Source organism: Gallinula chloropus (assembly GCF_964237585.1).
Source record: "Gallinula chloropus genome assembly, chromosome: 4".
Taxonomy (NCBI): Eukaryota; Metazoa; Chordata; class Aves; order Gruiformes; family Rallidae; genus Gallinula; species Gallinula chloropus.
In genome coordinates this window covers 19183896-19328074 of record NC_140088.1, presented here as the reverse complement: position 1 = coordinate 19328074, position 144179 = coordinate 19183896, and the positions used below count along the sequence as shown (strand labels likewise).

Here is a 144179-nt window from a genome sequence, read left to right as displayed (position 1 = left end):
TGTCCAGCTGAGGAGGGCGGTGATGGAGCGGCTTTGGTGGACATCTGGCCTCCAGCCAGGGTCAGCCACCACAACCTAGCAGGATACAAATTGATAAAGGACAAGCCTGCATGTTAAAAGGTGTAGGCCAACTACTTTTCACCAGGAGCAAGAATGGAATGGTGTTCTTTGAGTGCTCCGCAACAGTTTGACACAGAAAGTTTCTTGCACCTTTGCCAGGACCACTCCCATGGGCTGATACCAAACATTGATTTAAGCAGGTACAGCAGTAAACAGGTTTCCTAAAATTAAAGGGGTTGTTAGCTACAAAATTTACTATTATTTTCTCAAACCTAAGAGCAAAGGGAATATTTTACAATTCACCTTTGTACTGTGGGATTACAAAAGCCCATGTGAAGCTGTACAACACTAGATTGGGCTTCTTTTCTATGGGTACAGTTGAGACCGATGAGGGATTTTCTGTATTTGGGCAAATAATCTTTCTCTGACTTCTCTGCCCTCCGTTCTGCTCTCAGATCCTGACGGCAATTCTGCCTTTCGCACCATTAAAGCACTTAAGCAGTTTAAAGCACTTCAGTGCGGATGTGCATGCATACATCTACAGTGCCACTTTCTCACTCTGTCTTCAATAAAGGATGCAGTAAAAGTGAAAACACTTCTAATTTGGCACATAATCTGAATAGGGGAGATTTTGCTGTACCCGTGTCCCCTGTATCTAAGCCACTAGTGTTCTGGAGGGAAACCCGGACGGACCCAGTAGAATTATACATAACCTTGCCAATTTGTGTTGCCGTTTATATTACTGTGAGGTAGGTGCAAACCTTTCTTGGGTCCACAGTTCTCTGTAGGTGTTCCCTGGCAAAACTATTTTGTTTCCACAGTGTATTCCCTGAAGCCTTACTGTGGACTTCAGCAACCAACCTTTGTGGACTCATCACACTAGATCTGATGTGTTAGCGCTTTCCTTCACACACACCAAGCTTCCTCAGAAGTACTTCGTACTGCCACATATCAAGAAGCTATGGAGAGAAGAGGACATTATTCTAACCTAAGTCCCTGCTGCTATTCTTGATGCCCTTAGATTCTGTCCTGATTTTACACTAATTACCATTAAAATCTTTCCGGAAATTTGGGGAAGAAGTAGAAACTGGAATCTCCTTTATCAAGATCTGCTAAATGCCAGAAGATCCAGAAGAGCATTAAAGAGACCTTATAGAAGTGCAGAAGTTTTAATGGTAATTCTTACACTTGATTGTTGCTGGGTCTTGCACCTCTGACCTTCCTAACAGAATTTTCTAATGCTGTTTCCTCCTGTGTCCTAAACCACATTTGTCATGATATCAAGACTGCATTTATCAGTATTGGGTTTACTAACAGCCACTGCAGCGATCTGCAAGGCCCAGTTTGCTTCAAGCTGCTACTGCTGTTTTGAAGAAAGTAGGTATGGACAAACCACATAGTATTTATCTGGACTACTTCTCTTGAATGCAGTTTTACAATACAGGGTGCCTTAGGCACCAAAAGAGTTTAGCCAAATTCCTGTATTTCATGGGTTCAGGCTGTGCTCTGAATGCAATTTTAAGTACTTTAGTCTCAGAGAATCTTCTTAGTGTTAAGTGCAATTGAAATTGCCTTTGGTCATTTCCTAAATCCTTCCTTTCCTCTCTGTTATGGATGATATGGCTATATGTAATCTTGTAATGAACCAGAAGGCTCTTAATTGAAAGCACAAAGGATTCTTGTATGATAACAGAGTTGGAGGATTTCTTACACGAAAGGAATCATCTGTCCTAGCTGGACAAGGAAAGCTGACTACAGAGAGCCCCCTTTCGTTTAATCTGTAAATGGCCGTTGTGTCTAATTCATTTGTAGCAAACACTCCAGTGAACTGAGTTCATTAACAATAAAAATAGAAAAAAACAACTGTTAAATAGCAGAAGCTGATGCTTGTATAGAAAGATTTTAATTCCATCACACACCTGTCTTCATCAGTAATCCAATCTACTGCAATGATTTCTAAAGCCCAAGTCTTATGTGCCCAGTGGCCTGAGCGCTTGTTCCCTAAGCAGTTTTCTTAGATGACTGATAAGTCTTTTTAGTCTTATTGCATGTTGCTTATGCTGTGTTTTATGTGACTTGAAGAGGAAAGTCCAAGTTCTACATCTAGGCTAAAAGCCACTGCAGCTCATCTTAAAGTGCTCCAAATATCTTTTGGACTAAAAGCCTATCTATTCTTTGGAATGCATACAGCCAGTAGAAATTAGTTCACAGTCACCCATTCTTCTACATATTAGCTATTCCACCAACACTTTCTATTAGCACTCCCTGCTGGCACTACATTTGGGTCATTGCCCCAGAGATGGAAAATTATTCTACATCAGCAAACTGGTGGCAGAGACTACCCTGTGGCATAACCTCAGTATAAACCACACCTCCGCTGCCCACTCCCATATCCCCAGCAACATCTACTGGGCTTTATCTCTTCTTGTTTCCAGTTCTATATTTAACAGAAATAAGTGAAATTGTCATTAAGATGGACACTGTCAAATTAAAAGAAGTCCCTTGCTTCATTTGTGTGTATGTCAAAGAACACATTTCAACTCCCTTTGCTCTTACCTTGGAATGTAAAAGATTGATCCTCCACACTTCCCAATATCTGCTCAGAAGAGAGTCTAAGAATGAAAATATTCAAGGTTCTCTATGAAGTCATCGGACTGGTATTACAGTCCAGACCCAGTTACTTCTACTAGGAATAATAGTTCTTCAGACAAATACTCTGCATAATAATGCCCCAGATCGTTAATAAGCATCACCTAAAAGAAAGCTAACCCTCATGTTGAATCTGAACTATATTTTTCCTCTTTATTAATTAGCTTTTACAAGTTAACCAAGGTCAGTATATCTCTTTTTTGTCTTTCACTTGCCTGCCCCTTTAATCTCCTTATGTTTGATTTCTTTTCTGAGCTGCCACCTCTCACATACTGACAGAGACATATGGTTTATAAGGTTATTTCTTTTAAGGCCTCAGCCCACTAATGAATTGTCCTAGGTTTTTTCTTTGCAGTTACCCTCCCCCCCCAACCCCCTGCCACCACTTTTATAGAGGAAGACAATTTTCTTCTCTTGGTTGGACAGATGTGTATGGGAAGGAAACACCTAGCTCTGCGAGTGACCAAAATTTGAGCACATAAAGTTCTGCAATAACCTCTTTCCTCAAATGCAAACGAGTTGATTAGACAGGACATTACTGTGTCTCTCAATTAGACTGTCTATTTACTCCTAATTCAGGGCTTAGTCAAAACCAGGGCTTGAGAAAAATCCACTGAGAGAAAATTGAGAACATATTCCCAACACAAAAGATTTCGGTTCAGATATGCTAAAATGAAGGTCTCTGTTTACCTCAGGGCCCTATATTTTTACCTGTGTAATGGACACTAACAAGATTCACTCTTCCCAAGACATAATATATAACCTTTAGCTCAGCCTGTTAAGAGAACAGGAAACCATCTGAGTACCCAAATTACAACTACTACAGCAAGACAACAGTGTTTCCTGCTGTCTTCCTGCTGTCTTCCAACACATTCCTTCCTCACACAGACTGCCCAAGCAGTTTAAACATCTGCTATAAATCCAGATTCATAAAATTACCCTGATTTTCTTAAAAATCCTTCATCCCTGGGCCATCTCTCTATGAAAAAAGAAATTAAATATTCTAGAACTCTGGAAACCCTGTGTTTTAGTTTAGTTGTGACTTACATCATCATTGACACGACGTTACACTTTTCTCTGTGGATCAGAACCATGTCAGTTGTCCAAAACAACTAAAGCAATATATATGTATGTGCCCTTCATGCACTTTTTGCAAAAGTGTCCACTGTAGTGGATATTCATACTGAAGCAAAAAACAATTACAGCTGCTGACTTTGCTAATTCTTGCTAAAAAATATATAAAATATATAAATATAAATTGTGTATTTTATGCAACCATATATATAATTTCCCCTCAAAAGCAGTATCTAGAAGCAATTAAAAGTAAAGTTATAGTGGAAAATATTTAGCAGCCTTCAAAGTTATTGCTACTATTGGTCAGGATTAACATTAGCATTCCTAAACCCCAGAATAGTTATGTTAAAAAAGATTAAACCTGGAGAACAAATATAAAAATGAAAGTTAGTATTTTAAAAGTATACCAATAGGCATGTTTATTATCTGTAACAAACCAAGAGGAATAGAAGAACTCAAATTATATGTAATACAGTAAACAATATCCCATGTCCACATCTTCCAACATTATTTTTTTCTGGGTAGATCTTTCATTGTGGAGCGATGTTGTGTATGTTAGAAAAGATTATTTAATGGAGAAATGCTTCAGGCTCTACAGATTCTCAAAGAGATTTTGAAACTGCACACACAGAGTAAAGCGTCACAGAAATTTTTTCACAGAAGTGTGAGATGGAAAGCAGCAGGGTGTAGAGCTGTATTCAAGTTGTATTTGACTGTGGACAGGAAGGTTGGAATTTAATTTTCCAGAATATCTGACAACACAAAACTACAATCCTAGTTCAAACTTTGTCCCCTTTCCTACAATTTGTACTTGACCCTGACTTTTTGCAAGCAATTCCTATCACCACACATATTTCTTACAGAAAGCTGAAGCAAAATAAAGAATCCATACATAACTGGAGGAGAGGGCACTGAAAAAATGCTTCTGAGTTGCACAATGGTAACCTGGGTCCTTCAAGTGTATCTCCATGCAGCAGTTGTAGAGAAAATAGCAAATGGGATGCAAAGAAAAACAAAACTTTGGTTTCTCCTGTTTCACCATTACTTCCCAGAGACAGAAGCACCTGAGTTACACATTCTATTTCATGGCCACTAGCTGGATTAGATGTTTTCTTGCATAAAATGCTGCATCCATTCTATGTTGTTCAGTAGATTTAACCCATAGACTAGTCATGAACTTAAAAACGAAGCAGAAAATCCAACAGTAATTATTAGCATTTTGAAACAAAATATATACTAATAAATTCACTATGCTTTATCTGATGTAAGTTCAGCAACTTGAAATTCATATGGGAAATTGTGTTGAGCTTAAACAGAGTTTAACAGCTCTGTGCTCCCGTTCAGTGCTTGCTTTTGTCCACCTCCCTGTGTCCAGCAGCGCTACCTACAGGCGGTGGGTTGGGCTTTCTTCAATAAGAAATGCTTCTCTTACTTCACTTTAATGTAGAAAGGGGAAAAACTCGGGAAAATGAACCTTTGCAATAGAAACAGTCCCACTTTAAATGCTTTTTTCTCAATGCTTAAAGTGGAATTTGGCCAGAACACCACCCGCCCTGTGCCTCCTGTAGGCCAGTCGCCTGTGGCTTCAGCATGTGCTCCCACCCAGTCCGGTGAAGAAAAGGTGCCTCACACATATGTGAAAGAAAGATAATTAATAACCAGACATTTCTTGTCTGTTGCCATTTCCAACAAGGAAATATTCAGCCTTTACACATCACCCCTGTGCGAGGTGCTACTGGGGCAGGAAAGCTTGTTTCTAAAATCCTTTGCTAGAAGAGGATGTAGGGAACCACAGAAAAGTCTTACAGAAGCACCAAGACTGTGCTGCCTTGGAGAGATGCGAAGTTCGTTTTCCTTTGCAACTGGTTTCATTCCCATTTGTCTCTTCTGGCACTGGCTGTGAGCCACCACTGCGCTACATGAGAGCAGTGGCAGCAGCCCACCCCTGCTTCCTCTTTCTTTTCCATTTGTGTAGAAGCATGCCAAATGATGCTTTTAAGACTAACCATTTTACTAGGGCATGATCCCGAAACCATGACCAATGCCTGCTGAGACTCAATCCCCAGAGCAGTTTTAGTGTATGAGGTGGTATCTGAAGCAGAAGTGATGTGTGTGGCTAGCAAGGGCTGTAGCATTCAGATGGGTCTGAAGGAAGTTGGGAATCCGGGTTGGTCTTACACTGTCCAGAAGCTTTCAAAGAGCAGCTGTCTCACAGTGCTCGTGTATTTAATTCTCCCTGCTCCTTGCCAGAGATTTTAGATCTTCCTACAGCCTGAGTTCAGATTTTTACTTTCTGCAAGCAGTCATAAAAAAGGGGTGTACTTCTGAACAGCTGGATTTGCTGTACCTATGCCAGGCTACCTGTAACCAAACGGAAGTATGAAATGTGGGACAAAGGCTCAAAATAAGGGATTAATAAGGAGGAAAGCAAACAACCGAACAACTTGAATGGATGCCACCTTTGTTCTTCGTAACTGGCACTCAGGATAAAGGTGAGCAAACAGCCAACATGTCCTTGCTGTAGTCACTCTCTGTGCTTAGTTACTGGCTTTTGTAGATTTCTCTCTTGATTGGTTGGAGAAATAGGTACAACCTTGATTCACACTTCAAAACAAACACAAAGAAAAACAAACATGGGTGGAAAAACTACTGCTGTTTCAAAACAATTTGCTAGGGCCTGTGAAACCTGAGCTGATGCAAACGATGGCAAGTCTGAGTCTGCCCTAGTCCAGACCTGGTGAACTCTAAGACTGTCATACTTCTCTCTTACAGACTTCCATGCATAATTCTGAGGATGAAGACAGGACAAGATGGATGGTTTTCACATGGATGCTTCTGGTCTGTGATCTACTTTATATACCTCTACTCATGCCCATAAGACAGCTTCACCTCAGATTTCAAAGAAGCAAGACACTACCTTGGAAGCTCTTCCTCAACTTTACAGACTGAGCTCACCAGGTGGAGGCTCAAGTACTGAAGTACTGGTGCTGTGCGATACATGCAGCTTCCTAGCACTGGGTAATGTACACAAGAGATGATGTCATGACCTCATGGGCTTGTCTGAGATGATAAAGCTAAAGATTTTAAAGAAAGAGCTGTTCTGGTTACTTAGCCTGGCCCAAACTGCCTTAAAGTTCACTCAGCTATGACTGGATACATCCCCTTGAGCAGATGCCTCAGCAGCCCTTTTCCATAGCCAAATAAAAGGCTACAGGCAGGGAAATGTAACAACAACCAGAATTGATGATGGTAATGAAAACTGCTTGGGACTTGGGGCAGTGGGTGTCATTTGAAATGCTGTAGGAGAATAATAGATTCAAATTCCCTGGGCTAGAATTAGGGTCCTGACCTCTGAGGAACATCATGCCACTACATGACCAGTCAGCACTCGATTGCTCTTCTGAGCCAGCTGCACAATACTTACCATATTATATTTTAATGAAAAATCCAAAGCTTAAGATACGCAAGGAGAGTTCTTTACAAGCTGCAGCTTCTCCAAATGAAGTAGAAAGGGACTTGAACAAAGGCTCCCATTATTCCATGCAGACCAAGAGGACCAGGTTGCAGAAGGTGGCACACCATGCATCGCCCTACACATATGAGCAGAGCATGTTTCCCTTGGGTACAGTTTCCCAGAACTGCACAGTCACCTAGAGCTGCAGGTCCCTAACAGGAGTGACTTGCTAAAGGTTACACAAATTGAGACAGAACCCAGATCTCCTCTCTTCTTCTAAGACTCCATGCTTCAAACCTCACTAATGTTAATGGAGGATTCCTATTTCTTGTAGTGATTTTCAGAGAAAGTACTCAAACCCCAGGGCTGCCTGATAAGAGGATGCGGGCTCCTTACTCTCTGAAAATCTTGAGCTGCATGTCAGGAAAGAGATGCACCTGAGTTGGAAGAAGGAGTTATTCCATTCTGCAGATACAAACATCACTCACTCATTTCCGGTTTCATGCACAATCTCTCCTCAGTTGCTCAAGCAGAGAAATGCAGCTGGCAATAGATTTCGCTTTATATCCTCCTTGGAAAAAAAGGAAACAAACAGATACAAGCACATCTGGAGCACATGCCATCCTCCCTCTGGACATAAAAAAGACTGCTTAGAGGTTTGGCTGTGCCCCACAGTACATTTTGTCACACTCAGGAACTGAGTTCTTTCTCAGTATACTACACAGGATGGCAACTGTAATACCATGGCATTTGTAATGGAGAACACAACCCTTAAAGCTGAAAGTATGTACACCAGAGAAGCCTTCACCTCATGTCTTACGCTCATCTCAAATAACAATTCCATTCAATGTATCTGTGCCTTAACACTCCCTTACACGCCACCATGTGGAAAAAATCCAATTTCTTCATCCCCTTTGCATGTTATTGGCTTCAGCACATAAAGATCTGTCCAAAAAGGCAGACTAACTAAATTGTTAAGAGCAGCGATTCTGTTTCTGTCTTGTACAAAAGCTGTTCCCTACAATCACACCGATACGAACCCTTTCCTTCCCCCTCTGAGACACCCTTCCCAAAGACTTCCACTATTACTACCCCAGATCCACTTTCTCTAGCTCAGTTATGAAGATCTCAGAAAATAAAATTAAAAAAAAAAAAACATTTTGTGTCAATGCACAGCACAGGGGAACTTCAAAACTTTATTTTCAGTAATTAGGGTCTGGATTACCATTAAAGAATACTCCTGTCTCCAAATTTTTGTTACCAGAGCACAGAAATAATTGGCTATGCAAGTTCATTTTAGGGTACTGAAGGTAGATGTGCAACGTCTTGGGGAAAAAAACATTTCCATCCAATACTGTCAAAAAATACCTAATTACTTCCTTCAGCAGAGTACCCTCTGACTCGGGGTGGTACAGCTTAGCTCCAAATGAGAGAACAGATTTATTTTTAAAGCATGCAATATTAGTATGAGCTGAAATAAACTGGGAAGAACAATCAGTGCCCTTGTTTCAGGGAGCACTCTTGCAAACAGAACAAGAGGAGGTGTCCGCATGATTTACTACCAAGACCCCATATACTGAACGGATTCTATTTAGTTTTACACAGGCAGTGTGAAGGTTATTCAAAACATTTGCCTTTAGAAATGTTTTTCATCACAGTCTTTTAGCTTTTTGACTACTATGTTCTTTGTCTATAGACTTCCCAGTCTGGGTTTGAAAAACTAACAGGACCTTTGCATTTATTTCTTTCTTTTTCATTGAAAAAATACAAAGTTCATTAGAATCTGAAAAAAACATATTGTTAAATATATGTATATAGTTGTCAGTTTGAAGCAGACATAAAAACAATCACTGCAAAAAAAAGCTAAGTTCCATGTCTTGCATGGGCCTATTTTAAAGGCAGAACTACAATGGCTACAGGAAAACTCAGAGGAGATACATTCCTAGTCATATCCTTTTTCCTTTAAGGTTAGTGGAAGTTTTGCCTAGGTTTTTACAGTCTAGACAAGGGGAAAAAAAACCCAACAAAACCAACAAAAGCAAAGCAACAACAAAAACCTCACAACTGACCAACTCTGGGAAGAAGTGTCCGCCAGTCAGAAGGAAGTTGTGTGACAGACTAGACAGAAAGACTGATCTTGGACCAGAAACATACACAGGAATTTTATGATATCTGGGAACTATTTCAAAGGGTTAACTGAAGACAGTTCATCATAGACATCATCAAATGTTTTGCAGGAGGCAAGACAGCTGCTGAAAGACAAAGATATATGCTCAAGTTCTTTTCATACAAATCTCAGATTCACAACAGCTGAGGCTGGAAGGAACCCCTGGAGATCATCTAGTCCAATCCCCTGGGCAAAGCAGGATCACCTACAACAGGCTGAACAGGATTGTGTCCAGGTGAGTTTTGAGTATCTCCAGAGAAGGAGACTCCACTCAGTGTTTTTTCTTCTACTGTGAATTTGAATCAGGCTATGAATTTCAATGGCAACCATTTGGCACTTTTATGGGAAAATTTACAGTGGAGTAAGCCATCTCAGTTTTACTGACACTATATAAGCTAGTTAATGATGAACTAGTTCACTAGCATTTTTCAGAATTTTCACTCCTTTAGCCTAGTCCTTGGCTCCCTCATGGGTTCACTGCTACTTTGGTCATCTGCTGAACTTCTCTGTACCTCCACTTGCCATTCACAGTAAATGTAACGCAGCCCACAACAGCGTTGTTAAGATGCAGAAGAATATTTGAAGGTCACTCCAGAAATACAGCAGGTCTATTGCTGGTTTATTTCAGTTTTGATAAGGAAATGTGATTGAAGGGGCACAGGGGAAGCAGCTCCCTGGCAGAGGTGGCCAGCAGTGCAGGTACCGGGGTGACAGTGCCAAAGACCCATCAATGAAGTGACTCAAACTGGATGATGCAGCACTGAACACTGCAAGAGCTGTGGCAAAGACTTTTGCCTCCTGCCACTTGTTGCTTGTTCCTATGCCTGGAAATCACACAAATAGCTGCCTCAGAATAGACACTGAGGAGAAAGCCTCATGGCTCAGTAGTACAGCCTTTATCTTAGGCTGGTGGTAGTGGACAAGATACCTGTTTTAGTAGTCCTTACAAAGCCAGAGCTTTCACAAGCTGTTCTCCAATGGAAGCAAACACAGACTGTTACCATATTTAAGGTCCCTGCAGAGTATCAGAATGTTAGATCCCAGTCACTCTAAAAATCAGAAATGATTTGCACGAACTATATTGCATTTTCCTCCAAACAGACATCTAAATGTGCCTCATACAATGACATTTAAAAATATTGTCCTTAGAAAAAGTATATAAGTGACCCAACTGCCGGGTTTACTACACTAGCCTTAGAGAAGTCTGATTCTGCTGAGTTTAATTCTCCTAATGCTGGCATCCAACATTTCATACTGGAGTGTACCTCCACTGCAGTGAGAATGCGGACCATCAGTCCACTGGATTCACTGTTGGAACCACAGCAATTCAAAAGAAATGAAAATGAAAGCAAAATCCCAGAGCACTCTTACACCACCACAAGCTTTATTCCTCCTTATTCCTCCTTTGTAATTCTGTTATACCATTCAGCCTTAAAGAGTTGCAAAAGCATATATGTGACCAACAATGCAGCAATTTGCTCTCTGCTCAAATAGTTTACTTACCTGCCAAAGGAAAATCATCTAACATTTTCCTCTCATGCTTTACCACTGACCTAATCCATCACTGTGCTTTCATCGTTGGATTCTAGGAAAAAATCCATCAAAAAGCAGGATGCTTTAATCCAGATAATGTACTAAATTTGTATTTTCTTTCAATTATACTTCCCGAATGGTGTCTTTCCAGAGGGAAAAATGAGGAAGCTGAGATAGCACAGCAAATTAAATTCCATTTGTGGCTAAGCAGAATAATGAAAATTAAACATGTTACTTGAAAAGCGGAGTATGTCACCTACATTTGCAACAAGTTTATATTGAGCCAGATACCGTCACCCTTATTCACAATAAAGTTTTCAACTCAAGAGTCTACGCAAAATGCAGCCAGTATTATAACATAGAAGAATAAATTGCTAAAAAAGAAAGATTTTCTGGGAAGAAAAATATTGAAAAAAACCGATAGACATCACTGGCCCTACTGTCCTAATCATGTGAGCACACACAGCTCTTCATGACTCACTGAAGAGTGCAACTGAGTCCACCTTGCAGAGTTCCTCACTTTCCATCTTTCTGGAAAGTCTGTGATTTGAGAGCATACCCTGAGGCGCAGAGGACAGACTAGCGCTGCATTTGGCCCGAAGTGCCAGGCACATAAACACCATAATACAGCAAAAGGAGGCTATTCCCAAAAGGCATCTTCCTGACATTCTTCAGCAAGAAAGAAAGTAACTTACATTTATGATCTGGGAGTTAAAGTAGGCTCACTGAACAGATGTAGAAAGGTGACGTTTTCACAAAGCAAGGGCTCTTTTTTCAAGGCATATACAAGAGAGGCCCTGAGCCCTCCCTGCTGATGAAATGGAAAGAGGTTATGCTCAATACAGCACACCATCATTAAAACGTCACATTATAAACCCAAGTGACTGATAGCTTTATTATTACTAGCTGGAACTAAAGGGGAATTTTATTCCGTGGTTGTACAGTGGGAATTGAGTACTGGGCTGTATCTCTTGGAAGCTTTAATCTAACAAATATAACTCTTCTTGTAAAGGGTTAGGTATTTAAAGTAAGAAGTAACACCAAGTGGGGGTCAGAAAAGCATTTTGTTATGAAATAGGCTGCTCTGTGGGACAGAAACAATTTTCTGCCCATGGCTGTAGTAGATAGAAGGACAAGAACTTAATGTTTAGCTAGGAGGCTAAGGCTAGATGTTAGGGAAACTCTTTTACTCTGCCCGAGTAGCCTGCAGAGGCTGAGGATGTCCTTCACTGGCCCTCTAGTTCAAACAAAAACCTGTCAGAGATGAGACCAGAGCTATTGAGCCTGTCTCAGATGAAGGATGGAAAACCTCCTTAGGTCCCTTGCAGCATTATTTCCCAACACTATGATAGCTGGGTTACCATATTGTTTCAATTTCCACTAATGAGCAATAAGCATTAATGCAAACAAACAGCAAAGGGCTTTGGTTGCTTGATTGTATTTAATCTCTTACTAATTATCAGTCTGCCTCAGACACTGAATGTGCTGGGAAGCTCTGCTCTCTGAGAACCAGGTTTGATGTGCTAAATCCCTGGTAAGTGGTGTCAGGGCTGTTTGGGATGCAAAGCACCCTGCCACTTGCCAAATATCAAGGCATATTTAGGCAACAAAGATTTGAGAGGTGTTCATTAGTGGGAAGACATCCACTGACGTATCTGTATTTATGCTTAATAAAATGATGCCATTTAACCATTAAAAATAATGCAAAATTTCTCTTTCCTTCAAAATCCCAAAGGTATCACCACACCCCAGAGATATTAAAATTCGTATACTGCACATCTCAAAACAAGATAGGTGTATGTTCATTCTTGCCCTGTGATTCCATGTCATGTTAAGCACTGGTATCTATTTGTAGTGCTTACACAAAGGTGCTTGGATAAAAGCATGACAGTTTATTTTTAGTGAACTTTTTTCCCATAGAATTTTATTTTAGGGCCCAACTAATCTTTGCTGCACCACAGACTAGGCTGATCTCTTGATAAATCTTAGCTTAGATTGGTGGTGAGCTGCAAGAAGACGCCAAGTGCTTTTTCAATTAATCCTCTTTTATATCTACCCTTAGAAGAGGGTAAAGAAGGCGGAGAAAAGAGCCAGAAGACGTGCAACACTTTCCTGGGATCCTGGTGCAGCCTAGAAAAGGTGGGGGCGTCCATGCATTTAATTGTCTCCTGTGCCTTACTGTGGTCTTTGTAGCAGCTCTACAATGCATTAATTCATCTGCTCTGCCTGCAGTTATTCACTGCATCTCAAAGAGACAGGAAAACACACACCAGATTTGCTTGCTCAAGATTTTCTTACTCTGTAACAAGGATGTTGGCAAAAAAGAAGAGGAAGAAATGTATTTCCATTTAGAGTATGGTGGACGTTTTAGATATGTATTACTGTTAAATTTTAATACATAATAAAAACAGTGACAAAGCCATCAACAGCCTTTGAAGCCATCCTACTGTTCACAGCCCTACAGTTGCAAATTCTGAGTGGGGAACACTCAATGATGATTACAGGTGACATCAAGGTAAGGGGCACTTGGCCATCAGGCAGTAAGTTCTCCAGTGGGAGAAAATCCTGTGTGCAGTAAATATACAGGCACAGTAAAGGCCATTTCACACGTCCAAGAGCTGTGAGGAGGACAAATAGCTGACTCCAGCAGTTCTGAAGTGACAACCCAGACCTTGGATTACTCTGAGCTGGGCAGGGGTACCAAATAAATTTTCCTAATCTGTGCTGGAGTAATGGCCACATGGAAACCCTCCCCATTTCACCACATCTCACACACAGAACTTAGTCTGATTTTCTTCAGGAAGCAAAAAAAAAAAAACAAACCATCTTTGGCTTTGGCCTCCCGATGTGTTCTGCAGACAGGAAGAATGCAGCCATTATTCTTCCAAGTAACCTCACAGGGACTGCTGATGAGAGCAGGCGTTGCAAAACCAGGCTTAAACTCTTTTACCCTGTGCTTAAGTACTCCTCCATTTTTTATTTTTTTTTGTCCATTTCAGGGAGGGAACTAAGAAAATACAAATAAAAGAAAACATTTTTTTTTTTGTGAAATGACACCTAGGTGTACTTCTCAGTTTGAGATGTTTATTGAACTCCAGCATTAGAATGCCTTATACATGCAAGTAAGTGTCTCTAAAAGTATTTGCCTAAATCTTATAAATGAGATCCTAGCTGTAGCATTTTGCTCATCCTGGGTTATCAGTTTCAGCTCTTAAACACCCTGCCCAATCCCCCTGACAGCTCTGCAGGGAAATCAGCTGAGTGGGTTGGGTTTATCACATGCCAACCTGCAGAGAGCCGGGTGGTCACCTGCAAAGGGTGGCTGGGCTGGCTACAGGACAGAGGGCAAGTTAGAAATGGTAGGGACTGGCAGGGAACAGCAAAAAGCACCACTGCTCTCGCTACAGTCAGAACTTCTGGGGTCTCTGGTAATTCCCCATCTGTATCTCAGTCACGAAGCAGTGGCTGTTTCCAAACTGGTACGGTAAACACACCAGAGGGTTGGGCTTTCCCCATTTGCCTGCATGGGTTACGTGCAGCCTTCCTTGGGGAGGTCTATCGCAGCCAGCCCCCACAGGCTGGATGGAAATCAACACACAGCAAGCAAAAAATATGTATTATCCCTAAGTCTTGTAGATTTTCATAAAGGTTTACTAATTTTTATTTTTCCTTTTTCTTCTGCTTTATCTTTTCTTTGCCCTTTTCCTTTTTATTTTCTTCTTTTCTTTGCTGTCTGATTTGCAGTGTTTCCCTTTTAAGTCACAAGCAAGAGGGAGTTGCCCTGAATATTCCTGGATCATGACGCTAACCGGTTTTATTGAATAACTAAAATATCTGGTAAGGACAGCCCCACTGCTAAAGTTATGGCTCCACACGTTCCCTAAGGCCACTTCTCTTCCTCCCCTCTGTCTAGTTTTCAGTAGATTACATTTCAGGATCCCTTGTGGCCTTAGTACATAGATCCTGTCCTACCATGGGCTGTACCCTACATTGGGAAGGAATATTTTCTTTCCTGTTGGAAGGCAGCTTTTGTACAGTGCTGTGGATGCTGTGGTGATGAGGAAACTGGAGATGTTTAAACAAGTGCTTTCCTCCCTATTTTGCACACTGAATACATCCAGGAAGAACCTGGTGGACAATCTCAAAACAGGATCCCACCATAGACAAAAGGAGAGCTGGATTTTAACTTCCATTAGTGCCTTTGGATCTTTGTCATCTCAAATACAGCTCTAAACTAGGTATCCAGTACATAATCTGGGCACTTCCTACGCAATTCAGGCAGTTTGCTTTGAGATACAACAGTGATCTGCATCACCTACTCATTCAAGTCTTAAAGAATTTATCTTCCACTGCTTCCCCTGAACATCTCCAAAAGCGCAATGAATTTGTATTAGTACAGAAATAAATAAATGCATATATTTATATTCAAATTCAAGCTCATTTTTCCCTTGTTGTTTTCTCCATCTGAATATTCCTGATTATGTGTGACGAGGACCAAGCAAATAAATTGCCTTCCTTTCTTGATGGTACAAATACTTGTCTTCAACCTGTAGCACTAAATCTCAGCTCAGAGCCCAAAAGAAGAATGTCCTTTAGACAAGCACAGACAAAACTTCCATGAAATCAGTTTCTTCTTCCCTTGACAATAACAGTACAGGTTAGCTCTGCTTCCCCCTCTAATTTCAGCAGCCTAGTACAGAAAACTTACCTCTAACAAAAGTCTGATGAAAAGCAAGGTCTGCGCTTTGAGTTTCTCTAAGGAGCTCGCTGTGCTGCCACTCATTTGAGGTTGGCCATTTGGCCTGACCTGCTCCCAGCTTTGCTGAACAGCTGAGGTCTCCCGTTCCCTCTGAAACAGGATCACACTTTTACCTCTATAAAGTTGCAGTGAAGCATGATCTGGCTTGAAGAGTTGGCAAAAAAGCTGCCGACTTTTCCATGTGCTGCTTTTCCTAGAAACGATCAATGCCACCTGCCAGGTGTCTCAGCAATGTGAGGCATCCTACAGCTCTGATTTCCTGGTTTTATCTTTCTTCCAATGGACTCATTAAGGGCCTATGATGGACAGCCAGGCAGACAGAGCTCGTCTATACAGCTGAGGAGGTTATCATTGCATCCAGGGTTGCATCAAAAGATGTGTGGCCAGTAGATCGAGAGAGGTGATTCTCCCCCTCTACTCTGCTCTGGTGAGACCCCACCTACAGTACTGCATCCAGCTCTGGAGCCCTCAACACAAGAAGGACATGGACCTCTTGGAGCGGGTCCAGAGGAGGGCCACACGGATGATCAGATGGCTGGAGCACCTCTCCTACAAAGACAGGCTGAGAGAGCTGGGCTTGTTCAGCCTGGAGAAGACTCACGGGGGACCTGACAGCAGCCTTCCAGCATCTGAACGGGACCTACAGGAAAGCTGTGGAGGAACTGTTTGCAAGGCCATGTAGCGATAGGACACGAGGGACTAGTTTCAAAATACAGCAGGGTAGGTTTAGATCAGACATTAGGAAGAAGTTCTTCACTCTGAGGGTGGTGAGACACTGGCACAGGTTGCCCAGAGAGGTGGTGGGGGCCCCATACCTGGAGACATTCAAGATCAGGCTTGATGAAGCTCTGAGCAACCTGATCTAGTTAAAGGTGCAGGGGCATTGGACTAGATGGCCATTAAAGGTCCCTTCCAACCTAACGCATCCTATGTTTCTATGATATCTGTCCTAACCCTTCAGTTTTGTATTTTAAACCAGCAGGTAAAAACTGTCTTTGGGATCATTCCTTCATATCACTCCTGGCTGGAGTACGAAGAGCTACAGAAAATTCTGCCCTTTTGATGAATTGGTAGAGCCCAAGGTCTGAATTTGGTCCAAAGATACAAGTCCCTGCTCACAAATCAGGGGGAGGCTGGAACTACTCAGAGCACCCTACCTAAGCTACCCCTTTGGAAAGAAAGGTCCCTCCCCATCCAGAAGCATCAGCCTAGCAAGACCCACATACAACCTTTCCAGAACTGACAGAAAATTTACCTATCTGGGGCTGACCATTTCAGGGTGGGGTGGGGTGTCATTACTAGACCTAGGTGGAAAATCTTATTGTGATTGATATTTACTCAATTATTTGTTGTGCCAACATTCACAGGATTTTTGAGCATAACTGCATCTACCAGATTTCCTCCTTGGCATATCTGTTAAACACTTGTATTTCCCTTGAACACGTTCCTAGTCTGTGAATAGTGGAGGACAACACCTGTGTGTTTCTTAAATTCCATTTTAAAGATTTCTGCCATGTAAATATTCAACACAGAAATTTAATTCTTATGTTGAGTTACCAATCAAATCCCTTAGTTAGAAAAGTCTAAGAATAAAGACAATCTGAATCACTGAAGAAAACTGGTCACATATTCATGAGAAAAGCTGATAAACAGGATCACATCTTCGAGTAGTTTTAAGGCAGTAATAGAAAGTACCACCAGAGTGGTTATTCAGAGCCTGTTGAAAAAGTAAGCATTGTGTCAGGCGGTTTTGTAAGCTTAAAGGAGTTGTCTGACCCTTGGGAGAATAGCTGCTGCCTTTGCCAATACCAGAATACAGAAGTATAGGTTGTTCTTGATACTAAAGATGGAAAATGTTCTGCCCTCAAATCACACCACTGACATGTTTTGTTTCCAAGTGAACTGCCCTCTCAACCACATGATGCTTTTCATACTAAACCCTAAAACGAATTTCCAGGAAATTTTAAAAAAGAAAATGTCTGAAGTATGCTTTGGGGGAGGGGTGGATCTGAGCAAGGAAAATCTATTATGAAAACTCTTAATAAATAGTGCAAAACCAGAACTTCAGAGTTCATCAATGTAGCTTCTGTTTTCTGTGAAAATTAGAATACTACATTCTTTCATTACTTATGTATTAGTCGGAAGAACATTTATGGAGGACTGAATATATATTAAAAAACCCTTAAAAACTTCTACAATGCTTTTACAACCATGCTCTTTCTGCCCTGAAAAGCTGTATCAAAAAATTATCAGGCATCGGACACAATTTTTCCCCTAAACTTTTGTTTTTATAGTTACCATCCAGACTGGAATTTAAAACAGTAATTCATTAAATGTCAGGAGGCATTTTTTATAGAAAAATTAAAATCAGTTGAGTTTTGGATCAGAATTTTGAAGCTCAGGAGAAGACATTCCCTTTTAAACATAAGCCGTTCTGCCTGTTAATGGCTAGGTAAACAGCTACAGCTGCTTAAAGATTGAGAGTAGATGACAAAGATCCAGGAAAAATATATAAAGAAAAGAAAAAAAGATCTTATAGCTTACATAATGTACTATGAAATCCAAGTGCTACAAAAGTCTTGCACTATTTTCTCAGAAAAACACGTGATGCCACAGCACATAGCTTTGCATTTTCTGCTGCTGGAAACCATTAATAATTTCCTCCTGACCAACAGTATGAGGTTGCTATAGTAATGTCTGAGATCTCTATTCATAAAAAAAACCCTGTATCTGGGCTGCTCTGAGCATGAGCAGCACATGTCTGGACAAAGGGCAGATGTGTACACACTGATGCTGATATGGCCCCATGAAAAAAACACAGCCTGCAACTGACTGACTGATGGATTGGCTGTATAAATTACAGGCAAGTAGGTCACATCTCTGCCAAAGTAAATCGGCATAACTGCACTGTAGTCAGTAGAGTGATGGCCAAGAGCAGAAAATGTATCTCACGGTCTGCACGGTCTCCTGGCTGAGGGAATATAACTGTAAATACTCTTCATTTCCAGTTTCTCACTGCTCTTCCTGGAAAACAGTTGCTGGGCTTCATGTTCACATTTTCATGGGATGTGTCTCTAGCAGAGCTCCAGTTGCATCCGGGCATACATGTGCACATACAACCACACTCAGCATGGACTCAGAACAGCTCCAGTCTGGGTCCTTTGGCCATAAAGTCTGTATCACATTTTTGCACATCTCCTTCGGTTCCCTGGAGCATGAAAGGAAAGCAAAAGGAGTGGTGATTGATGTATGGGATGTTTTGTGGTGCTGCCTGTGATTTCAGGAGAGCCTTGTAGCTTAGGCCATTTTTTGCCAGCTTGAAATAATTATTAACAACATATAATTCACTCCTGCATGAGTTGCGCACATGTAGTCAGCCTTGCTTCGGCAGTTGGGCCACTCCTCTATGATGGATGTAGCAACAACACCATGTAATATCATGAGGACTTTTATTTTGGGAGAGGCAGAGTGAATTTTACATAGTGATGGGTGTTGGTGTTGCCAGGGAGTGGATGTCTGAAGGAGGGGACCTGGGCTCAAGGCTGGACCAAGTCCAGGCAGACTCGGCTGCGACCAAAACACAGAACCACAAATGGCAATTTTGTGACATATGTGAAATGAGTGATTTAATTTGCTGGGGAGCCCTCCCACAAACCACAAAAACATTACTTGTGGAAGAAACAGCGGAGAGAGGTCAAGGGATAAAATGCCCGTTGGGACTCCCTGCAAGAGATGGGATGAGCTTTTTCAAACATTCACAAATTTGATGCTTGAATATTTGGAGGCCTCTGTAGAAGATCGTACTGAAACAGCATTGAGACCTTCCTACCCACAGACAAATACTGACCAGAATCTAGTCTTCTGGGTTGCTCATTTGGCATCATTCATGAACAGTGAATTCACTGTGACCTTGAACAGACAACAAGCACGCGAACATGAGATAAAGTCACCAGGTAACTATGATTCAGATTAAAAACTAAGGCTGGAAAAAAAATATCAGAGAAACTGCACATGACTAGGCTCTGAAAGGCAAATGAAGGGGAAAAGGCAGCTCAGCATGCATGTATTTGGGATGAGCTGTGAATAAGGTAGCACTGAGAAGAGGGTCCATGTGGGAGTTAATTCGCTTTCTCTATACTGGAATATGACTGTCTACATTACGAGTATTACATGCTCTAAGAATGGTATCTTATTGTCTCGACAGCATTTCCTTCCCAGAGAAAGGGTGCTGTTGGCAGGTTGGTGGTTGGGTTCAGGTTCTTGCCTGGAGACCCCATGGAGATTGGATCTCAGCCCTGCAACAACCACATCCTCCTGCTCCACCAGGCAGGTGGAGCAGGTGTCCTGAGGCCAGACTGCAGAATGGCTGTCAGGCTCCCAGGGCTTGAGCAGCATCCAGCAGAGCCAGACTCTTCCTGCTAGGCTTACCAGAAGGGTTAGCACAATACCAGACTCAGCTGAACAGTCCCAGCTGACATCCAAAGTGCAGCACTGGACTAATGCAGCCACACAACCCACCTGGACTGGAGCTGTCTGACATCCCTCCAGCACAGAACGCAGGAAGATGTACACCTTGAGGCTAACCATACGAAGAGGTACTAACAGTTGCAGCTCACTAAGCCCATTTCTGATCAAGCCTAACTCTTTCTGTACCTCAAGCATCCACCTGTGCATCCCAATCTGAATTTTACCAGCTTGTTACACTAAATCCAGATACAGCAGCACTAAGCAGATAGGGAAGAGCAGACACCCATCTGTCCTCACTTTTTAAAAAAATCTGATTAGCTGGGTTTGATGATATGAACCACCACTTCCTTTCCACTTTGGGGAGCACCTAAAGAAAATCACAGATGTGGCTTTCAAAATGTGTCATATGGTGCATTACAAAGCAGATCTCAGTATTATGAATTTTATATTTTTAATACAGTGAGTCTTTGCTGTCAATATGCTGGCAGAACTGAATTCCAGATTTGTATTTTTGTAAGGCAGGAGAAAATATCTCTCCACAACTGCAACTTGGAAGTGGTAATGTCACTGAATACCTAAATGGAGTTTCATTAGCCTTTTTATGGTATAGCATTAAAAAAAAAATCCACTTACCATCTGTGAGTACCTTCCTCACAACCTTATTAGGGAAGCACCTACTTGGCTTGCTTTAGTTCTCTCAAGTATTTTTTTTTTAGTGATAATTACACCCTCCCATACAGCCTTGTTATGTTCCTGTGGTCAAATATAACTGTATTTACTGTTAGTAAAATGCCCTGTGAAGGGAGAACTAGGAATGTTAGCTTTTAGCCCCCATTCTTGCACATCATATAAAAGTTTCTGAGGTCTACCTGTTTTTTTTCTCCAAAAAGTCATAAACAAATGATTGCACACTACTTCATTGCAGGAGTATCCTCCTCCTTTTACACCCACAGCGTGAGGGAGCTGTGCCACGTAGGGAACAAGGCAAAGCGAGCAACAAGCAAAGGTCTGTCGCCCTGATGCCACTGCACTGCATTTCTAAGACAAGCAAGCCTGAGTCAAATTAATTTTGTGCATAAACCCCAGCAGTTTTACTAGCTGCCAGGCTCAAACTTGCAGAGTGCAGCGTTAGCTGGCAGTTCAGACAAGAGCAGAGTCAAAATCAATTCGTTAACCCCATCTCCTGGCCTCATCTGGGCAGGCACATTCAGAGCCCTGCCAAAGAAAACAAAGCTGCTGAAACTCACAGTGAATTGAAAGAAGATGTGGTATTTTTTTTTTTTAGGATGGCAAAGCCTTTAGAACTTAAAGGCCTGCCCACACTGGGAATCTGCTGTGGGCCCAGCAAAAGTACCATGCTGCCTATTCTACACCTTCAAGGTCTAGCCAGCTACTTCACCTTTGCTTTGGGGTAAAGGTTTCCTCGTGAGGAATTAGCGCAGATTAACTACACTGCAGCCAATTAGCCAGACAGCTGCTTCACACTGGACAGAGTGCTACCATGTTTGCCAGTTCTGTAAAGGGCTTCCCAAGACTTTCAGATCCACAGCAAAGCATCACAACTTATGGAAGCCTGGACTCGAGCAAAAAGACCAACTGACCCTGCTTTCTTCCTGCCAGCCACACGGCAGTAGTCTCACTGAAGGAACAATAAACCTGAAATTAAATTTCCCTCCGTTGTAACTGATGAGAAGTGATTGCCAGAAGATGGGCAAATAGAGGTTTCTGTACTGGCAAATCCAAATAAACTATGCATAATTGGCCAGGAGAGGTGCAAATAAATGTGTATCACATTCTTCATATTCCTTTGTAATTAATTTTTGATAATTCTTCTAATGACTACAGATTTTAAAAGTATCAAACGGTCAGAGTACCTAACTTTCACCTAAAACAGTACAGTGCCCTTTCTCCACACTTCCTTTTCAATCAAAAACTGTCATTTGTATAATGAATTATTTCTACCCACTGTGAAGTCTGATTCTAATTCAGGTGACCAACTATTGCCCAAAGTCTGAAGAAAAAAATATGATATAGAGGCTTATAGTGTAAACAGAACAGAACAGATAGCCAAAGCTTTTAAATCCCACTTTGGTTTTTGTCAGTGGGTCACTATTTGATCTGTTCCAAAAAATGGGAGTGAAAAATTTTCAGGTCTAAGGCATGTACAGTCAAAACTGTGGCAACTCTGGTGTCCATGTGAACATGGGTATTTGCACTCACAGTCACTGAGAATACACACTCACACAGGAAAGCCTGCTTACTGAGCCTGCCAGGGACCATCGAGAACTGCAGGGCATCTAGGGTCTTCGGTACAAGCTCTGTCCATGCAGGCACTAAACAAGCTGTAGGAAACTCCCACTTTGTATGTGGATGAGTGAATAAGGAAAAAAAAAAAAAAAAGAAACTAAACATAACAAAAGTGTTACAGGCAAATAATAACTAGATGGTGAAATACAACTTTTCACTTTTCACTTCTGCACAGGAAGTCTCCTTATGCACGATCCTGCTGACCTTGAAGGACGTGTTTTAAACAACATTTGCAAACTCTGAGATCTTCACATAGAGTGTACACATGTGCATTGATGTGAAGTCCACAGAAACATATTAAGAGTGGAGTCACTGTGACATAGTCCATAGATAAAGATGGAGACTACCAACTGCTGTTACCAGTGCTGAACAGAAAGGCAAAGGAGGTCTCTCCCTGCTGGGGGAGTCGCAGTCCACAAAACAGAGAAGCTAACCCGATGTATTTTCTTTTACAGTGCATATTTACTGCAGCTTTTCTAGCTGTACACTGTAGGCCTGCACGGGATCTGATGCAGCTTTTGGTCTTAGCAATGTCTTCTGGCTTTGTTTCTACTAACTCACTTATCTCTGTGGGACCTCATGGGACTGGAAAAAAACAACATGAATCACTATGGCAAGTAAATGCTAATGGTTGTAAACACCAACAGTGGAACAACTTGTCCAGGGCGACTCTTAACTACAATAAAGGATTTTAGAACAAGACTAGACTTAAGGCTAAAATCTCGAGTCTTTTCTGCTCCGCATACATCTTTCCTGTATTTCAGAATTAAGTGCATGATTCTTGAACAGAGGGATGCTCATCTGAGAAGACACAGCCTAGCCAACTCCTATACCACCTTCTCCAGAGACTCTGAAGAAAGGATATGTTAAGGAGGTATTACAAGTTAAAGATGTCTGGTACACTCACTAATCATTAAAATGATCCCAAAGGCTGAAAATTAAAGCACTTGCTGGAATATTCTTATTTATACTGGGATGTGACTGTGAAAGTCACTTCCACAGAGCCAAAAATCTTCTTTTACACTGAAATCAGGACATGGTGAATGAATGATAAATATTGACAAAATGTGTTTTGAGGCCAGTAATACCCAGATGGACAAACGAAAGCCACAGCTCTGCCATCTCCACTTTAATGTAAATTTTGCAACCATTTAAATGGGGCAATTTAAAACTACTCCATGATTGTCAGTTATGTCCTAGAGACACCTGGCAACTAGGTGGCAGATCACCACGTCTTTTAGTATGTATCTGTATGTGAAACCTTTTTCCATGACTCAGTAAATGTGTGAGTATCTTCTTTAAACAAGGAAAGGCCCTTGACAACAATTGTTTATGGCAAATTTCAAGAAAACACGATTCCTTTCTTCTTTTTACGCTTTGTCATATAAAAAATGCCCTACTGTGATGTCATCTTGCTTACCTAATGGCTTGCTCAACTGAGAGACCAACTTTTCCCTGCCTAGGCAGAACCCAAAGCTTTATCAAGAGCATAAGCCATAAGAGATGATTTACCTGTTGGAATATGACAACTTATGGCAGAAATTAGGACAGAAGGTTTGTGAAATGTGATTAAGCTGGTCAAGGATCTTTCCATTCTGGACTTTGGTGTATATTTGGCACTAGAATATTTCCTGTTACTGGGTAATGTCCTATCTATCCTTTGGACATCCACTTTTGTTGTCTAAAAGTTTAGTTATAAAAATCAGCCACTGTTAATAAACACATCAGTTTCACAACAGTGCTTAGAAACAACAGTTCGGAGAAATGCAGCCCACCACTAAAACTAAATACTTGTCAAGTTCTTGGATAGCTTAAGCTTCAATGGGGAAAAAAAATGAGAGAATGCTAAAAGGAGAACCTAAGCATTCCCAAACAATTCAGCAAATCTGAAGAAACCCTGCTATTTTTGCAGGAAGAGGGAAGCCACAGCAGGTCCACACAAAGAAGCAAGTTCAGCCCCATATCTGGCCTCCCTTTGCCCTAGCTAGGTATCAAAGAGGCAGCCAACATCACCTAGGATGAAAAGTGTGGCAAACAAATAGTTTTGGAGGATTACCTGATGGGCCGTGGCAACAGGACAACTGTCCTGTCCACAGCCAGAGATTCCCACGTGACAGACAGCAAGCCTCTTATCTTGGCTCCCCATCTACAAAGACGAGAATACATTATTTCTCCTAAGGTGTCTCTGGTTTCTCTGTTTAGACAGGAAGATAAAATAGGAGACAATCTTCCAGTAAATGTCATTTTAGCCCCAGAGAGGCACACCTTAGGCATTCTAGCATCACAGCCTTACTAACAAAGAGATTGGAAAAAACACACTTTGATGTGACCACCGTTGATATGCCATGGATGAGAAGGGAGGTTGCCAAAACAACCATAGTAGAAGAAGTATGAACAGCAGGGAAACTAGCTGAAAGTTAAAATGCTTCTTCTCTTTCTTTTCTCTCTCCTTTGGAAATAATGAAGAAATAGTATGCGATAACTACTGTGCTTTCCTTATAATGTCTAAAACTATGGAAATAATGACTTAGACCACGATGTATGGGCACTGCATAATTCAAGGTACTTACCAGGTATTAACACACAAATACAAGACGGTAATTATATAGTCTCCCCCTTTTTGGTTCTCAGACTTGATGCCAAGTCTGACCTCCAGGCAACAACTACTGTTTCTGCAGCTCCTGTTCTTTGTGCATGTCCGACCCGTGCACCATTCTGGCAGGTTCCTCCCACCAGCTCTGACCAGCTTCCAAGTGAAGACTTTCAGTGCTCCTCCTGAAGATGTAGAGCCGCTAGTTTTAAGGTGAGAGCTCTAACTCTTTCTTCCCATTGCCTCCAGTACTAAGCAGGCAACGGCTGTCAGGAGCAGCCTGATGGTCTCAGACATGTGTGGACGGCTGAAATCCTCCTGTATTTGCACAAGGAGGAGGAATATGATGGCTACTTCAGTGATTCAGTAATCACGATTTTGTACCTTCAATGTAGAGCCTGAATAGAAAATATTATGAACTGTTACCACCCAGTAGAATTAAACTGTCACTTAAGACTTCTTCAAATCAATTATATCAATCCTACACTATCATTACATCAATTTGTCAAGGAGTCTAAGCAAAGAACCGTTTTCATATGCAAGTGACATACAGTGGAAAATCACTTGTACTTATCAAAGCAAATGGCAAATCTAGATTGAGTGATCCAGACACAGGGGGGAATTCACTGATCAAATATCATCCTTCTTCATGTTTTTATTGTTATGCTGACTCCATAGGATATTTGGGGGGCAGCCCAAGTTCAGAATGCACAGCAATAAGATACTGGTATTCGATCCTTTCTCTGACCTCATCTTTACAATTCCCTTAAGATAGGAAAGTGGATTATTTTCTCCTGATTTGGACAACATATCCCCATCAACTGACACCGTTGTTATTTTGAATTAGAAACATTTCTCTGTAGGTTGCTGAATAAATAAAACCTACAAATCGAGTTGGTTTTGGACTCCACCTTACGTCAGAACAGCATTCCTTCAATCTGAATTTAGCTAAGCATATTCTTGCTTTATGTTGTACAAAATCCTTAACTGCTACTGAGAGTAATATCTCATTGCTAAATATTATTGAGGAAAAGAAACATATCTTGGCAAACCCAGCCAAGAATGATAAATTCCAACGTACTGGATTTTACTCTTTGCACTAGGATTTTGCACCTCCCGACAGGTTACCAAAAAAATAATAAAATGGGGCTTACACAACCACACCATCCTTGCAGGTTTTATCTGTGTCTCACTGCCCAGTGGGAAACTTCCCACTTCACCTATTCAGTGATTTCAAGCCAGACACAATCAGGGCATCAACATGTGAAAGACATCCAAACCTCCATTACTGAGTGAGGGTAATCCTAAAAACCTTCAGACATCCTTGTCAGAGGGAGAGAGGATGCAGCAGTTCAAGCTTTATTCAGTTTGCAAGGGTGCCACCATGTGACACAAACCCATTCCCAGAAAAGGAAGACAGGAATATTCTCCTCCCCAAGGCATCCCAGCAACTCTCTTGAAGAGATGGTGACTGGTAAGGGGCCCTTCTGCCCTTAACTTTGAGCCCAACACTGAGTCTTTCAGAGGGTCCTCCATGTTCCCCTTGGACAGGGCTGTTGAGAAGCCCCTTCAGCAGACCACCAGGGAAAATACGCCTGGAAGCAGGACATAAAAGAAAGCAAGAAGGAAGGGAAGAGCTAATCCTGGAAGCAGTCAAAGGATTCCTAGGGAGGTGCTTTGGTATTACTGTGAGACAGGTTTTCTAATGCTTTTGGCCTACCTATCTGGGAAGGTTCCTCCAGCACTTCTTACATCAACAGGAATAGTATCGGCTGGCAGTTTCCAGCATGGGATGTTACCACCTGCCTAAATCCCCCTAAAATCTCAGCTAAGGGATTCCAATCTGTTTTTCGCTTCCTGTCCTAGATTGCTGTGATATAAATAGCAGCCAGGTATTAATTAACTCCCATATGTATGGGGCAGGGGGGGAGGGATGCCGTGTGTTTATATATGCACTTTTAAGGACAAATGTTTCCTCAGTTACTACAGCAAGAGTAGCTCTTAAAGGACCATACATTTAATTAATAAGAGAGTTTTCTGCCTGAAAGGAAATGTACCACAACCATATCTACTTACTATGCTGCTTCTGCCACATCTGGGACCTAAAGCCCTCTGCACAGCTGGCAGGAATTTGCACCAGAAGCCTCCACACTGTACGACTGGAAATTATGCTTTACCTTCAGCCTCGCTTTACCTCCAGTCTGTGCTCCTTGTGATGAGCAGGCTGAGTACTGTTCACTAGCAGCTGAGTAAGCAAATGTCTCAAGACACCATGGCAGCATCTTGGCTTGTGGCCACGGAAGCAACCATGCTGCTGGCATGCATGTGAGTATCCAGAAGATGACAAGAACCTGCTGGTAACCTGCCCAGTGAGGAACACTTAGTTACCTGAGAAGTTATCAGTAACCAACTGAGGGTAAACTTCCATTAGCAATTTAGTTGGAATCAGGAGTGAACTTCTGGAGTGAACCTCCTGATGACACCCACCCGCTGTGCTCTGGTTCGCACTGAGAAGCTGTGTTGGGGCAGATGTACCGAGTTACTTGTGGATTGAGCTACACCAGGAAATGCACTCCAAGAGCCAACCTAAGGCTCTCCACATAGTAAAACCAGTGTAGTGTGGACTCATTAGGACTGACTATTCCCATTAGGCTGAATACAGATCCTGAAGCCAATCCCATGAAAAATTAGTAACATGGACATAGCAGGGTATGGTATGGTGTGCCAGCAGTATATGGCATCTACCTAGTAACTGTATCTAGTAACTGAGATATGGAGAGACTACATGGAGAGAGTGGCATACTGTGTATTTCTGGTATAGAGTTAAGGTCAGAACAGGATATCTGGAGAGCCTCTAGTGAACTCTCAAATCCCCAGTTACATATTATTTATATATTGGCATTTTTTTAGATTAAAAAAGCCACAGTCCTAGTTGGTGGTTAGTAAAAAGCACAAATGCTGGTGATAATTTTCATGCTTTGGAAGAAATAACATTGGTGGTTTTCTTCTTGGACTGAAAAACCTGTTGAGAAACAGCCTTTCAAGCTCCATATGGGCCCGACATGGGACATAAAGGATACCCATGTCTGCCTCTGTGCCAGACTGGGACATCCGTACTAGTGCTCTCCTGCACTCAAGCTAATTAGCCTTGCAAAAGAGGCAGTCATTAGCTTGGATACAATGCTGGGCTAATACAGTCACACCACCTTCGCGATCAAAACTGGTCCCTGATGATGTTACTCCTCCAGGTCGGAAAGATGTACCAGAGATGAGAGTCAACCCCTCTAAGAGGGTGCTGAGGTGTCAGTCAACCCCTCTGAGAAGGTGCTGCATCAGACACACTTGTCCAAAGGAGTAGGAATCAACAGGTTTGGGCACAGCACCCGTCAGACAGCCCTCCAAGAGAGCAAATCTCCACGATCCCATCAGAACTCAGCTGCTGGGGTTAGCAGAGTAAATGACAGGAGAAAAGCACAATGAAAAGCAAACAGCAGGAGTTCCTGCCTTGAGGGAGATGGTATGGCTTGAGGAGGCCACAGGTAAATCAGAGGTGCAGTCACTCTCAGATTTGAAGCACAAATTTGGCAGAGGGGCTAAGGAGACTAACTTGATTCACACAGAAGTGTGAACTAGCTGTTGATGTACTTACAGCTCCCCTTAGACCTGTTTACCTGTCTTCAGTGGGGTAAATGTACAGGGATAAATATTCTTATACTTCTGGCAAGTATCAGTTTGAATGTAGGTGTTACTGCTACCCTTTCTAAGCATTCTAGTACCGAACTGACCATCTTCCTCACTCACACCCATTTTATACTTCCATCGCCAATTATTCTGAATATGCCAAAGGGATGACAGATTAAATTCAAACTTGCCCAAAAATTCCTGCTTTCAAAGGTGCTGTCCATTACCTTCTTATTGGGGATGCAGTTGATATTTAGCTATCAAAGAATAAGAAGCAGCTCAATGCCTGGATGGAACTCAGGCAGCCAGGCACCCCTGTGCCTGTAAATGGTTACCAGCATTAAAAACCACTGCTGCAAACCTGCCACTGTGAAAACCGACACTGCAAAACACACTAACAGGTTTTGAGATTGACAGAGAAAAGGCTCAAAACTTCCTGGCAATTTTGAAAGCAACACAAGTGAACCATCTGAAGACAGAATTAGATACACTTTTGCATGCAGGCAGAAAGAAAAGAAGCAGCATTTTACTCCAAACTTAAGAAAATAGTAATGAATCATAGAGACTGGGCAAAACCTCTTCTCAGCTGGATGTCTTCACAGAGACCCTAATCATCAGTGTCTAGTGACCAGGAATGAGAATTACTATTAAAAAAAAAAAAGAACAGAAACCAGGTTTGTGTCAGATGGGATTCACCTTTCTCACAGGGGGAACAGGGTTTTGACTCAGTAGATAGCAGGGTTCACTGACAGAGCTTTAAACGACTTGAAGTGGGAGGGCCCATGGCAAGGTATGGGACGACACGCAAAGGCTAGAAGGACAGGGTGCTAGCAAGGGTGCTCAGCCTTTTGCTCTGACATGCTGGTTACAGTGAAGCACACCTGAAGTCTTACAGAGATAACCTAGGGTCTCCTGAGGTAATAGGGGCCAACAGAAAACATCAGTGAAATATCTCAAAGAAATTAAGGCGTGTTCCTCTAAGAAGGTGACATGGCCAACAGCCCAGCTGAAGTACCTCTACACCAACACACACAGCATGGGCAGCAAACAAGAGGAGCTGGAAGCCCCAATGCTATGACCTAGTTGCTGTTACTGAAACTTGGTGGTGTAAATCCCATGACTGGAGTGTGACTATTAATGGCTTTGGGCTGTTCAGAAGTGACAGGCAAGGTAGGAGAGGAGATGCATGGAGTGTAGTGATCATGCTCTGGTGGAGTTCACAGTCCTGAGGGATACAGGTCAGGCAAAGAGTCAAGTCAGGACCCTAAAATTTAGGAAAGCAAACTTCCAGCTGTTCAAGTTAATCAGTAGGACCCCTTGGGAAACCACCCTCAGGGACAAGGGATCAGAACAGAGATGGCAAATCTTTAAGGATGCTCCATGTCCTTCTTATGTTGGGGGTCGTAGAGCTGGATGCAGTACTGCAGAGGGGGGTCTCACAAGAGAGGATTAGGGGAGGAGGATCCGCATCCTTGGCCTGCTGGTCATGCTGCTTTTAATGCAGCCCAGGATACAGTTGATTTTCTGGCTGCAAGTCCACATTGCCCGCTCATGCTGAGTTTCAACTAACATCCTCAAGCCCTTCTCCTCAGGGCTGCTCTCAGTCCATTCTCTGCCCAGCCTGTAGTTGTGCTTGGGATTGCCCTGACCCAGGCAGGACCTTGCATGAAGTTTGCACAGGCTCACCTCTCAAGTCTGTCAAGATGTGGTGGTGGTATCTCCCCCTCCACTCCCCACTTCTCTTGAGCTACTCAGTACTTGGGGTGATTCCTCCTCCTTTTCCTGGGCCACATGTCAACCTAAGATGAGTTGGGTGTGCTGACCAGAGCATTAAGGTACCCCCTTAACACTACAACAGTAATGACAATCACCTCCTGACAGCTTCATAGGTCTCTACCTGGGTCATCGCCAGAACTTCAAAATCTAGCAAGTTCTGGGTCTGCGCATCTGGTAGAAAGTACCAGAATATTTCGCTACCTGAGATGGGCCAAAGTGAAAAATTACTTGAAAAAATTAATTATCCTATAAATAGCAATTCTAAGCAAGGCCCTTTGAGCTCTCCTGGATCACAGCACGCTGTCCCTAAGCTGGGACGGTTCTCACAGACAAACTCCTTGAGGACTCTCTGGCAACAGAAGGCCAAGGCGAGTCAGCCTCCTTGAGTCCCAACTATCTCCAGTTGAGGAATGCTGATGCATTGTGAGTATTTACTCCAAAATCAGAGAGAAGTTTTAACTATTTAGCTTCCTCCATCCAACTCTCTACCTATCTATGTGTTTAAATGTACACATTTGCCTTCACAAGTGTAGGTGACATATATGACTGGGCAAAAAGATTTCTGTCTGTACCTGTATGTTTTGTGTTTACCTCTCTCTATATATAGGTACCTATAAACTGTAATATATACCTTAAAGTAAGGTAGTGTAAATCTTGACATCGTTGTAATACAGTTTCCGTTTCGATCAGAATATATTTTACTGAATTACTTTAAAATCTTCAAACTAGTCAATCACTACAGCTAGTACAAAGCCTGTGTAAGTTCCATGTTATATGCTGTGGCTAATTTTAGAGAAATCAAATCATACACTCCCTGAACAGAACCAAACTTTAACTGTTTGGTGATCAGGTAGAATAGACTAGCAGTATTCACAATTGTGGAACCACAGCTTCAGAGACAGTGAAACTTGGGATGAAAGATACAGAGTACCTACAAGAGAATAATGCAGGAACAATCAAGGTTTGAGAGTAGGAATGGACCACAGCTGTGGGGAATGGGGAGGTGGGGGTGTGTTTGGGGTTTTTTCCTGTTAAGTGAAATATTAATAAAGTCAAATATCAAGGCAGGGATGTCTGTAGCTGCATGCAGTATATCTGCTACTGTGAACAGAATGGGAGCTCTGCATCTGTGCCATTTCATATATTACATAAACACCAATTACATTAAGCATACATAAAACTATGAAGCACTTAACAACTATTTCATTAATCAAACCATGACACTAAGCAATTACCCAGACTTGTGTATTTCCAAACATCATAACGTTTCATCATGCTTCAGCACTTCATGAGATGTATTTTGTAGCAGGATGCATACACACACGCACAGGCAGACTTGCTTGCTAAGTGTGTATCTATAAGGGGGGCATCACTGTTCTTTCCACAAACCTGCCCTGGGACTGTTGTCTAGCACCAGGACAAACGGAAATGGAGGAGCCCACATCGCTGTTATTACGAAGGTCTCGAAAATATGGTGCTCGCATCCGAACTGCCCACTGGCCCACACTGACTCCCTCTGAATTGGGAGAGCACTGCTTGGTCATGGCCATGGCAGGACTGCTCTGAGGTTGACCTGCACAGGGGGGTGAGCTCCTGATTCAGGCACCTGCTCTGCCTCAGTCTGATTTACTGGCGTAGACGCAGTGGCAGTGTCTCCTAGTGGCTATGCTCTTGAAGGAACAGACCCAAACTTCACACCTGAAACCTCCACCCTTCAAAGGTATCAAAAAGCATCTGTAGATTTTTAGGGTATCTAAACCCACATCCCTCAAATAGGCAAAAAAATAAATAATTAAAACACTTAATGTTTAATATCCAAGTTATAGTCTCATGTCGATGTAACATCTAAAACTCATCTCTAGGTTATACAAATGTGTTTCTTTAAAAAAAATAAAAGCAAAACACCACCAACAAAACCCAAAACAAACACCAAAACCAGCAGCAGGTACTACATTATTTGCCTTTTAAACAGTAACGCTAAAGGCAGAGATGAGAACCATAACAAAACCATGTGAAGCAAGGTGTTCCTGAGTTTGCTCAAAGGTCTGAAACCAAGTGTGGGCACCAAATGGTCCAGAGTCGATCTCATTGAACCTTTAGGTCCTCTCAGACCCTATAAAAACAAAGCAAATGCTTAGATGCTCTGCAATGGTAAGTCTCTATAGGTTCAGCCTACCACATAGGGTGTCAGCGCTGTGCTTGACACCGCAATCCGTGAATCTGAACTAATGTCACTGGATCTCTGAGCCATGATAAGGGCTCAGGAAGGGTGATGCCAGCATAGATCAGAAGGCCACTTCACCCAGCAGCACCCTGTCTGCAGTCTATGGTCAGCAGAGGATGTTTAAACAGAGAACATAAAAACAAACAACCCTTCCTCCTTGAACTAGCTGTTTTCCACAACAGCTAAACACCAAAAATGTATCTTGGTGAGGAGATCTGTATCAGGGGATTTTGTGAAAGGAAGATGTAACAGTCAATATACAGACAGTGTATTCAACAGTAAGCCAAAGCTCCACTAGCTTTAACTACAGCAAGGTAGAGCCAGAGGACACATGGGCTGATTTTGCCATGTTGGGGGACATCTCCTTCCTCATTTTCAACGAACTATAAAATTTCCTGTTGTCCACTGTCCTCTTGGAACAGAAAGTTTTGCACAGCAAATTTCCATACATGGATAAGCACAGCCAAAGGAGATACTGACATCAAAAAATGATGACTAGAAACCCGCAGACAAGGAAATCTTTCCTAGCAAATCCTGGCTCTAAGTGACCTCTACTTCTTATCAGATTTGCCTTCCTCTGTGTATGTATTGGGGTCTTTCGTTGTTTGCCAAGTGCCCTGTCACACCCCTGACATCCCCACTTTGGAGATTTTACCTAAGCACCACTGTTAGATGAGAAACAGCAGACTGCAAAGATTACTATGGTTGGAGTAGTTCTATTGCAACAAAACAAAGCTTTTACATTCTTCAGGTCTTGGCTAATATATCTTTCTGAACACCCCAAGAGCCACCAGACATAAACCCGGAGTGCAAACAGTTTGTCCCAGACTCCAGCAGGTCTTCTTCCCTGTACCTCTGTGTGCCTGAGATACACTGCTCTGCCTGCAGCAACGCACGCTTTCTGCTGCCTTTTCCCCACTGTGTCAGTGCTGGCAGAAAGCCTTTCTTGAGCATGGTCTGCTTGGCATTCACTTTCTCTGATGATCCTTAGGGTACCTGAGTTTACCAACCTTTAGGCCAGAGTGTAAAGCTTATTTACATCCTCAGCTTTTTACCTGAGGGGAGGGAAAGATGACAATTCAGTTTTGGAAGAGGATCTCACTGGTAGAAAAGGACTGACAAGTAAAATGTTTCCCACTCAGCTTGTTTTCCACAACTCCTTCAGCTATCACCAAGCACTAGTTGAATCATACCAAACAGTTTCAGCTTGTCTCAGTAAGTTTCCTAAAAAGTTTGAAAGTAAATCCTGAATTTGTGGTCTATTTTCTCAGCCTGACAACTTAGGTCTGTCCTGTAAGGAAAGCAAAAGCATGCATCTATTGAAGCCTGTTTCTGGTGCTCTGCTCCTTTTTAGCCCACCTGTTCAGACAATTTCTTTTAAAAGCACTTCCCTTTCTACACATATTTGAAACCTCCTTTCACCCAAAGCTGGCAAACCCCTCTGCCACAGCCAGCTCTCATCATGTCTCCTTTTATTAAACCCCTGCAAAACATCACACGTTCCCCCGTCAGTCTGAAACAAGCACAGACCTCTGCAGCCACCTCATGTGGGAAAGAAAACAGCAGGTGACCGGAGCACCCAGATGGGAGCAGAAGTTGGGCTAGTCCAGGGATACAGAAGGGACAGATAAGAGGGAGTTGCAACCCCACAGGTGTAGGCTGGTTCCTCCATCTCCGAGCTTCTTCCTCGTGGCTCCAGTTATTTGTTGGCAGTATCTAGATAATTGATTTCATTGTCAAGAGGAAATGCTACAAGGCAGATTAAACTGCTGGGCTGCTACTTGAACAGGAATGTACAAATTTGGAGCAGAAATTCCCTGTGAAGGCAAGGCTGTAGCAAACAGTAAGTTAGGTACCTCTGTCACAGTCCCATGAAAAGCCAGAAGAGCCCCACAGACTTGTCCTCTGTCAGACCTAGGGGATTGTCCTTTTTCTACAGCAACCAAAGCTAATACTTTCTAACCTTCCACTCCTCCCAAGCCAACTGCTCCATGGGACACTCTGCAAAGAGACAATTTCCTCTTTTGTCCAGGTAACGGGACACTTGTATGCACACCCTCCCAGACGTGTGTCAGGTTATTTAAATCAGCTCAGCAAGTCCTTCAGCCTGAGACACTCAAAAGCAATATAAACAGAGCTTCCTTTTGCACTCTGTCCTCAGAGAGTCCTATCCAGAGCAGATCATGCTGATACAACCTGACAACATCCAGGGATAAAGGGGAGGCTCACACCAGATGCAGTCTAATACTAGCTAGTATTATAAGAGGGCAACCAGAGATCAAAGAAACATTTTCTTTTCTTCCAGTCACTGTATACTGAACAAGCCCCCAGCCTTATCAGAGCAATGAAGGGGCTGACACTCACGAGCCTGCCACAGGTAGAGGGAAAAGTTCCCTTCCAAGGGACGCTACCAGGGCTGAACTGTGTTTGCTTTTCTTTAACAACTCTTGTATAACCCTTCACCCATCCCAGCATTTCTCTTGCTAGCACTGTAATGCATTTGGCAAAAAAGATTCAAAATTGCAAAACTCCTCAAGAAGTTGGATTTATTTATTGCCTTTTTAAGAGGCGCGTAGGGGGACAGTTCCTTGATTCTTTCTGAACTATTGATTAGTAGTATTATATTTAGGAGGTTGCTCCCCACTCCACCTCTGAGTTAATCATTCACTTGGACTCCTCTTTCAGGCAGGTGGTTTAAGCTTGATCTGTTCTCCAGGGGTTAAATAAAGAGGTGATTGGAGGAAAAACAAAACCTTTCCAGCGGCTCATATTTGAAATTCTTTTTTCCCCTCTCTCTCTCCCTGTCCTAAATGGGGCTCATCTGCTTCTCGTTTCCTCTCACTCCCTAATTATTCCATTAGGGACCGTCGGGGGAGGGGGGGGGGCAAGGATTAACAATGAAGCAGATGATAGGAAACTGTTACCAAAGCACAATGCCGGACCCCCCACGCCCCATCCTCCCGTTCCTCCCTCCCAAGAGACGGTCCCCCTCACCCTTCTGTCGATGCCATGGTCCCGCAAGCCCCCCTGTCTTCTCAAGGGTCCAAGGGATTGTCTTGGACAGTAGTGTGCGAAGGAGGCTGGCTCTCCCTGGGATAACCCTCGCTTGCGTCTGGGAAGGAGCACGCAATTCCTTGTAATCCTGGGGACTCCGCAGGGCGAGGATCCGGCAGCTCCGCTCCTCGGCTCTCAGCCCCGCCGCCGCCGCCCCGGCGAGGGCTCTCCGCGCCCCGGAGACCGGCGCTGCTGACCCCGCGGCCGCCCAGCAGTGGCCGGCGGGGCGAGGAGGCACTGTCACCTGGGCTGCGATCCCCGGGACCCTCCCCTCGCCGTGGGGTGCGTGTGCGTGCGCGTGTGTGTGCGTGTGCGAGAGGTGGGGGTGACTTCACATCGGCGCGGTGTTGGCTGAGGCTGGATTGGAAGGTTTTAGCCCTCGAGCCGTGGATTTGCAGTCTATATCCCTCTCTATTTTAGGCACGGGCTGACATCACGAGCCGTTGTTACTCTTATAAATCCCCCCCAACCGCTCATTGACAGAAGCGGAGGGGGGCGGTTGGGGGGCGCGGCGGCGACGACGACGACGACGACGACGACGACGACGACGACGAGGAGCCCCTCACAGGGGGAGGGCCCGGCCGGGAGCTGCCGACCGCGAACTGCTCCGCTCGCCGCGGACCGCCACAGCCTTCCCGGGCAAGCACGGCCCTCCGCACCGAGGGGGCCCGCCGTGGCTCCGCGGAGCCGGCCAGGAGCGACGGGAAGGAGCGAATCCCGCTCGCGCCCCACCCCCCGCGGGTGTCTGGACGCCACCTCATGGCACCTGGCGAGCGGGCCTGCACGCCGGAGGGAGAACACTTAGCAGCCCGCCCGACTCCGGGGCACTCCGCCGGGCCCCCGCCTGCCGGCCCGCGACTCCCGCCGCCGAGGCACCTGCCCCGCCACGCCGCGGCCTCCCGAGGCTGCACAGCCCGGCACGGCGCCTTGCGGCCGCCCCTCTCCGATCCCGGCCCGTTCAGTCCTTCGCGAGAGCCGTTCTGTCTCCCCGGGGCGACCCGGGGCTCGCTACCGGCCGCGGCGAGCCCGAAAGGCTGTGGCAGGCGGCGAGCTGGACCGCCCGCCCGCACGGACAAACAGGGCGCGGCGCGGCCGCACCGGCTACACTGGGGCCCCAGCATCGGCACGGGGCGGTGCTGCCCCCTGCCGGGGAGGTGGGGGCAGCGCCGCGGCGGAGGCCCCACCTGCCGGCGCGGCGGGACCCTGGCCGGGGCGGTGAGGGCCGGCCGCGGGGTCCCCGCGGGCTCAGTCTGAGCGCGGAGTAGAGCCCGGACGCGGCCGGGACATCCAGCCGCCGCGTCCCTCGGGAAGACGCTGCCGTCCCACCGGCGGCCGCGGCGCCTCTCTGCGCCCTTTGCCCGCTCGCACCGCCCTCGATCGCGCCCGTCCCGCGCCGCGTCCCTACCTGCACCGCCCGCCGCCGCCGAGCCCCTCCTCGGCACCGCCCCGCCGCGGGGCGCCGCGCATGGCCGCGGCCTGGCGAGCCCGTGGGCCGAGGAAGGCTGAGATGCGGGCGGGGCCTCCTGCCAGCGGGGCCGCGGGGCGGTGATCACGGCAACCGCTGGGGCGCTGCCGAGCCCCGCAGCGGCGGCCGTGCCGCGATGGGGCAGGAGCCGCCGGGGGCGCGGGCGGGAGGGCACGGCCCGGAGGGCACGGCCTGGACACGGCCGCCCTGGCAGGCCCTCCTCCAGGGCAGGGAGAAGCTGGATGTGCACTGGAGAGTGCAGGGATGTCCCGGTGCAACCCCTCCTCCTCACCTCACCACTCCCCTGAACGGAGCACGGTTTGTGCTGGAGCTTTCCAGGTCCTGCTACCAGCCACAGGCTGGCCTGGCAGCTGCAGCCAGGACATATTTGCAGCCTGGGGCCTGAAGCTCTGTCCTCTTCATTGGTGCTAGAGCACCTGTGCCATGTCCAGACTCTGCCATCCACCTTCTCCTCACTCTCCCCCAGCAGAGGCTCTGCCTGCTAACATGGGTGCTGTCTTTCCACCCAAGTCTGACCAACCTGATGTCCCGCTCAGCCTGCACCAAGGAGGTGGCACAGAAAGACAGAAGCCATGTGGGATGCTCCCTGCCACCACAAAGAGCTGTGAGGCTGCAGGGAATGCACAGCCATGAAAAGGCGCCTGACCTGGCCAGCACTCAGGCTCCCTCATTACCCGTTCTTAAAAATGGCAGGATGCAGCTGAGCATGCATTCCCTAGACCTAATCAAATACACTTTTTTCTTGTAACTTACCATGGTCTTGGGTTTTCAAGGGAAACAACTTAGCAGGGCAGTTCCATTAGGGCCACTGAAGGTACAGTTGAGAAGAACGTCTACTTCACTATGTCTATTACCTTACAGTGCGGTTTTTCACCCTGACTTTTGGAAGTATTTTAATGCACTCCCAACCCCCAAAAACATACAAAAAGAGAAGTATAAATCCACTGGAGTGAGTTGGAATGCACAGACTGGTTTGCTCTCTTTTTTTCATAGCAACACTTTACAGCCTTTCCAGAACACACAGCTCTTTTCAGCAGAGGGAAGATACGTTGCTATCCATGTTGTGCAATTTCACACCCTTTCTCCAACAGATGGCATAGATCCTCACCTGTTTAGAAAGATGTTTGAAATAGTTTCACATCTTAAAAATAGATACTGGCTATCAAAGGGATTAGTGATTCCAGCCCAAAGGTAGTGTTTTTTTCAAGTGCTTATTCCCATTTTTCCTCATTGACATTACTGCTTAGGCTGTAATACAGCCTGCCAGACCCAATGACCCAATGGATGAGCTGATCTGTAGTTGCTACAAACAGGAGGAACAGTACAGGTGCTTGGGTATGTTGATATGACTGCCCACCCATGTGTGTGAATACATCTGTCTTATAGCAACATAAATAAAACATATTTGCATTTAGAGATTAGTCAGAATTAAACCTACAATTCAAACATCACTGAGGTCCAGAACTAGAACCAAATGCTACAGTTAATTCTTCTTTCTATAAAGGTCTATGCCAAAATCTGAATCCTGGTGTTGACAGAAGCCTGGCCGTTTTCTTGCTTCTGTTTTCTTTGAAGAGCATCATGACTGTAAGAAGGTGGTTGAATTCTGCTGTACGCACACAGCTGTGGCAACCTCCTCCTGTGATTTTCATTCCACAAATTCCTACAAGTTTCTCTTCAAAAATATACTTTTTTTGTGATACACAGCCAGTGAACAGCTATGTTGTTGCTGCCCAAGCCCAGAAACTTTGAGCTATTCGTTGCCAGATCTGTGACTGCTATGAAGAGAAGTGAGGATAGGATTCAACCCGGAGGAGGAGTCAGAGGATCAGTAACTACTAGGCATGGCTGATCTTTAGTAAAAAGAGGAGTGAGGGCTAAATCTGGTATTAATTCAGACTTTTGCAGATCTGTGTGGACTGCCTAGTTCTCTACTAAATCCTAAAGAGAAAAAACCACCGAAAATCTAGGGTCTCCTCTCTTAGTTGTAGCAGCGAAGAACAAATGCTGCTATGCAGAGCAATGCAGTCATGGTGTTGTAACTTGAGAAAAGAACCAGCTCACAGACCTTTATGATTTCCATTTTAGAAGAGAGTTTCTCTTACCGTTACAGTGTAGAGACCTGCATTTAGTGTCATTGTGGAAAAGCTCTGACTGGACAAGCCAGGCTCCAACAAACAATACTATTCCTTTCTCATTCCATTTTTCATCAGTAGTGTTAGGAAGAAACACATGTTGACTTTATGACCTTCTCCAAAACTGTCACCTAATTTCCTCTAACCCCTTCTGTCAGCCAGGGAGTACCACATGTTCATTGGCACATGTTCCTCCCAGCAGAGGAATGAAATACATCATATTTTCCACATTTAATACATCATTTTTGTTGTTTTTGCCATGCTGTTTGTCAGCCAAGCATAATCTCCTGACAGGAGAAGACAAACAAGATAAAGAGAAGGAATATACTTTGGTTGAAGCCCTTAAACTTATTGATTGAAGCCGTTTCACCTGGTTCTCTTGCCAGGGATGATAAGAAAAGTGCAAAAGCATAACACAGTAAGTCTTCCTGCCAAGAAAAGCAAAAAAATAAATTACAGGGAATGACCTCCAATACTAAATGCCTTTTTAATAGCAATTTTCAGATTCAAAACTAGGTGGAAACTACTGAATGCTAAGAAACTCTTAACAAGATGTCACAGCAACAGAGAATCAGAGCTGAGATCAGATTTGCTAGCTTACAGTTGCCATAGCCATGCAATAGGCTAGGCAGAACACGACTTCATAATTGAGTCCTTCTTGGTGAGAGTTCTGAATCCTTTCATCAGATCCCCAGCCTTCATATTCAACTATTGATCTGAGCTGGTTTGGGCACTGTCATTAGTTGGAGGGCCTACAAATTCCAGGGTGTCATAAGTGACTTACCCTGGATTCATTACTGATGGGAGACCTTCCCATGTCTCTCCTCCCCAACTTATTCTAGGACTCACCACTAATATTTAGCCACAACTGAGTAGAGAATGATTTCATGAAAGAGCAGTGATTTAGGACCCTGAGTAGACCAAAGCCTCCACTGGACAACATGCCCAGTGGGAGAATCTTACACTTTGGTGTCAAAGAGTCCAGTCAAGAAAAACTTCTGCCAAGTGTGAGACATGGACATTATTCTTCATCCTGAAGAGCTACAGAGGAATTGTTTTGCAAAATATAGTATGTGAAGTGACAGAAACCAGAACTTTTCTTGATGTTTTCATAATTTTTGAAATAATGCACGTGGAAAAATGTTTTTTAAGGTATGTTTCAGGTTTTTATCTGTTTGGAACACAAGGGAGGGAACTCTCCTGTACTTTTCATTGCAATGGTTCATGTACAATAGCAGCACTGTATGTGTTAAGAAAAAAACCCAAAACCTTTTTATTTACGTAGTAATTAAAATTTGTGCTAATTCTGTCTTTCAGTGTACCTGAAGAGTCCCAAGGACAGTCACCTGTGAACAGACAAGAGCAGTAGAGAATCCCTACAGCGTGACACAGATAAAGCAACAAGGAATCTAAATAATGTCAAGCATGGGTATATAGGTTAAACAAACAAACCATGGTTTATTTAATGTGTAAAGTACTTGGGAGGGAAAAAGATTACATTGTACTATGGCAATACAAACAGCACATACCATAACAAGCTCATCCATCATAATTAATTCAGGCTACTCTTCCTAGCCTCCTAACCTGCTCAGTCATACAGATCTTTGGGAGAGGCTTGCCACCAATTTCTCTAGGGGATTCCACACTACAGATTCATTTCAGTCAAAATTTGCTGTCCTGTTTCTGTATGTCAGACTCAGGAGCAGAGCGTCATCCTCCCACCAGGGGAGACAGGCAAAATATGGCAAAACTTTCTCATGCACTAAGACCCATGGGTTAAGTAAAAGTAGCCTGATGGAACATCTGATCCTAGGACAAATTACCAGGCTGCCTGCCTTAACCTTATCCCAGATGTGTCTCGTCACTGGGATGAGAAGCCTAAAGCAGCAGAGACTGAGAGAGATATTATGATAGTTATAAAATACCATTTCCAGACACAGTGTTTTATTTCAGGTTCTTCTCAATCCAGTCTTTGAAAGGAAGAGCTTTGGTGTATCCACTGTAGAGTTCTAGGCTGCAAGTCTTATCATAACCCCAGCTCACTAATCCCATAAGGTGCCACCTTAGCTCAGGGGATGCTTTTCCTGGCAATGTTATGGCTGCAATTCCACCAGTCTCAGCAGGACAGATATTAGAAAAGGCTGTGTGGTCTTGTTTGGCACAGAACATGCTGTCAGTGATGCTGACCTGTATCCCATTATCTTCATACTGTTGCTCACACAACAGAGAATCCACCATCCGAACAACTCCCATGCGGATCGTGTCATTCTTGTATCCGGGATCTTTGATGTCAGCCAGTACCTTCCACCCAGTAACCATTATTTTTAAATCCTCTGTGGATGAAGTCAAGTCATGAGAAGATGACAAGCAAATAGGTTGAACACGACTGCTGATTCTGGCTTTGTCCAAGAGTTTTATGATAGCTATGTCAGAATCAAGTAATATAGGGTCAAAATTAGGGTGCACTATAATGGCAGAAATCTGGGGAGGAAACAAAGTAGGAAGAATTGTAGAGTTAACAGCAATGGCAAGTCAGTAGCACTATTTCAATACCACTATATTACATGTTAATTTATTTTGCACACTTCTCTACCCTCCACTCCCAAACTGTTCTTTCACCATAGCGCTCAAATGAGATGCAAAGAGATGAAGCATCTTTTTTTTTTTTTTCTCTTTTTTTTCTTTTTTTTTTTCCCCCATGGGTTTCAGGACAGTTTTTATTGCTTGAAATTCTCCCTAATAAAAAGCATTCAATGACATTTCCAGCAAAGCGGGGAGTTAATGTGCAGTTCATTCTTTTCCTCTGTTTACTGAAAAGATTTTACCTGCCATATCATCTTCAGCCTGTAGAATTTGATGGGGTGGGTAGGTTTAATTACAGTGTTATCTCCTCACTGAAATTCAACCATGTCCCCACAGAAAAAGAATACTCATGATACATTACATAATATTAGGGCCAAACCTTTACTGTGAGTTACATTAATGAAACACTACAAGAATGGATAGGTCTTCTATACAGAAATATTAAATATATATATTTCCTTACAGGAAAAGTCTGAAAAAGATGGAATTAAATAAACAAACTGAAAGTGGCGGTGGGGTAGGGTGAAAAATTCAAATTAACTATGATTTCTTGGAAAAAAACATTAATTAACTCACATACCCCCCACGCACACTCCAGAAAGAGACACAGCCAAAATTGGTGTATTCTTCCTCATTTTCACTCCATCCTTTCTAGTTCTATTTGCAAAACTCATACACTCTGGTGAGCCTGAGGTGCTATTTTTGGAGCTGGAGTCAGACATAAACTTCTTTTGAGTTCAGAGCATTACAGCCTTGGGGCTGAGATATAAGAGGCACTCACAGCATCAAATCAGGATATAGACCACAAGTGTTTCCCTTATAAATTATGCTAATCATTTCTGACAGTAGCTGGCATCTACTTTTTTCTGGAGATATCACTCAAGACATTATGGCCCATGGAACTGGAGCTATTTTCTTAGTGATCTGTGTTAGGGGGTGAACATCTGAGTTGCACAGTGTCAGGGGAATTTAATGAACTACAGCTTGTGCCCTCTTTGTGCCATGACAGTTCTGTCAGTTCAGTCTCTGGATATGCATTTTAAAGAACAGTGTGTAAAATGATATATTGCTCAAAGGATAAACTTTTTCTCCCCACACAAGACAGATGTGATCATCATTTCCCACTCCCAGCAGACTTACTCACCCGCAGATTCTGGATGGTCTTTTCATCCCTGTCATCGTCTCTGTAGAATTTCCCCAGGACCACCTTGAGCTCTGCTGTCTTGAGCACGACGGTCTTACCCAGGTCAGTGACGCAGTGAGCTGCCACCACCACAGTGCGCTCGTTCACCAGGGCCCCACTGCAGATAAGGATCCAGGCTCCTTTCCGGAGACTGTTCTCCTTGACCCCATTGACCGTCCGATATACTGCAGCTTGCCAGGGCCACCTGGTAGATGTCACTGTCTTCTGAAGGGTGATGTTTTCTGCTTTTCCACAGACTGAGAAAACATGAATGAAGAATGAGGCAATGCCTTTTCCCCACCAAAGGATCTGAATATCACTCTTGGTTCCTGCTTAGGATGTGCCAAAAGAAACCAAACTGCAATGGTTAGCATGAGGGGAAGCTTTCTAATTAACCTCTGTCTCCAACCTGCAAAATTATAATTTTTCCATTATTATTTTAATTCCTGGCTGAAGTAGGAATGCAGGTTTAGTACCTGAGAGGGTGATTTTTTGTGACCACCTTGTCAAGCTGCACTATAATGAGATGACTGCATAAAGACATGGAAAGAACACCTCTGATTCTTGCTTATAATAAAACACCATAAATCCAGCAGTGCACTAAAACTCACTCATCCCAGGTGGTCACAGAGGAATTATGAGGTCCTCTCCTCGAACTGACCTTAGCACAGATGAGTTCATGCCTATGAGAATAGACTTGTCTTGCAACAACAACCTTGAAGCAAATGCACCTAAATCAACAGCCATCCTGGAGAAAAGAAAAAAAGCTCTGGCCCGTTTTAGGAATATATCATCCACACTCAGACCTGGAGTAAAATCTCCTGTATTAGGAAGAGTTGAGTTCAGTTGAAAGAGTTACATCATGTGGTCTCGTTTTTTAGTCTCCCTTAGGACATTCTTTTCCCTGGAATGTAGTGTGTGCATGCCTATAGTGAAAAGGATTGAGTGAAATACTTTTCAATACATTAGATGACCTCAGAGCAAAACCACAAACAAGAACTCTAAAAATTTGCTTGATGTTAGGATGTGTTACTTTTCACAGTCTGCCTGATGTCAGTAATGGGTTGTACCAAATCTTGTGATGTTCCTGCCCTGAATTATTCTGTGCACTAGCTCTGGATAAGATTTTATCTGGACTTAGAGTTTGTGATATGAACCCTTCCTTAGCAGGGTATATTAAAGGAAGAGCCTCTTTGAAAACCAGACTCTCCATTCTATTTCTTAAACTTTGATGGTTTTGTCAGCTGTGCACCAAAGTGTAGAGTCAAAAGAAAAATCACATTTGCAGTAAATCATACAGGAGAAAAATGAAGTGATAGTAGGAAAATGTTTTCAAATCGGGGGTTAAACTCACTTTTTGCTCAATAAAAGAGTAGAAAAATGGATGGCAAAATTCAGTTCTGAAAGCTTGATCCTTTTGCCATCAACTGCACACATTCTAGCAGTGGATAAAAAGAACCATATCTCCTGAAGCTTTATTGTTTCCAACTCCCAGCTGGACACATAGGCAGCCTACACCCCTGGGACTCCCTAATTATCTAAGATGAATACAGATCCTGTTCCCCCATCCACGCAGATGTGTGCAATTTTTTTTCCCTTGGAGACTCACTCGGAATACACACAGGGGCTCTCCCACTCCATTTTCCTGTCTTCAGACAAGTCCTCCTGCTGCTACCCAGGCGGCGGTAGAAAGGAGAAATGCACTCGTACTGAAGCTGAGTGTGCAGATGCTGGTATCCTGGGGGCAGGTCTCCAAATGGCAGTGCTGGCTTCTTGGTTGGATAGATGTCAAGCTTCTTCTTGCTGAATGCAGACGAGTAAAGTTGATGCAAAGGTGTTTCCCTGTTTCAAGGCAAAAGAACACAAAGTAATAATAATAGTAGTAATAATGTTATAAAATCAATCATTATCATAGCTTTATCACCAGCTGTTCTAACTATCATTTAAAATCATACCAAGTTTGTATGTGAAAGAATAAGGCACAAATATAATTCCAACGTAGTATAGCAATACACCCATTTATATCCAAGCTATTTTATTTCCATATATATATATGTATATGTATATAAATACACATGTTCTATTTGTGTCTTTTTTCTTTTAAATTTTAAGGTTTCTGGATTGCAACCAGTTGCCTCTGAATGTGGAACAACTTTTGCTGTTCCCAAAAGGAACTGAGATGCCATGCTTTTAAATGAAGAAGTTACATTGGAAGTTGGCATTGCTGTAATTAATTTTCACTAGAGAGGAGTTAGGCACATCTTTTCTCTAGTGAACATTTTAATAGCTAGTATTAGGAATCGATTCAGATTAAATCATGTTGATAAAGTTGCTTGATTTAGCAATTAACAGAGGTAATTGCCTCACCACAGAGATTTCATAATTGCAGTAATCACTAAGCTTCCATTTAGAAATTGTACTGATTAGCTGAAACATGCCACATCATAATTAAAAAAAATAAATATATATGCACCAGCCTAGGTATGTACCATAAACTTGACTGTAGTCATACTTAAATCTCCATCACTTAGAATGTGTCCTTTTATCTAAAGCTTAAAAGCACATACCTACCAAAAAAAAATATTTGCATCTGAAAAAATCAGCAGGACATTAATTTCCCTTGAGATTTCTGGTACTGCCTGCAGCCAGAACAGCCCAAAGAATGTGCTTTTTCATCTGGCAACTCCATTTTTGATCAGAGACACAGAATGCCTCCATCATACAGAATCTGTGATGCAATGCATAACAGCACTCAAGGAAAGTAAAGTTATTAAGAACAAGATCAATTGCAAGTTTATTGTATTTTGGAAGAAGGATGAGAGCTGCTGTGGTGGTCATGCTTAGACTGTCAGGGTCCCATTCCCAGCTCGCATGTGACCTTGCAATAATGCATAATCCACACCTTGCCTCACTATTTTATCTATGAAATGGAGATACTACTCCAAGGGATAAAAATGGTCCATGAACATTAAATGTTATCACAATCATCAGAGGGCTGGAGCACCTTTCCTGTGAAGACAAGCTGAGAGAGCTGGGCTTGTTCAGCCTGGAGAAGAGAAGGGGGACCTACAGGAAAGATGGAGAGGGACCGGTTACAAGGGCAGGGAATGGTAGGACAAGGGGAAATGTCCTTAAGCTCAAATAGGGTAGATTTAAATTATATATTAGGAAGAAATTACGCTCTATGAGGGTATTGAGGCATAGGGTCAGGTTGCCCAGAGAAGCTGTGTCTGCCCCTGGATCCCTGGCAGTGTTCAAGGCCAGGTTGACTGGGTCTTTGGGCAACCTAGGCTAGTGGAGGGTGTCCCTGCCCATGGCAGGGGGTGGGAACTAAGTGATCTTTGAGGTGCCTTCCAACCCAAACCATTGTGTGACTCTGTGATTCTGTGCTATGGAGCTGGGAGCATGTATCCACTTCCATACAGCTGGTGTAATATGTGAAACATTCAGCATAAAAAGATGTGTTCAAAAGTGAATTGAGAAATTTAAGCAAGAAGAAGCCTCCTGATGGCTTCTCAATGACATCTCTGCAATCATGCATCACAGATCTGGAGACTGAGAGAATATTTGGGAGCCACATGCTTGCCTTGCTCTTAAAGTCTTCTCTAGGCATGAGCTACTGCCAGAGACAAGATGTGGCTTGAACTGGACCTCTATTCTGACCTGGTATGGCTGTTCTTAAGACCAAAGATGAGGGCAGCTCTTGCACTACTTCTAAACATAAATGATTCATGTACTGCAAAAATAAAAACAAACCCTGAAATGAGAAATTACTATTTGGACCAAAATGAACCTGCACATTGTAGCTTAACTGAGATTGGGGTTATTTCAAGAAATCAACCAAGGCAGGGTCCAATCTTTGATTCCTTCCTCCCCTTCTTCTCCTCTCCCCCACAGCCACCTCAAATCCAATTCAATATCGAATGTGCTATATTGCTCTGGATGGTCAGACTTAATGGGAACATACTGCATTGCTAAACCCTCTTCACTCCTAGTGCTCTCTCCGCTCATTTCTTCAGTCAGATGGCACATGTTAATATTTTAAGGCACATCATTAGCCCCACAGAACTGTTCTGTGACTTATAGCCTGTCAGAAGCTCGCAAACCTAATTTTGGGATTGCCCAGTAGCTTGCACATCCCTAACTATGCATTTCATCCTGGTTGTCTCCAGCAACTTGCAGACCTATGTTTAATCAGATGTCCCCTCCCAGCAGCTCTCATTGCTTGATTATCATTGGTGGTATAGGAATGGCTGCTCAGACAAGCTAAACACACAGGGTGGAAAGGAGATGAGGGGAAAAAACAATCACATTATTTTCTTTAAACTGTAGTTGAGATATTGCATTCTCACCTTGACTGAACCTGCATTGGAAGCACTTTCTGTCTCACCAGGTCAGAGATCTTTGGCTCTCTGCAGGCTAGAAAAAATATAACGTTGCACAGTACTTTTCCACATTCACAGCTCAAGTGTCATGGTTCACAGACATTTCCACCCTTTCCTCTAGCCATAGTTCACTGGATTATTAAAAGAGGCCGTAATTTATGTGCATTAAAATCAATATATGCCTTAAAACATAAAGCCCTGAAAAAAATACTTCCCTGCAGATCACAGGATCTATCCCATTTACTATGGTGGTAGCAACTGAGAGCCTTCTCTGCTTGCACTCAGCCATGGAGGAAGATTTGTCCATCAGGGTGTCTGAATGCCAGATTTACACCACTACAACTGGTGTTCTGGAATCTGAGGAAACTTCATTAATGGAATTACATAAAGAAAACTGAATTTCCTTATGTGTATCCACCCAGAAATAACCTCTGTGACTCAGCATACAGAGAAAGGCTATAGGATGTTAGAGACTTCTAAGAGCCCATTGGCTTGTGCACCCATTGGAAGGAGCTGGAGTCTGATTCAAAGGAACACCTCAGAGTTATGATTAATGTGCACAGAATAACAGAAGAGAGATCTAGAATTTCTAATTTTTCATATTTAGTTCATTTATATTGAAAGCAGGATAAAATATTCAGGTTTATCAATTCAAATTACTCTGCCCAAACCTCCTTCCTGCTGCACGTGGTGGAAGAAGAAGAATCTTGCAGGATGGATTTTTATCTGTATGCCTGTGCACTTGTGTTCTGCCGGTTTTAACAATATCTAGCTCTTTGTGATTACTGTATATGTTAACCTTTATGTCACTGTCAAAGTTAAAATCAATAAAGATACTTTCCACAGATGATTATACAATTCAGGGAGAGAGTATTTCCATCTAAAGTGGCAGAACAAAGCAAGTTCCCTGGGGGACAGACATATTTCCTTATATTATCATTACTTCGGTTTAAAAAAAAGAAAATCCATTAAAATATATGTCAAACAATTGCTTTGGGAAAATTAATTTGGCGTTTCCCCAGCCCAAATTAATTAATCCATTCAGGGTTTCAGACATGCTCAGAGTAGCTCCAGGTCAACAGCATAATTCCCTTTCTAGCAAAGTATTTAAAGATGTGTTTCAGCGTTTTGATGAATACAGATAGTTTAAGCATGTCTCAAGTGGTTTTCTGAACCAAACCTTGAGGGCTGCAATCTACAGGCTTGGCCTTTTATACCCATGACTGGTTCCATTGACTTAGAAGGATTCTGAGAGGAGAGCTGGGCCCTATGACAGCAATGCTGATGAGACAATTATTTCCTTCTATTTCAATTCCCTATTTATTTGATTTTATGTGGGTTTGATCCTAGAGTGAGGGTAGTAAGAGTCTCAGGGAATGTTCTTTCTCCATGTTTAAAGATGGGAACATCTTCTAGAATCACTGTCATCTTCTCTGGCAGCTGGCAAAAACTACCCATCTCTGTATAAGGTCAGTCAGATAGTTTATTCTTAGCAAAAATGATTGGTGAGTGTAAATTATATAAAACAAATTCCAGTAAAACCATAGCAGCTTTTGTCAGTTGTGGTAAAAAAGGATTGTAAACTACCTTTTATGCAGATTGGCTGCTTCCCTGACCATTCTCCATCATCTTGACAGGTCCTCTGTTCATTCCCACTAAGAACATATGAGTTGTTACAAAAGAAAGCAATGACTGTGCCAATTTTTGCATAGCGTCCATTCAAGAGCCCGGTGTCTTCCACTACTCTTCTGTAGCCATTGAGTGGGCCACCAGGATCTGAGCAGGTTTTTTCAGCTAGAACTAACGATAGGGGGAAAAAAATAGTAACCATTTTATCAAGTTCCCAGCATTATTTTCACCTATCAGATTGCTTGGCATTTCATTCAGATATTACTACACAAACCACACTTTATTAAAGACACCTTGTCAAGACCCATCTGGGATCACTGTCTTTGAAAACATCAAATATGAAAGAAAAAATTATAACATAAAGATGTCTGCTTATAATACACACGTTTGTCTTCACTGAAAGTGTAAGATCCTCAAACTGTTAAAAAGACCTTCAAACATAAGTGACAATCCTGAAAAAGAACCTCAACTTTACATCATGTTAATGTCCCATTAACATTAACAAGACTACTTCAAGAACATAAAAGGATGCACCTAAACTTTTTGCAGAAAAACAGGTCCTTGATGTTTTTTTCCCTTTTCTGTACTTTCAATACTTCACTAGACTACTTAATTTTACTTTTATGTTGGGTTGTGTTTTGGTTTCTTAGCAAATATCCATATTTCTTGGATTACTGAGATGTCTGAAAAGACTGACAGATTATATATATATATATTATGTGTATACTGACACTAAAAATTTTAAATGGAAAGCTTACTTGTGCTAGGTTCTTTAAAATCTCTTTTACTTCCTCCTTCCCATTATTTTCCCCTTCTTTTTATTTGTTGTTGTGGATTTTTTCCTCTCAATAAAGTTAATTTTTTGACCTAAATCTGGATGACAGCATTCCCTAGATGATGCTAATAAATGCTTTTCGCTATATTTTTCACTGTTCTGCTCTTCTATTTAGCTGCTCCTTGTATTTAGCAGCTGATAGATAGGGTACTTCTTTTTTTTTTCATTTTCCTTTGGATTTCATCTCAGCTTTCTTGTCAGGCTGGCAGTCACATGCAATTCCGTTTAATTCCTCTGCCTAATGTCTCCTTGCATGATAACCAGTGAACATCTAGTTTGGACAGCTAGTTTTGGTGCTGTTCTGCTTATGGAAGGCTGAGAAAACTGAGACATACCTATGGACCAGAAATAACCTCTTCATGCCATTGCTTCAGATTCCACCTGCTGAGCCTCCCTTCCAAAGCACCAACATCGAACAACGCGCTTATACATTTATTTAAATCCCTGTGAAATCAGCACAGTCACAGTGCACAGGTATGGCCCCATCCTGTTGCCATGTCCTCATGTTACCAGAGCCTAGCTCAGAAAAGCATGTAAACACATGGCTAACCAGAACCAACTGTTCAAGTTGTTCAAGTCCAATGAAGAGCATATGCTCTTGAGTATGTAATTCAAGCTAAGCATGTATTTCAGTGCTTGCTTTAACAACATTGAGTTGCAGCATATACTGAAGGTGCCAGTGTACTTAAATACTTTTCCATGAGCCATATTCAGTAAACAAAAAGGCTGTCTGAACTTCATCTCAACCAGGAGAGCAGCACCATCTCCTTTTAATTTGGCTCCGTATTTTTTTCCTCTGTACCTCACAGGCTCTCTCACTTCTGAATCACAAGTGCCTGACAACTTGATAGCAGCTAAAGACTACAGGGGATCATCTACAATATAATCCTTTATTTGCAAGTTGCTTCCTGCACTGATATCTAGCCTACAGACATCAGCAGATGAGCTGAACGCATGTTCCCAAATGTACCTATGCTTGACCTAATAAGTCAATGAAGGCCTTCTCTGATTTCATCCTCTGCCTATTAGTAACTTTATCAGTAATCCTCTTCTTCCCTAAGATCAAGGTTATGATTTTTTTTTCTGGATTAAAAACAAAGAGAAAACATCTGGGAAGGAGAGACCCAAATTACACCACCTAGCACTTCCATAACAGACAACAAATCTTTCAACTGGTCTTTAGCCAGAGACATCATGCAGCAGGACCTAGCACAATCCTGATACTAGGCTGAGTGCAACTGGATGCACTTAAATGCCTATTGCTTCCTCTTTCAGATGAACTTATATACAGCTATTTCACAACACCTCCCCCCAAATTTACATTGTCTGCCACAACACACTTGTAAAAGCACTTTTCCAATTCATACAAACTATTCTGGAATATGAAAATAAAATTGTGCAATACAAAACAGCTAAAGAAAAAAGTCTCTTTGTATGAGGAAAAAAAAGCTTGGAATTTCACAACTGAACCAATGTGAATGGCAGGCATGCCAACTTGCACAGCCAGAATGAATGGAAGTGAATCTTTTAGCAGTTTTCCTCTAGGATGGGAATTCTGTTCCAGTAAGAGTCTAGTCTTCATGTAGTAAGCCCCTCATCACCTCCACAGAGTGCACCAGACTTCTGCAGAAGGTATCAGTTACATAGTAAAGGAAATAGCCATTCACTGTTGACCAATGTCCCTCACTTGGTTTTGGTCCTAGACATTTTGGGATTGTGTGTAAGAAGGATGTATGCCTAAAGTCTTTGAGGAAAATATTTTTCAGTCACTTAGTATTTCAGTCAGACCTTTATGTATGCAAGTCTTGCAGGCTTGGCTCCAACAAGGTAAAATATGAATCCCTATTGCTTCTTCAAGACAGGAAGACAAAAGATCATCATGTTAAGCCATGGATCTACTAAATTTCAAGTGAGATGTGGATATTCTAGCTTCATGTGAATACACTGTCCAAAACATTTGATAAGAATCAAAATTTAAAGTGACCTTACCACATTCGGGATGATGTGTTGACCAAGTCCCATCAAGCTGACAGTGGGCAACACGGCTGCCTTTTAAGTTGTAACCTGCGTTGCACTTGAAGTAAACCTGGGCCCCGTATTTAAAGTCATCTCCTTCCACAATACCATGAGCGGGAGCACCTGGAGTCCTACACATCACCACTGACAGTTCAGATATTTCAAAAAAATCCACTTTATTACAAAAAACAGGACTGTGTTAGGATGATTCTTTATTTAGAACATTGAAAAACCAATTAAAATGGGCACAGGAGTCAAAATTACAAGACAGGTAAAAACAACTTTAGAAAGTTGTTTAGATGTCAGTTCCTTACACACTTACATATATGCCACTTTTCAAAACATACCTAGATCCATTCAGTTCAGTGGGATTACTCAGAAGTGTGAAGTGCATTAGCATTTGCATCATTAGGGCTCATTTGCTCAAAAGACTAGTATGTGAAGCACTTTCCATCTTAACAAGAGTTTTGAATGAACTACCATGCTTGGTCAAGAAAAAAATTTAGATTCTTAAAAGCCTTATATCGAATTTTTTTAAAATTCTTCTTTCCACTTCTACACTGTGGTGGGTTTTTTCAGATAACCTCACTGAAATAATAAAGCATCATTATTTGTGTAGACCAAACATTATCATAATGACATTAAAAAGGAACCTTGATATTTACCAAACTCTGATATTTATCCTTTCCACAGAGCTTGCTCTATTGGGGAAATACTTACAGACAATAGTCTATGTAATTATGGCAGGTAGCAAATATTAAATTAAACATCGTAAGCAAGATTTCTCTGGAAGCATCAAACCAGCCATCTTAAATCAGAACAAAGGTCCATCCACCACAAAACCTTTCTTCAATGGTGCTCAACAGTAGATTTGATAGGAGGAATATAACAACAGAGCAAACATTTTAAAAAACTTTCTGGCATATTCTGGCAGCATTCAGCAATCTGGGGCTCAAGGACTACCTGAACTACAATGGTGTTTTTGGTATAACAGGGTGATTTTATTTTTTTAACATTAACATGTTTAAGTATTTTCTAAACTACATACTTGGTGTCCAGAGTATCCTGTGGCAATGGGTTCTACAGACTGAGAGTTGTGTGAAAAACACACTGCTGCCTTTGGTTAGGTTTCATTTGATAATTTCATTCAATGGTCTACTTTCTGCATTATGAGAGAGAGGGAACATCCATGCACTGCTAACCTTCTCCAAGTCACTTTTTAAGACCAATTTTCAGTATGCAGAAATTACATGTGTGTATTTTGGTATGTAGATATTACAACAACGTAGGAAACATAGGTTTTAGGATTTACACAGATATCCATCTGTGTCTTTGGGCATTCAATGCGGAAAACAGCATAGGAGATGATTCAGTGCAAGACTTAGGTAAACCTATGGGGTTTTTGACTGGAGATGGGCTACTCTGCTGAAGTTAGGTACGTATGTAGATAGGTAGGTGGGTAGGTAGAGAAACAGAGAAAGAGATGGATCAATGATGAAGAGATTTCCATATTTTATGCTTTTAGATTTTGACTTTTTCTGTTTTGCTGCATGGCTAGTTGCTTACTAACCTACAGCCAAATTTTGATCCTTACACTTCCAGGCAAAAAGCTTTTCTAAGGCCTTACCCCTTAAACCTTACACAGAACACACATGAATGCATCTACTTATATGCATTGTGGACCACCCAATTATACACATAAAGAAGAGGTTCTTGAGTAACAGTCCAAAAGCTGCAGCATTTGCAAGAGCAAGACTCCACAGGAATTTCCCTCATTTTATGGATTACTGCAAACATCAAACAATGAGCCGGCAGAATAATGTGTGCACTGGTAAGCACAAGTCTTGGAAGGAAAAACTCTCTAACATTTAAGCATTAGCAAAGGGCCCAGACTCACTGCTTCAAATCGAAACACATCCAGTTAGGGGAGCTCAGCATTTCCTCTTGGCTGCAAGCGTTCTGCATCAGTGTCATCTTTAGCAAAAGAATAATGATAAAAATGGAACAAAATTCATTCCTAGCCCTTGGTATTTCTCATACTCATATATAGGCATATATTGGTGCATATGTGTATACACAAGCACATGAATAAATGAAAGGGAAATAATGGGAGCATAGATTTTCTAGGTGGTTTAAATTTTCAGCACAGTAATGATCTTTGTATTCCCAGTCCCTCCCTCTGTATCTTTCTCTGAACAGCTATCCATTTCACTACATTTATATTTCTCTCTTTCAATGTAAAGTCACCCTCAGCCTGTCAAATGAGAAAAGAAACGTGTGCACCACTCGGAATTCTCCTTTTATCATAAATACAGATTTTCTGTTTTGTGTCTGGTCCAATTCAGCTCTTCAAAACAAATGTTTTGGTGCTTTTGTGCTCTAGGTCCTTCCTGGAAAAAGTATTACCAAGCCATGCTTATTTTTTTCCACAAACTGTTAAGTATTTTTTCCTGTTCCATCTCCTAAGGGATTAAGATATTTAGTTTCTAGGCTTTTGATTTGCTCTCGTTGCCAAACTTTCTTTAGATTCTCTGTGCCAGTGTGACCCAGCTGGAACAACTCCGGGTTTATTTATGATGTAAATTCAGTGTTTTGTGCACAGATTCATTTAGTATGGCCTAGAGTAGAGGATATACAGGCAGAAGGTCATGAGATCTAATCATAGCTCTAAAAATTTGTCCATGGCTAAGCTGCTTCATTTGCTGTATCTAACAAATGAGAGTACTCCTTTCCACACAAGGATGTTGTAAGAATTAGCTCAAACACACTTGTGTCACAGAGTAACTTGGGGGGGGTTCTCTGGTGGCAAAACAACTAAGTATTATTAATATATGTATCACTTTTGTTGCCCATGCGTGTAGCTACTTGTTGCCTGTTCCCTTGTAACACAAGACCTTCCCTCGTGGTCTGTTGTCTTCTTTAAACTTGGCTACATTGGCACAGACACTCATTTCATTTTTTTCTTTGGGTCATTTTGTAAGTTCATTCTTTCTCTCCACTCATTAAATGTGGTTTTGAATCTTGAGATGTTCCCTGCATCTCAGTCCCACAGCTGAGATTTCTGGCTTCAGCTATATCTGAAAGTCACATAGAGTTACTCTGGCACCTGTCTCTACTGCTTTGGTTGCAGTTTGTTAGGATATTTTCATCTTCAGTTCAACTTGTCTTTTATTCTTTTCACCTAATCTTTCAGGCAGTTCTTCTGCACCCTGTGTGCTTCATCCCATTCTCTCTTATCTTTTCATGGATAGCTTCCCATCAACAGTGAGAATTTGACTGGTTCTGTTGAATTTCAAATTTTCAATATTTTATCTAAGTCTTTCAACATTCTCTCCTGGTGTAAGACTATATCCAACTCTACAACAGACATTTCTCAGAAGTCAAAAAGAAAGGAAAAGAACATCTTGTAAATGTCATCCATACCTACCTCTGCCCTCACCCTCTGGATACACACTCTATCCATAAAATACAACCACCTTCAGTTTCTAAGCTAAGATACTTGATATGAGTTCAGATTCCCTGATTCAGGTAGTATGGGCCTGATCCTGCCATCTACTGAATATTTCTGAATATCAGTCCTCCTCTGCATTGTGCAGCTTCTGCAGTCATGTTGCTGGACACCCCTGCCAGCCCTCACCCACCCACAGCCATACCCTTGTATCCACCTTGTATCCACCCACAGCTATACCTGTGCCTGGTCCAGCACGATTGCTACGGCAGAGATGGGGCTGTGAGCTCTTTGTACAGGACTTCCTTGGGAAGTGGGTAGTGGGCTGTCCAGCAGCACTCCATAGGCTGGAACTGCTCCTAGGCCACTAATTAGACTGCTCTGCTCCACATGAAATAAATAATTCCTACTGCCCTGTGGCTGTGGCTTCCTTCCTTTAAGGTGTCTCAGACACATGTCCTTGGAGCTATGTTTGGCTATAGCATTACATCTCCATAGTAAAATGAGAGAGGAAGGAGCAGAAAAAACTGTCTTGATAACCCACAGGAGGACTTTCTCACTGCCCAGCTTTTCACAAGAGTAATCCCTTACCTTTTCTATCAGTGCATGTTGCAAAACAGACAGAACAAGAAGCCAAAGACATGTAGCCTTTTGTACCATGAAGTCAGCAACATTTGTCCCAAATGGAAAGGTTTGCAACAATACTGCCAAAAAGGAACTAAGAGTGTCAGGACTTCAGGTTGCAGTGCTCAGTCTTGGCACTCTTCTCCCCACAATTGGAAGACCAAGGCCACCAGGAATCCAGAAAATGGACTAGGTGGCTGCAAAAATCTACTATGGGATGGTAGTAGACAGCCAAATATGAAAGACATTCATTCTATGTCTGACAAAAAAAAAAAAAAAAATACTGAGCAACCCAGAGACTCCATGAGGGTCAGGCTGATCCCATTCTTCATGGTATGGTGTCATGACATCTGTAAAGACTCTGGTGAATGTACACCTAGAAAACTGGAGAGATTTCACGGAAAGGTGAATCTAATGTTATGGAAATAAAATCTTGAAAGTGACTAAGAGCTAAGAATGACCACTCTAGTCATGCAAAAGCTAGAAACTACGATAATCTGAAAGGTAAAACCAGAAAGGATAAAGTAAAATGTTTAAAGGAAGACAAAGAAATATATTCAGGTAGGATAAAATTAAGAACAGGAGGATTCTTACTCAAGAAACTCTCTGTAACAGTCTCCTTGAGAAATGTTTGAAAGGCATAGTACGATGTAAGTGGAAATGAGTCTCATGTCTTGAAAACTGAGACTCCATCTATAAAGTAAACTAGAACAGACTTTGGAGAGAATAGGGTGGTGTTAGCTGAGAGGTTTGTTTTGGTGGGGTTTTTTCATGTTATTTTTTCTGTATTTTGCTATACAAGGCTGTTCCTGGGAAGTTCCACAGTTAATTTATACAGGCATATTGGTAACCCTTGTCACTTTATGGTCTGAGGTCAGTTTTGTCCGGATACAGCTCTATACAGTTCAGGAGAGAGAGCAAAAAGTAGGAAGGTATATGACAAGGTGGCTCTGGGCACTTGTGGCAGAAATGCTCAATTGTGACAGCCCAGTTGTTAGAGAAAGAATAAAAGTCAGAGCTGCTTCAAGTGCCTATAGAACAAACTCAGACTCCCTATGAAACTTGCTACCCTTCCTGCCTCTTACTTCGGTGACTTGGAAAAAAAGAAAAAAATGTTTCTGTCCCATATGAAACATTAAAATGGCTCCAGACAACTTTCTGCAATATGAGAAAAAACTAGACTAGAGGAACAGCAAGTTGCTGAATTTTTAAGTAAAGTGTTCCATTTTTAATAATAACAGTGCAAATTCCTCTCCCTTTTAAATTATATGGTAGAGACATTCCTCAGATCTGAATTATCTGCCATTTAGAAATAGTTTTCATGCTCATTTTACCACCAGGGAGATAAATTAGATGATCTCTTGAGCTACACTTTATTCGCCTCAATGTCCTTCAACTCCTGCCTGATGGAATTATCATTTGCTTTTGTCCCAGGGTCCCTTCATTAAATGAACACCATTTTCTTCTGCTGCCTCCTCTCACCCACTTCCTTGTTAAATAATATATAACCCCTCACACATATCATACATCATCTCTAAATTCTGCATAACCTTTCAATAATATATTGCATGCCTGAAATAAATCTCATTTCTCATTGCTGGTACTAATAAAAGGTTTACATTTCTATTCCCCCTACCCCTCTGTTCCCCACCCCCCGAAATATTACATTCAAGAGCTTGTAGCTGTGTGGAGTTTTGTTCTTAATTTGCTTACAGGACACTCTAATATTGTTGTCACTAAAGAAATTTATCTTGTTGTGCATTCCCAAGTCAGAGTTCGGCTTCCAGATTGACCTGTGCTAATGTATTGTCCAGGTTTTGGGTGCAGCAGAGTTCATTTTCTTCCTAGTAGTGGGTATAGTGCCATGTTTTGGATTTAGGATGAAAACAATGTTGACAGCACACTGCTATAATATTTGTTGCTGACCAATGTTTACCCTAATTCGAGGACTTTTCAGCCTCTCATACTGCCCCGCCAGCGAGGAGGCTGGTGATGCACAAGAAGCTGGGGGGGACATGGCCCCAACCGCTGACCCAAACTGAACAAAGGGCCATACCATATGATGTCATGCTCGGTATGTAACTTGGGGAAAGCTGGCTGGGGGTTCAGACTGCAGCTTGGGAACTAGCTGGACATCGGTGGTCTGCAGGTGGTATGGAGCTGGTGTTCATCACCTGTCTTGTATATTCTATTATTAATATTATAATTCCTGATGGTATTCTTGGTTGCTGTTGTTGTTATTACTATTTCCTATTCTGTCCTATTAAACTGCCTTTATCTCAACTCACAAGATTTACTTTTTTCTTCCCAATTCTCTCCCCCTCATCCCACTGTGGGGAGAGGAAAGTGAGCAAACAGCTGTGTGGTTATTTTAGCTGGCTGTCCGGTTAAACCACAACAAGTAAATAGCACATTTTGACTGTCCTGTAGTGGCTCTGGGGAATGTTTTTCTATGTACTTGCAATATTGCTTTCACATAAGGTGTGCTGGCAGACTCCCTGGAGGCCAAACACTGAAAATGGCCATAGAAACTGCACGTTTTTGCACAGGACATTTTGTCAGGAGAAAGCCTAAACGACATTATTTTCTCCAGTGAATGCTATCATGACCCAGCATGCTGCTAAAAGCCACAGCAGTCCCTAAGCCAAAGAAACGCTGTACAGAGAACATCAGGAGTTGGGATCCTGAGCTTTGGGTTTTCCTGGCTCTGTAACAGCGGCTGGCAAGTGCTCTGGAGCAAGAGAACCTGGAAGAGCCAGAAATCACAGCTCCAAGATGCTGTTGCTGGAAGAAGCATAACATGCAGAGAATGTAGAAGTGATTTTTTTCTCTCTCTGGTTAAGAAAATAAGAATAAGAAGATTATAGCAATAATAGTAACATTTCAGCAGAAAATATAATTTTCTTTGAAAATTTACTGCTCTGAAGCTATTCTAACAGAAAACTCGCAGCCAGCTCTACCTACATACACTTCATGAAGCTCACTGATATTTGCAGTTGCTCTCTGTAGCCAACCCTGCTAAAGTCTATGGTGGTCAATCCCACCCAGTTTGTCTTCTGGCCTGCAAGTCTCTGATTTGATCAAATTCTTTTTCTTGGCTTAACTTTTGTTTTGAGGGCAAGTCTGATTACATAGCTACCTGAGTATCATTATATTACAGTTCTTAAAGCTTAGAATCTCTGCATTTCCAAAGTTTTTTTATAAAACTATTGTCCACCTGCATTTTCCTGCTGGGGAAACTGTAGGATGGAGATACCAAGTGATTTACCTGAAGGCAGACGGTGAGTGAGTGGCAGAGGAACAGTCCTGTCACCTCTTGATACTCTTACTGTGTTTACATCTAAACTGGCCCAGCTTTGTGCAGAAATAAGCATTATATAATTATACCATTACATAAACCACACATTATTCTCAGCAGCAGTGGTTTGTACAAAGGTGAGGGAGCCATATGGGAACAGACAGTTCAGTATGCCTGGGCGCAAAGCACAGGAGTTAAGGAGGGAACCAGCTGTGAAAAGCTTAGCAGTTACTGGTGGGTATTGCTATGCCTTTTGCAAAGCCCCAGGAGTAAAGAGCTTTTCTGAATGCACACTTACAGAATTTGTTGTCTTTGCTCATAACAGAGTTTATTTCTAATCTTGGCCCATGAGCTCTGTCAGTCCATGTAAATCTCTGATGCCATTTATTCCTGCACTTACCCCTTCTCTACTCAGCGTGCATCCACATAGTGAGGACACTCCAGGTTCTCACAGGGTTTGCTGGCAGAAAAGAACTGATGTGGGGGAGGACTCAGATGGCTCTCATGAGACATCATCCCTCTGCAGCTTGGCATAGCAGCCCAGAGACAGTTAATGCTGAACACATAATCCCACGGAGACTAACTTTAGCCAAAAGCATAAGGACACTGGCTGTCAAAATGTTTTTGGAATGGCTGTGTCCCCAAGAAGGGAATAAGGTGAGGGATTTCTGGAGGCTGTGGCTCAGAGTGCTCAGAACTTCTTTTTTTTTCCTTCTCATAAGCAGTGCACAGAGCTGTTAAACAGGCATATGAGTTTGGCCACGGATTTGAGGAGATAGCTTGCCAGCATTGGGCAGCATGAGGCCATCCTGCCATCCTGAGGCAGCATGGCTGCGCACTCTCCCCTGCACAGGGCTGCCAGACCTTGATGTAGTAGGTCACACACACTGTGAGGCAGGAGCCTTGGCTCAAGAATTATGCTTTAGGAGTCCCAGCCTTCCTGTTTGGCTCCTCTCTGCCTTCGGTGTTCTCTGCGTGCTGGGATCATGGGCACTGCATAAAGAGCAACATGAGAGTCATGACACCCTGCAGCACTGTGTAAGCTGTGGTGGGAATGTCCTTCCCTCTGTGACACTTGTGACACTCTGCCTAAGCCTGCAATCATTTCAGTACAGGCTTTGTTCCTATAAGGAGCTTAATTTACAGCGATAGTACTTACACCCAGGAAAGAGCCTGGCATCTTGCTGCTCTCAAGATCAACTCTGAATAAATGGTAGCAAACACTGCATGATTCACCATAAGGACATTAATCTTCTTGCCACCACCTCCCTGAACCTCCCACCTCTCCTACGCTGGAGATTGCTACTAACTAGGAAGCCACACACTGACAAGCAGCCCAGCTGTTCTCCTACAGACCCTGTTAAGAGCTGGATGTGAATGACAGCAGAAGAGGCTTGATGACTAGCTTTGCTATCTGATCATCATTCTCCCCACAGCAGAACAGACTGCTGGGAGCTGAACCGCTTTGGGATAGGCGATTTTGGTCAGAACTCTCTGAAGAAAATGCTTTTCAGGAGTGATGTGTGTTGACATGGGCCATGTCTGAGGGGCCTGATGATGTCTAGCATACTTGTTTGTCTTCTTTGTTGCTCCTCAAAACTATTACTTGTTGGAGCTGTCAGACTCTGCCTTTTAGGGGAAAAAAGAAAAAGTGTGATTGCAACTTTTACAACAAGAACAAAGAAAGCCAGGAGCACTAAGGTTGGAATAATTTTTTTAAGCAAGATTCTCAAAGCAGAGAACAAACACATGGGAAAACTGCAGCAGATCCTGTTACAGGAAAGGGCCAGGAAACCACTGTGGTAAAAAGGTGTTCACACTAATGTCAGTGTTTTCTGGAATAAGGACACTCTTGGGCCTTGAAGAACAAGGATGCTCTAAACAGCTGCAGCCACACAACTAACCAGTGCTGCTCTGCTGGGTCATGTTTGTCACCACAGATGCAGCAACAGGTGGGTGAGGATTTCGGCAGGGGTCTCAGAGTTACCTCACACCTCTAAGTTGTCACAGGGCCTTCAGCTGGCAAGGCTAAAATACTAATAACCAGCTCCACAAAGGTACCCATGCTATGGAGATTTCAGTAGCTAGAAGAGCAAATAGATGCCTAAATGTCACTTAGGAACTGTCCTTCAGTATCAAATACAAGTCCTGGAGGGGTAACAAGGATTATTCCCCCAAAATGCCTCCCTTGCACTGCAGTAGCTTCCACCGAGGTTGCTATCAAGGGAGGGTTTTGGATAAACTATCTCTGCCCTCACTCACTTGTGTTTCAAAGGAGAGAAAACTCTCCACCCTCCTTTGTGCCTCTTGTGATGCCCCAGAACACACTCTCCCAACACCATGTCCAGCTCCAGCTCCAGCTCATGTAGAAATGCTGGGACAGACAATTCACCACAAAGATTTTGGGCCTTAATTTATCCCCCATGAAAGAATCCTAAAAGTTCAAATCTCCTCTCATTGTTGCATTTTGCAGTCCTCACATTAATCCTGGAAACATCAAAGGAAATCATAACAAGAGCAGCTGATCTGCCAACCCCAAGTACCAGAGACAGTAGATTTCCAGTACTGCTCTCTGGGCCTCTTCGTTTCTGCAGTGGTTCCACCAGCTAGGAATAATTACACAAAACTATGACATAATCCTTACTGAAATCCAAATCTTTTCATTCCCTTCCAGCCAATTGGAACTCACCCTTGATGTTTTCCAGCTCCCTGCTTCTGTGAATGAGACCGTATCCATGTGAAAATATGCTTGGATCTCCCACTGTGATTTATTCATCCGGAGGCAATTTGGAGGTTGTTGCTTACAATTAGACACTTGATCTTTATCAGCATTGTTCTTAGGCCTTAGAAAGCTGTGTCTCTGGATACAACCTTTCCGGTACTTGGATGGCCTATTTAATCATACAACTGGACCTGTTTGTGCATGGGGTTCTGGAGTGCACAAAATCCTTATGATCCTCAACATTCTCTTTCTGTATCAGTGGCAAGAACTAATATTTAGAATAAGCTCCCCAGTGTGTCCTTTGGAAAACATCTCAATATCACACTGCAGAGGAGAGCACTACGTGCTCGGGGAGAAGACTGCAAGGCAGTAGAGAAGCTGATATACTCATTATTATACCAAATAACAAAGGAGAGTAAATCATCTTCAAGTGTTTAATTTTGGAGATGTCAGCTTTCTAGCTAAACAGGGACAACTCAGGCAATGCTGGATGACAAAGACACTCTAAAGAAATCCATATTGCTGTGAAACAATGTTGGTGAATGTGCATTAACTGTAACAGGAAAACGCCATCTAATGATATAGATTGACTCCAGCGTAGCTGACAGAATAGTTTATTCAGCCTTTTGCTGGGATCTGAGCTGGATTTCAGACAGAAAGGAAGATCTGGCATTGCCTGTTTAAGAAAAAGAGATGGAAATTACCAAGTGTTGAGATGAGAGTGTAGGGAAAAAGAAAATTAAGGTAACTAAAAAGCAGAAGAGTAATAAGGAAGTAGCAGGGCAATTTGGTTGGCTGTAAAGTGCAGCTCCTGAGCTCTTGAAGAAACCAAAGAGGAGCATGAGAGCCAAAAGAAAGAGCAAGTGGGATTCTCTCTGGTCGTTTGTGTCGTCATTCCTGCTGCTTCTGCCTTGGCAGCATTTTGTCTCCGTTGCAAACAGCATGCAAGACAGTGAAATCACACCCACGGGTGCAACAAAGGGAAGTGCAGGAGGTAGCTTGCCTCAGAGAGGTTCCAGTGTGAAATCCTCAAGGAGGAACAAAGCTGTTGAATGAACTTTGTGGGGAAAAGAATGAAACCATCATCACTGAAGCGTGCTGGTTATCCTAGAAGATTTTCAAAGGAGTTTTAAGGTTACCCCGAAGCCCTGCAAGAACGTGCAGTCAGTATGTTTGTACCCCAGAAGCTACACACAGTGAGTGTCTCGGTAGTCTTCAGAGGGGATGAATGGTTAGATGCAGAGACCCCAAATCTATAATCTACTCTGGGCCCTTTTCTCATTTCTTCTGTTGTCAAAGAAACCAAAAGATACGTCTCCTCTCCCTCAGCTAGGAAGCAGAAAACATTTCCATCAGCAATTTATAACTGTGTACCAGCCCCCTGTTTGAGTCGCATAAGGTCAGGGTGAGCCTAAAGCGTGCCATTGATGCAGACTGGGGGTTTTTTTGGTCTGCCTGCAGTTACTCTGTGCTGAAGAGATGATTTATGCCATACATTAGGGCACACCTGTCAGGAAGACTTAGTCTGCTAAGTGATTCAGTGATGAAATGACACAGAATAGTATCTTTGTGCCATCCAGTGTGGCAAGAATACCTGGAACGTTCCTTGGTCCAACCTGTCCTCCTGAAACCCTGATTAATTCTTCCATGCAGCAAGTTATACCAGAGAGAATCCTGCAGATGGTTTTATCTCTGAGGCATGTTAGCAGATTGAGGAAAACGCTCAGGACTGCTTTGGAGTGGGGCAAGTGGAGATTCCCTATGAATTTATTTCATGTGGTTTAGAAATACACCTCTTTTCCTATGACAGGCCTATTCTTGGATGGAGAAACAGTTTCTGATTTATTTAGATTATAGCAATGCCTGGAGCTATGCTCTGGGCAGAATACCATGGATTTTTACCAGACATGTTTCACTTTCTAAAAAACAGGAAAAAAAGGGTAGTTAATAGAAACTGAGAAAATAACAAAGGCACAAGAAGAGCTGTCAATAAAGCAGATGTCCTTGCTTATAAAGAGCAGTTTAACCAAGTAATAGTGCTCAAGCACAAGAAGTGATACTATGTTGCCTCTCAGAGGGAGTCTACGGAAGGCTCTGGAGAATAAGTCACCTCTGAGAGCATCCTGCCTATGTTCAGACCACAGGACTGCTGTATGACAGGCTAAAGGGTGGTACTGTTTTCATTGTTAGCCTGTAACTCATAATGCGTCTGCACAACTTGAGAACAGCCACATTCCTGTTAAAGGTTTTTGCTATTGTGTGGGTGTCAAGGCACGTGAACCCTTGGGCTGTGATAGGGAAAAAGAGTCACTACAAGCCTTTACTCCCTAGCAGCTCCAGGTACATATGTGTTTTGGCAGCAGGAGCAGCTTGGTTCTTATTTCCCCTTCTATACATGCAAGCCTACAGGGAGGACAGTAGAAATGTGATGGAGAAAGAGTGGCATTAATCTCATCTCTTTGACAGAGCGACCAAAAAACCACCTTGATACAAGAAGGGAAGAACTCTGTCCCTTTAAAAAAGCTGTAATGAGCTATTTTCTACTGAAAAAATAGCCAAAACACAAGAAACTAACAAAGAAGCAATCCAATGGTAGGGCTAGGAGTGGGAAAATTAAGAGTCAGATTTCTTTCTGGAACATTTTCCCTAGCTGGAATGGGACTGATTTCCATGCCAGAGTGGCAAGAAAGACCTCAGAGACATTTGGTTATAACTGAAGTTCTCCAGTATAATCATGCAGCATAGGCATGGTCTAACATGGGCTGCAAATGACAGAATACATACCAGCAATTATGAACAGTGAAACCTACTACTGAGAGTTTTTCTGACAAAATTTTAAACCCCCTCCATGTGTTCCCTTAGAAGACTCTGCAATACATGGCCACTGTTACGTAGCAAAATTAGTTTTAATGCCCAGAAATTTTCCCCAGTGACACTGCTGGGATTCAAACGCTGTCCAGCCAATGCCAAGCACTAACAGCCGGGCTTATTTCTCCCACAGCAGAACAAGGCAGGGAGTGTGTTGGGGGGTGCTAATGCTTTCTCCCTGTCTTAAGTATCAGTCAGTCCATTAAGGGTGAGGGCATCCCCTAAGAACCAGCCCAAGTCACAACTGTATGGCCCCAAGAAGGATGGAAGGGGATTATATCAGCAGTGGGGAAGTGCCCGAAAGCTAGATTCAGAGGCTTGTTGGAACATAGTGAGGCCAGCCATAGCAACATCAAAGTCTACAGCAAGGAGTTAGTTTATACAGCTTAGTCAGTTGGATTAGGCCCTTCATTAGGATGCAGAACAAACCTCTTCTTCTTGGCAGACAGGAGCGAGAAACAGAATAAAAATGGAAATCGGATCTGAGCCCTGAATTCCCCATTCAGCACAAGTTCCTTTTATTTGCGTAGGAACTCCAGTTCGCCTGGCTTTGTTTGAAATAAAGGTAACAGGAAATTTCAGGGCAGGATGAGGTCAAGGTCTCTTGCTTTGGGGCCAGCAAGCCCTGGGAGCACTTTTCAGTCAGAACACCCAGTCCTAGTAGGAGGACAGGCAGAGGGGGAAAGCACTTGCCATGGGGCACCAGCAGTACCATCTCTCTACAGCTGCATCTTCAGCAAGCAAACTCAACACTGAGACTCTGGAAAAGACTTTTCTTAGTTTGAGTTGAACAAGTAGCTGTCGTGCTGTACAGAGTCATTGACAGTCTGATACCTGAGTGGACATATTTTAGCATGCAGAGCATCAGGATGAATCCACTAGTCAGCTTCTTACTTTGCCCCTAATGTGCATCTTTTGAGGAAGCTGCTGCTCTGTTTCTGGGTGCTGCAGGCTAAGAGGAGAAGATGGTCTGATTCTGGGGTTTTTTAATGCCTCTGATTGCAGGATTATTTGCATTAAAATCCACAGAGGTCAGACAGAAAAACCTGAGTTAGACCTCAATCATGTCAGTGTGGCTAAGGCGGTCACTGGAAGGGGTGTGCAGGCATACTGCAAATTCAGTTTAAGATCAGAAGGAATCCCATGTATTTAAAACAATACGAAGCAGTTTTCTCTGCTTACTGTATCACCATAACAAAGCATGCTTATGTCTAAGAAGGTATTTGTTGCTGGTCGCTAGGACTTCTCTTTATTATGTTTAAGGCAGAAGAAAGAAGGAAAGCTCTCACTCTATTGGTTAGCATTTGTTTTCCAAATTCATATACTTTGGATTTTTTTAACAGTCTCTGGCATGTAATCAGACATTTAGAGAAAATATTTCTTGCCCTGAAAGAGGACTGATTGAACTATTAACAGAAAGATACATGCTTGCATTTCACTTCATTCTGCTGAAGCCTTTAAATCACTATATTAGCCCCTCAAATTGTAAACAAGAAGACAATTTCCTGTCTACCATAAGAAAAGAAAAAAGAGGCTTCTAGTTATAAGCCAACTGTGCCTTTAATTATTTTATTAATATTGAAAATTGTAACTGACAGAGCGATTAGGGCTGAATATTACCCCAGGAAAGCAGCTTGACAATGCTGAACATCCTATTAAATAGATGTAACTTAGTTTAACAGAAGAAAAAATAGGTTCTTTGGGATTTATCTCATTAAGATGATTTCCATAATTCCAACAGTAATTCTCGTATCCTTAAAAGTAAACTTGGTAACAGACAAAAAGACATGGCTGCATTTGGTCTGTGAAGGACTTAAAACTGATTTCTAATTCTGTCGTGAAATGTTCATTGCTGAATTTGTTTGATTTGGCCTAATTTATTCCTAAATGAGATAATCCTAAAGTCTTCCTTCCTCTGAAGTGTGCCCCTTGGATTTATTTAAAACCCTTGTATCTCTCCGGGTACCTTCTGTTGCACCACCTCAAATCTTCTACATGCACTTAACATAAAGAGGCTCGAATTTTCTTCTCTCTTACACCTGTTTTTCATCAAAGTAAACCCAGTGACTTTAGTGGGATTACACCTGACTTGCTCCAGGAAAACCAGACGGAAGGAATCAGCCTCACAGTGTCCAAAATCAAATTCAATATTCCAAAACAAATCATTTTATGATTGCTTTCTGCAGAAATAAATTTATTTCCCTTGGCTCCATCTCACAAGACAGCACTGTCGCTGCAAGACCTAAGAGACATAAGGATTCTGAGCATGACATGATCTCCCTTGAACATTTAAAATAAAGTGCTGTTCAGGAAATGACATGACTAATTTTTAAAGAATTACATCCACAGGTATTTTTTCCAGTTCTTCCTTTTGCTCTTAAAAACAAATCAAACTTAATTTTTCTGCCTTTTCTCTCCATACAATGGAAAATACTTAGGATATATTTTGGCAAAACTGAGGGAAATATCTTAAGAAAAAGCTTCTCTGAAGCCAGAAAGAACAGAGACTTGCCATGATATTTTCCCACCGTGAGGTTTGCTATTCACAAAGAAGGAAAAAAAATCAACCTTTATGTTATGCAAGGCAGCAATAAAGGTGCTGGAAAAAATATCCCCCAGCATACAGCTGCAAACATCGTAAAATGACAGCATTTCATCCACCTAAATTGTTCTTTCACAGACCACACTATTCCCGTCAAGTTAAAAATCTCACTGTATATAATTTTAAGTGTTTTCCTCCCTTTTATTCTCTTGCTACCTATAGCCTCCATTGTTTACAATAGGACAGAAGTCTCATCCTACTGGTTTTTTACTACATTCTCTGTTGTTTGCTGTGTGTGTTGCATGGGTGAAGTTTCTAATCTAGAATTACAAAGGAAAACTAGTAAAAGAAAGAACACGAGCTTAATTTCTTGCCTTGACTGTAGTGCAGACCCTGACAAAATTAGTGTTAAGATTTGCTGGAAATGTATTTCATTTGAAATTTAAGTTGGTTCTGAACCAGATAGGAATCTTTCTTTTTTCTTTTTTTTTATACACTCTCCTAAAGACAGGAACAGAACATAATCTCGTTGAGCAGTTGCAAAGAGCTCAGTAGTTTCCCGTCCCTAAATGACCTGCTAACAACTACTCACAGCAAAAAGGCTGTTGGCAGAAGAGCCAGCTACATTACCCCCCAGGTCAGGAACCCTCAATTTTCATTTTCAGCAACCCCTTCCCTACAGAAAACATACCAGGAATCTGTGCAGTCTAGCAGAACGTGGCACGTTGTTCAGAACCACAACTGTTTCAGGTTTACAGAAAATGTAAAACTGCATCTCATCTGGTCTGCTGGGACAAATGTCAAGTCTTAGGAGCTACTTCTGGACCAGTAGAAATCAAAATCTCAAAATGATCCATGCAAGGAAGTATCATGTCATGAATGATTTAACTCCCCTGATAAATAAAAGCAATTCCAGGACAGAAATCCACTCTTGACAATGGGGCACGTGGGGAAGAGACTTTGAAGTAGTGGGGTTCCCCACCAATATGTGGAAGAACCTTTTCACAGTGAGGGTGACAGAGCACTGGCACAGGCTGCCCAGGGGGGTTGTGGAGTCTCCTTCTCTGGAGTGTTCAGGACCCGTCTGGATGCCTACCTGTGCAACCACTCCTAGGGAACCTGCTTTGGCAGGGGGGTTGGACCCAATGATCTCTTGAGGTCCCTTCCAACCCCTATGATTCTGTGATTCTGTGTATTTTGGCTGCTCTGACATAGATCTGAAAACTCTGGAAGCAGGCAAGGTTTTGTATGCCTTGCAGCCATAGTAATACTGCAACAGGGCACAGTAATCCTGCTTTCTGTCTTGGTCCAGATATGATCCCAAGTGGATTTCACTATTATCACTGAAATCCTTCAGGGTCAGCTGGAGCTCTAGCTCAGTGACTCAAAATACTGCACAACACTACTTTCAGCTAGTAGAGATGATATAGCCTATCATAGCATATTTTGCAAAATTCTTACTCCTTCTTGCTCTTTCAAACCCTGTTAGATGAAGACATTTGCTCAAGCATGAAAAATAAATCACTAGATCAGACAATTGACTTGACCTCATTGGAACTCAGTTATTTTACAATTTGCTTGGCAGGACAAAACCAGACACGTGACCATCAACATGGATACTGGCAGAATCTACCCTTTCTCATTGTTTTGATCCCAAGTCTCTGTCCTTCATGGTGCCAGAACTCTACCTGGTGGCTGTGAGGGAAGACAAACTTCCTAGTGCTGACTCTGGCAGGAACAACATCAAGCCCAGGGCTCAGACAGGGTATGCGCTTTTAGAAGAGAACTGATGCAAAGCAGCAGGCAGATGCATCTGTCTGATAAGGTCCATTACAAGATTTCTTGTGTGCTGTTTCCCAGCTCCAATTTTCTTTTACCTTTTTCTTATAAAACTCCAGAATACTATTCAGTGGAAACCTTCATAAACTGCAAGCAACAAATCTTTCAAAATGCCATTAAGCAACTCAGTGCATTCTCTGGCACTGTGACTGATCTAATCTGAACCCCAATGGCACACCTAGCAATTAATGGCCTGCATCAGTGACAACCCTGGAGGCTGATCATAGACACAGTGTCTGTACTCACAGTTTTCACAGCGATTCCCTGTATAGCCAGCCAGACAGGCACACTTGTAGGCACTGCTTTTGTCTAGAATGCACGTTCCATCATGAAGACATGGAGACGAAGAACAAGCTATAAAAGAAAAGCAAGAATGTTCATTGTCTCTCCTAGGATGGTTAACCTATCTGGTTTTCATCATGATGGTTGTACCTTGGTGTAAATTACATATTTTGCTTAAAAGAAACAGCAAAGGGCACAATGCATGTCAAAAAGCCTTCTGCTCTTATAGAGATGGGCAGTTCTTTTCCCAGCATTCATTTCTTATTCTTACCATTTTCCTTCAACTGTAGTCAAGTGGTGAGAAAGGTTTGTAGAAGAAAATTAATTTAGAGCACAGTCCAAGAAAGTTTAGAGCTTAGACTAAATTAAAGAAGTTTAATGTTAACCTATATTTCTCCTGCCATTCATCCTAGAGTTTAGGGATAAGTTCTGGGATCCATGGATCTGGTGAGTTTTTTGGCTCTTGGACTTGTCACCCCCAACTTTGGGAGCTGCACTGCCCATGAGGAACACGTCTTTGGTGTTGGTTTCAGGAAGCTCTGAATGGTCATGATGATGCTAAGGCTGCTGGGAAAGCTCTGGCATAATACAAATCTAGCAGTGATGCAAATCAAACTGTACATAGCAGCATAAATTAATATCCGAATGTGAAATTCCATCATTTCAAATTCCACTGTGCAATAACACACAGAGGTTTGATTGTGCCTGCTCTAAGGTGTGATGAATGAGCAGAATGTAATTTACTCTCAAAAATAAAGAAATCATTTCCACTTAGATTATTTTCCAAACTGAGTGTGTGTTTGATCAGGCAGGAAGTACAGCCAAAATCTGAACATTTATACCCACTTTAACATTCAAGTAAATCCAACACCTGAGGAGTTCAAGATCTGATGCCCAGCTTCAATTCCATCCTAACAAAACAAGACCTTGCTACAGTGAAGTTCACATCTGCATCCATACCAGCAGCTGAGTTCAGTTTCAGCTTACATTGACTACCAAAGATATTCCTTGTCATTTTACAGAATTATCCAAGCATGCTGGATTGATGGGCTGAAGCCAACTGTATGAGATTCAACAAGGCTGAGTGCCAGGTCCTGGACTTGGGTCACAACAAAGCCATGCAATGCTACAAGCTTGGGGAAGAGGGTCTGGAAAGCTGCCTGGGGTAAAAGAACCTGGGGGTGTTAGTTGACAGCCGGCTGAAAATGAGCCAGCAGTGTGCTCAGGTGGCCAAGAAGGCCAGCAGCATCCTGGCTTGTGTCAGAAATAGTGTGGCCAGAAGGACTGGGGAAGTGATTGACCCCCTGTATTCGGCATTGGCAAGGGCACACCTTGAGTACAGTGTTCAGTTTTGGACCCCTGACTGCAAGAAAAACATTGAGGTCCTGGAGTATGTCCAAAGAGCAACAAAGCTGGGGAAAAGTCTGGAGCACAAGTCTTACAAGGAGTGACTGAGGGAACTGGGGTGGTTTAGACTAGAAAAAAGGAGGCTCAGGGGAGACCAACTACATGAAAGGAGGTTGTAGTGAGGTGGGGGTCGGTCTCTACTCCCAAGTAACAAGTGATAGCACAAAAGGAAATGGCCTCAAGTTGCACAAGGGGAGGTTTACATTGGTTATTAGGAAAAATTCTTCACCAAAAGTGTTATCAAGTGCAGGAACAGGCTGCCCAGGGAAGTGATTAAGTTGCCATCCATGAAGGTATTTAAAAGCCCTGTAGATGTGGTGCTTAGGGATATGTTTGGTGGTGGACTTGGCAATACTAGGTTAATGGTTGGACTTGATTTTATGATTCTGTAACTTTGAAATCACAATTGCTAGCAAGGTCTGTATTCTAATTCTTTTAAAGATCAACTTTGTCCTTCCATGCTAAATACACTGTTTACTTTGATTATGACAGAAATACGGATCTTTGCACCAGCCCCTGAGTTTTGCAACCACAAGCAACCAGCCCTTGGGGACTTACAGTTGTGTATTATTACATATAAAGCATTCTCTCTGCTGCATTCCAGAACGACAGATATAAGGATCAGCAGATTTCCTTGCAAAGACTTCACTAGAAGCATATTTTTGAGTCTTTCATATCCAGATGGTAAGACACAAGAAATATATTGCTACCATATATGGATTTCTCTGGAGGTATCATGTGGTGATGTAATAGTGATTCATACATGGCTGGCCACTGAATATCCTCCAGGTCTCATTGAAGACTAAAGTCTGTCTAAGGACAGTAATTCATTCATTAAAAAGAATATATATGTGGCAATTGTACCGTATCCAACTGTTGTAAAATATTGCTGAGAAAGGAAAGGAGAAGCTGAAGAGCCTGTACAGACCGATATTTGCTAGTCACTAGTTTGAAGCCAGTGAACTTTCAGTTTTGACCTTGCCCCAGCTTTGTCTTATGGTTCTGTAAAAGTACGCATGTCGAGTGAACAAGAAGTGCCAGATACCGTCCAGAAAAATGACTGATATTCAAGACCACTTTATGTTTTTCTTTTTAAAGGAGTCTTGATTTCCTGGTTTCAGTCAGGGACTCTATTTTAGTCAATAGGACAGTATTACAAAAGGTTAAAGCCCCTGTGTTGTGTCAAAGATCAACAGCTTGGGGGTACGGTAAGTAAACCATTATTGATACTCAATAACAAGCTTTCATCCAACTCGAGGTAGCATATGTCTAATCCCTTATGCCTCCCCATCTGGCTACCCATCCTTCTCATCTAAAATCTGATGTGTGACTTCTAGTCACTTGTGCCAATTACTGGTTTCCATTTGACACTTGGCATGGGATGGACCTTGGCTTGGGATGGCTTCCAGACCAGGCAGCTCAGCGGGTTGTGTGTTTTCATCCTTTAATAACTACACATGGAGTGACCTTTCCTGAAGGGGATACAGGCTTTGCATCTTATTTTGTATCCATCAGAACCTCTCTGGCAGTTGAACCGGTGACCCCTCTGCAGCCAGTGACAATGCTTCAGCAAACTATGATTTACAAGCCAGCCCAGAGCTCAGAGGAAGGGAAGGCAGAAAGGGAAGGAATCCAGTTCTGACAGCACAAGACACTTATTTAGTCCTCTCCATTATGCCACTATAGTGCTGTGGACATCAGATCACCTCCATGGCCTGGTTCCTGTAAGCACAAGTGCTGCTGCTGCTGCTTTCAGCTGCAGCGTAGGGAAATGCTCTAGCAAGCCCTGTGCAACCTGTTCCAGAAACATTGGGTTTTCTTCAGTGCTGTGCACAGAGGGAAATTTCAGGAGAAATGCTTCAATTTGCAATGTGTTGCCAGAGCTTTCAATCCTTTGCTGCCCCCACTTTCAATTCTACGCTGCCCCGTGCACACCTTATTCTTCCTGTGTCGGACAGGCTAATGGTTCATGTAAGAAGCCACTGGGAATGTTTTAAAAGCCTTTTACTCCAGCTACATATTAGGTCAGAACCACCTCATAATAAAGGGCACAGTAAGACCCTCTCACAAACTTAAAGAAGCCCTTTGCAATGTGCTCTGTGTGGATTACTCCACTTGCAGCCACCCAGCCTCAGAATAATTACCACTAAAAATGGGGTGGAAATAAAGTGCTCAACAGTATTCGAATACCAAGCGTTCCCTGCTGGGCAGAGCGAACAAAATCACTGCAGCCTGCACCATATGGAAAATGTTAATTCCCTGAGTGTAGGCAGCCCTTATGCAACATAGCCCACACCACGTTCATTTGTTCTGTATCACCTCTCCTGCTGTAAGCCCAGGAGGACTATCAATAGCTAAATGCTCCTGCTATGTTACTAACAGGTACCAAAGGCAACATCTGAAGAACAGGGCTGGCTAAGAAATGGCATGTGCACTCACTCCTCTGGTGGTATGCACATTTCAGATTGCTAGTTACGCCCCTGACCATTGTTAATAGATGATCCACTGTAGTTTTTTGTATTTATGTAAGGATTATAGCCACTAACTAAAATTCCTGAGTCAGGTATACCCTGGATGACCTCATGAAACATGGGCCACCAGGGTGTGCAGAAGGCAAGTGATGGTGAGTTATAGGTCCTGCAGCATTTAGCTATGGCCAAGCAGCACACTCCAATTAGCCTTCTGTGCCAGGAGTACTGTGGATAGATTTGATCAGACTTTCCTACACAACTAAACAAGGAAGATCCAGGAAGAGTATAGAGGCTGCTTCATATGCAATGGCAAAATGAGGAGTCAGCTACACTTTCAATGTTATTTTGCAGCCAGAAAGAAACAGTGGAAAGCAGCATGGGGGATGCAAGCACCAAGTACTAACAAAAACACAGAATTCTGGAGCTCTACTTCTGTCATTTGCAACACTGAGTTCATCACAGAATAGGAAATGCCTCTTTTTTATCTTTATTAAAGAAAATAATCTGTCCTTTGTACACACTTTCTTTTTTAAGCCCTGATGGTATGATACATGTCCCAACACAAGAGTCATGTCAGGGCATTTTCACTGAGCTAACTATGAGGCTTTGCATTAGGTTTTTGCTAACTGAGAGAGGGCCTCTGCTCCTGCACACAATATTGAGCAATTCTGCAATTGCAGATAACTTGCCCCTTCCTCTATTTCCCTCTGTGCTCTTAGATTCTAACTGAAAAGTCTCACAAAACAGCAGCTTTTCTGTGCTGGCTGATGTGCTTGTTCTTAGCACAGGTAGAAGGAATTCAGTCTTTGTTAGAAGATCCTCACATTTCACATGCCATCTGATGTCTTTTGAATCTTCCCTGCACTGACTTAGTCGAAGTTGCTGTTGGCAACACAGCATGAAAGTTTTTAATGAAGCAAAACAGGCAGAGAGATTAGTGGAATTGAGTTAATGAGTAGCATGTTCCATTTTTGGATTATTTTACCTGTAATTTCTTCAAAGACAGCATGAAATCCATCAAAGTTCTTGGACCCATCAGACTGGAAAAGGACATGGAGTGAAGACCCAGTGCTTCGAATAGGAGGCGGCCTCTCATTTCCACAGAATTTCTTAATTATTCGGCTGTCCAAATTGTCCCCATCACGGACCTCCACATAGTCATACTGACACATGTAGTCAAACTCCAGGCTCAGCATGGAAAATCTTGGGGAACAAAGACACACGGTCAGACTGCGTACTCTCCCTTGTGCACCCCGACTTTGATTTATTTGGATGTTTAGTTATGTTAGTGCTTCCCCCCCAATGAATCAATTAGACAAAACCCCCACCACTTCACCTCAATTTTTGCATCATGACCCTTGGAAGCCAGCTCGACTTTATGTAGCTGTTCCATGAGAACATTTAAGTGATAGAACTGTGAATACTAAATTGAAGACATACAGTCTGTTCATAGGCAATAGGTTCCTAACCACATTACGTTAGAACTTTAATCTAAGGTCAGACACTGTATGGGGCATATTTCTATCATGGTTGTTTGGTAAAAAAATTTCTACATACTGAATGTAATAGCATCAAATACCAAGGCTCAAAAGCTATTTACATTGTGATGTTCAGAAGTCAGCAATTAGAGTTACAAGGAAAACTCGAGGACATAACTGAAGCAGAAATAAGCAAAGGGACTTTGAAACACCATAGCACGTTTTGCTTTAAAAAGCAAAATGGTAGTAAATCCCCAAAGTCTGGCACTTGCCCTTCTCTGAGGGCATAAATTAGGGACAGGAGTTAGTGCAGAAGGGAAATATTTAAAGCTTTTTCCAACAATGTCTGTCTTTCCTAGCTTTGATCCAGCCACTGCATGAGGCTCTTGTTCATGAGCAGCAATGTTATATGTTGCTGTTTGAATTCAGTGGGGCACACAGCCAAAGCACCTCACCAGAATATTAATGAGAAACAGAGTGAGAAACAACAAGTGCCGCTGGAGAATAAGCAATAACCAGGGGGGCTGGTTCCAGTCTTGGTACAGCAGGTAAGAATGAGAAGATCTGGGCGTGGGAGAAGACACGGTGCTAAGTGTTCAGCAGATTATTTTACAAAGGAAACTCACTGTATACTCCATCTTTCTGAGAACTCCTAATGCTGTAGTCGTGTACTTAGAATTTGGTTACATCTCTCCCACATTGCCTGTTCCAGTGTGGGCCTAGTGATTTGCAAAGACTGCATCTTCACACCAAAGAGGTGAGAGAAATTTTGGATCTCCTGCTGGATCTCACAGTCTGAAGAGGCAAGAGAGTACTGGAGTCTATTTCCTGCTCTTCAGTTAATGGGACTCAGGCTCCTGTGTTAAGGAGGCCCCCATGTTATGTGAAATGACCTTTCTTTGACAACTCATGATCTGACTTAAGAGGCCAATTCACTCAGTCACACTTGTCCAGGTCATGAATTTGCTTTTAGAGCATCAGGAGGAGTATACCACATACAGAGAAATGAACATGCAGCAGTAGCAAGCTACACCGATGGAGCAGAGTCCCTCATTTTGTAAATCATATGGTGGAATGTAGAATAAGAAAAAAAATGCATCTACTTTTAATATGCATTAGAAAGAGATTAATACAACTTCCCTTTGCATAAAATGCATGAGTTAAACACTACTTTTTGTCAGGTTTACCAGAGACATCCTCACAGGCAACAGATTATACACTATATCTTCAAAACATTCTTTCACTGGTGGATCATACTCCAGGGATCTACCCTTATGGAAATTATAGAGCAATTAACCCATTCATCCTTATCATACTTACCAGACTACACTTTACCCTGACTCAATCCTAAAATCATTTAACAATCCTCTGAACTGGTACATTTCAGAATAAAATAAAGTATGTGTGTGCATACAGAAATAAGTTTCTGGGATGCCTACCATGTAAAGTGAGCAGTGATATTTATAATGTAAAGGCAAACTGTATAGCAGTGTGCTCCTGAGAAAGAGTATCAAGAGTTACTCACAGAGAGTGAAGGAACAGGGTGAGAGCCATACACAAAATACCATTTTTAACTATCTGCTTGCGCAGCTTTAAAAAATTATGAAAACAGAGTGGAACATGTGAAAGGCAATGGGGGTCCTGATTTGCATTTTATTTAACTTAGCACAGAAACAGATATATTGTATGGATGACATGGGATCCCCTTATTAAGACTCAGAATTGGCAGGTGAGCAAACCTGGCCCAGCTGTCAGGACCCTTTGCAGACCATGAGGTCAACTGCTATTTAAATCACAGGTACAGGCAATGTAATGAACCTTAGTTTCTTCACCTGTGAAGCCATAACTATATCAATCATTTTCTTGCATACTGTCAAACTCAGCCTGCTAATTTAGTGCTCCGGGTCATCAGATAAAAAATGGAATGCTAAGAATGTCCTGATTCCACCAGCGTCTGCAGTGTGAATCCGCACACCAACCCTTCTGTGGAAAGGTTCTAGTCAAAGGAAAATATTAAAACTACATTAAAGAAAATGACAAAGTTGTGAGCTCCTGCTGCTGTGGTACCATATCCCTGACATTGGGCTGAAGGAGCCTGTACATCACAACCAAAAGTAAAACAAGGCTGGAAAAAAGCAGAGGAAAGAAACTACCACCTCTGTCTGGGCACCACTTACCAAAACAGCTCCACTTAGACTGTGTGGAGCAGCCTGAGGCAAGGGAAGATTTATTTGTGCTCCTGAGAGTTTTACTCTTCCTGCCCTATGCAAGCAAGACAGACTACTTTGTTCCCCTTCTGTATCATAGCCCCCATCCCCCACAAGCCATCTGAGCGGCACCAAACAGGACTTGAGCACAGACAGAATGAAGAAAGGAGTTAATTTGTTAGCAGTTGTGCTGACTCAGCACAATGCTGGCTGCCCATTACAACTCTAAGCAGAGTTAGCACCACAGAGGGGATCAGCGTGCAATGAAAATGGAGTGAAAGCAATGATTCAGTGGGGATGGCAGACCCAGGAGGAAGATTCAGGTGGCCTGCTTAGTTCTGCCTGTGCCTGGCCTGCTGTGTAGGAAAGGTCTAAAGGAGAAGCTTTAGGACAAATGTACCAGTTTTCCACAGTTTCTAACTGCACATATCTTAATGGGCAGCTTTGAGATTGTCCACTTTGAAAACCTCAGCTGATTCAGAACACAGTGCAGGGTTATGTACAACTCCTCACGCTCTGTGTTTGCCCTGGAGACTTTGTCCTACTCCTCCTGACTCACAGAGTGTCAGGATTAAGTATGGACATTCAAGACAGCTCCTGAACTGTCCCTAGAAGAGCCACGTTATTTGTTAGGATCTTCTGGCACTCACAAATCAAGCTCAGGTCAAACTTGGCACAATGCGTTAGGCTTTTCCAACACTACCCAGCTCAGATAAATGTAGTTGCTGACAATAAAAGGTTGGTAGCTCAGGCTTCCCACTTGGAGATTTCCACAGTTGGAATGCAAGGTTTTGTCACAACAAGGAGATGCCTAGTATTGTATTTGTCTGATGGCAGGAAGGATGGACATGGGAAGAAAGAGAAAGGCACTCTCTGCAGGGTACTTCTCATGTTAAAGTTTTGCATCTTCTGGTAACAGCAAAGGTAAACCTAATGAACTGTACAGCTCTCATGTGACACTAACACCTCCCTAGCCTGTATGTGTGTGTCTGTCAGGATCTAGAACTCTTTGGCTTCTCCAGAGTCAGTACCTCTGTTTGCTTACTTTACAGCATTCCCCATTACTCTGCCTTGAAAACAGATGAGTCTCCTTAGTGCAGCCACAGCAAAGTACTACTGTTTGATCTAGTGTCCTTCGTTAAGAGCCATTCCTCCCTCTCTTGTACCTTTTGCCTAGTGTCACCTGGCTTTCAACCTTTTACCCAGAGATTGGTGCATTCACTAGTGATGTGCATGCATAGGATCCATTTCTATTCTCACGCCCACCCTCATAAAAGTAGCTCCTGGAGCACTTTTTAAGCCTTACAATTGACAAAGCTTTCTTCAGAAATGTAAAAAATACCAGGTTACCACTTCACTGAGCTAGTGCTGTGCAAATCATAAACCTAGCCAACATCATCTTTTAAAAACAAGGTAGGTACGGCTCATTCCTGCTGAGACTGATCCAAAGTTGTGTCATGAGAACACAAAACTCCTCCTCACAGCCTTGTGTCTCATACACATTTCTCCTGAATCAAGGAGATACAATGCTATCCAGGCAGTAACTGCAGCTGCTCATAACTACACAACAGGCTTGCATTTGCAAGTCAGGAAAAAAAGTCATTAGTGTAGTGTCCTATTACAGATTTCATCAAAGAATGTCTTAGTTCAGCCTGATGCCCTTCTCAGAAAAAAAAAAAAAAAAAGGTGTTTTGGTGTTAAGGTCTTGAAGAGACCTCTAGAGAGATATATTTTGCCTAATAGCTGAGAAACTTCTTAGCATCCCGCTGTCCTAAATGGGAACTTAAGGCACAGCACTGATGATTTCTGCAGTGGCTGCCCATTACAAGCTAGACAGGGGAAAGAGCTGACGTACCAAATGTAGAATACCATGGTAGGTGTTTGGAACTAGATGATTTTTAACATCCCTTCCAACCCAAACCATTCTATGATTCTCAAGTGGTGGCAGTACCTTCATTGCCCCAGGGCTCCCAGACACTGACCCTCATTGACTCTGTTATCAACTTGCCCCAATGTCCACCTGAAACCAGTGCAGAGTAGAAGTCAGTATGACCTACCTTAATTCAATGTTAAATCCACCTTGAACATGAATAGTCCATTCACACCGTGCATTCAGTGGGTAGCCCTCCAGCAAAATCTGGCCTCTAGAAGCCCGAAGAACCTGCCCGCACCCTAGGGAACAAAAGAAGAAAAAAAAACCAAAGCCAAAACCAAACCTGTGTATGGAACCTTTGAGAGGCATTGGAAAAAATGCTTGCACAAAAAAAAAAATCAGAACAAGAAGATAGGGTAATTCAGGGAACTACACGCTTTCTTACAAAGCAGTATATAAAATAATGGGACAGGCACTCAATGGCTATAAAGAGTTATGACTCCATTAGAGTATTGTCTAGACTAAGAGCACTCCTAGAAAAATTTTAGTTGATTACTCTCCTGATTCACAACACACCCCCATGAAACCATTTCTTATAGCTTTTGCCCCACTCTTGATTAGCCCACCCACTCACTTGGCTGACACTCCAGCTCAGAAGAGATTTTATGGATCTCATGTTGACCTGTGTAATCACTGAAGCTGAGGAATCTGGTGGGAAAGTGCTAAAGGTACAACAAACTGTTGAATTAGCTCAAGTGAGCAAAACAATGAGAGGAGGAGCTGTTGTACCTAATATCATGGTGTCAAGTCCTCCACAAGCAGAGTCTTAGAGTAAAAACAGCTGATGTATTCCTAGAAGAGACATCAGTTTGTCCTTGGGATTCACCACATCATCCTTACATGTCAATGCCACCATGCCAATGGAGATACGTAAGTATCAACACTCCTCCACCAATAACTCAGTGTAGCACATATATAATACACAGCCCTTGTCCCTTCTTTCAAGTTCATTCCTATCCTTTCTCTCCTCCTGTCCTGCTCTCAGCTTTTCATCATGCTATGAAATGTACTTCCATGCCCAGCATCAACAGAGTAGGTGAAGTACTCTGCTTGTTTGTGCCCATTTTGAGAAAACCATCAGAGGACAATGACTTGAGCAAGCATCAGACCAGGTCACACACTGAGGAAGCAGTATCTTTTCATGGCTATCCTGCAGCTGTCTAGGGATAGCTGTCCTAATTATTTACCTTGGATGTTGAATTGTTTTAGCCCAGACAGTTCTCTCACCTTTGGTAACCTCTCCCTTTCCCCAACTGTAAAATATGGCAAATAGGATTTTTGTTAGTGAACTCTGTAGAGCCTTCTGTGATGCAAGTGCTAGCAAAATGCACAGTTAAATCATTATGTACAAACAGAGATTAATTTCTTGGTTTCTACATCTTTCTGAAGAGTGTCATGCACATGACTACATTCCCTGGTAAACCTTCTGGTGCTTTGCTGGGGGGAGGGGGCTGTATCCATAGGCCAGAAATTGCAAATGAGTCTAACAGCATCACCAAAACAGGGGACTCTGACAGGCTGCAAACCACAGATAATGAAGATAAGTAAAAAGACAAACAACCCAAAGGACCTCCACAGCAACTCTCTTCTTACCACCTCTTCATTTGACAGAAAGACCTGTTCCTTCCGTTTCCAAAAAAGAATGCTGAACTTTTAGCCAGTAACACAGAATAAGTGTTTCCTCCTGAAATGGTGGGTTTTAAAACTCACTTCAGGGCCCTTCCTTCCTTTGGGAAGAGGGTGACAGTGACCTGATTTGGTGAAGTACCAAGTATTGCAGTTCCCATTGATCTTAATGTCTGGAAATCAGTCCCGCTGCATCTGGTCCATGGGGAGACGTGAAAACTGCAGGTCAATTACTACTTTTTCTTCTTAAGAAAGTGTTTCTCAAATGAAATACCCTTTGTTCACTTACCCTCGGTTACCCTTAATTAAGTAGGACCCAAGGAAACAGAAATCCTGCTCAGAAGAGTTCCTCAAAAGTGTTTCATCCTCCTCTGTGACTCGCTTAGTTCCCTCTGTAAAAGGCAAGGATTAATGACTGTGCCCAGCAACCACATTAGGATTCAGCGAGTACAGCAGGATCTGCTGTGGTGCACATGATAATTCTCCTTCCCACAGCAAGAAACAGGACCCTGTGCTGCCGCTGGCTCCTGCCTCAAAAACAACCTGAGACAAAGCTGCTAGAAATCTTCAGATGGTTTGACAGGGGGCTTGGACCACCTCAAAGAAAGCTTCCCTTTCGCCCTGAAAGGCTTTTGAGTTTCCGATGCCTTTAACAAAGGAACGCCAAAGAACTGGTGCAGAGAGATACTTGTGTGCATGGCATACTAAACACACTTTCTGTTTGCAGTGGTACAGCCTGAACTCTCTGAACACTGGTGCCAAGGAAGTAGGTTTGGCCAGCAAAGCAGGTGGTCTGAGGCTAAAGAGGAGCCTTTCAATGACCACCTCCAAAAGGACGTTCTGAGATTTGCAACCGCCCTTCTCTACACAAAGCACCTTTGCGATCACATCAGATCTGCACTCTTCTATCTCCAGCCCTTCTAGCAGAAGTTCGGCTGCCTCCCCAGACCGACAGTTCAATCGTCTGTTGATCAAAAGGAGTCTTTTCCCATTCTGAATCTGCAGGAGTCCTGGAAAACTATCAGAAATAATTTACATCCTGAACACAAATACTGGCAAATTCTGCCTCATTTACAAAAAAATAATCCACTTTGGCAGAGTATCAACATCCTTATTCTGTTCCTCTTCCTGAAAAAAAAGGCAGCTTTCAGGGCCGCAGTAAGATTTCCTCTAAGGTTTGTTACTAACAGAAAATAAAACAATTCAGACCTCTGAGTTGTAGCCCGCAGAGACCCGTGGGTCGACGGAGGGAAGAGGTCCTGAGGAGACCTCTGGGAAGAGCTCATTATCAGCTCTTTGAGTGCTACAGCATCAATGTGGAGCTCCTTCAAATGTCAGAAAGACTGAGGAAAGGAAAATGAATGTAGAAATGTTACTGGTATTCAGAAACAGGCCGATGGAAAGACTGTCACTCACCATACCTCATGGCTACCTGGTGCTTCTTGGTCCCCAGTATTATGTCAAATGCTGATATTCAACAAGTCCCTAAAACTGCAAGTACTTTTGTTCATCGCCGGGACCATGCCCAGACAGCAAGGCTGAGGACAAGTCATTGGGTAACACTGCTTCCTCCCCTGCTTTGACCATGTGTTCTCAAGCAACGTGACAATCAGCGGTCGACAACGGCTGACGGGGTGCAGGGTACAGAGGAGAAAGTCCTGCAGGTTTGGTTTTCTTCTGGTTTTAGATTACGGTGTACCTTCAGGGCATGGTGGTCTAAGACAGCAAACAGTCCTACCAGGAAATGTCCCAGCACCCAAGTAACTCTATTCAGTGTGGCTTTCTCCTAGTAACATTCCTTTGAACTGCCCTATGTACCATTTCTCTTTTTACCAAATGATCGCAGAAGCACAGAGCACTTTGTGTTGGAAGGGACCCCAAGGACCACCTAGTGCCAGCCCCCGCCACGGGCAGGGACTCCGTCCTTTGGCTGGTTTCCTGCCACATCCCCGCGTCCGGTTCTGCCAGCAGGCAGCACAAACCCCGCAGGCCAGGCCCCCCACCTCTCCCTCGCCACAGCCCTCCAGGCACATCGGAATTGCTGAAATCGCGCCGAGGGGCTCACCCTGCCCGGCTGCCTGGGGGCTGCCCCTCCACTGTGCCTGGGGCAGCGCCAGCAGCCTGTGGAGCCGGACGGGGCTGCGGGGCTGACCTGCAGACAGGTCCTGCCGCTCCGCTTGGGGTGACCAGACCCCGTCTAACACCTGCTCCCCTCCCCCCGTCCCGGGGGCGACATTAAAGCCGCATTAACTCTGCCCATGCGCCAACCGCGGCCACGCGCCCCTCGGCCCCCGGGGCGCGCTCCGCCACGTGCCCCCGCGCGCCGCCGGTCCCCCCTGCGGCCGCGCGGAGCGGGCGGGCCGCGGGGTCTCCGGCGGGGTCCCAGGGCGCCACCTAGCGGCCATGCGAGGACCGTGCCGTTCGACGCCCCCGGGGCGGGCCGGGTCGCCTGGGGAAGTGGCGCCGCGAGGGGGCGGAACGGTGGGGGTCCCGCGGCGGGCGGTGCCCGGTGCACCTGCCCAGGGCGGGCTGGTCGTGGCGGGGCGGAACGGGAGGAGGGTGTTCGCCTGGCGCCGGGCCGCTCGCACCGTTACGGCGGAGCCCGCCCGAGCCCCGCGCCGACGCCCAGGCCGGTGCTCCGCGGCAACGCCGCCCGTGCCCCGCGAGAGGGAGACAAAAGCCCGGTGCTCCCCGGGCAGCGGCGGCGGGTCCGCCCGGAACTCTGCCGGGTGCCCGGGGGCTGTCTGCCCGGCAACCCCCGGCTCTCTCTGCCGCGCCGGTGTGTGCTGGACAGCCGGTGGGCAGCGTCCGGGCGTTCCGGGGGAGGCTGCGGGTGGGCTGCACCCAGCGCAGAGGCGAGGGAAAACGCTTCAGCTGGGGGCGCCTTGCAAGGGCAGCTCTGCCGGGGGGAGCCCCTGCGGTAACGCGGCTCCCCGCAGCCGCCGGCCCGGTGTGGGAGCGGCTTTGTCTGCGGCTTGCGCACACGGGCAGCCTGGTCACGGCAGGTGTCGCGGGCGGCCCGTGTGCTTGCTGGCAGGGGCATCGGCGTCTGCCCCAGGGGATGAGCACACGCGTTGCCTCTCCCGGTTACCGCTTTGCACTCCCCGGTGCTCCTGGGACTCACTGGCGCGCCGCCGCTGGCCCGGTGCCCAGGGCAGGTTGCAAAGTTCCATCGGTAACCCTGTGCGCAGGTACCAAACAGAGATCCCTTCTCCTTGGCTGGCTGAAACACGCTCTGTTAGCACATCCGCTGCTGCAGCAGCTGAGGCACAGGATCATACAAAGGCTACGCGCTGGCTGCCCTCCAGACCCAAAGCCACATACATAGCTGTGAGCCTGCAGACCAGCGCCCAGCGAGGCGATAGGCTGCTCTCCAGACATACAGTCTCCACATGCCTGAGCTTAACGCCAAGGCCAAAACGGAGATAGCCATGAGAGCCAGAGCAGGGGAGGTCAGGGGTGTCCTGGGATCGCAACTGTGTCTGTGTTCTCTAAGGGCAAGCTATCTGCCCATCCCGTCCTGCCTCTGAAGTACTACAGAGCCATGCAAAACAGACCGTATCTTGGGTGCCACACTGCTTCCCTCAAAAGAACAAGTAGCAAAACCACCAAGGCAAACGTATGCAAAATTTCACTATTGCAAAAAAGCCCAAATAGACTACAGTGTGAAGGCATATTTGCTTTAAAACATGTTGGCAGAGCAGGCTGAAATATACTGTAGGCAACCAATCTACTCAGGCAGAGGAAGAATTAGATGAGCTAATGATTCTTTCTTGGTTCCGCTCTTATAAAAAATGCCAGGGGAGCTTTAGCATCGACCCAGAACAAATAGAACTTTGAAGTGCAATCAGAGATCACGCCGTAAACCACAAAGGACTCAGTTTATCAACTAAGCATCAAGGCTGAGTTAGCCCTGTTGCTGAAACATGTTGATTCTCCATATTCTGTTTGAAGCAACGACATTATTTTGTTCGCTTTCACCTCCTGAATGGTCATGGGTTGTGTTGGAAAAGCAGGCTCAATTGCTTCTTTAAAATCAATGACTATGAGGAGACAAGCCTAAGGGGTTTCCTACTCTGGACAGAACAGTAGGAAAAGCAGATCTGCTTTCATCCCTCTCAGTGAAATATGAACAAAGAAACAGTCAATAAAAGGGGGTTGGTGAAAGGCTATACTTTCACCAGTGGGGAATTGGTAAAGGAAATACTAGTCTTAAACTGTATCCAATTAGCTTATGGAATTAATTATTGAAAGATAGCATTGGGAGCAACAGCTTAACAAAATCCGAAAAGCAGGAGCTTTATGCTGTCAGGAACAAAACCTTCAGAAACTGCTACCAGAAGCTGTAACACTCCTGGTCCATTACAGCACTGTTAGTTGCAAGACAGTGCTTTCCAGAGCTGCCTTGGAGTGTGTTGGAGCTTGCAAAGGAGGGAGGGAGCACTAGGACTTCCTTGGGACTGGTTCTGCAGCCCAGGGGTTGGAGGAGGACAGAGGAGGAGCGTTTTGATATAGCTGTTGCCCTTGTTTGTGCTTTGCTGAAGGTCTCTAGGGAATCAGTTTTGCTGAAGCACGTCCAAGAAATGCAGAGAACAGAAGGTTTCCAGTCACAGTAGTTACAATTTTGAAATAAACCAAAACAAACCAGAAATTTAGTAGGGTTGTAACCTCCTCTGACTTGGGGTATGGGCCAATCCCAAGCAGATGAGTACCGGGAGAGTTTTCCCCACTGTAGATCTGCTTGTTGTGTTTGTAGATCTGCCTGGTTGTGTTTGCCCCTCCTGCCTGTGGCCTTTGCAAGAGTGACTATACAGGAATAGCTGGGAAGCACAGCATGGCTCTGGCTCTGTCCCACCACTCCCTGTCCTCCCTGCCCATGCAGGACACTTACTCATGCAGTCCCCTCCGTACCAGCCAGCTCTGCACTCTGCACAGTAGATCCCCTTGATGTAGAAATCATCAAGCGTCCCTCCCCAGGAGCCGTTGCGGCAGGATTTGCAGTTCTCAAAAATGGTGCAACCTGAAAGGAGAGACACTATGCTAGAGGAAAGCCAAAGTAGATTGTCCTGCAGGGAGAGAAGCGGCCTCTCTCTCTTTTCCACAGAAATGCCAATGACATTACTGACTGCTGCAGTGCCGATAGTTTCCCTGAGGTGAACCATACCCAACCTCTACCCCCAAACCCTGGGCAGCTCAGGCTGAGATTTCGAGCCAAACTTGCAGTCTGACTTGCCCAAACCTCTAAATCTCATTGACTGTAAGTGCCTCTCTCAAGAGTCTGAATGTAGAGGCTGGTGCTGATCAGCCCAAGTGATTGTGATGTCCTTACCTGTTCCTGTCTCCTCCCGCTCTCACCTTTCACTTTGGCTAGTCCTTGCTAGCCAGATTTCCTAGTAATCTTTCTCTTCTTGTTTTGGGGATGCACATCATCCCAGAGCACCTACGAAAGACTCCTGGTGTCAAATCAGCTGCAACATCACCATTTGGCAGCACCCAAGCCTGCCCAAGATGACCTAAGGACAACGACACTACTGGTAGGAAGTGTTGGGATTTTTTTCAGGCAGCATACTAACTTGCCAAGTGTCTTGCTGCTGTCAGCAGAGTGGCAGATGGAGTTCCTGAGGAGACACTGGGCAATCCTATGCCCCAGTGTGATGTCCCTCCCTCTCCGCTGCCCTGCCCAGCAGCTACAGTCATGTGCTGATGCCTTGGCCCATGTGAACTTGGTGTGGCCTTAAACATACCTGGGTGGATTAAGCAGGAGTCACACTCGTTCTCCTCATTCCTGCAGCAGGGAATGGTGTAGCCCACTTTTTCTTTCCGTCCTGGGCAGATGCACTCAATTTGGTCATATTCGCAGCACTCCCGACACATAATATTCCACTCAGCGCCTGGGCAGTTTTCATTGATCACTGTGTACTCTGCAAGTGGGAAGAAGGAGGGGGACACATGGAAAGAATGCATTATCTGCCAAGGATTGACAGCATGTATTATTCAGCTGTTTATCAGATCGTGTATGGCATGAGGCTGGCTGACGTCTTTGGCCCAGGAAATTCCAAACTACGTGATAGCGTGAGCTGAAATGTCAGCTCCATTTGGGTGTCTAAAGGATGCACGGACAGTTTTGCAGTACCAGCCAGAGGAGACAAATAGACCAGAGGAAAGGAAGTATGTTCACTTCAGTCTTCAAAGCGTTTGCTTCCCATTTCTGTGGTGAGAAAAATAGTTTAAAAAAAAACACAGAGGATGCCATCACATGAGAAACTCTTCTTCAGATCACAGAGCTGATTTACAGCCTCATATATAGTACAGATTATTTGAACTATAATAGTGTATTTTGGTTGCATTTCTGTTCATGAATTTGCTTCTCTTGAAGACTAGGGTGTTCACAAGGAAGGACCAGCTCTGAGGTGGGTTTCAGCCGGTTTCACTCCCCCTTTTCACTCAGAAGCACATGGTATTACCCTTGGCTTCCCTGCCAAAGGAAACAAGGGTTTTCATTATTTTTAAAGGTTCATTTTATCTGTAATTTCTAATACAGTAACATAATTTAATGCTTGTTATTATTTAGCATAACCTCATATAATGATATTTAAGCTTTCCTGAAAGCGCCCTTTTAGGAAGCAAACTGAGGTTGTGATTCTGGGCTTGCCACAGTAAGTACAGAACCCATCTTTCTCCACCCGCATGCTGTCTAAATTCTACAAAGCAAAATCTAATGAGTGCACAGTGCTGTCAGCGTGTCTCCTAACTGGCTGACAGACCTGATGACTGCTTTCATGGAGTTTGATGGTAAAAAAAGAGCAGACTAGAAAGATGACACATGAAGGAAACATAATGAGACTATCTCTTTCTTCTTCCCTCTCTCACCTCCCCCCCCCCCCCCCCCCCCCGTTTTTTTTCTCTCATTGCGGTTAGATAACATCCTTTTTTCATTTTGTTTTAAACCCTGAGTAACAGGGCTGCCTTGTCATTGCCACAAGCCATACATCTTTAAGGTGTAGTACCCCTGTCCGTGCCTGTACCTGGCTCCCTTCTCACACTGCTGCTTTTTGCTTCATTGTGTCTCATAACCTAATTACCATGTCTGCTGAAACACCTTGCTGCACTCTCTCACTTGCTTCTCCACAGCCTCATGAAGCCCGGCTCCTGGAAGCTTATCTTTTCCCCTAATGATATTTACTGGCTCCATAAAGAATGCACCACCAAACTGTTGTTTTGTTTTGTTTTGTTTTTTGTTGTTGTTTTTTTTTCTTTCCTTTTGGCTGGGAAATGAAATTCAGCCCTTGGTGCTTGTCAGAACTGAGCCTTTCACTTGTGCCTGGTGTACCAACTGGGGAGAGTCTTCTACCACTGAGTTTGGAAACCAGGCTGCTGTCTATGCTGAATCCTTTCTATTCTTCCCAGTCCCCACCCCTGTAATCATTCCAAAAAGTAAAAGCTGCTTCTGCCATTCAATAAGGTTTTGTAATTTTTGTGTTCCAATAGTAAGTTCTTGCATCAAAACAACCTTAGTGTTTAGCAGTTATATAGCCTTTTGCTTGTAGATCTCGACATGCTTTACAAAGTCTTTTTTTCCAAATGGGAAACTGAAGCACAAGAGAGGTGAAGTGACTTTGCTCAAGGTCCCAGAGAAAAACAATAGCAGAGCCAGGAATAAAACTCATGCCTTTTAATTCCCAGAACAGCAGTCAATCAACTTGGCCAAGTTGGGACTTCTTAACCTATGGCTATTATTCTCTTTTAATGAAGCCATTTATCTGTGAACTGTATCTGATTCAGATTCCAGAGCAAATTGATTGCATGTGTCTAATTATCTTATTAGAACTGACACTCAGTTTGATACATCTCACCATACATTACTGAAAAATAGCCGTTTCTGTGGCGTATGGGGGTGGGGGTCCCACTCCTTGTTGAAGGAGGACTCCCCAAAGTCCGAGTAATAATACCCAACACTGAGGAGCTTTTGCAAAGCTTCCTTCAAATTCTTGTTTCCCAGCTCAAGCTAGAAATCTAATTTCTCTCAAGACTGCTAAAGCTTATTAATAAAATGGGTATATCCCTCTGGGCTGTAGGTGTAAATTGCCCAAGAGAAATTGCTTCCTGTAAAATGATCCAAGTGTTCACAGGTGAAGTTGCACTGGGGTGGCAAGGCATGTCTCCATCTTCACAGGAATTCAAAACCTGGCAAGGTAAGGCTGTGAGCAACACAACGCATCTTCCAAGTTAGATCCTCTCTGAAGGTGTCCTTTTCAACCTAAATTACTCTGAGATTCCATAAAATATTATACATGTATTTGTATGTGTGTAGGAATTGTGTGTGTGTGTGTGCATATGCATATTTATTATTATATGTAGAGCTTGTGTACACAACAAGGCCAAAAAGCAGATGCCACACTTATTCTTGGAGGTTGAATGGGTGTATTTGTAGCATAAATTGAGTTCAAGGTATTATTTAGTGTTTAAGATGACAGTGGAGGATCTTGGCCCTTAAAGAATTGTAAAAATAAATTTGCAGTCACATAGAAAATGCTGTTTGGTCCCTTGCCCTTGTCTCAACTAAGGTGATGAAAATAGACTGTCCTTCTATTTACTGACAATTTAATTCCTTTTCAAATTCTCAAATACTACAGTTTGGGCAACATATATAACCTTGACAAGAAAACTCGTGGATCTGAGATTTTTCTTAAAATGACCCTCTCTAGGATTTGCTTCACAGAAATAATGAAATCCATTGTCCTGAAATCTGTGGAAGCTATTATTTAAAGAGGTTTGTGTGAAGAATTTATGCACTTCTTTAATAACAGTAGGATCCATTTTGTTTTGCATTAAATATCTCCAGGCAAACTACAAAGGAAGCCTTTCCCTCAGAAATTTAAGAGGGAGATGTAATGAGTCTCTAGCATATGTAATGAACATTCATTTGTGTTGCTGAGCTCAGCCTGGGCTCCTGGCAGGAAGAGGCATAACTCCACTCCCTGTTCTGTGATTGGAGAATTGTGGCTCCCCACACCCGCACTTGGCCATTATTACCCCAGAACAGAAGAGAATGAAGCACAGAAGAGTGAGGGGAGATTTATTGACTGACTAAAATAGTGGAAACCAGGACTTGGCCAGCTGTGGCAGATATAATTGTGGGGTGCTTTGTGGGCCTGACTTTGATAATCCTCCAAAGCAGGCAGTCTGGCTTGCAGACAGTAGCTGCATCTCCCAGTATCAAACACGATCCAGAAAGTGACTTGACCTGATTTGGGGAGAAGCAGGAAGAAGCTGCTTGACAAACCATGCAAAATATTTAGCTGAAAAGAACAAACAAGTCTCTGGACAGGCAAATAAACAGTGGACAAATTTATGGGCGTTTAATCATGGAAGAAAAGCCCATTAAATCCAGGCATAAACAGCAGTCCAAGACCATGGAAAACAAGCAAGAAATGGCTATGCTGGGAAGGCATGCAGACCTCTGGGGAAAGGGCTAGGGGAAAGACCTGCTTGGCTCAGGCGGCTGGCAGAGCACAGTGCAACATTTCACCTGGTACTTTGAGTCCAGCCTGAGGGACAAGTGAGCCAAGCTCTGAGGCTTAGGCAGGATAAGCTGTGTTTCCAGGTTCAGGTGGCAACACTTTTATGCTTTTCAGAGGCATAATGAGACTGCCTAGTCCCTACAACACGTTTCAGGCTGTCAGCAATGGATTTTGTAAGATGTTATCAGCATCAGTCTGAGGGCCAAGTTAAGGCGATGGCAGTTCATCACAGTGATGCTCTCACTTCTGCTCCTCAGAACTTTGGGAAGCCCTCTTTGCTAACATTTGGCCCTGAGCTTCCTCTGTGAAAACCTATGTGTGGGTGATGAGCCATGGAAAAGAGAAGATGCAGCAGGACCATGCAGAGGAATGGGCTGGCTGATCCTGCATTGGCCTCCGCTGAGACAGCTAAAAAGCAGGTTAAAACCAAATAAAACACACAGCCACTTTGCTGAGTAGTTTAATGCTCACTAACTTTCCCTGTCAGTAAAAGGACCTCAGTTCCTCAAATCTGCAAAGGCAAAACTTTGAGCCTTTGGTCTTGATTTTGACTCAGCTCAGTGTTTGCCTCTTTAAAAGTGGAGCTTTCCTACCTGTCCCACTACCATGAACCTACAGGGGCCAGGGAAGAGAAGGAATGGAAGTGACACCTACTCCTGGTGCCGCAATAGCTTGAAGGGCGAACAGTTTTAATCTGCCAGACTATCAAGCTTCTACTGTCATTCACTTCCTTTACAATCCAGCTCTGATTTGACTTGCCAGGCTCACCCACATTGCTCACTTCTCTGGCCCAGAATTCCATTTGGTTTTGCTTCTTATTTTTGCTTCACCTTTTCAAAATATTCTGACTTCTTTGGCCAAGATGTGCTTGGGCAACCTTGTGCACAGCAGAGGAACTTGAACAGTTAGCAATGGCATCATCATCTCCCTGACACCAATTGTGTCTGGTTTTCCTGTCACCCTCATTGTCTGGGCACACATGTGAGTCAGCCACCTCTGGCCTCACTAAACTTGAAACTGCGGAACTTCGGAAAACAAGGTGATAAAACCCACGTAAGAAATTATTCTATTAGTATTTGGGAAGAGTCATGGTGGAAGTTTGACAGAAATTTGAAATTGAGTGGAGATGCCACCTTCCAAAGGGTAGGTTTTACTGCACCATTCTGGAAAGCCAGAATTCTCCTTTGAAGATAAGTGAAGGCTCCAATAGCTCTCACGCTGAAGACTGTTACTTATGTTACTTATTTTTATGCCAGTGAGTTCAAAGAGGATGCCCAAGTAATAAAGAATAGCTGCAAGGATAAGACCATCTTAAAGCACTAGTTCTATTCAATACAAGGTCTGCTGGAAAGGATAGTGATGAATCCTGTGGGATATACAATGAGTCCAGAAAAATCTCATTCAAGGGAAAAGCCGAGACCTATCGGGGTGGAAAAAAGCCTGATCATCAAAGCAAATGATGTCTTAGAGCTCAGGGACAAAGGAAGATCTGCCAAAAGCCAAGCTGAATTTGACCTTGCAAAGGAAATTAAAGTAGTAGAAAAACGTTCTTCAGCCATATAAAGAAAAAAGAAATAAGGAAAGAGGAAGAGAAACTCCTGTGGGATGGGGGTGTGGATGAAATATAAGACTGTGGTGGAGAATGTAGTGAGTTATTAGCTTTCAGCTTCAGGGAGGTTGTTTATGGAGAACCTGTGAGCAAGGGTTTGAGGGTGTGGAAACAAATAAAGTGTGATCCACATTTAGTGAGCTTCTAACCAAGTGCAGTTTTCGCCTTAGGATATTCAAGTAAGCCAACTTTAATTTTGGTTTATCTTACTGGGTCAGCCTTAAAGCTTTGGTGATTTTGGAACAGATTCATAAGCACGCTGCTGCCTCAGGGGTGGGTCGGGCAGCTCATCGTGCTATAACTTCAGCACACAGTGAATTTGTCAGTCATAGATACCTTGCTAGAGAAAAAGGGGATTCCTTTTTTTATCTTTTCAAAGGTCTGACACCTGGGAAAATTATATGGCTGAGAACTAAGGAGAATTGAAGTAAGCCTGATTACACCAATTAATTCTTGCGTCTTCCACCTCTTTGGAAGAATCACTTTTTCTAGACCATAGTCACTTTAAGCTGATGTATGCTGCTGAGATGGGACACTTTCCTCCCTTCTCTTCCTGCCTTCCCATTCCCACTCGCTATCTTTGTGCTGGCATTAGCTGCTCTGTGGAGGGATCAGAGGACTGGTCCTGCAGAAAACCAGTTTGCCATCACCAGCCATCCATGGCAGGGGGAGGGGAAGATATAGGACAGACAGACAAGGAAAAATTACAATGTAAATGTGTGCAGTAGTCCTCCAAAAGAGGGAGCATCTCAGGATCCTGCTGGATATATGTATTTATCAGAACCACTGAAAGATGGAAGAAAGTGCTTTATAAGGACTTCCTTATCTTGGTCTGAACTTATGGAACTTCCCGTCCTACAAGTACATTCTGTTATCCTGCAAAGATAAGTCCTTCTTCCATGCCTCAATTTATCCACCAGCACACTGGTGAAACACTACTGAGGCTCAAATAAGTAGTATTTCAAATTGCTTTGAATAGTGGCAGACAAATTAGCAGTGCATTGTAAGTAAGAGCAGATATGAACAGACGGAGAGTCCATGGAGGATGACTTTTTCAAAGTGACTACTCAACCAGCTCATGTTCCACAGATAAGAATGTATCCCCTTTTATTTGAATGCGTTTAAAATATTTTTGGCATGATGCTTAATAACAATTACAGCTTCCTGCAGAAGAAATGAACATGTGATGACCAAATATCTTAATGCTCTTATTAAGAAATGTTTGGCCATGTAATAATTCTGAAATTAAGCTTTCTCATTTGAAGAAACAATAGCTCCAACAGAGGTGGAATCTAGGTACAGCTAACATTTTCTTTATGTCTTTCTCATTTTTTCCCATTTCCTTTCTTACTCAGCCCTACTGTCATTGCACAAGTGGGAAAGTTGGGCCCCCACCCCACAGGTACCATGTGTGTGGACATCAACGTTAACAAGAAGATCTCAGAGCACACAGGAGATCTAGAATTTGTCAGCTGGAAATGAGAAACATGCTGGGTGAAGCAGTGGCTCCACTGCGATGAATCATAAAATTCTGCACTTGATTTCAGTAAGGCCAAGAGGAACAGACCTTGGAAGGGAAAAGAGATGTTCCCTTTAAGAGGCTTTTACTGGGGCTCTTGGAAACAGCGTATCCCAAACCATTAACAATGAAGGAAAATGCAGGTCTTTATTCTTAACCTCTTTTTGCCTCAGATAACCTGTTGTGCAACTGATGCCTGCTTTCCTGACAGAAATGTTAAGAGGATGAAAGGGATATGTCTGCCTCTAAAAGCACTTGCTTCTCTTTAGAAATATACACCTATTCTTTTTAGCAGCCAGGCTAATTAAAAGAGGAGCTAAAATGCATCCCTATTTTAATTTTACTCAATGTGCTTACTTTATGCAGACCTTTGATGAGTAATGATACTGGTTCTCCAAAGTCAGTTAACATCCTTTCCTGCTCCTTAGCAAGTATTTTCACACTGCAGTGGGGGTGTGTGTGTGTGTGTGTGTGTGTGTGAAAGGATTTCTATTTAAAAAAAATCAAAACCAGTGTGTGAACACAGGGGGAAATCTATACTAAGCTGAATCTGTCCACTTAATAAATGTGCATTAACTCAACTGTCTTTTTTAAGTCCCAAAAGCAGGATTGTGCTTGAAAGCAGACTAAACTACTACATAAAATATATTCTGTTTAAGAAATACATTGAAAACCTGTCCAGTGTAAGTGACTGTGTTCTGCTGGATGAGACCACCGTTGTCTTAAGCTCTACCCTTTTAACAATTCAGAACATGTTTTACATAGGAAGAAAAAAACTAATGCATATTCTCCTTTGATTCGGGAACTGGGGTCTGCCTAGTGTTTTCAAATAGGGGTCTCTATTCCTGGTTTCCTGTTCAGAAATAAATAGTCCTGATGTTGTCCCTGATACTCCATAGGTTTGCTTCACAGTGCTCCGACGGTAGTGCCTTTTTACATTTTTAAGCTTCTATTCTTAAATAAGTTATGATGAGCAAACCATAAACTCACAACACTTCTTCAAGGAGATAATTGTTTGTTCAAAAAAATTAAAATAAAAAAATTAAAATTGATATCTTCATTGAGTCCTTGACAGGATTCTTCATGTGACTTCCAAAGCTTTTATCTCTCTCCACACAACCTTTTTTTGCTTTGTCTGTGATAAAATTCAAGTATCTCAGTGTAACTAAAAGGAAAGCCAAATAAAAACTGTGCCTTCTGTTTGTGAGATCTAGCCTTTACCCATCTAAGCAATGCAAAACCAGTATTAAAATGAACAGCTCTTGGGTTTTCTGTTTCCAGTCTTAACTGAAAGGTAAATTTGTTCTTTCTACATCTTAAAGCCTCTGTAATCCTACTACTCCTTGGCCAACATGTCCTCAGTTGTGATGCCAAACCAGTTGTGTCATTCCCACAATCTTTCTCTTTAAATAAACCTGCATGCCCTGCAGCCCCTCCTCCTGCCTGCTCTACCCACTGCTGCAAAGAGGACTGATAGGTAGCTCTAGAGTAGGATGATTGTTCCTACTGAAACTTCCCATCCCCTTTCTTCCTACATGTCAACAGCCCTTGTTCCCTGGTGGTAGGCTGTAACATGCGAAATATGGCCATATTCCACTCCTCCCGAGTTGAAATTCCACTCCTTTCTCCATTTTGTTGTACCAAGCCCTTATATCCCCTCCTTTCCCTTTAGGGACAGGCCAGTTGGGCCACAGTCCAAGAGAGCTGTGTCAAGTGTTCGTGCCACCACCACACTGAAGATCCAGTTCCAGTTTTAACCTCATTCTCCTCTGCAGGCATCCTCCCCTTGCCCTCAAAACACCACACAGTTTCCTTTTGCTGTATCGTTTTGTCATGGTTGGATTTAAATTATAGGCCATCTATGCCACTAGCCAGGATGTTTTTAGCATCTAAAGCAACCCAAAGAAGTCTGCCCTAAACCTCCCCCTCTTTTGGGTTCTTCTTTGTAATTATAAGCTGGCATTTGTGATCTTATTATCAGCACCATGGCCTTGTGTTTTCATCCAAGAAGGGCTGTGACAGGATAAAATAGCCAGGGTAAGGCTAAAACTCAGAGGATGCCACATTATCCTGCAGGCCTTGATTTCTTTCTGTGATCGAGGAGGTTATTCTGGACGGAAAAATTATACTGCTGTGATCAGGAAGAGATTTTGTTTTCTCTGTGCTGCAAGATAAGGAGCAGGAGCAGGTAATGAATGTAGGCTTCAAAATGTTAGAGAACCCCATCTTTGCTAACAGGGCCTGCAGGGCAAAACCAGACTTCAGCAATAGGGGAGAATATTTGGGAATTTGCAGAGAAGTGACAGCTGTAGTGCTGAAATTCATGAGCACATGAGAATGTGCTGGTGTTACAGACATGGAGGAGTGGTGCTGGACCTGTCCTGAGTGCTTGCTTGTGTAACGATGTGAGACATGGAACATGTTGGCAGTTTACTTCCAGTTAATGTTGCCGAGATAGAAATAGTCCACACAGACAGCAGCAAAAACACTGAGCCTCCAACTCAAGTTTTACTCCTTGCAGCCCCCCCAGGGTGTGTAGTCCAGCCTGAACCAAGGACTGCTGATGCCCTCAGACTGCCAGCCCTTCTCTCCTTGCTGACAGACTGACTCCCTGCCCTATGGCCTCCTTCTCTGTTTGCCCCTGCACCATGTCTTTGGTTCTTCAGGAGGAAGAGGGGGTCCTCCAAGGGAGCTCATGCAGATGGTGGCACATGCACAGCCCTGGGATGGTGAGGTCTCCCACGGTGTCAATGGAGGGGCACTTCCTGGGCACCAGCAGGTGATGGAGAGCCAATTCCTGGGCACCAGCTGATGTGTAGGGGCTCATTGGAACCCCTTGAGGTGGCCACAGGATCAAGAGTGAGCAACCCCAGGTTTTCTTCAAATTCGAAAGCAAGTCTCTTTCCCTTTGTCCATGCTAGGAACCTAAACATGTGAACTGAAGTAACCCATTTGCTAAGATTAAATGCATCTGGATGCATCTGAGCCCATCTGGCCTCCACTTCACTAGACAGAGGCTGGAGGGGGAGGGGAAGAGAGATTGGGAAGGGTTTAGATAGGCAAAAACGCACACAAATACGCATGTATTTTTAAGGAAATATGAGTCACTTGTGCTTCAAGTTTATTCCAAAAATCAATTCCCAGACCTCTCTGACTCCTGCCCCCAACTCTTGAGGCAGGCCCTGTGCAACTGGGTGTGATAAATATGGATAAAAATTAGATACATCTGTGGGGAGGAGGCAAAATGCTGTTTTCCAACCTGCCCTGACATGCTAAGGCCACCACACTTCTGAATCACTCCCGTGTCTCTCAGTGCCCCTCCTGCCGTTGCCAGAGGGGAGCTCCTGGCCCCCTCCTCATACTCTCAGCTGTGTGCTGAGCAAGTGCCCACACAGGCCACCCCATCAGCATCACAGCAGGGGAGGCATGGTGAAGAAGAGTGGGCAAGGGGGATGACTGTCCTCCTGGGCCCTTCTTGCACTGCTTCTGGCACATGAGGAGCTGCTGTCAGGGGGAACTGGCATCCTCCCTCCCAAGCTCACAGCCCCATAGCCCTCTTGTCCCCTTGCCTGTCGTTGTCCTTCCTCCTGTCTCCCCTCGTCACTGGTGCTGAGCAGTCTCCCAGCAGCCCAGTGCCTGCCTGCTCTCTGAACCCACTTTTCACCATGAGACGTGTTCACCGTGCAGCAGGAGAGATTTGCTGCTCACTTAGCTTCTTGACAGCTGCAGCCCATGCCTAGGGCTGCTCTGCTACTATCAGGGCTATTTCTGTGCTGCCCCAGCTCATGCCACAAAGCCACCTCACCTGGACAGTGTGCAAGGTGGCACATGACTGAGGGACAGGCCATCATAGGGACAAGTTGATAGAATGAAGGTATGGAGAACTTCTCTGTGCTCATGCCCCAGGAGAAAACTTTGGAGGGGGTTCAACCTCCCAGGACAGCTGCAGCTGCAGGTGCTGGTGGGCAGACAATCCTGGTCACCACCTGTCACCTGCACCCTGAGCCCTGAGGGGCTGGCAGGGCACTGCACTGCAGCGGCAGAGACCTCTTGCCATGGTCCCTGGCAAGGCAGCCTCTGAAGCGCTGTCCTTGACACTGATTATTTATAGCCATGGCAATCAGAGTGCCCGTGTACCTGACAGCTCCCCTGGTAAGAGGCACTTCCCTTGCCAGGAGTGCTGCAATGTGCGGCAGCTTGAAAGGTGGGTGATTCGAGGGCACCTCACCTCCCAGTCCTCAGGGCTGCAACTGCTGAGAAAGCAGCCTGCGATGCTGACAGCTCGCTCCTGTGAGCAGCTCCAGCCACCTCCAGGTGTAAACAGCCCGTGCTCATGACCATGACAACAGCATATCTGCACTCAAAAGTAAATGTATTTTTGCTTAACCTTATCAAGAACAAACCATACATGCTGGTTCAGCAGAAACTAGAGCGAGGTTTGAGTATAAAAAAGATCATTCTGCTTTAACAAGGCTTCCCCTTCGAAAGAATAATATTGGCAGAACTAGAGCCCAGATCGGAAACAATGTGTGGCTTTTGTTTTCTTTTTTTCCTTCACTTTTTTCCTCCCTTGCGTTCATTCTTGGTGTTGGGGCTGGAGAGGAAAGTCTCTGTCTTGCCAAACTAAACAAATTACGCTTTACAATTCAGAGCCTTAAATGCCTCTTTTTATCATCATTTCCTTAGCACTGAGTGTTGAGAAAATAAAGCAGTAGTAAGCAGAGTGATTGCATACCCTTTTCTTGATGGCCATTGGCAAACAAATCCAGCCAGTTGTTTCTCTTTAAGGCTATTAAGTTTGCCTGGAAATCATCCCTGGGCAAACCTCCCCCCACACGAACTCCATGCCGGCAAAAAAAAAAAAAAGTAATAAAGCAGAGCCCCTTCTTTCTATCATTACCATCCCTGCAAATCTCTCAACTTCCCATGACAGCACATGAGATCAAACCCCTCTGACCACACTGAAGAAAAGGGAGTCATTCGGCCGTGCCGGGGACGCACACGCTCACTTACGGTACCTCTTGGCAAGCAGGAGATGAACAGGAGCTGGAGGAGAGTGAGTCCTACATGTGTCCAGGGGGCTCGCTCCATCCTGCCCAGGCCGCTGCAGCGGTGTGACTGCTCGGGAAGGGAAAGCAGGCAAACAGCTTTTACTGGGACCTCACCAGCTCCAGGCTGCAAGGGATCTCGGATTTCAGACCTCAGCTCGCTCCCATCCTCACCAGAGGGGAACTACCTTCAAGAGACTTCTCAGGCGTCCAGAAGCACGACGTCACCCCAAACCTCTCCAACTGCTGCCTTAACCCTTTCTGGACTCTGGCAGCAGATCCTTTTTGTGATGGGTTTATTGGCTCAGTGCTCAGTTCTGATACAGCGATTTTCATGTCGGAAAGAAAGATATTGTAAAGGGGGAAGAAGCAGAAATGCAAATATCTATTTATATGACTCATCGCAGTTGCTGTGGGTGAGCTGAAACTACCGATGTCTCCAGAAGGAGGCACTTTGTACACGTTCCCTTTGGGTTTGCAAGGGTAGATGCATCCTGGGGTGCTGCCCCTAATGTCTGGGCTGCGTGTGGGGTGGGTGCAGAGAGGGATTCCTGTGACCCGGCAGCCTGGCCAAGTGATGTGTTATGACATGCTTAAAATAGCCATGCATTTCTGTGGTGGGGCAAATGAATGAATGAGGCTCACTAAAAGTTCGCTCCACAGTGGATGAAAACCACAAAACACAAAAGGAATCACTTGGCATACGTGCGCTCAAAACCTTTTTATGGAGTCCATTTCTGCCAGGAAATGCAATTTTGGCAAAATTGAAATGTTTCGTCGGAACATGTTGATATTGAGGAAACGTTCAATCCAAACAAAGGAGACCATTTCATTTGGATTTTATCTTTGTGTCATATTTCGGTTTGCCTTTTCTATTAGCACATGCTACTGATTTTATTTGGTCTTCAGCCCATATTTCGTAGCAGTACTCTTAATTTTTTTCTAAGGTTTTTCTTGCACAATTTTTCAATACTAACCAAAGGAAAGATTTCATAGTCCTAAATCAGACTTTCTCGATTTCATTTCTGTAGCAGGTTTCGAAATTTGCATATATTGTGAGGGGGAGAATAGAAATATTGGCATTTACTTTGGATTAGAAACTCAAGTATCTCAAAAAGCTTTAACAAATACCTACAGCTGTTTGTAAAGCTCTTAGGCATGTTGAGCAACCTCAAAAATTTGAGAGCAGTAGCCAATGGAAAACTTGAGTAGTTTACTGCCATGGAAAATCCATTACACCTTCAGGTGGTCTTCATGGGGTGAATTCCTTTATCCAGGCATCTCTTTAGGTTATGCTTGTCTGTCTACCAACCTATTGACTTTTAACTGTGTTTATGCATCTTCAGTATAAAATAATACAAAAGTATTAATTATTGTCTTTTTTGTTTAAATCTCTTTGACACAAACCCACCATTGAAAATGCTAATATAAGAAGGCCTGAGATAGATGCAAAGATTATAACCATTATGGCATATAGTGCTATTCAGAACATGTCAACATAACGTGGGATTTGAAGGACATTCTGCACTTAGCTGCTATTTGACTTTCTCCATTGCTCCCAACAGTAGAACTGATGCTAACCGCAAATGCAGTAATGATCAGCCAGTAAACATACAGTTTCAATTTCTCAAACACCATCTTTTACACTATTTCAGTATGATCTATAGATACTAATTGTGCTGGGTTAATCTTGGCTAAGGGCCAAACCCCCATCCAGCCACTGATTCACCAGCTCTTCTCAGCAGGACAGAGGAAGAAAATAAAGACAGGGAAGTTATTGCCAGTTTCTGTCACCGGCAAAACAGACTTGATTTATTGCAATTTAAAATAGATTGCAATTTAAAATAGATGAAGCTGGTGAAGGGTCTGGAACACAAGTCTTACGAGGAGTGGCTGAGGGAACTGGGACTGTTTAGTCTGAAGAAGAGGCTCGGGGGAGACCTTAGTGCTCTCTACAATGGAAAGAAGGTTGTGGTGAGTGGGGGTTAGCCTTTTCTCACAGATAACTAGTGATAGGAGAAGAGGGAATGGCTGATAGCTGCGCCAGAGGAGGCTCATGTTAGAAATCAGGAGAAATTTCTTCTCAGAAAGAGTGGTTAGGCTGCCCAGAGAGGTGGTGGAGTCACCGACATTTGGGGTGTTTAAGGAAAAGTTGATTGAGGTACTTAGGGACATGGTTTAGTAAGTAATATAGTTTATAGGGGAATGTTTGGACTGGATGATCTTGGACGTCTTTTCCAATCTTAATGATTCTGTGATTCTTTGATCTGCAGGGGAGTCCCTGCTCTGCCCCGATCATTTTCTCCCCTTCCTCCCTCTCTGACCTTGGTGTTTGCGGGGCTGTTTCACACTTTTTTCTCTCTTCCTCTGCCTGTCCTGCATTTTTTGCCTTTTCTTAAACACGCTTTCTGCAATGCACAACCAGCCTGGCGTGAGGGCGTGGGTCCTGCCCTGTGGTGGGGCCACTGTAACTGGAAGGAACCATCCAGAACCAGCCATGTCAGGCACTGAGCAGCCCCAGTCTCTCCTCACTGAGGCCACCACAGCCCCCACTGTCAGCACCTCACCAGGGACACCCGCACAGTAATTAAGTTTCCACACACCCCTAGAGTTCATAGTAGCTCCTCTTCTCCACCTGTGACACCACAGGAAAATGTTCACAACTTTTGTAGAAGGTTAAGAAACCAGGCTGTTGGGTGGAAATGTCTCTCTGGGCACAGGGATCTGTACCAATCTGATACCCGAGTCCCAACAAGCAGACTAAAGCTTTTCCACCAGCACTATCGTGAGCCATCCTTGCTCAACCAATCCAATGGGTGCCCCAGGCAATTGGCAGCTAAGGAAGAGGTTACTAAAGCCCTCCAAGTCCCACTGGACCCTATTATGGTTCAGCTACCTTGTTCCCCTGGAGCGTTTGAAGGGCTGCCTTAGTATCCCCCTGTTCCTTTCTGACCACTCACACATATGCTCAAAACTTTTTCCTAATTGCAGCTTTGGGTTCCTCTAACAAGTCATTGCTGCTCAGTGGCAGAACAAAAAAACTAAGGAAATAAACAAAAGCCTTCCAAATATGAGGGAAACGGGGAATCCTTATCTCTTCACAGGGAATCACAAAACTATTTTAATGTCTGTGAAATCATGATTAGTTTATTTCCTAGCTCATATTTCTAGTAAACAATTTATTTAACCTGTTATGTCCTGTGAGGACTAAAAGTTGGTTTACAGATATCTGAGGCTTAGATATCTCTGAGGCAAGAGTCTCATGAGGATGTAAGACAAAATCTGCCTTTGGTGTGTGAAGTGAAGGGAAATCCCAGAGCACTGAATGAGGCTGGACATAGAGAAAGAGTGTGTTAAGGCCAGACAGAGAGGACTGAATACTTAGGTTTCTCATAAAGGCCAGAACCACTGGGGAAAACATACCTACAAGAGCCACAGCTATTTGATTATTTGAGCCAGTTCCCGTGGTGAGACATTTGACATGGTAGAAAAGGAGCAGATGAAGTTGTGTGTTTGTCCTGTGCAAGGACGAGCTCTGCAGGGATACCTTCTGCTTTAGGGTAGAAAAGTGGTCTCTCTGTTTTATGAAGGAGTGGGCTAAAGAAAGTGGAAAATGGTAGATCTATTACATCTTTTTTTCTTGTCTCCAGGAAATATAGTTGGAGTCAGTGTTACTCTACAATGTTTAACTTAGCTTGGCACCTTGCAAAATGAGCTTAGTTGGTGGATCCACTGCCTCCTCAGAGAGCGGTTCAGCAGCTGAGGAAGTGAATTCAGCCACGATCACACAGATTTGCACATGGCCTATTTACACATGTGGTCTTGTGGGATGTAGCTTTAGCCCCAGGAATGACTCTGGGCAACTTACACAGTGCTCCTGAATGCAAGAAGTGCATTCTTATTAAGAGACAAGGACCAAACCAGGCAGATTGCACTGGCCAAATATTTCAGGCTGTATGTAATCCTCCATGAAAGAAAGCTAAAAGCTCTTAACCATGTGTCTGTGCTGCTGAGGAATCTTAGCATAGCATTTGGCTTCAATGCTTCTATCTGCCCTATTGCTGAACATACTTAAACATAGGTTTGAAAATTACCTTCTGCTAAAACTGACTTGTAAAAGAGTGCTGCAAAAATTGATTGCCTTACCATATTTTAATACTACTTTTAATGTATCTAGCAATCATTTCAACCTAGAGTAAAACAAGCCCTTTGATGATCAATAGTTGATCACTGAATAAGTAATTGATATGCAATTAATACCATTAACTTTTACTTCTAACAATCCGCCACCAGATCTGAGACATGAAAACACTGTCTGGTCCAAAATGCCACTATTTTCTAGTGGGTAAAAACAGTTGTAGGGAGATGAGCTGAGATTCAAACCCTGAAGCAGGGTCAGGTCAAGAAGGGAGCACAGTAGCTTCACCCTCATTCGGTAATGAAGCTCTGTACTGTCCTGCTTGAGAGGACTCAGTGAAGAATAATTAGTCATGAATGTATAGTTCTGAATAAAATCAGTTTGGACTTGATACAAAGTCATTGTCTGAGAGCCAAAAGGACTTTTTTCAGTCTTTGAAATTTTAGGGAACTTTTTATTTCCCCCATTTTCCAAAAAAATATTGAAATCTCTTGTTTCTGTTACTGGAACATTGCCAGAAAACTTTCTTCTTTTGTGACTTCTGCTCAGATTATTCCATCTCAAATGGTCTTGATGATCTTCCAAAGCTCCAGAGGTTCTGCTGGAAAGAAACCTGTGATTTTAAATGTTATTAATTTATGCTACGATAGATTGGATGCCTTCACAGGACATCCTTTTCACAAGAACATTTGGAGCCCATTTCTCTGTCTTCTCAGAGGCAGAATTCCCACTGAAACTAGTGGAATCTTCTGCCAAATAAAGAGTTTGAATCATCTGAATTTAAACGTGCTCCCAACAGGGTTAGTGGAGTTAGGTCTTGAACTTTAGTGACTGCCCAGTAATACCCATCCCACTCAAAAAAAAAAACCAAAAAAAAGAAAGATGTGAGGACACCATTTGAAAGACATTGTAGAGGAAAATGGATCCATTCAGAGCCTGGAAAAAAAAGAAGGGAAATAAAATTCAATTTAAACTCAGGCCCGCATCTTTAGGAGTAGCAGCAAGAGCAGCTAATGAAAGATTAGCACTAACGTTTTATTCCTCCCCTCAAAGTATTATTGTCAAATAAGGGGGTCCCTTTAAAGGAGTGATTGCAAAGTGTTTGCTTTTGAAAAATAGCTTTTGAAAGATAGCTTTTGAAAGAAACCCCAGACCTTACTTTTAACATCCGTGGAACATTTTATAAATTTCTGGGAGTATTAAGAGTATACTTTGCCCTTTGGGCTTTGAATGCTGCCAAATGTGTGCAAAGCACTATCCAGCATTTGTGAGCCACGGTAGAATTGCAGCAGCCTACCTACACAGGCACCTACAGGCAAGGGCTCTTTGTGTGGCTGGAGTTCCACAAACTGCTCCCACCTCTGTGTGGGATGTTAATCCTCAGTGGCTGAGGTATCACAGTCCAGTAAAGCTAAATGGGTGAGAATGGGAGAGGCCAAAAGATCTAGGAGACGTAGTACCAGCACACATTAGAGCCCCTGGCCTAATGAGACTTGTAATGATAATGATAACATTTGTATTTGTGTTAAAATTATTTTGTCAGGAAAATTGAGGTAGTTTAAAGTTTATGATTCCAATTACATTTCTGGGCAGCTGATCGACAAAATATGGCCAGAAAAATACGACTGCTTAATGGCACCTAACAAGCAATATGATATTTTTTTTCAGTTGTTATTTCATGTCTTAATCTGTCTGGATGCATTTTTTCAGTAATCCTTCTGTGCTTCCCTTTTGTATACAGGCTATAATGATCTTTACCATAGCAACATGTAAGAAGAGAAGCAGGTGGAAGATTTGGTTTGAAATTAAAACTAGCCAGTAGTCAAGTTGACTTAATCATCCAGACATCAACATTATAGTCTAAGGGGGTAACAAAAAAGGGCTGCAATTACATATTTCACTATGTGGACATGAACAACCTGCAGATTCAGTCCTTCTTGTAAGATTCATTTTTGCTTCGTAGGTTAATAAACAAGACTTTCTATTGGCCACAACTCTTTGAGTTCAATCATCCAGCCAATTCCTTATCCAACAAGTGGTCCGTCATTGAATCCATGTGTCTTCAAATTAAAGACAGGGATATCATGTGGGACAGTGTCAGATACTTTGCACAAGTCCTGGTAGAGGACATCTGTCACTCCTCCCTTATCTACCAATAAACCTGTAACCCTGTCATAGAAGACCACCAGATTTGTCAGGCATGATTTGTGAAGCCATGCTGGCTGTGACTTATCACCTCCTTTCCATGTGCCTGAGCATAGCTTCCAGAAGGTTCTGCTCCATGATCTTGCAGGACACAGAGATGAGACTGACCAGCATGTAGTTCCCTGGGTCTTCCTATTTTTGCCTTTTTAAAAATGGGGGTTATGTTTTCCCTTTCCCATGCTGGGGGAAATGTATGTTGGAAGTAGTTGGTAGAAGGCCAGCTTTTCAGAGTCTAAATGTCTGATTTTCCAAACTAGAAATGTAAAAGTATAGCACTTCTGGAAATAAGATTCATGCAAGCTATAACTGCATTGTAATTAGACAACGGAGTGATGTAAGACTTGAGCAGTGCTGTCTAACAAATTAAGAGCTTAGTTTGAAGTGCGGGTTTTTTGTGATATCCTTTTCTCCTCTCAGTGATCCCCATAAAAACTGAAATTAAGCTTCCTTTCTTGTCCCTGTAGGTCAAATTTGCCAAAATGGTCTTATGAATGTTCTCTGAAAAAGTTTAGTTAGGAACAACGATGAAATTCTAATTACAAGGAGTAATGGAATCATTCACCTTTTATACAGCTGACGTACATGTCATACATGTAAATAACCAGGAAAAGTACAGTAATGTGCCACGTATCTTCCTGATGCATCTTTTGGGAATTCTGCCATCCGTCATTTAACAGTCTTTTAGGCTAATAATTTTCCAGTTTTTCTGTCCTTCTCCCTTGTTTGACATGACTGACCTTGACAAAAAGGGAGGGAGCTGAATAAGATGGCAAAAACAATAAAAATATAATGATTCAGAAAGAGAAAGATCTCAAACTGGTAGATGAATTGCTGAGAACTTTCAGAGCAGTCATCCATTCTGACAACAGTTGGACAAGGTCACCAGGGCATTGCAAAATTTGCTGTCTCGATATAAAAAATAAACTGACCAAAATATCAGGACAATATTTAGTCAAGTCTTCAATTTTATTTTTAAAAAGTCATCAGCATCTTCAACTAGTGCAAAACCAGGTGCTGAAAAGCATGTTGCTGAGATGTTGCTTCTTTTCTACCTCATTTGTCCCTATCGCACAATGATGTAGCAGTTGGCAGTGCCAATGATCCTGCTTCCACATATTCATTTTCCATGTCATTCCTGTCATCTTCGAACTCTGGCATGCCAGACCACTATTGATGTTTCACTTAAAAACTGGAGGGGGGTGATGAAAAACGTTTCCTAATATTTTTTCTTTTGTTATTTTTTAGGCAGTGATATTGGGATACAAATCACAAAGAACATATGTTGCAACATACTGTCCCTCAGTTATTTAAACTATGTGTAATCCTGAAACATGGATCCCACCCACCTCCCTTACATTAATTCCTATGGAAAAATTTGTTTTGCTGTCTTTCAGACCACTAACTGTCACGCTTTACAGAAATGCATGCTCAGTGAGTAGTAGGAAATATTTGTATTAGGAAATCCCCCTCTGTGTATCTAATGCCACCAAAAAAAAAAAAAATTAAACCCCAAAAAAACCGTCTTAGTATAATTCTGTTGCTTATAGCTATGTAAACTCGGGAGATTTAGAAGACTTAAAAGCTATTAATCAAAGAAAAAGACTCTATACACAAACAAAACATGAGCTAAAAGTTAATTCAAGTCGAAGGAAGACTTTGTATAGCTCATAAAACCTATCACAGATTTAAGCATGTGCCTAACCTCAGTTAAATCAGTAATCCCATTGAACTCAGTGGAGCTAAATGACAACATTTTAAGTTTTTTTTAAGCCTTAAGGTCTTAGTAGATGACCACAACTGAAACCAGGAGAACTGACAACATGAGGGGTCACACAGAAAGCTGCCCGAGTCCTGGGCTGACCGGACTTCTTGCACCTCCAGAGATACGAAGCATTTCTATTGTAACTTCAGCTCCCGCATTCAGCAGCAAGCAGGAACCAGGCTCTTGTTTTGCAGTGCGCTGCCTCCTTAGTACAAGAAACACAGAGAAATAGATCCCATCACACCAGATTTCCCACCGGGATTACCAACAGACTAGCACCAGTCCACTACTTGGGTGATACTGAAAGAGCAACAAGAGTTTCTAAGTAAAATAGCCTTCAAAATTCATTGTTAATAGGTGTGTCGAAGTTTTTGGTAAATATTTACGTAGCAGCCTCCCAGATTACAAATCAACACAGCTGCTTCTCTTTAAAGATTGAAAAATCTCAGTTGCAGCAAAGTAAAAGATTTTACCACACCGTTGTTGCTCCCCTTGATTGCTGGCATTCAGTGGTGTGCAAGCTGACACAGAGGGTATTGATTTTTATTACTTTGAACATTTCTTCATAGAACAGAAGAAACAAAAAGGAGTAGAAAATAAATAATAGCAATTCTTTTTTTTCTCCAGGAGTTCTTAGATCTTATAAATTTAAGCAGTAAAATAAGGAAATAGTCTTTACCATTGCAGTCTGACCTGCTAGAAAATTCACATTTCTCTATTTTGAAAACAGAATGAGACCATGTGCCTCATGACAGCACAGCTTTAAACTTCTGGTATCTGTTAATGGTTTCTTGAGACCTTCTGGAAATCCCAATGCATTATTACACAAAGTATCATGCAAGGAAAGAGAAGTCTACACAGAAACACCTTCACCCTCTGCCCGAAGAATAAACGTCTTCAGGAAGGACCACAGAAGTTTCAGTCTTGGATCCAGTAGAGAATTTTTAGCTTGTGATAAAAGAGTATTGACAATTGTGGGGTTTTGTCCTGTATATTTGGTTATGTCCATAATTCCATTGTTTGTATTCATAGAACCACAGGATAGTTTGGGTTGGAAGGGACCTTAAAGATCACCTAGTTCCTACACCCTGCCATGGGCAGGGACACCCTCCAGTAGACCAGGGTGCCTACAGCCCCATCCAACCTGGCCTTGAACACTGCCAGGGAGGGGGCAGCCACAGCTTCTCTGGGCAGCCTGTGCCAGGGCCTCACCAGCCTCACAGAGAACAATTTATTCCTAATCCCTAATCTAAATATGCATTCTTCTAGTTTAAAGCCATTACCCTTTGTCACGTCACTACATGCCCTTTTAAACAGTCCGTCTCTACCTCTCATGTAGGTCCCCTTTAGGTACTCGAAGGCTGCTATAAGGTCTCCCCAGAGCCTTCTCTCAACAAGCCCAATGGTCTCAGCCTGTCCTCATAGCAGAGGTGCTCCAGTCCCTGGTTATCTTCGTAGTCATCCTCTGGACTTGCTCCAACAAATCCCTGTCTTTCCTGTGCTGGGGATTCTTGCGCTGGACATAGTACTCCAGATGAGGTCTCACCAGGGTAGAGTAGAGGGACAGAATCACCTCCCTTGTCCTGCTGGTCACACTGGTTTTGATGCAGCCCTGGATGTGGTTGCCTCTCTGGGCTGCAAGCGCACGTTACTGGCTCATGTTGAGATTCTTATCCCCAAGTTGTTCTCCTTGGGGCTGGTCTCAAGTCGCTCTACACCCAGCATATAGTTGTGCTTGGGACTGCAACAACCCATGGGCAGAACCTTGCACTTGGCCTTGTTGAACTTCAGCAGTTTTTCCCACCTCTCAAGCCTATCGAGGACCCTCTGGATGGTGTCCCTTCCCTCCAACAACAAGGATATTGTGCCAGACTGTCAAATGTTGGTGCCTAGTATTTTGTATTCTTTCAAGGGTCTTCCATTTCAGACACAAGGATAACATCCATCTCACCAAATGTTAGATGTTTGTACATAGATATGAGTTAGCACTTCAGGTGCTCTTCATTATTAATGGAGAGAACTAAAAACTTCTGCTATGTTATTTATTAGCACTCTTAAATTCAGCATTAGGATGAGTTTTCTGTTCTTCTCCATGCACTAGAAAGGGGTTTTAGATTACTGCCTTTGATGTAAACACTGACATTTAGGATGCCTGATGCTAAATAATGTAAACCCAATGTAAAACCCCTGAACCTATGTGAGGACTGCATGCCATATAAAAAAGTGAAATGCAATATTGACTTAATCTGCAAATCTCTATTTCATGGGACAGATTGCACTGATTCGGGTTGGCTTTCATTGTGAAACAAAATATTGTCTCCTTCTGCAGAGTACAGATGCCAGAAGAGTGACAGATAAGTACCATGTGAGAATCTGGCCATCAGTGCCAGCCCTTCTCTGCTGTTTTAGCAGTGTAAAGCCTTACTGGCCAGCACAGATGAGCTGCTTCAAACATTTTATAGTTTTCTCAACGAAAAGAAGCCACGTGGGGCAAAGTGTAAACAAAGGAATAGGAACAGTAATATGTAGATGACAGAGATCTGCATATTCCCAGCTATCTGGAATGTACTTTGTATTATATCATTCCCTTCCTCCATGTGATCACAACTAAGGTGGAACCATTGCTTTCTTTTACAGCCTTTCCCTTTCAGCTACAAAAAAAAAGCAGGAAAACATTAATCAGGATTCCTTAATAAATAGTGCTCCAAAACAAGTTGGTGAGGTTTTTTTCCCCCCTCTGTATGTAGGCACAGAGTAGACAGGTTAATCAGTCCAAGATTCTTTTGTAAGGTCACAGTGCTCAGTATGATTAACTGGAGATGAAATCTGGCAGGCAGTTGTTCATAATATGATCTAATCATGTTTGGTAGTGTGGGGAGGGAAATAAAGAAATTGGCTGAGAGAGGATTGCTTAAAAATTGGCAACCTTGCAAATACTGTAACTTCTCTATGGAAATCTCATCAGAATGATGAGCCAGCCAGCTTTCCTGAGCCTGTCCAGAATTTTTCCTTTCAAAATATTTGTGCCTGAGTGATAATGGATAACTTCTATTACTGGATGGCTCTTGCAGTGCACTTCAGGACTGACCTGAAGTATCCCCTGCTATTTCATTATTGGACTACAAACTGCTCTGCCAAAAAGACTCACTCCTCAGTTCTTCCTTTTCTTTCAGGCCCAGGGTTCATAGGTCTGTTGGAATATTGTCACATAAACACAGTCAGGCCAGACAAGATTGAGTATCCTCTTTGTGTAGTGTTCTGTCTCCAGAAATGACCAGAACCGTATGTTTAAACAGATATAAACAGAAAACTCATTGGAATAATACATTCCAGCTCACAGTTCTGTCCTCTTCACCACTACCAAAGAGTAGTGTTTATGGTTTAGCAATTATATTCCTTGTGTCTTGCTATCTACACATATGTCTAATGCCTCTTTTAATCTTGCTAAGATTTTGCTTCCATAATTTTGCAGTGGAAAAGATCAATTGCCTAACTACATGTTGCACCAACAATCATTTCTCTGTTCAAATGTGATCTGGCCAGCTTCTATTTCATGAAATTACCCTTCAATTCCTAAAAACACAGCAAACACTTAAACATCCATTTGAAACACACTGATTGGGATGATGTGAGCATCCCACAGGGGCCATCTGGCTGATCAGATCAAAGCATCTCATTGTTCTCTTGACCATGCTGTCCTCTGTCTGTACTTGCTGGCTTGCAGGGATGCAGCTGCCACTTCAGCAACCACCTCTTTGGCCTTCCCAGAGCAGGACCCAGCTCACTTGCCTGAGCTGGTATAACTAACATGTAGCTGAGAAGCGCATGGGTAACTTACTCTTCTGATGCTTGTATTGAACTCTACTTGTCACATTGTCTGCTTCCCTAAACCCTTGTATGGACACTTTGCAAGTCTCTCAGATGTTCCTTGGTCAGGACTAATCAGCTTGACCTTATGCTATCTACCACAGTTTCTAGGTCTCAGGTCACCCCTCTTTAATACGTGTATTAAACTACATGTGGCTTCACGTCCATGTTAGGCACCTCTCTACACCTATGTATGAGAAAAAAAGCATTAATTCCTACTCTTTTGTCCTATCTCTCAGACAGTTTTGACCCATATACTTTGTTTCTCAGCCATGATAATTTAAATGTATTTCTGTCCTTCTATAAGACACCTCAGAAGGGGTTGCAGGGAATATTAACGGAGCTATGGCAACCACCTTCCCCTTACCTGCTGCTTTATTCTCATGTAAATTCATTGGATTTCTGTCTCACAATGCCCATTGCTATTCCAAGCCCAGAGCTCCTCACAGCACTGGCACAGCTACTGCTGTCCTCATCTACTGCAGACTCAGATGGTTCCTCCTGAACTGCTGTCTTCACCTGTGTGATTCTCCACTGGCCACAACATGGATCTCACTGTCAAGTATACATGCAGCCTTACTGGTATGTGTGATCAGTGGAAGCATTGCCAAATTTCACTGCAGGAATCATGATTTTTTTTTAATATTGTTTCATGCACTTTTCCCCCTGAGCTCAAATATGCAGGCATTAGGTCGCATTGCAACATCACTGTGAGGTGTCTGAAATTTTTACACCAAAAAAATTGCTTATATTACAAATTAGAAATAATAGCACTACTGTCACTAAAGAATGATTCATCATTCTGTAAAGCTTTGGCAACATGACAAAGGGCACGTGTTCAGGAAAAGAGAATATTTTTCCAGTGTCAGGAAAATGTTCAACAAAATAAATATGAACTCCCTGGAGATCACAGGCAATGAACATCTAATTTCAGCCACCACAGAAATGCATAATTGTTTCTTTTATTCTTTGCAGTTCCCCAGAATAAGGAATGTATTTATGGAAGATTAATCTCTAGCTAATGGGGTTCCCATGAATGGCATTTACCTGTTCTGTACTCTCTTTGACTCTTCAGAGTCAAAACACGTGGGTGTTCTAGTTGCCAGACAGTTATTTGGTCCAGCCTTGGGCACACACTGTTGGGGAGGTTCTTTTAGCGTTGCAAATTGTCTTTGATTTACCCATCTTACCTGCTGTGTAAAATAGCTTTTAAGTGATGAAACACAGCAATAAGTAAATGCTAGGCCAGTGTGACAGCAAACTCCCTAGCACATCCTATTTTTGAGTATCTTTGCTTGAGGCAGAAACCCTGCATTGGAGCAGGTGCTTCGGTCAGAAGCATGACCCCTAGTTTCCAGAAGTGCCCTGCTATGGAAAGTGGACCTGTTTGCATCTCAGTAAGTGCCTTCCAGAAAGAAAAGGTGTCAGTCATTAAATCTTACTGATAGACTGCTTAAGGGAAACATTTTGGGAGCTTGGGCTGGCTACAAGTGTTCATTAGCACCTCCAACTTCTCTGAAAAGGGAAAGGGGAAGTGGAAAGTGGAAGATGCCTAACATCAAAGCAAAAGGACTAGACATTGCTGATGGGCTGTATAATCCCAAGGAATTCACAAAGGATAGGAAATCTTAGCAGATGAGAGGATGAAAGAACTGTTTTCACAGCAGAAGGTCTTTTCCTAATGTGTCGGAATAGGCAGTCAAAGCAAGCTGTTCTTTAGCAAGGAGGACAGAGAGACAAACTCCATGACTGAAGAACAAAGTAATTTTCAGTTTTTGTTTTTGTCAAATGCTTTTCAGAAAAAACTAAGATACAGGCATTTTTCACTACTTTGTCCATTGCTTATGTATACTTTTGCTTTTATTTAAGTAAATAATTGTGTTGTCCAAGACTTTACATCCATAGTGTTTACTTTCCCTGACATGGGAGTTACAATATTATCCCAAACACCCTCCAGGCTGAAATGCTAGGAAGAGACACTCCTATTCCAGTACCCCACAGGATGGCAGCAGCAAAGATGCAAGTGACACTTCCCTAAGGGCACTTTGGGCAGAGCAGCAGCCTGCTGAAGAGCATCTGTACAGACAGTCCCCTCAAACAGCCATGAAGAGCAGGTATGTTATGGGGAGGCCTACTCTTGACCTGCTGACTGGCTGATACGGGGAACTACACCAGAAATAGGCAAACCCCGTGGTGTGGTGGAGCATACACTGTCAAAAGGCCTCTTTGTACAGATGATCATTATGTTTATCTTTGTAAGGATAATGTTTGCAATTGAATGGGTCCTCAGATGCTTTCTTGAATGGGCAAGGATTGAAACACATTCACCAGCCACAGTTGTTGTGCTATTTTGAGAGGAAGAACTGTCAAGGTCAAGTTTAAATCATCTATCAAATATGAGGTTTACAAAGTTGTCAGATGTCCCCAGAAGTGTAGTTACTATACATTTCTGGCATAAGGAATTAACTTCTGTTTTTTTCTTGTCCTTGGCTTTTTCTGTTCCAACTCAGACTCTTGAAACATATTATCCTCATGTAAATAGAGGGGAAGACATGATTAAAATCACTCTAGTAATAATATAGCAGAATTCACTGGAGAAGGAAAATTATTGATAAGGCCAAGAGATACAACTAGAAAAACCAGGCAAGCTGTCAAGCACACAAGCATGAGTGAGTCCAGAAGCTTGTCAGCCTTTCCCAGCCATATCATTTGGTATAAAAAGAACTATTTCCTCTTGGGAACTGGCTTGCATGGATACTATGGGGGCACAGCACAGGGAATGGATGCACTGGGAGCAAGGGGGCCTACTGAAGCAGCCCTACTGGGGCATAGCCTTCAGCGAAAAGTGCCTTGTTATTATCCACTTGTCTTGAAGTCACTCTTAATTCAAGCCAGGGTAGGATCAGTAACAAATAAAAGTATTTATTCATAAGTTCCAAAATAGATAATGTTGTCAAAAAATGTATAAAAGCTAAAGGTGAAACAATGGAAGGCAAAAACATCATTTGAGATGTAACAGGGTGGGACTCACTACATTCTCCCTTCCTTTCTCTCTGCCTTTCTTCCACCACCCCTGGCAGGGGTGGTCTCTGTCCATACGCATACACCTGTCACCTCAGCCCTAACCCACAGGAGGACTCAGCTGGGCAGATCATGTCAGCTCTCAAGCCTGGTCTCCCCTTGAGGCCTTCCAGGCGATGCAGGCAGGTGTGATCTCTCTCTCTCTGAAGCTACTTTATTTCTTTTCTCTCTAGATGGGAGCCTGATCATTCTTCATTAAAATACAGATTGCTTGACTTCCTTGAGGACTTAAACATCTCTGCAGTGGATCAGGTGTTATTTTCTATATTTTTCTGACCGTTTGCCCATGCATTATACTTCCTCCTACATCCTCCCACTGCCTTACACATATGACTCTGCATTCATGACCGTACACTGAACCCCATATGTCATAGTAATCTGTACCTTAACAAGTGTGCTTGATCTCAGCATCTCTGTGGGATTACTGTATAGATCTCCTGACTGCATTTGGACTGAAAGCAGACACAAAGGTAATTAACCTCTTTATGGCAGTAGCGGATTTAGGGTTGTTGACCGTGAATATCTTTCTTCTAAACATACTTGAATAAGTATTCTACCCTCATGCCTCATAACAATTAATGAATGCTTTCTCACAGCTCTGAGCGAGGAGGTGATGACTATATCTCATTTTTAACTTGAGGGGCTGAGACAGATGAGCTGACAGATTAGGCTCAGGAGTGTATTTATTTCTGTGGTCCAAAATTTGATGCCAAGACAGTTTGTATGTTTCTTTGTTGGCTTTTAAATTCTGTTGTTTCTTCTAACAGTACCAGAGCAGACTTCCATTGGCTTCTGTTATTGCTGCCAGTGCCCACCCTTCTGCTGGTCAAATCTTGAGGTGGCAAGTGAGGAAACTGGAAAAATCAAATGCAAATAGCTGTCAAGTTTGGCTTAAGGGACCCAGATGAAATGTTCAGGTCTTCTCTGCCACTCTGTAACAAAACTGAGGATGACATATGCAGGATTCTGCTTCATTCAGCAGAAGGCACCCTTCTTTTCTTGTACTCGCAGACTTAATTCACCACAATACTGCTAATTTCTGCTGGATGTAAGGCAGAGGTCTGGCTGCTTCCCACCCTTGGTAAAACACCATAAGGCAACATCTGGCACAGCTTTCCCTTTGTGTCATTTTGTCAAGATATGCAAAGCAATTGGAAGAAATGGTTGTTTGGATGATACAAAGGTTCAGGACTTCGAGTGCTCCCAGAAAATCCTGCTGTCTGAGCAATAACTGTTTTGCTTTTATTTCATTGCTTTAAACATTCTGGGATGTTTCAAGCCCAGAATCAGATGCAAGGTTGGCTTCCCAAGGCTGTGGGGGAGACATACAGCTGGGCTGCTTGCCACCTGGTGACTCTCCATCCAGAAACTTCTGCCTTGAATGCTGCTCTTTTCTGAGATTTCCTGAGCTATAAGGAGAAGCAGAAAGGCAAAATGGCAAAGGGAAGTGCAAGATAGATTTGTACTCTTCTTGTTCCTTTTTGGGACAAATAAGAAAAGGCCTGAAAAGTGGGAACTTTTCTCCCTCTCAAGAGGGTTCCATTCTCTTCTGGTTTTTAACCTTTCAAGCATCAAAAGGGTCAAGGCTGATCTTCACTGTTTTTTCTTGTGAAACTGCATGGGTATCTGTGATATTGGCAGTATAGAGCAGACAAAGCTAAATCTTTAGCAAATTAATATTTTTTCCCACAGCTATCTACAGGGAGGTTGCATTAAACATGTACTAAAAAAAAAAAAAAATCCTAGAATTTTAAACATCCTAGATTTTTTTTTTCCTCTTTCATACATTCGTGATGTACCTTTACCATAGATATCATAACCATATTAGTTGTCAAGCTGTCCAGAAAGTCTATCTGGAAGAACTGTAGAGACAAGATTTGAATTTTCCATGTAAAAAGTATCTGCTGAAAGGTTCTCTCGAAGTACCTGTAAAATAAAAACTCAGGCTTTCTTTATAGCTAGAAAATGAAAGAAAAGTCATAGACCCATTTATTCCTGTCTTGAGATCATCTTGAGATGATCTGAAGAATGAAGCTGGGAAAACTCAAATAAGCTCAACTCAACTCTTACCAGAATCCCATGGTGCAGGCTGGCCATGGCTATCAGTTTTGAGCTGTGCCACCAATGACAACCCACTCACTGCAGCACAAGAGCTAGCAATGCTCAGTGCTGGGGCCTGCACTTGGGTCACAACAAAGCCATGCAATGCTGCAAGCTTGGGGATGAGTGGCTGGCAAGCTGTGCGGCAGAAAAGGAGCTGGGTGTGTTGGTGGACAGCTAGCTGAATATGAGCCAGCAGTGTGCTCAGGTGGCCAAGAAGGCCCACAGCAACCTGGCTTGTGCCAGGAATAGTGTGGTCAGCAGGACTGGGGAAAATGATTGTCCCCCTGTATTCGGCACTTGTGAGGCCACACCTGTTGGGTCTCTCACTACAAGGGAGCCATTGAGGTGCTGGGTCACGTCCGAAGAAGAGCAACAAAGCTGGAGAAGACCCTAGAGCATAAGTCTTATGAAGAGCAACTGAGGTTTAGCCTAGGGAAAGGGAGGCTGTGGGGAGACCAACTACATGAAAGGTTGTACTGATGTGGGGGTTGGTCTCTTCTCCCAAGTAACAAGTGATAGCACAAGAGGAAATGTCCTCAAGTTGCAACAGGGAAGGTTTAGATTGGATATCAGGAAAAAAATTATTCATCTGTCCTGGTTTTGGTCAGGATGGAGTTAACGTCATTTGTAGCAGCGGATGGAATGCTGTGTTTGAGAGTTAAAATGGGAGTAGTGCTGGTAACACCCTGATGCTTTTAGTTGCTGTCAGTCAAGGACTTTCTCAGCTCTTCGTATTTCTCTATTCATGAGAAAGGAGGGGCGAAGCCAGGACAGGTGACCCAGCTGACCAAAGAGAGTATTCCATGCCAATTACGTCCTGCCCAGGATATCGGGGGCTGACGGGAGGATCCGGGACGCGCGGTTCTTGTGGGACGGTCGGGTTCCGGGACGGCTCTGGGTGGCACGGCCTGAGTTGTGTGGTTTGGTGAGAAACTGCATTGTGTATCAACAGCTTCATAGATTTTTGCTCTAGAGTCCTGTTAGCATTGTTATATTGTATCTTTCTGTTATCTTAGTAAACTGTCCTTATCCCAACCCACGGGCCTTTTAGTTTCTTGGTTTTGGGGTTATTTGCCCTTTCCTTTTCCCTTCCCTTGCCTCTCTCACACACACACACCCCTCTCCCCCCTCCCCGCCCCCCTTCCCTCTTTCCCTGCTCTTTTCCTTTAAGGAGCAGGCAGCTGCGTGGATCTCGGCTCTCAGCCGGGGTTAAACCACGACATCATCAAAAGGGTTGTCAAGCACAGGAACAGGCCGCCCAGGGAAGTGGTTGAGTCACCATCCCTGGAGGTATTTAAAAGCCATATAGATATGGTGCTTAGGGACATGGTTTAGTGGTGGACTTGGCAGTGCTAGGTTAACAGTTGGACTTGATGATCTGAAGGGTTTTTCTAACCTGTGATTCTGTGATTCTAAGAGTTTGCTGATTGCTCCTGATCTGTGTCTGTAGGCTACTTTCCAGATACAACATGCACACAGCTGATATAGTGTAAACCAAAAGCCTTTCTGACTGCGAATCATCTGAACAATAAAACCTCTGATTCCATGACTGTTGTTTCAAAAATGTTGGGTTGTACCTTCATGCAAAATGTCTGAGGGTTGCATCAGGAAATAGCATCACAGAGATTTTCACTGTGGCTTGAGCAATCCTCTGCCAATGCTTAATGCAGACAGAAGCTGTTCACACGCGTACGAAATAGCCATGCAAGTGAGGCTGAAAACACTGGCACTATGTTGTCCTCTAGGAGCTGGAATAGAATGAGAGCCCTAGTCCTAAATAGAGCTCTGTGAGATGTGCTCAGCTGAAACACAAAATTGCATGGAATGAATGTTACACACTTGAAACCGAACAGTTTGGTAAAAAAGGATCCCTTCGTCTGGAATGTACCTGGCCCCAGTTCTGAGGAAACTTGGATGAGATCGTTAAAAACCATAAACTGCTTGGGGTTTTTTTTGTTCTTCTTCTTCCTTGGAAATTGCTGAAACTCAGGGAACACAAATCCACTGAGACAGAAGCCAAAGAAAAAGGTTGTCATTATTCTCATTTACCCTCGTACCCACTTCTTCATGACGCCTTGCCAGGACTCACAGTGAGAAGTTTAACAAGTCCCTTGAATGAAGGAACACAACTCTCTCTCTGTACAAGGAAAGTAGATATATTTGGTGTGACACCAGAAAGAACTATTAATCAATGATGTGCTTTGCACAAATGAGAGAATTTGTCCAAGAGGAAGATGGCTATGACACTGATAAAGCTAATAATCTGTAACTTCTATATGATGCTTTTCCTCCTTGGATATTAAAGGACTTCACAAAGGAGGGTATTCTTATCCTGTCATTATAGAAAACGGGATCATATACAAGAAAAAATGAAAGAACTAGTTAAAGATCAAATGGTAGATCAGGGGAGAGGAATAACCACTGTCCTGTTCCTGTCCCCCATGATTAGCCTGCCTTGCAGTTCATCTTCTCCTTATCATAGAATCATAGAATCATAAAATGGCATGGGTTGGAAGGGACCCCAAGGATCATAGAGCTCCAACCCCCCTGCCACAGGCAGGGCCACCAACCTCAGGCCTGGATCTACACAAGGTTTCCAGGGCCCCATCCAACCTGGCCTTCTAGGGACGGGGCATCCACTACTTCTCTGGGCAGCCTGTTCCAGCACCTCACCACTCTTACTGTAAAAAACTTCCCCCTAATATCTAATCTAAACCTTCCTTCCTTTAGTTTTAATCCATGCCCCCTTGTCCTGCCATTGTCTATCCTTTTAAAAAGTTGAATCCCCTCCTGCTTATAAGCTCCCTTCAGGTACTGGAAGGCTGCAATGAGGTCCCCCCGCAGCCTTCTCTTCTCCAGGCTGAACAAGACCAGCTCCCCCAGCCTCTCTTTGTAGGGCAGGTGCTCCAGCCCTCTAATCATCTTCGTGGCCCTCCTTCTACTGGTGCTGCTCCTCTTCATCCCCTCTTACCACCCTGCCACATTTTCTCCAAACCCTGAGCAGCCTGGACACAGAAACAACATCGCTGAGAGAGGGCAGGTTTGACATGACATTTCTTGTTCTATTGCACTACAGTCAGTCCTCTGAGTAGTGTGCTACACGAGCACTGTGTACTGCACACGCACAGGGACACTTCACAACACCCACGGTGGTATCAGTATGCTGCAGCAGCCTATCCTGTTCTGAGAGCGGCAGATGGTCAGGCCATAAGTCTCCTCCTTACAAAAGAACTCACAGCCTGGGGCAGACTCATAGCAAAGAGCTTGGGGTAAGGGCGAGGACAGTGAGGAAACACACGATCACCTTACAGGAGGAGAAAATTGCCTGGTCCTGGGAAGAGATGCTAAGAGCAGCTGAAAAGAGAAAGAAGTGGAGTCACTTGCCTATGGTTCAGATGTCACTGCCACTGGATGATGAGAAACAGTGTCTTGTGATGTCAAAAGTCAGTTAAACACAGTGGAGAGCTGCTCCATTGTTTACAAGGAAACATGTCTGTGTCACGATGATGACTTCCAAATTACTGTGCATCATTAGGAGGCAGCAGCTCCAGGATCCCAGAAATCCAGCCACTGAACTTTGCAACGTGATGTGCTGCAAAGGAACAGCCTGTCAGTACCTTACACAGCACCTTCACCTGGTAGTTACATGGAAGTCGCTTCACCAGGTCTCAGCTCGGGCTGAAGCCTCATTACGGCAGTGCTGCACATGTACACAGGAGAGAGTCCTTGCCCAGATGGGTTAGGATGTCTCTAACATAAACACTTCAGAGCCTGAAGGCCTAGTGAAAGGGATCAAGTGTCAAGGATCTCAAAGGGAGTGCAAACACACTGAATTCAGATCTGCTGACCTGAAGCCTGTGTCCCAACTTCAGAAGCCCCTGTCTTCCACTGTGCACTTTCAGACTGTGTGTTACCTGTCTCTCCTGGACAGTTTACTGGAAACTACTGTGCCATGATGGCTAGACATTCAAATCCACAAAGAAAATAAAAGAAACAAGAAAAATATCCTTTAGGCTACTCTGGATAGAAGTCAGAAAGTGTATGTATGGAAATTACCTGTTTGCCAGGGATTAAGGGGTTGAAGGGAGACCTGTGAAACATCGTCACTAGGGCCAGGATAAATTGGGACGACACCCAGCATATCCTGAACACATACATGATTTCCAACAAGGAGCTGTCAATTAGCACAAAACAAGTCAGATGTCACTGGAGAAAAATCTGCTCTTCAGGGAAGGGAGGAAGCTCTCCATGACTCAAGAGCGGATGGCTTGGCAGCAGCAGCTCAGCCAACTCCTATCACTGGATTAACGAATTACACAGATATGCTCTCGCCTTTGTATTTACAGCACATGACTGGAAATAAGACTCAGGAGAAAGGGATGTGAGAAGAGTTCAGTTTCCACTTGTAATGTCAGCTGAGTGGCCAGAAAGGATTCTGATGAAAATTAGCAGCCTGCAGCAGGACGCTGCCTGTCTGTCTACAGTTACTACATGTACATTGCTGTTCAAGGGCACAGGATCCCATCTCCTCACTCCAGCCAGATAAAATGCATCATTATAAACTACTGATATTTTCCCTCTCTCTTATTCAAAGTGCTTAAATTAATGCTGAGCCTGTCTCTTTAAACCCCGTTTGTTATTCTTCTTGTTACTATAGCATTTAGTGTTTCTATGTTGGAGATTTCCTTTTTTTTTTTTTTTCCAGACATTACCCCATCAGCAGAGTTCCAGACCTGGGATTCCAGCCACTTCTGGCTAAAGGGAAACTAATTTTTGTTGCTATAAAAATATCAAGCCATCTAAATGCCTGTGGCTCAGGTTTAGGTCCCCGTGTCTAGGAATACCGGCACAGCTGAGACTGAATGAAAGAAGAGAAGAAGAAGGAAACAGACCTCTGTGTATCTCGTCTCATTCCTTTGAGTCAACCTGTCCTCTCAAGCACAGGGAGAGAAACATGCCTTTGACATCCCTGGGTACAGTATCAATCCCTAAGGCTTCTTTTGTGGTTTTCTTTTCTTTTTTCTTTTTTTTTTCTCTTTTTTTTTTGCGTGAGGGATGCTTCCCTCCAGTTTATACCTGCAAGAGACACGGCCAAGGACAGTGTGTCCCATCTGATTCATATATAGAATCATAGAAGCACAGAATGGTTTGGGTTGGTGGGGACCTCAAAGATCACCCAGTTCTCACACCCTGCCATGGGCAGGGACACCCTCCACTAGCCCAGATTGCCCAAAGCTTCATCCAACCCGGCCTTGAACACTGCCAGGGAGGGGCAGCCACAGGTTCTCTGGGCAACACATTTCACTGCCTCACGACTCTCAGAGTTAAGCAATTGCTTTTTTTATACCCCTGTCCTGGTTTTGGCTAGGATAGAGTTAATTTTCTTTCTAGCAGCTGGTGCAGTGCTGTGTTTGGGAGTGAGGATGAGAGCAGTGCTGATAACACAGGGATGGTTTTATTCGTTGCCAAGCAGTCAGGGGCTTTTCAGTTGTTCAGATTGCCCTGTTAATGAGAAGACAAGAAGGCAGGGTGCGTGGGGCTGTGCACCCAGGAACCTGGGAGGGGACACAGACAGGACAGGTGACCCAAACTGGGCATTCCGTGCCAATTATGTCATGCTCAGCATAAAGGGGGGCTGGTGGGAGAAGGAGCACACAGCTCCAGGACATGCGGTTTTGGGGATGGTCTGGCTTTGGGATGGCTCTGACTCTGAGCTGTACAGTCTGAGTTGTGCAGTTAGGTGAGGGACTGCACCGTGTATCACCAGTTTTGTATATTTTGCTCTAAAGTCCTGTTATCCTTACTTCTGTCTCTGCCATCCCAGTAAAATCTCCTTCTCCCAACTCATGAGGTTTGTTTTTTGGGTGTTTTTTCCCTCCTCTTCCCTGCACACCCCCCACACTAGTTCCCCCACATATACCCTCTTAGAGAGAGCAACTGCATGGTGCTCAGCTCCTGAGTGGGGTGAAACCACAACAACCCTTTTTAGGTACTGGAAGGCTGCTATAAGGTGTCTGCAGAGCCTGCTCTTCTCCAGGCTGGACAAGACCAACTCTCTGAGCCTGTCCTCATAGAAAGGTGTCCAGCTCTTTGATCATCTTTGTGGGCCTCCTCTGGACTTGCTCCAACAGCTCAATATCTTTCTTTTACTGGGGATCCCAAAGCTGGGCACAGTACTCCAGATGAGGTCTCACCAGAGCAGAGTAGAGGGACAGAATCATCTCTCTTGACCTGCTGGTCAAGCTGGTTTTGATGCAGCTGATGGGCTGCAAGTGCACATTGCCAGGTCATGGTGAGTTTTACATTAATCAATACTCGCAAGTTGTTCTACGTGGGGCTGCCCTCAAGTCATTGTCTGCCCAGCCTGTAGTTCTGCTTGGGACTGCGGCAGCTCATGTGCAGGACCTTGCACTTGGCCTTGTTGAACTTCATACAGCTTTCACTGAGGCACCCCTCAAGCCTGTCAAGGTCCCTCTGGATGGCATCCCTTCTCTCCAGTGTGTCAACTGCACCACACAGCTTGGGGTCGCTAGCCAACTTGTTGAGGGGCCCATGTCTCCAACATGGACAGTCCTCATCCCACCATCCATGTCTCCAACAAAGATGTTAAACAGTGCTAGTACCAGTACCAACTGCTGCAGAACACTGCTCATCACTGGTCTCCACTTGGACATGAAGCCATAGGCCACAATGCTTTGTGTGCAACCATCCAGCCAAATCCTTATCCACAGAGTGGTCCTTCCATCATATATCATATAAGGGCCTGATCTGAGCCATAGCTGAGGTCAAGCCCACTCAAGAATGCAATGACTTAAAAACAAAAGAAATTGTTTGGTTTCTACCTGATATAAAGTCCAAGGCAGAAACACAGCCAGCACTTTAAGAGGTGCTGGTCTGTGGTTAGACCCAGCTTGTCACAAAGGTCTTTGCTGGCATGCAGCAGATGTGGGGGGAAGCATGAAACCAGAGGCCCCTCCTTAGCTACATCCCACCTTTGCAGCCTGCATAAAACTGGAACCAGTTTTGCTCTCTGCTCTCGGGGATCCATGAGATGAAGGATGCGTCTGGCCTGTGTAAGAGGAGAGGTAAGCTGAGCTTTCTGGATTGAACTATCTTCTCCTGAAAACCAGAGGGTCCGGAGGGAAATTTTGGCTGGGTAGGGTGTAAGTGGTCTGTTGCTTCTTGTGCTTGACTCCTGCAACATCTGCAAACCCCAAAAAAACAGTGGTGTGAAAAAGATATTACTCTCAAAACACAGCTCTCAGATATTAATGCTGCCCTGACATCACTGCACTGGTCTGAGCCTCTGGTTGCCTATCTGGAAAACAGAAGTAATGAATGGATATTCAATTGTCTTAGTAAAGTGGCTGCTGATACAGGGATGGAAAATATGAGCTAAGCACAGAATAACACTATTATTAAGCTATTTCTTGCAGCACTCCTAACACTGCTTTCTGCAAATCATTGCCTCCAACTCGCCCTGGCACTCAAATTATTTATGCTGCAAAGTGTCAATCTCTTACTCTGCAGCACAGATTGAAAGAATAAGCTTAAATACTCAAAGGAATATGGCATGAAGTTTTAACTAGCTCTATGCAACAGCTACTGCTAATTATTAACATTACACATTTCACTAAATCACATTAAAATAATAAAGCATTTCAACTATGTCATATTGTGATATATCAGAAGCAGCAGTGCATGCTAGAAACAAGTCAGGAAATTACATTAAAAATGCAAATAATTTAAAAAGAGGGGAAAATTAAATTAAATTAAATTAAATTTGAAGTAAAATTGTGATGCAAACCCAAACATTTTCTGCAGTGCTTTTTAAATTTTGCACACTTTACCATTCAAATTCTACTATAAGCCTCGTGGATTTTGAGAAGTAAATCCAGGATCATTCCTCAAATTTTTCATGAGACTACAATGGGAAGCGTGCTGCCAGTTTGAAACAATTTTCCTCTATCCACTTGTGTTTTCTTGTGGTTTTCATACAATCCTGGAATGGTTTGGGTTGGAAGGGACCTCAAAGACCATCTAGTTCCAATCCCCCGGCCACGGGCAGGGACCAGGTTGCCCAAAGCCCCATCCAGCCTGGACAAATTAATTTTGGATGAATGCTTTCTTACTTCCTGTCTAGTACTCATGGGTTATGTTGCTGTACAGGGGAAACCCCTGAAAGAAAAGAATTTCAATAAAGAACTTGTTGGCCGTAGTACCATGATTTATTTTTACTGTGACTGGAAGTTGTAACTTTTTTCTTTTTTTATGTATTTTTTTTTCACATGAAAGGAAAAAATGTTTCTGGCAAAGAGGAAACTGGTTAGATCCTCAGGGTGAAAGTCTTTCATCTGGACCTTCTTGAAAGCCCAGGAGAAAAGAGAGCTAATGACAGCAGCAAGACTGAGAGAGCCTGATAAATCATGGTTAGGGAAGTAGAAAATGTTGATCAGCCATGCTGTTCCTCTGCAAGCAGGAATCCCCAAGGCTTGCTGCCAGAGCGCTGTGTAACCATGCAGAAACTCGCCGCAGCAGTGGTGAAGACCCACTGCTCTGAAAAAGCACAGGCAAGTGTTCTGGCTTCCCTGTGGGGGCTCTTCAGTAGAGGCGGAGAAGCTCTGGCATGGCACAGAGCAGGTTTGCAAGCAGAGCAAGGGTTACAGGCACATTTGTTGGGCAGCTCAGACAAATGAATGGTGGACAAAACCTGGCCTTCCTGACAGACTCCCAGCTGGGATTTCTGTTACCTGAACCATTCACATCTTGCATTTCTCTACCTTTGCCAGATCAGGAATGAAGTCTCTTCAACTGGCCAGTAAGGAGCACAAGAAGTATCCAGTAAAGACTGAGAGGCTAAGTGAGGCGATTTGGCTCTTCCCCTCTTTCAGGCTCCCTGGCTGTTAGTGAACCTGCCAATTTCCAGGCAAGTCAAATTAGAGCCTGTGGTAAATCCCAAGGAGGATCCCAGTAAAAGATTTAAAATCAAGATGTGCGTTCAAGCAATGCTGTCTGATTCTGCACAGCAGAACTGCAATTATGAAAATCAAATCATGGCTTGAGAGGGGAACAACTTAAGTTTCATCTAAAATCCTGAAGAGAATTTTAGAGGGCCCTACAGAGGATCCTAAAGAAAGAGCCATGCCAGGTGGAGTGCCACAAAGATGAGAGACATACAACCATGTACTGAAACTGCACATCAGAAATCCCTAGCTTAAGTTTCTTACTAGTGCAGGGCTCTATTTTGGATAAGTCAGTGTGGGGACAGCCTGGGATATACCTTCTCTTCCCTGAGCCCCCTTCTGTACGTGCCAGGCACAGATGATTTCTGTTCCTATCTCCTCACCAGCTAACCTAATTGCCCAACTAATTGCCCCTTCACCAGGCAAGTTAACAGCCAAGCTAAATCTAATGTTCAGATTTTCACCACCAGAAACACCTTGGAAACTGACTTAGCACAGCTCTTCTCCTACCAAGGCTGCCTGAAGAGAACTCCTACAGGCAACCAGCTTTCCTTGAGCAAAGATTGATTCCATCTTCTGTTGTTTTATTTTAAAGATCCAGACCCCAGATGATGTCATCTTTTTGCCAATTACACTCCTGTCAGCACAGTCAATTGCATCCAAGTGTACAGGGTGTCAAAGGCTCTGAGCTCCAAGAAATGTCTCAGCTGGCTCTGGGCTCCCCTTGGCTTCGAGACACAGTGCACATGTGCACAGAAGGCAGTCACTATCTCACGTCAAAGCTGACATCCCAATTTGTAGAGCTCTCATCGCAAGGATTGATGTTGATTATGTGGTTTTGACTTTCCCACACACAGCGATAGTCCCATGTGCGGCAAACACAAACCCTGTGCAAACTGCACGTGGTGGGAGTATGATCCAAATTCCTCTTCTGCTTGTTCACAGAAGAACCTGACCTCCCTTGTTTTCGTGACTCCTTTCAGCTCAACAATTTATTGATTAAACACTTTGTTTTCATGTGCCTTTTGTATCCTTGACTTCATTTCATCCATGGTGGGGGAGGAATCTTATATAGGCATGTCTTGAAAGAGCTGAGCTGTTTACTTCAAGTTGGTATTCTGACAGTCAAGCTCTACTGAAAACAATAAATCGTGGAATAACTTGCATTTAAGCGGTGACTCTTAGTGCTACACTGACAGCATTTTAACTACTCTGGACATTTCAGAGCATTTGACCATGAGCAGATTCAACCTTGACATTTTAAGATAATAAAGCAATTAAGGTGGATGTTGCACATTAAGTATCATTTTTTTTCCTGAGTAGAATTCATAATATGACCCCATCTGAGCATGTTGCAGCTGTAGTCTTAAGCACAGCCTGAGCACCATCCTCATGCTGCATATTTAACCCAGTGAATATTGTACTTTCTTTGGTTTTAGTAATGGGAGACAAGAAGCTCTCAAAGTCCTCATGTGGGCTCCTGAGTCCTGCAGCTCCTGGTGACAGTATATAAAGAAGGAAGGTCCAAGGTCTTCACATAGTTTTTTTCCTTGTTGTCCTTCACCCTAGCAGGGAGAAAGCACCCAAAGTTATTTCATGTAGTTGCTTCACGTTGCCCACCCATCCCATGGCGGTGCAAGCCCTATAAAGCCAACTTGCTCCATATTGATGGTTAATTTGAGTAACCGTGTAAAAGAGCGATTAGAGAAATGTGATGTATTTCTTACACTCAGTTCTGTCCCAGAATAAAAAGCATCTGGTATAGAGCTTATGAAGGGACCTGCACTGCCTTTGTCTGCCCTGGTGATTCCAAAATCAGAATGCAGTCCTTAAAAGCAGTCGTTAAGGACAAGGAGCCAGAGCGGGGTACAGGTAGGTCCTGGGGATCTGAACGGGGAGGCTGGCACAGCATACATGTCCATGTGGCTACTTTTCCAGCCCAGAGACACACAGGACCAGCTCAGCTCCTTTGCACCCCTACTTGCCATTTCTTGTGGAACAGATTACATTAAACCACATCTTCTAGTGCTGCTCTGTATCTGAGGAATTTCCGGTGTCTATTCAAATCCATCTCAAAGCTTTGAGAAATTAATGTCTGTTTTCTCCATGATGCCTTTGGGGTTTTTTGTTCTGTCTCCTGTTATCTCTTTGGTCAGTTTTTTTGTGATTCAGTCGAAAATCAGCTCCTGTGAATGCTAACAAAGAACAGGGGGAAGAGAGAGCTCGCTTCAGTAACTCATGGCTATGTTTATTTTTGTCTTCTTTGGGGGATTTGTTTTATTACTCTCACTAAACTGTTTACAGAAAGTTTGACAGCTAGGCAGAAACTGGGATAAATTAAAACAAAACTGTTGGTCAGTTTCCCAGAGGAAAAAGGGCTCTTTTCTGTCATGACTGTGCTGCTCTGCCTCTCCCCTCACAGTTTGGGGAAGTTCAAGTGTGGCAACTGGAAGCTGAGCAAGGATGAAGACTGAATAAACTGGTCAGGAAGACCAGTCTTTTGCTTTTTTCTGATCTTTAGTTTGAGATTGGTGAGAAGGACACGATCCTACACCAAGCAGGAGTTAAATGAAATGACAGTATAAAGCAACAACAAAATAACAAAATTATATTGCGTTGAATTTGAGTCTCTACGAGCTCTTCTCAACTCTCCAGGAGAACTGAAAGACCTGTTTAGACATCAACAAATGACTTATCTTCACAGCATCCCATTCTACAAGCAGGGAAACTGAGGCACGAGCAAGCTCACCCAATGTCACAGATGGGAAGTACAGTAGGGTCAGTTGTAGAAAGAAACACCAACATTACCTGTCTTACACTGCTGGATGCAAGACAGGCAGAGAGAGGGAGGGAGGGACTCTCTTATGCTTCTGTATTTCGTCAGTCCTAATCAAAGACACACTTTGTGCAGGATGTTGTAGGCACAGTACAGAGCCTCTCACGCCTCTTAAAATGGCTTGTCACGATTCCTAAACCTATCTCAGGCTTTTGGAGGAAGATGAGCAGCACCGCTTTCCCAGCAAGGCTGAGGTTGCTGCACCCTACCAGAACACATGGTAGAAAGCAGAGCCCAGGCACAGCAGAGCGTTACATCTTATCTTTATTTTGTAGTTTTATGGGCTAAAGTCCCAGCTGCTCACCAGCGTTACCCCATAGTGCTGTGCTCTTCACTGACCAGCCATGGGCTTTGCAGGCTGAGGAACCAACTACCGCTTTGGGCCGGTCAAGCTGTGCAGTAACTTCAGGGCTTTCCTGTTTGTAGATAGTGTCTGGAGTTCATTTACAGTTAAAATATGTTTTGATTTAACAAAAGTATTATGGCATTTGTAATAAAGCCTATAGAATACAAAAATGCTTATGGCACTTAGATATGGGGGAGATTCAGTTCCTGACTGCAGTCCTTAACTTCCGAAGGGTACTCTCCCAGTTCCTTTTAAATCACATGCAGTAACTATTGCTTGCTTCTGACTCTTTATTCATTCTGTAAGAGAATGCTAGTTAAATACCAGATAAGTAAATACGTAATCAATGAGACCTTTACTGAATGCTAATGCTGTGTTTAATAAGGCTTAGAAATTTAGATGGGTCACATTTAGATGTAGAGCGCACAGCAGGGAAACTTCTCAATGTCACCAGTCCCAGTCATGGAAAAATCATGACCTGGGACCTTCAAAACTGGAACATTTTCATGACTCAAATGGAGGGCATTTTTTTTATTTTCTGCTTCTCACCCCATCAGTGTGAGGGGTCCTGACAGGGAACATCTCCCCTGCAGCATTGACTGTGGTACAGGGATCACTGCCGTTGCAGAGACCCAAACTGTTAAGTCCACTTGAGTCTTAATTTAGGCTACTCATGCACATGTGGCAGCATCCTTGTCCTAATAACCTGAGCCTGGGTCTCTAAGCTCAGACAGGGAGTCTGGCTAATGCAGCTATATCACATCCAGGCTCAGCTGGCTTGCCTTCAGACAGTTTGGCGGTCCTTCCATACATCAAGGTAGACCCTATTTATTTTCTTCAGTGGAGACTGAGAGTGTCAGTCAATAACTTGATCCCAACAGCTGGGATGTGTAGAAAAAATATTACAATAGGTATTGCAGCCACAGCCACTGGTCCCAGCAGAGACGTCTGCTGGATAGAGCTAGGAAGGGTGGAAATCTCATCATTTGAGTCACTTAAAATTGGGCAAAGTAAAACCCTAGAGAATGTGGAGAAGGGAAAGTCCCCACAAATGTGAGATCCTCAGTATGGCCTGACACAAAAGACTATACTGTTACCTGAGATGGGACCTTCCCTGTCCTCAGTAGTAGACTTGCTCCCCATGTGTGGCTGGAGGTCACATCCTGGAGCCCATGATGTGCTGCATATGCTGATAGGTATGCTGCTGGTTCAGTGTGCTATTGTACAGCCCTAAATGACTGAGTATCAGGCCATGGATTCCCCTGTGGGCAAGCTACAGGCTCCTTGGGTTGCTTGGTGTGGGTAAGAGATGGGCAGAGCTGAGAGACCCTGCACTGTGCAGGCACACAAGAAGAGGACCTCCTCTGGCAGGAGAGGGACTGGGACACTGCTCCTGATTTCCCACCACCTCACCTCACAGCTGCATGCAGGGGCAGAGGACACCTTCAAAGAGGGGGGAAGCTTGGGGGGGAAGGCAGGGGGCGGGAAGCAAAGGTCCAGGGAATTTGTGCATTTCTTTCTTCTGTGTCTTACCCCTCTAGCACTCTTGGCAGCTGGAGGAGCTCTTCTGTCCTTGGAAAGAATCCAGCTGCCTCTCCAGGCAACACAACAGAAAGAAGATATTAGGGGTCTGGAAACTGGGTTTGCTATTTAAGCTGGTCCCTTTCTCTGCTCTGCTTTGAGAGACCTTAACAGCTGGCTTTCCACTGGTGCAGCCGGGGGTTTTACCTTAAGGCTAATTAGAACAGTTTCATTTGCAGTGCAAAAGCTGCAGTTTTTAAGGACTTGCTGAAAAGATTAAGATGTGTTCTGGATGTATTTCTGCAGTAGAAGCTAAATTTTACAACCATTTTTTCCCTTCTGTAACAATAGTAACTCTACCTTTAGCTTGGCCTCATTTTTCTGGTCAAGTCTGGTCCATCTCAGTTTTTCACTGGGCCTGTCATAAGGCTGTCTAAGTGCCTGGAGAACACATTAAAGTGAGGATATTTTTAATAGCGAGCATGTTTAACCCCTGGCCCAACCTACCTCAAGATGATGGAGAGTCTCTACCTAAAGACAATACCTTATGAAATTATGAATGCTTCTTCAAGTACAATGTCACAGGGTTGCAAGATCAGGAGGAAAGAAGGGCTCTGGACTATTATTTAAGTGGTTTGGCCTTCTCTCTTGTGGAAAGACACCGAGTTTGGGTTTCCTATCTCTCTTCTGTTATGCTACACCAGGGCAAGTGGACTGTATTGAACAATATTTTTCACTCACATGTTTTGGCAGCCAGAAGAAGAAGAGAAAAGTTATCAATATAATGACATGAATATTGCAGGCCATGAGATCTGATCCTTCAGGAAACCCTACTTGAAATCAGAGGCCATTACCCAATGCTTTATTTATTCCCTCGTGTGGTAATTACCTCATCTCCCTAAATTGCCTCAACAGTTTCACTTGAAGGGGTGTCTTGAACCTCTTTCTTCCTGGCCTAAAAAAAAAATGTATTTTCTGTAATGGACATAAATGGCTTCTGTATTTCCCTCCAGAATGGGTGAGCAGGGAGCAGTGGCCTCCCAGAATTACTCTAATGTGGATGCTGCAAGTTTCAGTGAGCTGCTCACCACCATGTAGCTTTCCCAGTTCGGATCAGCCAAAGGTCTCACTCCAAGGCATGAAAAGCAAGGCCATCATGCCTGATGTTGCTGGCATGGAAAATCCTCCCTGCTGAATCATCAGCTGTCTGAAGAGGCTGAGTTTTATTTCTATAATGGATGGTGCTGACCTATCATTTCGATATATTTCATGCCTGTTCAGCTGAGCCTGCTTGTCAGAGACCAGGAGAACATCAGCCTGAGCATAACACAGATTTCTGTCTTTGCAGTTCACCTTTAATAGGAATGAGAACATGACTGACTGAGCATCATCAGGTACCTGACAAGTCTTATGAACACGTTCAAGAGCCAGGCACAAGAGCTCAAGCACTTACTCATTTATTGCTTTGATATTAAAAGTAGAGTCACAGATAGTAAAAACAGGGAGACTCAGAGTAGGAGATAGGATCCGTTCTGTGTATGGAAATTGCCTAGCTTCATGTGCTACAGGGTGTTTCAGACTACAAAAAAAAAAAAAAAGAAAAAAATCTAAAAATCCTTATAGAGTCCCGTTTGGGATCTTTCCTATGATATCAGCTGGTGATCAAAGCAATAGAAAAGCTTCCAGATTTCCCTATTCCAGGCTGAGACAAGCTTGTAAATACCTCCAGCAATTGCCAACATGCCTGCAGAGCAAGGTCTCTAATGTTCACCTCCCTGCTATGAAATGCAGAGCACCTCAACACCTTCAGCCCTTCCCTAGTCACAAACAGCTATAGATCCTGCCCTTTGGTTACTAGAATAATCTCAACATAAGGGGTGGGTTATTTTAGGTTGAGAAATACAAATCCACCTCGACGGAGTCACAGTCAGGCATATACACGGGCTAAGTTACTGATCTATTTGCACAAAGCACTTCCACTGCAGAAATAACTCACAGTGACATGAAGCACATGGCATTTTTGTACGCTAACCTTTTGCCAGTATAGTTTATTTCAAATTTTCCACCCACCCCTGAGAGAAACAAGCTGCACTGGCAGTACAGCATTGTTCAGGTGGTAATCCTGCATCTGTGTTAGGTGGCTTTTCAGGCATAATTCCTCCCCATGCCAGCTAGCCTGGTAACCTTCCTTGCAAAGGGAAAAATTGAAACACACAGGACGTGGACGAGGGACTCTGTGCAGGAGCTGCCCTTCCTTCATGAGGCTGCAGATTCAACCAGCACAGAAGGACAGCGTAAAGGGCTCTCACCTCCAGCAAGCTGGCACAGGGGAGGCTGCATCAGGAGGAACCTGTCATCAGCAGAAAAGGAGTTTGTAAATCAGCCAGTATAGGTTACTGGGATGTAGAGAGCTGATACCGTCCCGATGACCCGCTCCTGAGAACCACGTTTTCACTGATCCAGTGGCCCAAAACATGGGGAAAGTGCAGAGGGACTGAAACATGCAGCACTGAGGAAGCAAGCTCATCATTTCACTACTGCCTGAGGGATAAAGAGGTCAGAGTGCAGACAGGGCTGGAGAACTACTCAAGGTGGGAACAAGCTGTATAAAAAGTCTTAGGAGACTGAAATCTAGAAAAAAAATTATACTGGGCTGGAGTAAAAAGCCCTTGTTCCAGGATGCTGAACCACAGTTTGGAGTAAAGATGGACTTCATGTGTTGTGCTACTGAGAGATAGCTCAGGCTCTCCCACTGCAGTCTCCAGGGAAGGAGCTCACAGCCTCTCTGAGGTTCATGCGGTAGCCAACAGCCTCAGTAACTTGGTGTTGAGGTGAGCTAGATCTGGCATTGAGTATACACCAAAACCAACAGGGAACAGAAAGTGTCTGTTGGTTCTCAATGAAGGGAGAGAAATTTCCATGAGCCTGGGAAGGATTTGGGGGGTTAATCTTGGTCATCCTAAAAGGTCTGTGCTGGGAAATAACTTCTGAGGCGTTGTCTCCGAAAAGGGGGAGTGAAGGGTTTGTACTGGAGCCTTGAGGTGTGTGAGAGTATCAGATGAAGATATGTAATGCTACCAACAGGCCAGAACTTGCCTGAGCCAGAGGGTGCCTACACGTGGCTGGGGTAGCCCTCCCAAGCTGTCCGCCCTGCAGCAGGCTGCAGCTGCAAACCTTCTGCCAGATGCAATCCCAGCCACAGGAGGAGGCTCTGGACCTCTGGGTGCTTTGGAGCTGTTGATAGTTTCAGGTTTCAGGTTCTGCGCCTGCTTTGCCAGTCTTCCTTGTCCAGCAGTTTGTTATCAGAGACAGGACTCCCCAAGTCCAGCCTAGGCAAGCTGTATCCAGAAAAGTAAAGCCCCCATCTGCTTCCCCACAATCTGAATCCCATCAAAGACCTTTGGCCATTGACTTCAGTGCAAAACGACTTTCACTGCAGGCGAGAAATCCTGAAGTCTCCGTTCAGTCTCTCTTCAGTCTCTGCTTCTCCTACGGTTGATGGGAGGAATCTCCACTGCCTGCAATGTACCCCACATCACCAGGAAGCTGGGTACTGGGGAACAGCAGGGAAATGAGAACAAAACCTTCACTAGGCCAAAACTAGTGCAAAACAATAGCAGCTAGGTATTCTATCAGCCTAGCTTTGTCAGGCAGCTAAAATCAAGTTAAGATAAGGAACTATGCAGGGAAGCCAGAAATTATTTTGTTATCTTTTTCCTTTCCAGAATTCTGGGTCTGGACAGTGGCCAGCTCTCCCCTCCCCAGCATAGCACTGAGAAGCCTGGAGACTGTTCTCCTTTATCTCCAAGCTGTTCATTGCAATGTCTGCAAAGCAGTAACAAGACATCTGATTGACCCAAATATATCAGTGATCACAGTTTCAGGAATGCTTAACATGCTGTAAATTGAACAGCACATTGGCTTGGCTGACGTTTAACCCTCCACTATTCATTTGGTTTTAAAAATATTCCAGCTTCTAAGCAGGACTATTAGCCAGCAGGATGGCTCAGCAAAACTCTGGCTTTGTTCTCCTTTCAAACAGTGTAGTTAGGAGGCCGAGTATTTGGGGGAGACGCTGTTTTCCAGCTATTGATTTAAGGCTGCAGTCATAGCCTGTTGGTTAACTGCTTAGCTTACAAGAGGCAAGCTATAATTGAAATGAATGTCATGCATAACTTGGAGCTTATATTCACCTTAATAACAGGAAATGTAGTGTCCTTACCCACGGCAGTAGTACTTCTCCAGGGGCAACTCCCTGTGCCAGCACTGGCAGCTTGATGCTCCATGTAAGCGTAATTCACCCTGAAAGAAATACAAATAATTCACTTAAATCAAAATACACGTCCAACCTACGTATAGCATAAAATTCATTGTCTGCTTTCAGTCCTTCCCCAACAAGCTGTGAGTTTTCTTAAAGCTATTTCGAGCCAGAAAGTGGCAGAGAACAGGGGCAATTCTGTGCCATTTACTTGGTGGAGACATTCAGCCCACCGTTGGATAAAAGCCTCCTGCTTAGCGTAACGGTACTGCTCTTATTGGCCGCTGTGAATTGTAGCAATCACCAGCCCCAATTCTCCCACCCCGTGTTCACTGTGCCGCTCGCGTGGCTTCCAAGGGTGAAAGGGTAAAGCATCACCCGGTAATAAGGCTCCGGAGTCGGAATACCGCGATTCACGGGTATCACGGGACTGATTACAGCTCGCACTGCGTTTGAGGGAAGCCAGCGTGTGACTCTTTCTCATTACGTCAGCAAGTCCCCGTGTGCGGGAGGGACCCAGCAGCGCAAACGGCCTCAGCTGCCGCAGCCGCAGCCGCGGCACGAGGTCTTCGTGAAAAGGCATCAGCCGCAACAGTTTCTGACACGCACTGGCCGTCCCTTCTGCCCCTGGCAGTCCCGTTTCTTGCCGAGAGACCCCACACACCCCACCACGGAGTGAGCCCCTCACCCCTGAGGCGCTTCTTACAAGCCGGTCTCCTCGGCCCGAGCCCCGCTGGAGGTGGGGGAATTAAGGGTGGCGGGGCCCGGCTATCCGCCCGGTCCCGTCGGTGCCGGAGAGCTGCAGCGCGCCGCCGTGACCGGAGGGAGGAGCTGGTGCGACACGGCCGCTGGGATGGAGGGGGGAAGCGTGTCCCCCTCCCGCTCCGCCCGCGCCCGGGGCAGCCGCGGCCACACCCCGCCCGCGGCCGGATCGCTGCGGGGCGGCTGGGGGGCATCGGCGCCTGGCAGCCGGAGCTGCCCTGGGAAGGCTGTGGAGTCCCCGTGTAAAGCGGAATTAGAGTCAAAAGGGAATTCAGCGTCGGGTTTGGGGTTTGTTTTGTTTAGGGGTTTTTGGTTTGTTTTGTTTGGGGTTTTTAGTTGTTACGGTGGATTGGGAAAGTTTAAACGTTTTTAACAGCACCCCAGAAAAGAGCAAATTACCTTTTTCTTATATTAAAAGAAAACAAATTGCATTCCACCCAACCTGGAAGGCGGGTGTGGCTGCAAAACCAGGATTTGTTGTGCTACCTCCGGAGAGCCGGAAGAGTTAAGGAGGTGACGAAGTGACTTTTGCGATGTTTTAAGATTCTGTATGTGGTGCTTTTGCTCCGCTGATCCCACTCCAATAACAGCTTTGGAGGGTAGCCACGGAACTGATTTAAGAAGGGAGAGGTGTTTAATCTAACTCGGCTTACAAACATGCTCTTCCCAAGAGGAGTCTCCAGTAAAATACAGAAAGAGCAGAGCTAAGCTTCCTTGCCTTGGGTAGGCAAGAAATTGGAAACAGGGGGGGGGGATAGGAATAGCTGCTCTGATCTTCCAGTGCACGCCCTTCGGACCTCAGAGGGACGAAACTTGAAGTGCCGGCTGTGGCCCCCTCGGGCAGAAAATCCCACGGGTGGCGCGGGACTGTGCCCTGGCGCTCTACACGGCCCCTCGGGGCGGTTAAAATCCCACGTCCGCGCCCGCACCGGGCGGTCGAGCACGCCGCGCAGACCGGTGTCCAGGGCCGTGAGTAGCGCTCCCCCCGTGCCGGCGGGCCGCGCACCGGCTGTCCCCTGCCGCCGCCCACGCGGGAAGAGGCGGAGGCGATGCGCCGTGGGGGTCTCACGGCCGCGCCTCGCCCGGCGGGGAGCCTCGGCATCACGCTCCGCGGTGCCCCGACTCGGTCCCGGGCGTTACACTCCTGGGGCGGGCAGCTGTATGTGTCTGTTATACGTATCCAGGCGTACACGCGAGGTGTGCACTGCGTGGCGCGTGTTTCGGGCGATCCCTTTGTGCAACCACCTGCCGATTCCCGCTCCCGCCCCCCACCCCCCCCCCCAGCACCGTACCGACGTCCGGCGTGGGTGGGAGGCGGCGTGGCCGCGGCCGTTGGCTCTGCGGGAGCGCGTGTACCGGAGCGGGGGGGCGGCCCCATAGGCGTGCGTACCGCCTCTCCTCCCCTCCCCTCCCCTTCCCTTCCTTCGGTGTGCAGGCTCCTTTGTGCTGCCTGCAGCGGAGAAGACGAAGCGGCGGAGCCGAGCAGTCCTGTTACTGCTCTCTCTCTGAGGCCGGCCGGCGCGACCACGACCCCCACGCCGCGACCCCCACCTTTCCGCGCCCCACAGCGAGTGACCGACCCCGCTGCGCGGGGCATCGCCCCTTTAAGCGGAAGGCCACGCCGGGAGACGGGGCGGGGCGGGTGCGTTCACCCCCCTCGCTCCCCACGTGGTGCCCGTGCCTCTCGCCCGCCGGCGGAGCGGGGCGCACACAGCGCGGGGCTGCTGCCGGGGCTCCTCGGATTCGCCTTCTCCCGCTCCCGCTCCCCGGGCGGCTGGTCCGGCCCGCGGCCATGCGCCAGCGCCGCACCGAGCGGCCGAACGGCGGGGTTGCGTCGCCGCCACGTCCCGCGGCAGCGGCGTGAAGCGGCAGGAGGATGAAGCGGCCGAGGCGGGCCCCGCCGGGCCCCCTGCCTGTGCTGGGGCTGCTGCTGCTGGGCGCCCTGCCCGGTCTCTGGACGGTGCTGCTGCGGCGGGAGGCGGCGGCGCAGCAGGAGCCGGAGCCGCGCCCACCCTCGGGGCCGTTCCCAGGGCGGTGGGGCTGGGGGCGCTCCCCGGCGGCGCGGGGCGAGCCCGGCGGCGGTGGGCAGAAAACTTTCCGGGCGCTGCTGGCGGTACCGGCGGCGGGCCAAGAGGAGCGGGGCGGCGAAGGGCGGTTCGCTGCGGCCGGCTCGTCGGCGCCGGCTGACGCCGCCTCTCCGGTGGAGCGGGGCATCTTCTGGAGCCGTGAGCTGGAGCAGCAGGTGCCGCCGGGCTTCGCGGCGGAGGAGGCGGCGGCGTGGCTGTCTGCCGCCCGCGCCGCCCGCGTATCCTCGCTGGAGCAGGGCGGCTGCGGGCGCAGCTCCAACCGGCTGGCGCGGCTGTCGGACGGGAGCCGCGCCTGCGTCCGCTACGGCATCAACCCAGAGCAGATCCAGGGCGAGGCGCTCTCCTACCACCTGGCCGGCGTGCTGGGCATGCAGGAGCGGCTGCCGCCCATGGCCCTCGCCCTGGTGGAGGCCCGCGGGCGGCAGTGGGAGCCGGTGCGGGAGGAGCTGCGCGGCTCGCACTGGGCCGAGGGCGCTGTGGTCAGCCTGACGCGCTGGGTGGACAACCTCACCGCCGTGGTAGCCCCCGCGCCCTGGGGTGCCGAAGCGGGCGCCGGCCGGCGGCTGCAGCCGCTGTCGGCGGGGGAGCTGGGCGGCCTGCCGGCGTCGCAGCTGGTGGAGCTGGTGCAGTGGAGCGACCTGATCCTCTTCGACTACCTGACGGCCAACTTCGACCGCTTGGTCAGCAACCTCTTCAGCCTGCAGTGGGACCCGCGGGTGATGCGCCGCGCCACCAGCAACCTGCTCCGCGCCCCTGACGGCGGGCTCGTCTTCATGGACAACGAGGCGGGGCTGGTGCACGGCTACCGGCTCCTCGCCATGTGGGACCCCTATAACGAGCCGCTGCTCCGGTCCGTCTGCGTTTTCCGCGAGGGCACGGCGCGGCGCGTCGCCGAGCTGCACCGCCGCCGCAGCGCTGCCGCCGAGCTGCGCCGCCGGTACCGGGCGCGGGAGCCGCTCTGGGCGCGCCTGGGCTTCCTCTCGGAGCGGCAGGCCGAGCTGCTGCAAGCCCGCGTCGACTTCGTGCACCGCCACATCGCCCACTGCCGCGCACAGGCTGCCATGCTCTGACGGCCCCGGGGCGGGCGGAGGGTGGCGGCGGGAGCCGGCTGCCTTCCTGCATCGCTCCGGTTTTCCTTCGCTCCGAGGCGGCGGGACTCGGTGCCCCTGACTGCCGCGATGCCGGGTCGGACCCTGCCCCGGGGAGAAAAGAGGAGGGGGAGGGAAGGGGGCCGCCGGGAGCGGCCACTCGAGTGCGGATAATAACGGGCTACCTGCCTGCCGGGGCTGTTGGCGAGAAACAACTAATTCGTGTTTGTCAAGACCTCTGAAGGTGCAGAGCGCGATCAGTATGATTGCAGCCGAGTTCCGCTCAGGGGCTCTGACCTCACGGCTTTAAAAAACGGGAGGACTCAGCATCTTGAGAGCTTTCCCCGAGTCTGGCGGTGCACTCGCTCTCACAAGAGACCCTGTAGGAAAGCTGTCCTCTTTGTCTGGACGGGGGTCGACTACCTTTTCCTTCCAAAGGACGCAGGGGGAGACTTTTTTTATATATTCTTCCTTTTACAACAGCATATTTAAGTATGAATGGTGATACTCATTGACCAAGAACTGATTGCACAACAGGGGGCCGCTAACTAGCCATTGCCCTATTTATGAAGCTTGTTTCTTACCGATTTTCTTTAACGAGAGTGAACCTTTCCACTGATTGTTAAATCTTGTCCATGAGAAGTGTATAAGAAGCCCATATTCCGTTAGCTCTTAGTCTTTGTTGTGGATGCATCTGGTTAAACTGTTTTTGATTCTTAAGCATTTTGTCATCACCGTCATCGTTTCATCTGACCAATAAAGTAACTGACTAACGGGTGACACAAGAGGATCTCCCAGGTTTTAAAAACGTTGCTGTGTGCTAAGACTTTGACCCAGTAGTTGAAAGTGGAGGAAAAACTGTTTCATGCACTTTACTTTGACTTTTAAACTTTTTATAAAAGAAGATCTTTTTATTTTACAAAGTCTGCCTTTTATGTACATTATATATGTTCATAAGCTTTTCTGTAACGTACTAAAGAAACTGATATTTCAGTAAAGTGTGTTAATGTTTTGCCTTCTTTGTCCTGAATACTTTACCTGAGCACCTCCTTGGGTCTTCCTTAATGGGTGACAGAGACCACTTCCTATCCAGCTTCTCCCTCCACTAAACTGACCGAACTTTTTCTTGCTCCTTTAGAGGCGAGAAGGGGTAGGGTTAAGTTTTCAAATGCCATCCTTCCTTCTCTCGCTCTTTTCTAGCTGTTGTCTCACTGAAAGGGCAAAAGCTCTTTGAGTGGCTAAAATAATGTGACTATTGCATACTTCAGCTGAATAGTCCTTTGTCTGTTTTTTAAAGCCTGAAATGAGCTGCCCTGACTGGCACTGAAGCAGCTGGTTTCTGCGAACTGATATAGATGGTGTGGGCTTGAGTGCCCTCAGCCCCTTCAGGGGGCTGGCACTGGGTACCAGCTTCTTAATATGGGTCATGGCAAGCATTACCATACTGGAAACATCCCTGGAGGTGGTAGTCTCTTTCAGTGGCTGTTTATACTGGTTCTCAGTCCTTTCTTCACATCTTTCTAATGTGGTCTGAGACAGAACTGGACAGGAAAGTTTTTCAATCTTCCTAAAATTGTTTTTTCACAAAAAAGTTATGTTCTATGTCGGGTACAAAATATATGTCTCTTGTTTGCTTGAACCTCACGCTTTTCTACAGTACACACAGGCGAGGCCTTTATATGGCTCAGAATACAGCCAGAATAAGGATAAAAAGACAACTAATCCTCTTTAAACCCCAAATGCTAGTATATATCCTTCTGTAATCAAACAGCAGCATAATCTCTTCTACATCTGGACAGGCACCTCTTGATGAAGTAGCAGCACTCTCAGTGGCTGCTATGGGAGTAGGTGCTGTCTTCAGTAGCTTGAGAGCTAGCCTTCCTCTGGACTCAGTGGTGTGCAGACCTGCTGGCAGGAGGTCTTTGGTCTGTTAATATCCATTTATTTATATTAAACTTCACATAAAGACAATTTTCTTCGGCTGTTACAGTGTTTTGCTTTTTTTTTTTTTTTTACTAGGACAACAGTTTTACAAACAAAATTAATGGTTGATTAGTTAGCAGTAATGATATTGCAACTGTGTGTATAAGTATTTATTTTAAAACATACCATCAGCCTGCAAGAAAGGCTTTCATTCAGCTGCTTAACTGACAAGGCTCTCTGTTGAATTTGTATTTATAGTTCACTGCATTTATCTCTCTGAACAATGCAGAGGATCCCATGTGACTTTCCTTTGTCATTTACATGATAATACACAATTTAACTGTGTAATTCTTAATTCTTCAGCTTGCCTTTGTAAGTCGAATGCAGCAGCTCTGTTGCATTCACCTAATGAAAATACATTTAAATAATAAACCGATGGCATAAATTTTAAGATGCTGTGAAGAGCAGACTACCGTGCCTCAAACATCTAAGGTTTCATCTCTGTTGAAGTACTTTTATGAGTATGGCACAAGCACGGGTTTGATGGGTAGTGGGAAATAAATCTCCGTTGCAATGTCTTTAGAGCCACAGCTTAGATAATTACACCTTTCGGGAAGAAACGTGGTTTTATACTTGGTGACTGGTAACTACCGCGAGTTATATGTAGGTTACGTGTCCAAAAATGGTCGTAGTTGTAGGTTGGTGTGAAACTGGAGATGCTGCTAGAGAAGCTGTGCTCTACGGGGAGATAGATGCGTTTGTTCAAAGAGGACAGAGTAAACTAGCTTGGGTGGATGGTAATACTTCACTTTGTTGCTGTATTTTCTTCTTTAGGTGCAGATCGTCTGCTTCTGTGCTGGAGAAAGCTTTGGATTACCATCACACTAAGGAAAAATTGCTCTCTTTGGTGTGGGGTTTTTTGTTTGTTTGTTTTTAAGGCAAACAGCGCTGTGTAAATTAGCAGCCTGGTACAGTTTTTGCTTAGCATTGTAGCTGTATGTGCTGTCTGCTGTTGGACTAGCTTCCCGCAGAACCAGGGGGTGGAATTCTGTAAAACTTCTTGTAGTTCAATGGCATTCGTCTAAATCTGCTTTCTTCCAGTGGAGTTTCCTTTGAGTTGCAGTGATCAGACAGGCAAGGAGGACCATTATTTTTTGAGAACAAGAAAAAACAAGACTGGCATTCGCAGCACAAATCTCCTTTGCCTTGGTTTGCTTGCATCTAAAGTAATTCCCGATCTAGGTTTATTTTCATTCCGGGTTTCCTTTTGAGAATTTCCCTTGCTGCTTGGGAAGCTCTTCCCAGGAGCAGAGCCCCCTCGCCTCTCACACGTAGGAGCAGCTGCCCTGGGGATGGAGCAGAGCTGGCCGCTGCCATCACACTTAGTTGCCCAACTGAGGCCATGTTGGCCCATTCAGAGTTCGGGAAATAACTCCAGGCGGGTGAAAGACAGTGAAAATAGAGTTAGTTATACTTTGACTTACTGGGCATGCTGCACGCTTTTAACATCACCAGCGTAGTTTTTGTGGTTTCCTTTGCCTTTGAAGTTCAGTGCTGCTTTTTTTTTGAATAGTAATAATACTAGAGTTTTCTCCCTGACATTACTAGGTGGTCCGGGACTAGCTTGGATATGAGATCATATTAAGTCGTAATCCCATTTTGCATGTTATTCCTACTTTGCAACCACAGCATAAAATTTAATCACTCCTTCAGAGCTGCGCTCCCCGGGTTGAATGCAGCAAAGCTCCCATGAGAGCGTGCTGGGCTGCACACTAAGCAGTGCCTGCCAGGCACCCACACCGCTGCGATGCTCCGTGACCTAGAAAACCTTTTACCTTGCCATCTCTGGTGCTAATGTAGCTCTTTCTGCTGAAGTAACGTGCACACATCCGAGCAGAAGTTAATTCCCAACATAGCGACTCATGTCTGCAGAGTATTTTGTTGTGAATCAGTTGGTGTTTTACAAACATCACCAGTCCCACCCTCGGGGACAGTTTAATTCAGTGTACTTTGCTTATGGGGCAGGAATAAGGTGTTACACTTCTAATACCTTGAGCCCTTCTCGTGCTGAGGCTTTCCCTTGCCCGCAGCAGGCAGGGGCATGGGAGGAGCTTCCAGGGCAGCAGCATGCACACCATCCTGAATGAATTGGGACTGCTGTCGTGCCAAAGGACCTGTGCAGGCTGACCAAGGAGAGTAATTCCACCTGAAAGCAAGCCAGTGCTGAGATCAAGGAAAAGAGCTCTGGCTGGATTATTGGAGGATGAACAACAGTAATAGGACAACAGAGAGGGTCTGACGGTGCTGGCTGTTTTACAGCAACGCTGCCGCTGAACCACTTCGTAAGGATTTTAGGTTGGTAGGCTTTTGTGCATTTAGCACTCCGAGCACTTCTGGAAGGAAACAAACCCAGGGAAAGACTCGCTGCAAAATGCAGCTGTTGCTGATGCAGGGAAAATTGAGCAGACATCCTGAAGACCCAGACCCTTTCAGTTCCTATCCCAGGGAGGAAAATGTGAGTGGGAGGACTTTCAGGTGAGTTACAAGCAGAAAGCAAGCTGGGGAAGAGTAATTTACAGCATATAGTAATACAGTTAATATAGGCAGATTTAAATTGTCTCCCTTCCAACTCAGTATGTTCTATGATTCTATGGTTACCTGTACTGCCAGGATATCGTCATCATGTTTGTCTACCCTCTGTCACCCAGGCTTTTTTAAGTGTCACATAGTGTCGAGCCAGTCCTCGGTGTCAAACCAACAGAAGATGAAATAGTCTAAAGGCATGAAAGTTCCAAAAAATAAATAGATTTTGAGGCTCTTAGAAGTAGGCAATGTCTGCAGTAATGGGACGCATTTAACAAACTTGCGTGTGCCACCTTGCGAGGTGTTTTAAGAACCAGGAATAGTTGGGAGGGGACACAGCTGGGACAGCTGACCCCAATGACCGAAGGGATAGCCCATACCGTACAATGTCATGATCAGCATATCAGCTGGAGGAAGAAGAAGAAAGTGGTGGGGACATTTGGAGTGATGACATTTGTCTTCCCAAGTCACCATTATGCGTGATGGAGTTCTGCTTTCCTAGGGATGGCTGAACTCCTACTTGCCCATGGGAAGTGGGGAATGGATTCCTAATCTTGCTTTGCTTGTGTGAGCAGCTTTTGCTTTACTTATTAAACTGTCTTTATCTCAACCCATGAGCTCTCTCATTTTTACTCTTCAACTTTTTCTTTGTTTTTTTCCCTGTCGGGGGAAGTGAGTGGCTGTGTGGTGCTTAGCTGCCAGCTGGGATAAAACCACAACAGATAGCCATCAGAGATCAAAACCAAGCCCTCTGTCTGCAATTTGTTACACAGGCTAAATTGTTTTCTGATTTATAGCCCTGCAGGGGTAAGACCATGAATTTGTCTGCAATTTAGATGTGAGAACTGGTAATGAGCATATCCACAGTGAGTATTATTTTTAAGATACAGCTTTGTGCTGCATTTAGAAATTTGGAGAGGGAGTGACCGTGGTGCTTCTTGCTCCTTCTTTTGCCAGCTGAGCCAGCACACAACCAGGAGCCCAGCTAGCCAGAGCCTGCTCTGACAGTCAGGATGACAGAAGGTTTTACAACTTCCTCTATCAAGGAATGTTTCAGGTTTTGCCAAAGATGAGGCAGTCATCTTCTGGCTCATAAAAATAATTACCTGTGTAGAAATTTATCAGAAGTGGCAGTAAAGAGGAGAGAAAAAGAAGTTCAGACTGGGAAAGTCATACTGAGTCCAGCTATATTGCTTTCAAGGTTCATTAAAGTGGTTAACAGATAGTGTTGAGTCATTTCCTTTCCATCAACGTAGCACAGTGCAGAGGGAGACAGAAGCAGCCTGGAAATTGGCACAATGCTTTGTACGAGAAGCTGTCCAGTGACAGGGTCTGAGGCTCCTGACATCACAAATGACAGGTCCCAGGGCAATCATTTAACCTTCTAATCAATCCAGTGCAGAGGAGCAACTAATCAACCTCTTTAGGTGCTTGTCAGCTCTAGAACAAAGGACCAGAACCTATGCCTGACAGTTTTCTTAGTAGCTTGTTGTTTATTATGGAGCTGATGAAATGTCTGACTTTCTGAAGATGAGTGGTTGGAGCTGATACAGATTGGTTAAATGGATGCTACTGGGTTAAGTCTGTTTTTCTTTAAGAAGAAAACCAGATCATTTCCCTCCCTTATGTTTCTGTTTGAGCTTCAGATGATTAAAACTAGATTAGAAATGTAACTTGCTTGTCAGGGAATAGGCTAGATAGTTATTTCACTTGTATTTTGCGCTTCCTACCCCAGGCACATAAATGAGGCACTTTTTGTCAATAATGAATCTCCAAGCAATTTAATTTTCTAGACCTCTCCCACAAAGTCAGGACACTGCAGTAGCTGTATTGTAGACTCTGTAATTGGTAGACCTTGAAGTTAAGCTGTTCCCATAAAAGTAATTAAAATTATCTCTCCATATATTTTGTGAAAGAGAATATTTAGGATTTTTTTCCTTGTGAATCTTAGCAAACCAGGCTACAACTTTTTTCCTCTTTCAAACCGTCAGGTTTAGTTCCTTTATGCCAAAGTGAGAGCAGATGACTGCTTCATGGGGCAACAACTATTTCCTAGAAAACAGCATGTCAATCCCATCTGTCTTAACGGTTCTTTTGGTGGCATCGGGAAAACTGTCTCTGATGAAAGAGGCAGAGGACAGGCAGGTTACATGGTTATATGCTGAAG

The 144179-nt window shown here is 44.2% G+C and overlaps 2 protein-coding genes across 5 annotated transcripts; one reads left to right on the top strand and one right to left on the bottom strand.

The window, feature by feature from the left end:
• Positions 1-41211: 41211 nt before the first annotated feature.
• PAMR1 (peptidase domain containing associated with muscle regeneration 1) lies at positions 41212-98532 on the bottom strand (the record flags this gene model as incomplete). 4 transcript variants are annotated; one of them, XM_084263428.1, is made up of 12 exons in its annotated part: positions 41212-41897; positions 43144-43439; positions 44792-45024; positions 47535-47601; positions 49155-49367; positions 52021-52221; positions 69635-69742; positions 74534-74751; positions 79291-79405; positions 85684-85812; positions 86537-86713; positions 98460-98532. In XM_084263428.1, 12 exons carry the CDS (start codon positions 98530-98532, stop codon positions 41361-41363), a joined length of 2367 nt encoding a protein of 788 aa, XP_084119554.1. In that variant the 3' UTR covers positions 41212-41360. The 4 variants fall into 4 exon arrangements, with proteins under 4 accessions (XP_084119554.1, XP_084119555.1, XP_084119556.1 ...); XM_084263429.1 differs by having other exon boundaries at positions 52021-52191; XM_084263430.1 differs by lacking the exon at positions 52021-52221.
• Positions 98533-136207: 37675 nt separating this feature from the next.
• Positions 136208-137488, top strand: FJX1 (four-jointed box kinase 1; the record flags this gene model as incomplete). Its single annotated transcript, XM_084263836.1, has 1 exon — positions 136208-137488. The coding sequence occupies one exon, from the start codon at positions 136208-136210 to the stop codon at positions 137486-137488; it is 1281 nt and encodes a 426-aa protein (XP_084119962.1).
• Between the last annotated feature and the right edge of the window lie 6691 nt (positions 137489-144179).